The 121,896-nt window shown below is 38.0% G+C and overlaps 1 protein-coding gene and 1 pseudogene across 17 annotated transcripts; both read left to right on the top strand.

The window, feature by feature from the left end:
• Positions 1-7,070: 7,070 nt before the first annotated feature.
• LOC101148491 (arf-GAP with GTPase, ANK repeat and PH domain-containing protein 1-like) lies at positions 7,071-9,849 on the top strand (annotated as a pseudogene).
• Positions 9,850-11,850: 2,001 nt separating this feature from the next.
• On the top strand, positions 11,851-111,742 carry TDRD5 (tudor domain containing 5). 17 transcript variants are annotated; one of them, XM_055366869.2, is made up of 19 exons: positions 11,895-12,448; positions 12,926-13,171; positions 13,784-13,960; positions 15,961-16,151; positions 37,528-37,692; positions 38,986-39,069; positions 41,430-41,486; positions 51,150-51,303; positions 54,853-55,025; positions 56,059-56,279; positions 60,228-60,440; positions 60,769-60,835; positions 70,948-71,148; positions 72,129-72,287; positions 74,291-74,452; positions 82,181-82,363; positions 83,425-83,568; positions 89,268-89,478; positions 111,169-111,742. In XM_055366869.2, the coding sequence occupies exons 2-19, from the start codon at positions 12,940-12,942 to the stop codon at positions 111,414-111,416; spliced, it is 3,042 nt and encodes a 1,013-aa protein (XP_055222844.2). In that variant the 5' UTR covers positions 11,895-12,448; positions 12,926-12,939; the 3' UTR covers positions 111,417-111,742. The 17 variants fall into 17 exon arrangements, with proteins under 17 accessions (XP_004028031.4, XP_055222875.2, XP_055222865.2 ...); XM_055366838.2 differs by having other exon boundaries at positions 11,950-12,448; positions 13,784-14,191; XM_055366840.2 differs by having other exon boundaries at positions 11,959-12,482; positions 13,784-14,191.
• The last annotated feature ends 10,154 nt before the right edge of the window (positions 111,743-121,896 follow it).

The following is a 121,896-nucleotide window of genomic DNA, read 5'->3' as shown; positions in this document are numbered from 1 at the left end:
CTACTAAAAATAAAAAAATAAAAAAATTAGCCGGGCGTGGTAGCGGGCGCCTGTAGTTCCCGCTACTCGGGAGGCTGAGGCAGGAGAATGGCGTGAATCTGGGAGGTGGAGCTTGCAGTGAGCTGAGATCACGCCACTGCACTCCAGCCTGGGCGACAGAGCGAGACTCTGTCTCAAAAAAAAAAAAAAAAAAAAAAAAAAAAAAGAGAAAGAAATGGGAAGAGGATGGAGGCAGAGAGACCAGTGGGGAGACTCTTGTAACAGTCCAGGTGAGACGGAGAATACGAGTTATGTTTACAGGGAAAAGTGATGACTCCCAGGACTCTAATCAAAGTGACTGGTGAATGGGGCTGACATCCAACTGAGGGAATACAAAAAAGGAAACAGATTTTGTGTAAAGGTGGGTGGGCCAAGTTCAGCTTCAGAGGTATTGAGCTAGAAGTGTCTGCAGGTTATCTGTCTAGAAATGTACAGTGGACAATGAAATATTTAGGTTTAAAGTTCGGGAGGGATTATGTTTCTGAAGCCAAGATCCTGACTCTTTCACTAGCTGCTGACTCTGGCTCCAGCATCCTGTGCTGGATTTTCAAAAGAAAAACACGGAAGAAGAAACAGCCCATGGCGAAGTGATCCTGGCCAGCGATGGTTTCAATATACTTTATCATCTTTCTGGGTTTTTTCCACTAAAGATACATTTCTGGGCTGGGCGCAGTGGCTCACGCCTGTAATCCCAGCACTTTGGGAGGCTGAAGCGGGTGGATCACGAGGTCAGGAGTTCAAGACCAGCCTGGCCAAGATGGCGAAACCCGTCTCTACTAAAAATACAAAAAATTAGCCAGGCATGGTGGCAGGTGCCTGTAATCCCAGCTACTCAGCAGGCTGAGGCAGAGAATTGCTTGAACCCAGGAGGCAAAGGTTGCAGTGAGCCGAGATTGCACCACTGCACTCCAGCCTGGGCAACAGAGCGAGACTCCGTCTCAAAAAAAAAAAAAAAGATACATTTCCTATTTCTGGTGGCTTGTGTGACCCTGAGGACTCTATTTTGTCCCTTTATAGTTCAGTGTTATGGAAGAGGTATGGCGGGGAGGGAAGGGGTGGAGAGGGAAGAGGGGACAGACAGGGAGAGAGAGAAGGTGATCCTAGTGCAGTGCATCCAGTCTTTTCCCATTAAAGGACAGAAAATGATACTATTTGAATAGCATACTGGGGCAACTTGAGGGAATTTGAGGGTATCTGTATAGGGCTTGGTGAAAAAATTAATTTTTGATATATAATCATTGTTTTAAAAAGTGTTAGGGATTCAATATCAGTAAACTAAATTTGTATACAAATATTTTAAATTTTTAAAATAGAATCTTGAGTTTGCTTCCACAGATATAAATTTCATGTTTGAAATGACTACATAAAATTCCTAATCAAAATTTTTTAAATGATGAACTCTAAATTTTTACCATGAATGAGAAATGTGTTCACACAATTTTAAAAGCTTTAAAAATCATTTTTACAATCGCTTAAAAATTTACAACAGTTGAACTTAAAGAATCTAATTTCTGTCATCAACAAATGTAATTTTGATATTTCTTGTGATAATGTGAATGGGTTTCAAATCTCATCAACTTTTTCTTTAAACTTATTTCAAAATGGCCAGGCACGGTGGCTCACACCCGTAATCCTAGCACTTTGGGAGGCCGAGGTGGGTGGATCAGGAGGTCAGGAGATCGAGATCATCCTGGCTAACATGGTGAAACCCTGTCTCTACTAAAAATACAAAAAAATTAGCTGGGCATGGTGGCACGCACCTGTAGTCTCAGCTACTTGGGAGGCTGAGGCAGGAGAATGGCTTGAACCCAGGAGGTGGAGGTTGCAGTGAGCCACGATTGCACCACTGCACTCCAGCCTGGGTGACAGAGCGAGAATCCGTCTCAAAAATAAATAAATAAATTTATAAAAATAAATGTATTTCAAATAATAATGAGGCTGGGCACAGTGGTTCATGCCTGTAATCCCAGCACTTTGGGAAGCCAAGGCAAGAGGATCTCTTGAGCCCAGGAGTTTGAGACCAGCCTGGGCAACCTAGACAGACCTCTGTCTCTATTTATAAATGAATGAATTGAATGAACGAGTGAGTGAAAGAATGGATGTGAATGAATGGGAAAGGGAAAGGAAAGGAAAAGAAAAGAAAGGAAAGAAGCTCTAGGGAGCCCAATACATGCATTATGAAGAGCTGTCGTGGTGCAGCTAGAGTAGCTTCTACACCTGTCTCGCTCTGTGCTGTGCAGTCTCCATGTGCAAGGGACCACAAACTTCACCTGGAAGTGAGGGTGGAAGCAGGTCCTTGACAGCGCTTAGCTCCTTGCAGCAGATCAATGGATGGCTTTTACCATGCCACCTGGAGGCCTGTGGCATGCCAGCCGATCCCACTTGGTTGCCTTCTGAAAAGTCTGGGTGTACGCTACTTTGGTCCAGAGGTTCCTGGCATCTCTCTAACCCCCAACTCTAAAGCTATCCCTATGGGCTAAGGAAATTAGTATTAGACTGCACACCTGTAATCTATTTGGGGCAACAGAGGTGGGAAACTCCTCTACAGCATGCATCAGAATCACTTGGAGGGCCTGTTAAGGCATAGATTGCTGGACTCATCCCCCCACCCCTACTTTCTGATTCAGCAGGTCGAGTGAGGCCTGATAATGTGCATTTCTAGCCAGTTCCCAGGTGATGCTGTTGGTCTGGAACCACACTTTGAGAGCCAGTATGATACAAGTTAAACAAAAGTGTTTTCTAAATACTCCATTTACAGCAGCCCCATTCTCACTGTCTTATCCTGGTTTATTTTTTGCAAGATCCTTTATCATTACTTGACATCATATATTTTATCTGCTTAATGCTTGTCTTTGGTAATGTCCAGAAAAACACAAACTTTGTTTTGCTTACTGTTATAGTCCCATCTCTTAGGACAGTACTTGGCACACAGTAGGAGCTAAAAGATATTTGTTGCTCGAATGAACATGCTGTTTGGAAGGCATTAGCCAAAGCTGAAACTGTGAGAATGAGAAAGCTGACCTAGGAAGAGGGGGATGGATAAAAAGGTGAAGAGCCAGCTGGGCGTGGTGGCTCATGCCTGTAATCCCAGCACTTTGGGAGGCTGAGGCGGGCGGATCACCTGAGGTCAGGAGTTCGAGACCAGCCTGGCCAACATGGTGAAACCCCGTCTCTACTAAAAATACAAAAATTAGCTGGGCATGGTGGCAGGCTCCTGTAATCTCAGCTACTCAGGAGGCTGAGGCAAGAGAATCACTTGAACCTGGGAGGCAGAGGTTGCAGTGAGCCAAGATTGCGCCATTGCACTCCAGCCTGGGGGACAAGAGCAAGACTTGCTCTCAAAAAAAAAAAAAAAAAAAAAAAAAGCAAAGAGCCAAGGACAGACCCTGTATTAAATGTACATGGGCATTAACAGAATAACAAAAGGAGGAAATAGAGCAGAATGCTAGGAGTCAAGCCCAGTGCAACAGCATCATAGAAACCCACAGAGGAGAGATTTTCAGAAAGGGAGGAGACACCAACAGTAAACAGCAGAGGAGACACCAACAGTAAACAGCAGAGATCACGTAAGATGAAAAGTCTGTAAAACTTGTCAATTAGTAAGTTTGCCATTGATAATTTTGGTAAAAGAAAGATGTCCTGAGTAGCAGGCTGATTGCTATGGACTGAGTAGTGAATGGTGGATGAAAAGGTGGGAAAAAAACTGAGTGTAGACTGTTTAAGGATTTGGCCACAAAGGAAAGGCTGGAGTGGGAGGTAGTTCAAGAGAAAGTGTTTATTTCTCCTTCCTGCTGTCTTTCTCCTCTGTCTGTGTTATGTGTATGTAAGATCAGAGCATAATTTTATGCTATAGGAAAGTAGTCTGTGAAGAGGTATTGAATATGTGTAACAGTAACCAAAGCGTAAGGTCATGATCCTAGAGGAGCTTGGGGGGATAAAATCAAAAGTAGGATGGATGACCCCCTCACCGACCGAGACCAGAAGGAAAGACATGATGGGGACTAGTTTAGAGGACTGGGCTCAAAGTTGAGGGGGTTCATGTATGAGAGCCTCCATTTGCTTTGGGTGGTTTGGAGCAAAGTCATCTAGTGGTAAAGCAGGAGTAGGGTAAGAAATGTAAGAGAATGGCAAAGGCCTGGAGTCATTGCTGCAGGAAATAGACTTGAACAATGGCATCCGATGGGCCCAAATTGGGTCTCTCTCTCTCTCTCTCTCTATCTCGGCTGTTTTCTAGGGCAGGAATGCTGGAAGGAGCAGCTGCAAATTAAAATACACTCCCACAGGCAAGCAAGGATGGGAGGCAGTCATGTGGAGGGCGTTAATTACCAGAAGAACAGTGGGCTCCAGTCATCATAATAGGCAGCAGGGTAGAAAACACATTGGTCTGACCCAGGAGCTCTCTGGATGTGGTTAAGTAATTTTAGGAACCCAAGGAATGAACTCAACAAATAACCCATTAAGTCTTTTTGGTTTGTATAACAAAAACAAATCCAGGCCGGGCAGTGACTCAACGCCTATAATCCCAGTGTTTTGGGAGGCCAAGGTGGGAGCATTCTTCAGTCCAGGAGTTTGAGACTAGCATCAGCAACATAGCAAGACCCCTACCTCCCCCTCCAAAAAAAAGTTTAAAAAAAAAAAAAATTAGCTAAGTATGGTGGAGCATGCATGACTGGCTGAGAAGGGAGGACTGCTTGAGCCCAGGTGTTCAGGTCTTCAGTGAGCTATGATCATGCCACTGCATTCCAGCCTGGGCAACAGAGTGAGATCCTGTCTCTGAAAAAAAAAACAAAAAACAACCCACAAAACACAGCTTTATGTCTGGGGAACAGAGACCTCTCCTGAGCAAGAGAGATACAACTTGTCACCCCATTACCAGCTCTAAATCAGATCCCAGATCCACAGCCTTTTGAGCATAGCCCAAATATTCTTGAATAAGGACGCTGTGGAAATATTGTACCTAAGACTGCATGCAAACTTTCATCTCCCCAAAGAGTTTGTGCTCCCTTATAGATAATTGCTCTGGAGAAAAGGAAATGCCCAAACTTTTTAGTGACTATCATATGCAAATCCCAAACTAACACTAATTTCTGGGACCCAAAATGTTGCTGTTTGCCATCAACATTTTGAGCTTATAGAGGTTGGGTGACAAATGAACTGAATTCTGGCCCAGGTTCACCTTTGGGCAGGGCTAGTGGGACTGTGAATTCATCCTGTGGTCAAGGGCCCTAGTTGCCAAGTGAATAGCTGGAATAGGTAATCTTAGCAACTGGCACAATTCCTACATTGGTACACTCACCCATGGTGTAAGGGCTATTCCGGTAGGAAGTACCAAGTGGGGTGCCAAAACAGTACATCAAAAGCAATGCTACATTCCTGGAGAATTGCAGAGATAAGTGTTACCATCAAAGGAGAGAAAGATGCTACTGTGATGGTTCCCACCTCATTCCCATTCACTTCACAGATCAGCTGCCACAGATGACTGATAGGTCTTGGTTACTGCAAATCCAATCAAGTGGGGACTCTAAGGGTAGCTACTGTTCCCCAATGGAGTCTTTCTAATGAAGCAACTTCACACAGCCTCTGACACTTGCTTTGCAGTTATCGATCTGGGATTTAGCTCCAGAATATCTTTGTAAAAACTCTCTCTTTTTTATATTATGCACCAATAACTTTTTGATTCAATAATATATTTTATGTTTTATTGCCTATCATTCTTTCATATATTCTGGTTCACATCTGTATATCAGTTTCTTCACTTTAAAATGGGCATCATAATTGTACCTTTTTCAGAGTTATTGGGAAGAAAATGAGATAATCTGTGTAGAGCGCACATAGTATGTACTCAATGTCTGTTGCCTCATCTGTTGGGGATGAGAATCTGGGACATCTTTTTTGTAATTCGTTGTTCATTTTGCAGGAGTCATTTTCAAGTCATTCAATGAGATGGTAAACTTTCTGAATACTTTCTTGTCTGAGAACGTTTGTATTTTCCTCTCACTTTACTGTTGGTTAGCCTGAAGGATTCCAGAGTTAGCCCTGAAGATATTGCCACTGAGAAATTCAAGGGCAAACTAATTTCCATTGTTTTATAGATAACATTTCCATATAAAAATCTCTTGATTCTCTTTCTCCTAGAGTTTATCTAGGACAGGATATTTTTTCATTAATTATTTTAAGAACTCTAAGTGGGCCCTTTTAATAAGATGTGTTTTGGTGCAAATTTGGGACATTTTTTTCTTTTTAACTCCCCAACCCTCACCATCATTCTTGCTGGTTTTTGTTTATACAGCTTTTGTCATTCAAATGTTGCAATGTTTAGATCCATTTTCTTTTCCTTTTTGTTAATTTGCTATTCAGCCCTGCCCATTCTGCTATAAACCAGCCCATAAGTCTTATTTTCAATCTTTCAGGAATTCCTCAATATTCCTGGCTCATTGATGGAACAACATTTTGTTCCCTTGGCTTAAAAAAAAAAAAAAAAAAAAGCATTATGTCATCAGTTTTAAGAAAGAAGGCCGCGGCCGGGCGCCCGGAGCGGCGCAGCCACACTGCCCTGGAATCGGCCCTCGCCCCCGGCCCCGGCGCTCGGAGCTCGGATCTAAGCGCTCAGCGGCTGCCAGGGCTTTTAATGGCTGCTCGGCGGAGCGGGGCCTAGGGCTGGAAAGAGGCTGCCTCGCAGGAAGGCGCTGTAGCGAGCCTCCTCCTGGGCCCGTCACGCCCGCCGTGGGGCGCTGCAGGTAGGGGCGCGCTGCAGGTAGGGGCGCGCTCCAGGTAGGGGCGCGCTCCAGGTGGGGGCGCCCTTCCCCGGGGTGGCGTGTTGACTTGAGACGCCGGCCCGCTCGCTGGCTGCTGGCTGGCCAGCCGCTTGTCCCTGCCATGAATTGAGACCGCGGGCCAGCCCCGCGCCTACTCCACCCGCGCCTTTCTCGAGCCTCCTCCCCCACGCCGCGGGAAGCCAGGCTTCTGGAGCGGTGGCGGGGGCGGGGGCGGGGGCGGCGGGAGCAGGCGGCTGCCGGCCTGGTGCCTGCAACATGAACTACCAGCAGCAGCTGGCCAACTTGGCTGCCATCCCGGCTGAGATCCAGCACTTCGAGTCGGTCCACCCCAACGCCTACTCCATCTACAAGCTGCTGGAGCGCGTGGAGGAGCCGGTGCTGCAGAACCAGATCCGGGAGCACGTCATCGCCATCGAAGATGCCTTTGCGAACAGCTAGGAATGGACGCTGAGTCGATCTGTCCCGGAGCTCAAAGTGGTGGCAGGTTCAAGAAAGAGATTGTTGTTGATGGACAGAGCTATCTGCTGCTGATTAAATATGAAGGGGACCCCCCTGGAGGCGCAGTTTGCCATGTCGGTGGATGCAGTTATATTTGTTTTCAGCTTGGAGGATGAAATAAGTTTCCAGACTGTTTACTACAGTGGAATGGCCAACTATTGGAACATGAGCGAGATTCCTCTGGTTCTGGTGGGAACCCAGGATGCCATAAGTTCCACTAACCCGAGGGTCATTGATGATGCCAGGGTAAGGAAGTGCTCCAACGACCTGAAGTGGTGCACGTACTATGAGACGTGTGCTATGTATGGGCTGAATGTGGAGAGGGACTTCCAGGAGGTTGCCCAGAAGATTGTTGCCACAAGGAAGAAGCAGCAGCTGCCCATAGGACCCTGCAAGTCGCTGCCCAGTTCTCCAAGCCATTCCGCCGTCTGTTCTGCACAGGTGTCTGCCATGCACATCAACTAGACAAGTAATGGAGGCAGGAGTTTAAGCAACTATTCCTCCTCCGTTCCATCGACTCCCAGCACCAGCCAGAAGGAACTTCAGATGGATGTTCCTCCCACTGCCAACACGCCCACACCCATTCACAAGCAGTTCACAAGCAGTCCAAGTGGGGTCGAACCTGTTCACCTCTCAGAAAGGGAGCAACCCAAAGAGTAGAAAGACCTAGAGAGTCATGCATACGGCATTGGGAGCAGCCAAGCCATGCCAATTATACAGGGCATGCTGTTGAAGCAGAGTGGCAAATCGTTGAATAAAGAGTGCAAAAAGAAATATGTCACCCTGTGTGACAATGGTGTGCGGACCTATCATCCAAGTTTACATGATTACATGCAGAATGTTCATGGTAAGGAGACTGACCTTCTGAGAACCACTATGGAAGTCCCAGGGAAGAGGCTACCCCGAGCCACGTCGGCCTGCGTGCCCATCTCCAGACCTAAAACCAATGGCCTATCCAAGCACATGAGGAGTTTACACATCTCACCCAATTCAGGGAATGTCACTAGTGCATCTGGTTCTCAGTTGGCAAGTGGCATCAGCCTGGTCTTCTTCAACAGCCAACCAGATGGCATGCACCAGCACTCCTACTCGGTCTCCAGAGCCAACCGGTGGAGTCAGGCTACAGTCATTGCAAACTCGGCCATTAGCAGTGACACGGGGTGGGTGACTCTGTATGCTCCAGTCCCAGTAACTCCAGCACCACCAGCCCACCTCCCCTCACACCAACAGAAAGAAGCACTATAGGCAGAAAACCACCAGCAACTTCAAAGCTGATGGCCTGTATGACACTGCTGAAGAACAAGAAAACTTTATCATTGTGTCCCTCACTGGCCAAATGTGGCACTTTGAAGCCACGACGAATGAGGAGCAGGACACCTGGGTCCAAGCCATCGAGAGCCAGATCCTGGCCATCCTGGCCAGCCTGCAGTCGTGCATGAGCAGCAAGAACAAGTCCCAGCTGATGAACCAGAGTGAGGCCATGGCCCTGCAGTCAATCTGACACATGCACGGGAACTCCCACTGTGTGAACTGCGAGACCCAGAATCCTAACTGGGCCGGTTTGAACTTGGGAGTGCTCATGTGCATCAAGTGCTTAGGGATCCACTGGAATCTTGGCACCCACCTTTCCCGAGTCTGATCTCTGGACCTGGATGACTGGCCAGTTGAGCTTATCAAGATGATGTCATCCATTGGGAACGAGATATTCAACGGCGTCTGGGAAGAGAGCAGCCAGGGGCGGATGAAACCCTTAGTAGACTCCACAAGGAAAGAGAAGAAACAATGGATCCATGCCAAGTACGAGCAGAAGCTCTTCCTGGCCCCGCTACCCTGCACGGAGCTGTCCCTGGGCCAGCACCCACTTCGGGCCACCGCAGACGAAGACCTGCAGATGGCCATCCTGCTGCTGGTGCACGGCTCCTGGGACAAGGTGGAAGAAACCTTTGGGGAGGGAGACAGAGACGGCCGCACTGCACTGCATCTAGCCTGCCACAAGGGAAATGTGGTCCTGGTGCAGCTCCTGATCTGGTACCGGGTGGACGTCATGGCCCAAGATGCCCATGGGAACACAGTGCTGGCCTACACCTGGCAGGCCTCGAAGCAGGAATGCATCAACATGCGCTGGAGTATGGCTGCCCCAATGAGCGCTGAGTGCTCATGGCCATCCCTAACCTGTCCAGGAGAAACAATAACCGGAACAGCAGCAGCAGGAGGGTGCCCACCATCATCGGAGGAACAGCCGTGCCTGCCTGCCCGCCAGCCACACCTGGGACGCGGCAGCCTCGCAGCATACTCACTTGGAAGTCGCAGCACGTGAGTCCCGTCACATCCCCTCACTCTTCCTGGTGGTCGCCTCCCTCCCACCCCACACAAAATCACAAAACCTGGACATCCTCAAGGGGTGAAGAGGCAGCTGGGAGACTGTAGAAGCAGTTCCTTTGTACAAACTCCCCTAAACCACAAGCAGGAGAGAGCCACAGGCCTCGGCTCTTTGATGATAGCACACGGCGCAGGACCCTTGTTCTGGGGGCACAAGGGGCGGGGATGTGAGGGGGAGGGGCAACTTTCCTTAACTGGCAGTTAAGCACATCAGTACTACCAAGCAGAACACTTGGATTCCATCTCTTCTCTGAGGAGCTTGATGGCATAAATCAGAAGCAAGCACAGAGTTTGTCAGGTTTGAAGCCCTTATGATGGTATGTGTCAAGTCAGTTGTAGCTAATCTGTCCAGGGAGAATACTGGCTTCATTACACTTGTACAGTTGAGTTCTTCCAGCATTACTGCTGTTTAATAGAAGAGGATTAGTCATCACCAAGAAGACAGCAGATTAGCCAAGGAGGTAGTTACGCGGCATGCTCCGGTGATCACCACAGTGTGATTGCAGTACTCTTAGAAGCATCATATTATCCCAGATATGTTCTTTCAAGCCCTTGGAGCCCTCCTTTCTAAATTCACCGTCATAATTTAGTATCTGTTTAATTTTTCAGTCCAAAGAGAGGAAATCAGTTGCTGAGTAACTTTCTTTTTGACTGCGGTCTCCTTGGTGCAAAAACAAAATGGGAAAAATAAGTAAGAATAACTCAGAAATTCAAAAGGAAATCACAAATTCAGCTAATAATAGCATTTTGAGTATATTTTTTAAACCAAATAAACACACAAAAGGCTATTTTTTCCAACCGTAAGAGACATTGTCTGTCCTTTTGCCAAGGTGGATGTGTTAGTCTCAGGCCCTCCTGGGCCACACTGCCAAACTCACACGGACTTCTGCATTTTATGTATTTAGATAAGATGTGTGAAAATATATTTGAATAAAGGAAGTTGATAAATATGCATTGATTTTTGTACAGACAAAAGGCACCTCTCTTAATTTATAAATTGAACTGGATGTGAACTAATAATGTGCAACTAGTTGAGATAAGAGGGTTACAAATCATTGTACATGGAAAATATTCCCAGCAGTAAACACTTCCATTAATGTGATCTACAGCTTTTAAAAAGGAGCATCTCAGAATAAGATGGTGGTACAATTTGCTTATTAAAATTGAGGAAAAAAAGACACATTGGAACATATTAGAAAGGGAAAAGAAGGAATGTGATTTCTTCTGATTGAAAGCATGATTTAGATCAGATACAGTTTTTGCTAACCAAGACCAAGGGGCTCTGGCAAGACGGGGTAGTTTTCCGAATGCCAGACCGAGGTGCCTTACGAAGGCAGCTGCCGATGATTCTGTGGCACAGACTGGCTCCTGAGAACCCAGACGACCTTGACCCTGCACCCCCGCCCTCCATGCTAGTACCTCGTCTGATTCCCATCGCCACAGTATCCAGCTGCTTGAGACATCAGCTGCCTTCAGTGGTGGTAGTCAAACATAGTCAGCCAAACCATGGCATCCCTTAGGTTAAAAGAAAACGGGGCACTGTGGGGGGGGGGAGAGGGTTGGGGGAGAGAGAAGGGTTGTCACGATGGAAGACGAAGACACTAGTCTCATGTAGCACAGAAACACGAAGTCACATGCGCCGGCAGCCTCCGGGGTGTTCCTTGCTGTCATATATTAAACCTTACATTTTATAAGAAAAAAAAAGAAGGAAGATAAGGTCGTTGTGTGTGCTCAAGCCTTTTTGTTGATTCAAATTCTTTGGTTATTTTGGTTTGTCTGTTTCTTTAATTAGACTGTACATTTTAAGGTACAAGTCTTTATATTATACAATGCCTCCCTATTCTATATCTCTTAAACTACTGTTTTCTGGTTTTCAAGGACTTTATAAATCTGGCTCATTCTACCAAACCAACTATACATCCAAATAAATCTCTAGTGGCACCTAGAATGTTGTCCGCTCATTTAAAAAGGTCTCCTAGCCCCACCCATTCCTTCATCAGGGAGCCAGAGTTGCATTTAGCTCTGCAGGGATTCTCAGCCAAGAATCAGAATTGTCTGTGATTTTCCTCAAATAAACCCAGACCTATTGAATGAGAATCTCTGCTTATCAGACCTGTGCACCCTTTTTGCCTCTTACATAGCCCCACAGGTGATTCTGAGGCCCACGCGGCCCGCTTCCCTCCCTGCGTCAGGCCCGGCCCTAGCTCTGGAGGTGGTTGGATTGGTTCAAGGGCCGCAGCCCCACCTCGCGTCTTCGCACCGCGTCGGAGGACGTAGGCGCCTGGGATCCTGGAAGGCAGCCAGCCTCTGCAGCCGGGCCCCGCGGCTCCTGAGACTGGGGCGGACCTCACACCTGACCCCGGAGCGGCTAATCCTGCCCAACCGTCCCACCCGCCACGTGCCCTCGGGGCTGGAACGCGGCGCCCTGGAAGAGGCCTGCTGGTCAGGGGGCGCTGGTGCGCAGGCGCGCGGGGCCGCCGTCGCAGCTACCTTCCTGCGCCGCTTCGGAGAGGGCCCCTTAATCTCTACTCGGCCCGCAACAGCAGTGCCGGCGTCAGGCCGCGGTGGGGGCAAGACGGGTGACTGGCAGCAGGGCGGTGCCGGGCCGAGAAGGGCGCCTCACCTGGCGTCTCCTGCCTGCCTTTCCACCTCAGGTTGCAGAGAGCCGCCAGGGCAGGTGGAAGGGCCACGCCCCGCTCCCGCGAGGGTCACCGAGAGACGCTGGGGGTGGGGCAGGGACCCCAACCCTAGACCAGGTAGGGGGCGGGCGAAGATTGGTGGTACCTTCAGGTAAGAGGGAGCGGGGAGCGCCCCCTCGGCTTGGGGTGCCAGAGGTGTGCGGCGGGAGCGCCTTTTTTCGTGGGGCCCTCGCCCTGCAGGGCGGAGGCGGCATTGCGTTGGCCTCAGTTCCTAGTCCTGGTTTCCGAGGAGCCCCTGAAGGCTTCGGATGGGAAGTTTGCGTTGGAGTCCAACACCCGACAGGAACCCCAGTTAACGCCTCCGCATGGCCAGGGGCAGAGTTCTTGACACCTGTAGCTTAATCAACGCAGGTGGAGATTCAGGGCTTGAATCGCCCGGCCACGCGCAAGCCGCAGGGCACCCTCATACTACTGCTTCTGCCTTATTACCCTTAAAACTGGCGTCTCAGTTATTTGTATCCCACTATTGGTTTTTTTTTTTAATCTTTTTTCGTGGGTTTGCCCCCTTTTCCTCAGCTGCGTTTCTGTCTTCAGTCCTGTAGGGCACAATGTCTGAACAAGAGCGTATACAGGAATGTCTGCGGAAGGAAATAAGGTCACTTCTCATTTCCACCAAAGATGGTTTGAGCCCACAGGAGTTGGAGAAGGAGTACCTTTTGATGGTTGGCAACCATCTACCACTCCGAATTCTTGGGTATCGGTCCACTATGGAGCTGGTACTGGACATGCCTGATGTTGTTAGTGTCTGCCCCGGTGCAGGTGGTACTGTAATACTGAAAGGTAGGTTTAAGATTTTTGAAGGTCTATAAACTTTGTAATAAAAACAATTGCTTAGTAAATAATTATTCTACTTCTGCAGTTATTATGCATCCCAGCCAGTGGATTTTAATTTGGTGGGGGAGGGAGACTCATAGGTGCTTTTGAGGTTGTGGGCAAAATTAGAACCTCTGCAAAATTAACAAACCATTCCCCCAAACAATCGTGCACTCACAAAAGCTACATTTTTACATATGATTTCAGGTTCTTGCACCTTAAGTCGGGAGAAACAAAAAAAGGACTTCTTAATTATAAAAACATGTTTTAAATTTCGTGAAGCACAAGAAAAAACTATTGTAGGGAAGTTTGCAGTTCATTCCAAGAGTTTCAAAAAATCTGTCAGGGGTCAATTAGTTGTAATGATAATACACTGAGTTAACTTTTCTTCAGCTGGCAGAAGAGCTAGCAAGCTGTTGCCCAAAATGCAAGAAATCGAGGAACCAAGAGTTACTGTTTATCGTGCTGCCTGGATAAACAGCTCCTTGGAGAGTTAAAAACTGTATAAACACAGATACTAAGGATAAAGAAGGGAGTAAGTTTTCCTCCTAAATATGATTTCTTTTTTTCACGTCTCAGCCATTCCAGATGAATCTACCAAAGCAATAGCAAGCTTAGTTGCAAAACAGAGGAGCAGCCATAAGGTTCGAAACTCCATGCGTAAGGGAAGACCTAGTATTTATTCTGGACCAAGATCTCATCGGCGAGTACCTTACCGAGGAAGGGTTGCCCCTATTCTTCCAGCTGTTGTGAAGAGTGAGTTGAAGGACCTGTTGGCGTTATCTCCTGTTCTTCTTTCTGATTTTGAAAAGGCATTTGCCAAAAGATTTGGACGATCATTCCAATACATGCAATATGGATTTCTCTCTATGTTTGAAGTGCTTAATGCAGCTTCAGATGTCATTTCTGTAGAGCAGACCAGAGCAGGTTCTTTGTTGATGCTAAAGAAGAGTGTAACAGAGGAAAAGCCGAGAGGATGTCCAGCAGGTATGCATGTGAGCAAATGTTGGAGCAGTCGTGGCACATAGAGGGGTGTGTAATCGCTAAGGTCCATGAGTTCGTTAGAGTTGAAGCCTGGCTCTACTACTTGCCAGCTGAGTGGTCTCAGGCGAACTGTTCAATCTACTTAAGCCTTAGTTTCCTCATCTTTAAAATAGAAATAACAGTATTTCCCTCTCAGGGTTGTGTTGAGGACCTTACATGAGGTGAGTTCTGTAAAGTCTCTGGCATTTAGTAAGCTGATAATAAGTAGTAGCTATTATTATTTTAAAAACTACAAGATCAGCTCTCTCTAGAACACTGTAAATGAACTTTACATGAATGTGTTCATATAAGCTATATGGAAAATGAAAAGTTAAAATACTTAAATTATTAGCCTTAACTCTTCTAATCTTTGCCATCACTGGGGCTTATCCTAGGAGACACTTTGGTAACTTTTGTGGTGTAATAATAACCACCTTATCTGTATAGCATTTTACCTTGCATTCTCGTTACCATACTAGGTAGGGTAAGTAACTGTGTCTTATAGATAGGGAGATCAAAGCTAAGGAAAATTAAATGGCTTTTCCAAAGTCACATGGCTGGAAAAGTGGTACAGCTAGAGTTAGATACCCAGCTCTTATTGCTGCCCATCCAGTGAATTTCTGCCCAAATGCTGTGTCTGTTAAAGGCTCAAGAGACCAATGTGACCATCTGGATAGTATCTCCCTTGACAATGTACAGTTTACACACTGAGCATAGGCGGAGCCTACTTTGGAGAATTCTATGCTTATTTCAGTGATTTTCTTTTTCTCCAACATCTGCATTTAGATTAACATAGGTGAACCAAGAGGATGTGTCACAAGTTTATAAACCAATATTTACACTGTGGTACGTGATGTAGTTTGAGGATATGAGGATATACTTGGATAGGGAAGGCTCTGGAGGCCACTAAGTGTTTCAAGTCAAGCCCTCAACTTTATCAGTATTCTTGACGTCTTAAAACTTGGGAAGACTAACTCATACTATTACACTTGCAAGAGATTGAGTTGTAGAAAGCACTTTACCAATTTATTGAATAGTGGGGGGTGAATATTCCTTTCCAGTGATTTTGTTCATGTTCTCCATCCATGGTTCCTACTTCTATCATCAGGATATCTTGAAGTCAACTGGTGTTTTGTTGTTGTTGTTGTTGTTTTGTTTTTGTTTTTGTTTTTTGGTGAACTTGACCTTAGGGTAAAGAAAGAGCTAGGCTGTGGTGAAGTCTGGTGATGTGTCTTTCATGTCATGCAACAGAATACACCTCTCCAGTGGTATTCCCCCTTCCTACAAATCTTGAAGAATTTATATTTTATATTTTATTCTGTAGCTTTTCATCCTCCCAGAACTGTGGTACTACTAGTGGTTATCCAGTTTGAAAAGCATAGTGCTAAGCAGGCTCCTTGGAGACTTTTTTGTCTCCTAAATGGGATACAGCTTTTTACATATTGAATCCCACCGCTCTATAATTATATTCAGGTGACCTTAAGTGGACTTTTAGATAGCCCCAAGCTTTTTGGTAACACTTAATGATCTCTGTCTTCCTCTATGGATGACTAATAACTTACACTATATGTAAGTTTTGGCTTGATGTAAAAATGTAAGCTTTCTAGAACTCTTAATTTTTACTTCTAAGTTGAAGGCAGTTAGCTCACAGTAGCCTCTATATGTAGCCACCGGAAAATGAAATAGAAGTTGCTAGTGACAATTTTTCTTTCTTCTTCTATTACTCACAAAAGGTAAAATTTTTACCCAGCCATTTAGAATGAAACAAGGGTCATACTCCACAGGCTTTCCAGTAGCAAAGCCTTGCTTTTCACAACCCACTTCAAACATGGAACCACCGAAGCAAACAATGAGCATGGAAAAGACTTCCAAGTTAAATGTAGTGGAGACTTCAAGGCTGAATCACACTGAAAAATTAAACCAGGTGAGAGATAAGAATTTGGAGATATAAATATACGATGTTTTTAAATTCAGTGGTGTTAACACTTTGATCTGATGGAAAAGTTGACCTTTTAAAAACTGAAGTCATTCACTTATTTCAAATTTGACTAAGCATTTCCTATGGTTCTGTAGATTAGTAAGAAGTGAGAAGTGGAGTGAAAGAAGAGTACAATTTTATCAACTCCACAGTTTCCACTATTTTCTGCAAATGACTCCCAACTCCCAAATCTGTATCTCTAGTTCCAGTTCCTCACCAAAGTTACAGAAGCATATTTGCAATTTACCTCACGAATATCTTCTGAATGGCTGTCCCTGAGCATAATAATCCTGGTGTTTTTCTGTGACTGTAATGCTGAAGGACTTTGAATAAAAACTATTAGAATATAACCAATAAATGCCTGACTAAATCATCATGTTAACAACTTAAGTTAGAGCTCAGAATGAGCACGTGGAAATTAAGTTCAAAACATGAAAATGCCTGATTTCTACTAAAATTAGCTTTAGTAATATAATTTACATGTAGTAAAATTTACTCATTTTAAGTGTACAGTTTGAGTTTTGATTAATATATAATTATACAATCACCATCAAAATAAAAAACAGAACATTTCCATCATCCCCAAAAAAGCTCCTTCATGCCACTTTGTAGTTTCTTTCCCCAACTGCAGCCACAGACAACCACTGCTTTCTATGATTTTGGCTTTCCAGGAATTTCATATAAATGGAATCAAACAATATCTAATCTTTTGTGTTTGGCTTCTTTAACTTAGTAGAATACTTCTGAGGTTTATCCAAGATGTATATATCAGTAATTTGTTCCTTTTTCTTGTTTAGTGTTAGTCCATTATACAGACACACGTAAATTTGTTATACCTTCCCCATTAGATAACATTTGGGTTATTTCCTCTTTGGTCCTTTACTTATAAAGCCACTGTCATTATTTGCATACATGTTGTATGGCCATAGTTCGTTTCTCTTGTGTAAATACCTGGGGGTTGGATTACTGCATCATATAGTAAGTGTATGTTGATAGGAAATTACCATTGTTTTCCAAAGTGGCTGTATGACTTTCCTTTCCCATTAGATATGTATGAGAGTTGTAGTTGTTACACATCTTTGTTAACATTTGGGATTGTCAGTTTTAAAAATATTAGCCATTTGAGTGGGTGTGTAGTGCTATTTCATGGTTTTAAGTTGGATCATAATAATCTAATGATAATGTTGAGCATCTTTTCACATGCGTGTTTGCCATTTGTATTTCCTTTTTGAAGTGTCTATTCAAATATTTTGCCCATTTTATAAAACTGTGTTGTCATTGTATTGAATTGGAAAAATTTACATATTCTAGATGTAAGTCCTTATCAGAGGCATGTTTTGTAAATATTTTCTCCTGGTCTATGTTTGCTTCTTCATTTCCTTAATCTTGTCTGTTGTGGAAAAGTCTTTAATTTTGATACAGTCTAATTTATTCATATTTTTCTTTCTTTTCTTTTCTTTTTTTTTTTTTTTTTTTGATAGGGAGTCTCACCTTGTCACCCAGGCTGGAGTGCAATGGTGCGATCTCGGCTCACTGCAACTTCTGTCTCCTGGGCTCAAGTGATTCTCCTGCCTCAGCCTCCTGAGTAGCTGGGATTGCAGGTGTCAGCCACCACACCTGGCTAATTTTTGTATTTTTATTAGAGACAGGGTTTCGCCTTGTTGGTCAGGCTGGTCTTGAACTCCTGACCTCAGGATCCGCCTGCCTCAGCTTCCCAAAGTGCTGGGATTGCAGATGTGAGCCACCACGCCTGGCCCATATTTTTCTTTTATTCTTGCCTATCTAATGGATTTTAATCGAAGTTACAAAGTTTTTATCCTACGTTTTTCTTGAAGTTTTATGTTTTCAGTTCTTATATTTAGGTATATTATCCATTTCAAGCCAGATTTGCCTAAGGTACCAGGCATGGATCAAAGTTTTCTGCATATAGACAGTTATTCCTTATTAATTTGGCACCTCTATCAAATCTATTGACCTCACACATGTGTAGTTCTATTTTGAGACTCTGTTCAGGTCCATTTATCTACATTTCTGTTTTTGCCAATACTGTGCTATCTTTATTCCTGTAGCTTTATAATATCTTAGTCATATATAGTCCTGTGTCAATGACAGGGATATGATCTGAGAAGTGTGTTGTTAGGTGATTTTATCATTGTATGATCATCATAGAATGCAGTTACACAAACCTAGGTGGTATATAGCCTACTACACACCTAGGCTATATGGTATAGCCTATTGCTCATAGGCTACAAACCATTATAGCATGTTATTGGACTGAATGCTGTAGGCAGTTGTAACACAATGGGGTATTTGTGTATCTAAACATAGAAAAGGTACAGAAAAAATACAGTATTATAATGTTGTGGGACAACCATCATACAGGTGGTCTATTGTTGACCATAAGTCATAATGCAGCCCATGACTGTAGTTAAGTCTTGCAACTTTGTTATTTTTCAAAAGTGCTTTGGATATTCTAGGTTTGCATTTGCAGATACATTTAATTTGATACAAATCAACTTGTCAGTTTCTGCCAGAAATAAATAAGATTGTGATCTTCATTAGAATCACATTGGATCTATAGATACGATTGGGGGGGAAATGACATCTTAACAGTATCAAGTCTGCTGATTCAAAAGCATGGTACATCTTCATTTATTTAGTTCTTTACATTCTCTCAGCAATGTTTTATAGTTTTCAATGCATAAAGCTTGCATATATTTTGTTAAACTTATCCTTTACACCTTTCATATTTTTTAGCTATTATAAATAGTATTTAAAATTTCTAATCATTGCTAATAGAAAATCAGTTGGTTTTTTTTTTTTTTTTTGGTATGTTGACCTTGTATCCTGTGACCTTGAGTCATGGTACTTGATAAACTCAGTTCTGTAATTCAAATCATTCTAGCAGCTATTTTGTAGAGTTTGGATTTTCTGCATAGACCGTCATGCCATCTGAGAGTAAAGACAGTTTTATTTCCTCCTTTTCAATCTATCTGCCTTTCCTCCAACCCTTACCACACAGCGTAGGCTCTCTAGTATTATATAATATTATATAAATGTGAGAGTGGAAAATCTTGACTTGTTCCTAACTATATGGGGAAAATATTCAGTCTTTCATAATTATGATATTAACTGTAGCTTTTTAGATGCCTTTTATCAGGTTGAGGAAATTCCCTCCTATTCCTAGTTTCTCAGAATTTTTTTCATGAAGGTATGTTGAATTTTGTCATGTTCTTTCTCCATACATTGAAATTATTATAGGACTTTTCTTCTTTAAAAATTTCTTTTCTTGGTTTTATATTCAGCCAACCTTATATTTCTGGATGAATCCTGCTTGGTCATCATATAGTATCCTTTTTATATGTTGCTACCTTCAGTTTGCTAATATTTTAAGGGTTTTGCATTTATGTTCATAAGATATATTCTGTAGTTTTCTTGTAATGCTTTTATCTGGTTTTGGAATCATTTTAATACAGACCTCATATGAAAGGAATTGGGAAGTTTTTTTCCACCTCTTTATTCTGAAAGAGTTTGTGTAGCACTGGTATTTGTTTTTCTTAAATATTTCATAGGATTTATCAGTGAACCAAATTGGGCCTGGAGCTTTCTTTGCAGAAAGGTTTTAAACAACAAATTCAGTTTCTTTAACAGATATAGGGCTATTTTGTATTTTATGCTTTCTTTTTTTTTTTTTAAATGAGCCTTGGTACCTTGTCTTTCAAAGTGCTGTCCATTTCATCTAGGTTGTCAAATTTATTGAAATAAAGTTGTTCATAATGTTCTCCCAATAACATTTTAAGGTCTTTAGGGTCTGTGATGCTTGCTCTTTATCTGTCTCTGTCTCTCTCACACGCATATCAGTCTCACTAAAGATTTATTCACTTATACACAGTCATGCACCACATAATGACACTTGTGTCAACAAGACTGCGTGTGCAACAGTAGTTCCACAAAATTATAACAGAACTGGAAAATTCCTGCCACCTGGTGGTGATGTAGCTGTTGTAACAACATAGTGCAATGCAACACTTATATTTGTGGTGACAGTCATATATATAGCACAATTCTGTACAATACATAATAGTTGATAATGACAATGAACAACCATGTTATGGGTTTGTGTTTTTACTGTACTTTGTACCATTATTTTAGAGTGCACTCCTTACTAAAAAAATTAATTGTAAAACAGCTTCAGGCATTTCCTTCAGGAGGTATTCCAGAAGGAAGGCATTGTTATCATAGGTGATGACAGCTCCATGCATATTATTGTCCCTGAACACCTTACCACATGACAAGATAAATTTAGTGTAGCCTAAGTGTATGATGTTTATAAAGTCTACAGTAGTGTACAATAATGTCCTAGGCCTACACATTCACCACCCACTCACCCAGAGCAACGTACAACCCTGCAAGCTCCATTTATGGTAAGTACTTTATACAGATGTGCCATTTTATCTTTTATACTGTATTTTTACTGTACGTCTTCTGTGTTTAGATACACAAATGCTACTGTGTTACAGTTACCTATAGTATTCAGTACAGTAACATGCTGTACAGGTTTGTAGCCTAGGAGCAATAAGCTGTACCATATATCCTAGGTGTGTAGTAAGGTTATACCATCTAGGTCTGTGTTACGTACATTCTATGTTTGTACAACAATGAAATCGCCTAATAATGCATTTCTCAGAATGTATCCCCATTGTTAAAAGATGCATGGCTGTATTTTTCAAAGAACAAGTTTTTAGTTTTGATAAATTTTTTTATTTTTCCACTTTTTATTTCATTGATTTCTGTTCTAATTGTTTTGTAACTTCTGTTTACTTTGGGTTAATTTCCTCTTTGCTCTTAAGGTAGAAGTTTGGTCATTGATTTTGCTCCCTTTTTAATGTAAACATTTAAGGTTATAAATTTCTTCTAAGTATTGCTATAGCTACATCTCCCAAACTTTGATATGAAATTCAAATTTGATAGGAAAACTCATTTTCAGGTCAAAATTTACTAATCTCCCTTTTGGTTTTTTCTTTGTATCATGGATTATTTAGAAGTGTGTTGTTTAATATCCAAATATTTGGGGATTTTTTTCAGAGATGTTTCTGTTCGAATTTCATTGTGGTCCAACAACATAGATTTCATTCCTTATATATTTATTGAGACTCATATGGCTCAGAATATGTTTATCTAGGTAAATGTTTCATAATTCACTTCAAAAGAATATGTATTTTGCTATATTTGGGCATAATATTCTATAAATGTCAATTAAGTCAGTTATGTCATTGATTTCTTTTTAACTGTTTTTTAATGAACTACTGAGGGAGGAGTATTGAAATTTTCAAACATAATTATAGATTTGTCTATTTTACCTTTTAGTTCAGTTGGTTTATGCTTTGGCTATTTTGTTTTTCGGGTTTTTGTTTGTTTGTTTGTGTTATTATTTTCCACAGGTGGTTGGGGTACAGGTGGTATTTGGTTACATGAGTAAATTCTTTAGTGGTAATTTGTGATATTTTGGTGCCCCCATCACCCAAGCAGTATACACTGCACCCTATTTGTAGTCTTTTATCCCTCACCCCCTTCCTACCCTTCCCCTCATGTCCCCGAAGTCTTTGTATCATTCTTATGCCTAGGCGTCCTCATAGCTTAGTTCCCACATATCAGTGAAAACATGATGTTTAGTTTTCCATTCCTGAGTTACTTCACTCAAAATAATAGTCTCCAGTCTCATCAAGGTCACAGTAAATGCCATTGATTCATTCCTTTTTTATGGCTGAGTAGTATTCCATTGTATATATATACCGTAGTTTCTTTATTCACTTGTTGATTGATGGGCATTTGGGTTGGTTCCATGATTTTGCAATTGCAATTTGTGCTGCTATAAACGTGCATCTGCAAGTATCTTTTTCGTATAATGATTTCTTTTCCTCTGGGTAGATACCCAGTAGTGGGATTGCTGGATCAACTGGTAGTTCTACTTTCAGTTCCTTTTGAGACAGAGTCTTGCTCTGTCGCCCAGGCTGGAGTGCAGTGGCACAGTCTTGGCTCACTGCAGCCTCCACCTCCTGGGTTCAAGCAGTTCTCCTGTCTCAGCCTCCCGAGTAGCTGGGACTACAGGCACATGCCATCACGCCCAGGTAATTTTTTGTATTTTAGTAGATATGGGGTTTCACCATGTTGTCCAGGCTGGTTGTGAACTCCTGAGCTCAGGCAGTCCACCTGCCCCGGCCTCCCAAAGTGCTGGGATTACAGGCATAAGCCACTGCACCTGGCCTACTTTTAGTTCTTTAAGGAATCTCCACAGCGTTTTCCTTAGCGGCTATACTAGTTTACATTCCCACCAGCAGCATAGAAGTGTTCCCTGTTAACCGCATCCATGCCAACATCTGTTTTTTGATTTTTTGATGATGGCCATTCTTGCAGGAGTAAGGTAGTATCTCATTGTGGTTTTGATTTGCATTTCCGTGATCATTAGTGATGTTGAGCATTTCTTCATATGTTTGTTGGCCATTTGTATATCTTCTTTTGAGAATTGTCAGTTCATGTCCTTAGCCCACTTCTTGATGGGATTGCTTGTTTTTTTTCTTACTGATGGGTTTTTGGTGATGAAATCCTTGCCTAAGCCAATGTCTAGAAGGGTTTTTCCAATGTTATCTTCTAGAATTTTTATAGTTTCAGGTCTTAGGTTTAAGTCCTTAATCCATCTTGAGTTGATTTTTGTGTAAGGTGAGAGATGAGGATCCAGTTTCATTCTCCTACATGCGGCTAGCCAATTATCCCAGCACCATTTGTTTAAAAGGGTGTCCTTTCCCCCACTTTATATTTTTGTTTGTTTTGTCAAAGATCAGTTGGCTGTAAGTATTTGGGTTTATTTCTGGGTTCTCTATTCTGTTCCATTGGTCTATGTGCTTATTTTTATACCAGTAGCATGCTTTTTTGTTGACTATAGCCTTATAGTATAGTTTGAAATAAGGTAGTGTTATGCTTCCAGATTTGTTCTTTTTGCTTAGTCTTGCTTTGGCTATGCGGGCTCTTTTTTTGGTTCCATATGAATTTTAGAATTGTTTTTTCTAATTCTGTGAAGAATGATAGTGGTATTTTGATGGGGATTCCATTGAATTTGTAGGTTGCTTTTGGCAGTATGGTCATTTTCACAATATTGATTCTATCCATCCATGAGCATGGGATGTGTTTCCATTTGTTTGTTTCATCTATAATTTCTTTCAGCAGTGTTTTATAGTTTTCCTTGTAGAGGTCTTTTGCCTCCTCAGTTAGGTATATTCCTAAGTATTTTGTTATTCTTGCAGCTATTGTAAAAGGGGTTGAGTTCTTGATTTGACTCTCCGCTTGGTCACTTTTGGTGTATAGAAGGGCTACTGATTTGTGTACATTAATCTTGTATCTGGAAACTTTGCTTAACTCTTTTATCAGCTCTAGGAGCTTTCTGGAGGAGTCTTTAGGGTTTTCAAGGTAAATGATCATATTGTCAGCAAACAATGACAATTTGACTTTCTCTTTACTGATTTGGATGTCCTTTATTTATCTTTCTTGTCTGATTGCTCTGGCTGGGACTTTCAGTACTATGTTGAAGAGGAGTGGTGAGAGTGGGCATCTTTGTCATCTTCCAGCTCTCAGAGGGAATGCTTTCAACTTTACCCATCCAGTATTATGTTGGCTGTGGGTTTGTCATAGATGGCTTTTATTACATTGAGGTATGTCCCTTGTGTACCGATTTTGCTGAGAGTTTTAATCATAAAGCAATGCTGGATTTTGTTGAATGCTTTTTCTGCTTCTATTGAGTTGATCATGTGATTTTTGTTTTTAATTCTGTTTATGTGGTGTATCACATTTATTGACTTGCATATGTTAAACCATCCCTGCATCCCTGGTATGAAACTCACTTGATCATGGTGGATTATCTTTTTGATATGTTGTTGGATTTGGTTAGCTAGTATTTTTGTTAAGGATTTTAGCATCTATGTTTATCAGGGATATCGATCTGTAGTTTTCTTTTTTTGTTACGTCCTTTCATGATTTTGGTATTAGGGTGATGCTGGTTTTATAGAATTAGGGAGGCTTCCCTCTTTCTCTAGCTTGTGGAATAGTGTCAAAAGGATTGGTACCAATTCTTCTTTGAATGTCTGTTAGAATTCTGCTGTGAATCTGTCTTCTCCTGGACTTTTTTTTGTTGGTAATTTTTAAATTACCATTTCAATTTCACTGTTTATTATTGGCTGTTCAGGGTATCCAATTCTTCCTGACTTAAGCTAGGAAGGTTGTATTTTTCCAGGAATTTATCCATGTCTTCTAGGTTTTCTAGTTTATGTGCATAAAGGTGTTCATAGTAGCCTTGAATGATCTTTTGTATCTCAGTGGTGTCAGTTATAATATCTCCTGTTTCATTTCTTAATGAGGTTATTTGGATTTTCTCTCTTCTCTTCTTGGTTTATTTTTCTAATGGTCTATTAATTTTATTTATCTTTTCAAAGAACCAGCTTTTTGCTTCATGTATCTTTTGTATTTTTTTATTGTTGTTAATTTCATTTAGTTCTGCTCTGATCTTGGTTATTTCCTTTCTTCTGCTGGGTTTGGGTTTGGTTTGTTTTTGTTTCTCTAGTTCCTTGAGGTATGACCTTAGAATGTCAGTTTGTGCTCTTTCAGCCTTTTTGATGTAGGTGTTTAGGGCTATGAAGTTTCCTCTTAGCACCACCTTTGCTCTATCCCAGAGTTTTTGATAGACTGTGTCATTATTGTCATTGAGTTTGAAGAATTTTTTAATTTCCATCTTGATTTCATTTTTGACCCAATGATCATTCAGGAGCAGGTAATTTTCCATGTATTTGCATGGTTTTTAAGGTTCCTTTTGGAGTTGATTTCCAGTTTTATTCCTCTGTTGTCTGAAAGAGTGCTTGATATAATTTCAGTTTTCTTAAATGTATTGAGGCTCGTTTTATGGCCTATCATATGGTCTATCTTGGAGAAAGTTCCATGCCCTGTTAAATAAAATGTGTATTCTGCAGTTGTTGGATGAAATGTTCTGTATATATCTGTTAAGTCCATTTGTTCCTAGGTATAGTTTAAATCCATTGTGTCTTTAACTTTCTGTCTTGATGACCTGTCTACTGCTGTCAGTGGAGTATTGAGGTCCTCCACTATTATTGTGTTGCTGTCTATCTCATTTCTTAGGTCTATTAGTAATTGCTTTATAAATTTGGGAGCTCCAGTGTTAGGTGCATATATGTTTAGGATTGTGATATTTTCCTGTTGGACAAGGCCCTTTACCATTATATAATGTCCCTCTTTGTCTCTTTTAACTGCTGTTGCTTTAAAGTTTGTTTTGTCTGATATAAGAATACTTACCCTTGCTTGCTTTTGGTGTCCATTTGCATGAAATGCCTTTTCCACCCCTTTACTTTAAGTTATGTGAGTCCTTATGTGTTAGGTGAGTCTCCTGAAGGCAGCAGATAGTTGGTTGTGGAATTCTTATCCATTCTGCTGTTCTGTATCTTTTAAGTGGAGCATTTAGGCCATTTGCATTCGATGTTAGTTTTGAGATGTGAGGTACTATTGCATTAATCCTGCTATTTGTTGCATTCATCTTGCAACAATGAGGTCTCTCAGCCGTGGATACCAGCACCTGTTCAGGAGGAGGTGGGGGGTAGGAGGGTTTGCTCTTGGTGTTGTACATTCTGCAGGTTTTGACAAATGTGTAATGACATGTATCCACTATTGTAGTGTCATACTGAATAGTTGCACTCCCCTAAAAGTCCTCTGTGCTTGCACCTATTCATCTGTCTCGTCTCTTAATCCCATGGCAACCACTGATCTTTTTACTGTCACTATAGTTTTGCTTTTTCCAGAGAGTCATATAGTTGGACTTAAACAGCATGTAGCCTTTCAGATTGGGTTCTTTCACTTAGTAATATGCATTTAAGGTTCCTTTATATCTTTTCATGGCTTTATAATGCATTTCTTTTTGGCACTGAGTAATATTCCATTGTCTGGTACCACAGTTTATCCACTTGTACTGAAGGACGTCTTGCTTGTTTCCTCATAAAGTTGCTGTAAACGTGTGTGGGTTTTTTGTGTGGATAGCAGTTTTCAATTCATTTGGGTAAATATTAAGGAGTACAGTTGCTAAATTGTCAGATAAAGATATGTTTGTTTTTATAGGAAACTGCTAAACTGCCTTCCAAAGTGGTGGTACCATTTTGCATTCTCACCAGTGATGAGTGAATGTTTCTGTTGTTCCCCATTGCTGGTCAGCATTTGGTGTTGCTAGTGTTTTAGATTTTGGCCATTCTAATAGCTGTATAGTGATATTTTATTGCTGTTTTAATTTGAAATCCCCTAATGACATGATATTGAACATCTTTTCATATGCTTACTTGCCATCTGGTATATCTTCTTTAGTGAGAGGTCTGTTCAGGTATTTTGCCCATTTTTTAAAAATTGGATTGTTTCTTATTGCTGAGTTTTAAGAGTTTTTTGTTTTGTTTTGTTTTTTAATAATAGTCTTTTATCAGATGTGTCTTGCAAATATTTTCTTCTAATCTGTGGCTTATTTCTCAATCTTTTGACATTGTCTTACAGAGAAGTAGTTTTTAATCTTAAGACCAGGCAATCAATTATTTCTTTCATGTATTGTGCCTTTGGTGTTGTTTCTAGAAACTCATCACCTTATCCAAAGTCAGCTAGTGTTATCTTATGTTATCTTCAAAGAGTTTTATAGTTTTGAATTTCACATTTAGGTCTATGATCCATTTTAAGTTAATGTTTGTGAAGGGTGTAAGGTCTAGATATGTGTGTGGGGGGTCGTTTTTGTGTGTTTTTTTGCAAGTGGATGTTCAATTCTAGTACCATTTGTGAAAAGACTATGTTTGATTCATTGGTTGCTTTTGCTCCTTTATCAAAGATCAGTTCACTGTATTTATGTGAGTCTATGTCTAGGTTCTCTGGTCTGTTCCACTGGTCTATTTGTTCTTTCACCAGTACCACACTATTTTTGGTTACTGTAGCTTTTTCAGTAAGTCTTGAAGTTGGGTAGTGTCAATCCTCTGGCTTTATTCTTCAATATTTTGTTGGCTATTCTGGATCTTTTGCCTCCTATATAAACTTCAAAATCAGTTTGTTGATATTCACAAAATTACTTGCTGAGATTTTGTTTGGGATTGAATTGAATCTATAAATCAAGTTGGGAAGAGCTAACATCTGGACAATATTGAGTTTTTCTATCCGTGAACATGGAATAGTTATCCATTTATTTCTTCTTTGATATCTTTCATCAGAGTTTTGTAGTATTCCTCATACAGATCTTGTACATTTTTTTTAGATTTATACTTAAGTATTATATTTGGGGGAGTGCTAATGTAAATAGTATTTTTTAAATTTCAAATTTCACTTATTACTGGAATATAGGAAAATGATTGACTTTTGTACATTAACCTTGCATCCTGCAACCTTGCTATAATTGCTAATTAGTTCCAGGAGTTTTAAAAAAATTCTGTCCTATTTTCTACATAGATGATGTGATCTGTGAATAAAGGACAGTTTTATTTCTTCCTTCCCAGTCTGTTTGTTTCATTTCCTTTTCTTGACTTACTGCATTTGCTAGGACTCCAGCAAGATGTTGCAAAGCAGTGGGAGGGAACACTCTTTGCCTTGTACCTGGTTAAGTGTTTTTTTTTAGGATTCCACTTTATCTTTTTTATTATCTATATTTTTCTGTTTTATATTTTTAGTGGATGCCTTAGGGTTTTCATCCTATATTTTTAACTTATCACAATTGACCTGCATATAATATTATAACATTTCATATAAAATGTAAGCACCTCGGGACAGTAAATTTACATTTCCCCTCTTCCATCCTTTGTGCTCTTATTGTGATACATTTTAGTTCTCATTTTATATACCTCTTAATACATTGTTATTTTTGCTTAGAAAATGTTTAAGGTAAATAGAAATATTTATTTTAATACTAAAATATTAAAAACATAAAAGTCAAATTTTAAGAGATTAAAAATGAAAAAAACTTGTTTACTTATACTTATTTCTGATGCTCTCCAATTCTTTCTGTTTAAATTTCTCTCCAGTATAATTTTCTTTCTGCTTGGAAAATTTTAACATATCCTCTAAGATAAATCTGCTAGAGGTGTATATTCTTAGCTTTTATTCATCTGAAAAAGTCTATTTGTCATTTTCATTTTGAAATATTATTTTTCCAGGTATAGAATTCTATCTGGTTTGATAGTTTTTGCCCCCTTTTAGTGCTTCAGAGATGTTATTCCATTTTTTTGTCTTCGTAGTTTCTGACAATGTCTGTAATAATTCTTATCTTTGTTCTGTACATAATGTGTTTTTTTCCCTCTGATGCTTTCAGGATTTTCTCTTTGTTTGGTTTTCCACAGTTTGATTGTAGTATCCCTTGTTGTACTTTTCTTTATTTTTTTCTGCATGAGATTCATTGGCTTCTTATATCATTGAGCTTCTTGTATGTGGGTTTATAATTTTCATGAAATCTAGAAATTTTGTCTTCAAATATTTTTCTCTCCTCTTTTGGAGTACAATCACATCGATTTTAGACTGCTTGTTATTTTCTTGCAGGTCACTGACACTCTTTTTCTTTCATTACAGTTCTCTTTTTTCCCCACTGTGTGCTTCATTTTATATAGTTTCAATTGCTGTCTTCAAACTGGTTAATCTTTTCTCCAGAATGTAACCTAATTCCATCCAGATTATTTTTCATTCAGATGTTGCATTTTTAATCTTCAGGTATTCCACGTGGGTCTTTTTAATATCCTCATTTCTTCTATTCATTATGTTAATAATTTCTTTATGGACATAAGCATATGTGTAAGGTTTGTAATAACTGTTTTAGAGGGCTTGTCTAGTTTTATTATCTGTGCCATTTCTGTTTTTTTTTCCTATTGATTTTTTTCCCTGACATGATCATATTCTACCACTTCACATGGTTGGTAACTTTTGACTGGATGCTAGACCATTGTGAATATTTCATTGTTGGGCTTTACATATAAATTACTTTGACTCAATTTGATCATTTTGAGTTTTTCTTTTAAGCTGTATTAGAGTGGGTATTATAGACTTAATTATGTTCTCCCCATATTTATATATTTAAGCTCCAGCCTCCAATATGATGATATTAGGAGATGGGGTCTTTAGGAAGTAATTAAGGTTAGATTAGGTTATGAAGGTGGGGTCCTTATGATGGGATGAATAGCTTATAAGAAGAGACACTAGAGAGTTTGTTCTCTCCACGGGAACACCCTGAGAAAAGGCCATATAAGTACACAGCAAGAAGGTGGCCATCAAAGAGAGCGCTCACCAGGAACCAAATTGGGTAGTACAGGTCAAATATCCCTTATCTGAAATGCTTGGTTGAATATCCCTTATCTGAATATTTGCATGTACATAATGAGATATCTTGGAGATGGGATCCCAGTCTAAATATGAAATTCATATATGTTTCATATATACCTTATACACATAAGCTGAAGGCAATTTTATACAATATTTTAGATAGTTTTGTGCATGAAACAAAGTCTTGACTGTGTTTTGACTGTGACTCATCACATAAAGTTGGGTATGGGATTTTCCACTTGTGGCATCGTATTGGCATTGAAAGATTGGGATTTGGGAGCATTTCAAATTTCAGATTTTTGGATTTGTGATGTTCAACCTATGCCTTAATCTTGGACTTCCCAGCCTCCAGAACTGTAAGAAAAATTCTGTCATTTAAGCCACCCAGTCTATGGTATTTTGTTATGGCAGCCTGAGCAGACCAAGACCTGCAGGTCCAGAACAGCCTTCAATCTAGGGCTAATTTAGCCCCGCCACTGAAGCATTACCTTTCTAAGGATTGACTCAATGTATTACGAAGTACTCCTACTGTTCCTAGCCCTATGTGAGCTTGGAGTATTGTTCAGCCTGTTGCTTCTTGTTTGTTTCTCCAGCCTCAAAGAACTTCTCTCCACTTGCGCAGATCAGTACTCATCTAGAAACTTAAGGGAGTTCCTCTGCAGATCTCTAGAGCTATTTCTGTGTCACTCCTCCTTTTCCATACTCAATCCTGCAAATTTTAGCATCCTCATCATCTCAAAATCTGTCTCCTCAATTCATCTAGACTGCCAGGCTCTGTTTCTGTTACTTCTTCCTACACCATATCCTGAAAGCTCTCCAGACTGTAAGGTGGGCAGGGTGTAGGAGGGGTGGGTTCAAGGCTCACCTCTCAGTTCTGCATTGTTATTCAACAGCTCTAAATTGTTGTTTCATACATTTTCCCAATTTTCTAGTTATTTATGGCGGGAGAGTGGGAGCCACAACTTTTATTTTAAATGGTGAAAGTAATTCTTAATACAGAAAACTCAGCCTAAAAAGAGTTATAGTCTTACTACCAAGAAAGAGTGTTCATTTATGTTGCTTTCCTAGTAATTTTCCTATTTTTAGATTATTTTGATTTCTTTTGATTTCCTGTGCCAAAGAAGCCTGAAACCAGCCTGTTTTTCTTCCTTTGTAGGTAAGCTGGCTAACTGCATGCTTGTCAAATTCTTTTTCTTTGAAATTCAGAAAGATTATCATGAATTGTTCAGTTATTTCTCATTCTTTTCATCAAAGAAAGTCTTCATTTTTTAAAATGGCTTTTGTTAAATTGACCTCCAGAAAAGTATCAATATATGTTTCAACTCAGAGTGTGGTAGTGTCTTTTTTTTCCCATACTTTCTAATTATATAACTCTTAGGAGTCTGTGTGGTTATTAACTCAAATGTCAATCCTTGAAAGATGGTTAAGTACAAAAATTTTTTCTCATCAAAAAGCTAAACATAGAGTCTGATTGTTTCACATCCATTTTTGGTTACTGACAAAGTTGATTTTTTTTAATCAGCCATTTTTATTACTTTTAAGTTACTTTTAAATTCATTTTAATGTTTTTTAAGATGGGTCTCCCCTGGTTAGTCTCCTTTCAGACTTTTTTTCTATTTTTTTCCTGAAAGTTTAGAATTGTTTTTGTAAGTTCCAAAATTTCAATGAGATTTCTTAGAATTAAGTTTAAAATTTTTGAAGAGACTTCATGCATTTCATGAAGTGTATTCATTCATTAACATGTTGTAGTTCTCTATTTATTCAAGTATTAATCTTATGCCTTTCATTGCAGATATGTAGTTTTCTTTATTAGAGTTTGGCACATTTCTCGAAATTGTATTCTTAGATATTGTATGTTGTGATACTTTTTTTTTTTTTTTTTTGATGGAGCCTTGCTCTGTCACCCAGACTGGAATGCAGTGGTGTAATCTCAGCTCACTGCAACCTCCTGGGTTCAAGCGATTCTGCTGCCTCAGCCACCCAAGTAGCTGGAATTACAGGGGTTGCCACCATACTTGGCTAATTTTGGTATTTTTTGGTAGAGATGGGGTTTCATCATGTTGACCAGGTTGGTCTTGAATTCCTGACCTTGAATGTCTGCCTCGGCCTCCCAAAGTGCTGGGATTATAGGTATGAGCCATCATGCCTGGCTAGTTGTGATACTGTTTTTGCCATTAAGACTGGAACTCTAAGTGTTCATGGTTCAGAAAGAAAGAAATTGACTCTTAAATATTATTTTGAAACTACCTTAGCAAACTTGGTTGTTTCAATAGTTTTCCCATAGGTTTTCCAAGTAGACTACCCTACCATTTATGAACAGTAGATTTGCTGTGCCCTTTTCAGTATTTAAAGTTCTTATTTCCATTTTCTAAATTTATTGTGCTGACTAAAAGTTCCAAAAAAAATTAATTATAATGTATATTTCTTTTTTCAGAAACTTCCCACTCTATAGAATTTAGCAGGAAGACTCTACCTTTTAACTGTGAGAGCCAGGCAATAACGAATGCAGAGTTGAGGACATTTGCTCATGGCATGGCTCCAAGTTGAGGAGTGAGAGAGATGCAGATACACTTTCTTCTGTCTTTTCTTTGAGTTTCATCCCGAGTTTTGCAGCTCTAATAATTCCTCATAGATGCAGCCTAATAACCACATTTCACTTCCAGTTGAAGTTTTTGCCACCAGAACAATTTAAATCTTGTTCTGAGAGGGGGTGTGGGTTCTAATTCCTAAACTATGTATTTTAATTTATGGTAGGACAAACACTACAAAATTATCAGACCTCACATAATCCTGTTTACAAAAAGTGCAACTTTCCATTTCTTCAAAACTGTAGGTCTATTAGTTTGTTAGGTGTTCCCTCAAAACTCTACAAGTTTGTATTTTTATGTGCATAGAAAAATATATTACAAAATTAAAGTGTAAACTTTTTTCTTTTTGATCATCTGTATCTTTTGTTCTTCCAAAGTGAACATGCATCATTTTTGTCAGAAGAAAATATTATTAAAATGAAAAAAAAGTTTTTCCTTTGTAAAATGAGGATCAGAATGTCTTCACTTTCCTCTTGCAAGAGAAACAGGCTGGCTTGGCCTTTTGTATCCCACCCCTGCCCATTGCTTTATTTCGCAAAGCAATCTGTTAGAACAGTTTAAAGCCTCTTTTGAAAGACGTTCAATTTTCTTTATTTTGACTTCTTGAGAGGGAATTTAGAGGAGAAATGAACATTTTAATGGGTGAATAGCATATGAATTTAGCTATATTTTCTAGTGGGTGAAGCCTCAGATACTGTGTCCAGCCCAGGTCATCAGAATTTTCTGCATTGTGTGTAGTTCTAGACCACAGATTACGTTGCTTTCTATTAATAGGTATTTACCTTTAAGAGTAGCAATTTGTTGAGGAACAGAGATCTGGCATTTCTAGGATCTCTAGCCTTAATACCATTTAAGAGTACATCATCCTGCCAGGTGCAGTGGCTCATGCCTGTAATCCTAGCACTTTGGGAGGCGGAGGTGGGTGGATCACTTGAGGTCACGAGTTCAAGACCAGCCTGGCCAACATGGTGAAACCCCCATGTCTACTAAAAATACAAGAATTAGCTGGGGTGTGGTGGCACATGCCTGTAGTCCCAGCTACTCAGGAGGCTGAGGTAGGAGAATCTCTTGAACCCAGGAGGCAGAGGTTGCAGTGAGCCGAGACTGTGCCACTGCACTGCAGCCTGGGTGACAGAGTGAGACTTTGTCTCAAAAAAAAAAAAAAAGAGTACCCCATTCTACCTGTTCCCTGCTCCCTCCGTCTTACAGATTCAAGACCTTATTGTAACATTCACCATGAGATTAAGGTAGATAAACTTGGACTTATAAATAAATATCTTCTCATCTAAATGAAATCAGGGTGGTCTTAGTTTGCACCTAACTTTTAATTTGCACCTAAACAATTGATAGTTTTTACATTAATTAGATGCTTTGCTTGGCATTGCATATAAGAGGTGAAACATTTTATTTCACCTGATAACCTGACTCAACTGTAGTTCAAGAGTATCCTTCATAAATAATTGGATATATTAACAATTATCAGAAGGAGCTATTCAGTGGGTTAATTAATGCAGTTCTCTGGGGATTATATTCTCTGGCCAACTTAGAGTAGCTTTTCTGTAGCTGTTTTCCCACAAGTTCAGATGAAGTATTTAGTATGGCAAATCAAATTCCATACTGCCTGGCTTTAGTCAAATAAGTCAGACCCTACATAATCCTATTTATAGGGTCTTAGTTCTGGCTGCTCTAACAAGCTACCGCAAACTGGGTGGCTTGTAAACAACAAATATTTATTTTTCAACATTCTTGGAGGCTTGGATTTTTCAACATCTTGAAGTCAAAGATCATGGCTCTGGCATATAAGGTGTCCAGTGAGAGCCTTCTTCCTCATTCATAGATAGAGGTCTTTCATTGTGTCCCCACAATGCAAAAGGGGCAAGGGATCTCGCCAAGGCCTCTCTAATAGGGGCACTAATCCCATTCATGGGGGCCTTTCCCTCATGATCTAATCAGCTCCCAAAGGCTCCACCTCCTAATACTATCACCTTGGGGGTTAGGTTTTCAACTTAGGGATTTGGGGAGTGGGGAGTAGAGAGGAATACATCTATACTATAGCATATACCTAACAAATATTTAAGCAGCTGAAAGCATTGGTGCTGTATGTTTCTGTGCCAGTTTTGTGATCTTTGTAAGAAATGTATTAATGTTTTCCCATATGGCCAAAAGGTCTGAAGTATATTCATCTGAGATGTAACTTCTGTTTCTTTCTGCTTTTAGCCACTTTCATACTCTTTCCAAAATGCTTTCATCATTAGATAATGTTTCTAAATTATCCAGGTGTCTGTTTGTAAATTTTTTTATTACAAAAGTAATATAGATTGATTACAGAAAACTTGAAATACAGAAAAGCACAAAAGAAAATAAAGATCACCTGTGTACTCTTATCACATGAAAATTTGACTTAAAAAATTAAAATCATTCTGGTTCTTAGTTTGTGACCTGCTTTTTTTCCTCTTATGCATTGCGAATGTGCCACATTACTAAATATTCTAATGCAATATAATTTTAAATGATGGTATCAATGTGCCATGATTTTAAATGATGGTATGAATGTGCCATAATTTTAAATGATGATATGAATGTGCCATAATTTAACTTGTAGCCTAAGTTGGGCATTTGCTCTATTTTCAGTTTTTGCTATTAAAAATAACCTTATGATGAAAATCTTGCTCAAGTATGCACACATCTCTGTTACTCCACAGGATAAATTTCTAGAAGAGCCATCATTGATTGAAAGGAATGTTTACTTTTATGGCTTATCTTGTATGTGGCTAGGTTGTCATCCATAAGAATTGTTTCAGTTGACACTCACATAGATTGTGTGTGTGCTCCTTTCCTTGTACCTTTGCTGGTACTCAGTAACAAATGGAGTTTCCTTCAGAGATCCCTCCCCACCCACCTGCATTTCCTTTCTGATACCTTCAGGTGTATTATCCTTTTGTGACACTCGGGGGAGGGGGGGGTTAAAAATATTTTTAATTGATGAGTAAAAATTTTATATATGGTGCACAACTTGATGTTTTGATGTATGTATACATTGTGGAATGGCTAAATCAAGCTGTTTGACATGTATTACCTCACATACTTGTCATTTTTTGTGATGAGAACACTTAAAATTTACTCTTAATTTTCAAATACACAATATATTGTTAAGTGTAGTCAACATGATACACAATAGATCTTTTGAACTTACTCCTCCTAACTGAAAGTTTGTGTCCTTTGGCCAATGTCTTCTCAATCCTCCCACCCCTTAGTGTCTGGTAACCACGATTTTACTCTGTGTCTACAAGTTTGACTTTTATGCACTTCCCATATAAGTAAGATCATGTGGACTCTGGGTTTTTTCATTATAATAATTGTAATTACATATATATATGATCGATTCAGGTCTATCTCTGCAAGTTCCATGAGGACAGGGACCATATCTAGCTTATTTACCTTTGTATATCCAGCACTTAATACGGTGTACAGCACATAGTATGATCTCAATACCTATTTGTTGAATGAATAAGTGGGTATTTTTAAAATTTTATAATTTGATGGGCAAATAACTGTCTCTGTTAACGTGTATGTATTTGAGGTTGAACTTTATGCTTTAATTTGCTACTTAGTCTTCTATTTTATTGCCTATTCATGTTTTGATTCATTTTTCTGAAGAGTATATCTTTTTGATTGAAAGCTTTTTCTCTTCTGTGGTCCTATAAGCTCCTATCTGAATATAGCATATTTTATCACTTTCCATCTTCATTTTCTAGTTCTATCTCATTCGCTTGATTTATTCCCCATTCTTCATGTTTGATGTATAGCATCTGACACTAAAAGCGTTGTTGAAATCACTGATTACCTCCCAATCTTACTTTTCCATTCCACATTATAACTTCTGCCCTCTATAATTATAGATATCCCCAACTTTTCTTGGGCTTTAAAAAATCTCCACTGCATTCAGTTTAAAGTCACCTTAATTTAGACATTTTGCTTGAGGTAAACTTTTTTTTTTTTTTTTTTTTTACTTTTTTCAGAAGCATTCTATTCCTATCTAAAAGCTCATCATTTTGCTATCTTAAACCTGAGATTGGCAAATATGTTCTCTGACAGATTACATAGTAAATATTTGAGGCTTTGCAGGCTAAATGTTCTCTGCATCTACTAAACATTGTCCTTATAGCACAAGGGCAGCCACAGGCAATATATGAATGAGTGAATATGGCTGTGTTCTAATAAAACTATGAACACTGAAATTTGAATTTCATATAATTTTCACATGTCACAAATAATACCTTTTCCCACAGCCATTTAAAAATATAACCATTGTTAGCTTATGGGAAGCACAAAAAGAGGCCATAATTTGCTGACCTTTGTCATAAGCCATGATCCAGAGAGACACATCAAGTCTGTAATCACCATCCTGCCATTTACCTCCCAGTTTTCCAAGCTTTTATAATTGATTAAAAAACAACAAAAGCCTACCTCTTTGTTCCACGGTACTTTTGTTTCCTACATAGAACTTGAGGTCCTTGAGGCTGTTTCTCTGGTCTCATCATTCATCCCTGTAGAATCAGCGATTCCTTCCTCTCCATTGTCTTTCCTAATTTCTCTGGATTCCACCTTTGTCATATCCCTTCTTTTTCTATTCTCTCCCAGCACCCCAGTTAAAACTCTTGCCTAGAGAGTTGCAGTGGTTTCCTAACTGGTTGTCCACCCATCCAATCTAATTTTCTGTTGCCAGATTACAGTTCTGATAATCTGTCTCCCTTGCTAAAAATCTCTAGTATCAGTATCTCTGTTTTTGCCTGTATAACCAAGAAAATCTCCTTAGCTTGGCATTTAAGGTATTCTGTAATAGGACATTAATCCACCTTTCTAGTTTTTCTTTCACTATTTCCTTAATGCCTTAGGCAAACTGTTTTATTCAATTTTCTTTATGAAGTTCCTTCTACCTTCAATGTTCTCTCTACCATGTCTGTCTGCAGAATTCTCTCCATCCTGCAAGGTCCTTATAAAAGGAAGCCTTCTGGCACTTACAGCCTTAGGTTATAGATGTTTATGCGTTGATCTCACTTCCCTACTTAATTTTAAGTGCCCTGAGAGGAATTACACCATCAAAGGTAATCTTTTTTTTGTCCCTGAAACACCTAGCACAGTGATAATTTAATACGTTATTGTTATTGAATCTGCAAATGGGAGGAACCTTCGGATGGAAAGATCAGTTATCTTTAGAAAGATTATCTTACTGTTCACTGGGAGAGCTTTAGGAAATTATCTCATGGCAACTACAGAAGAAATGCAAAGAATCTAAGACTAAGGGCTAGGTACCTTTTGTTTAAGCTAACGATATAATCATAGGTATCTAATCCTCTCCTTCCCAGACCCATGGAAATGCCCAAGAAAATGTGAAAATAAGGGAAAACCCTCAGAAACTTGATAGGGAGCCATGTACTTGCCAAAACTTGGAGGGGCTTCTGCTGAATGCTGTGCCAATGGTATTGGATGAAAAGAAGAGTAGTCAGTTCCAGAGGGAGAATCCTGCCATGGTAAGCGCTGCTTGCCAGAGGAGCAGGCAAGGGTCATGCTCACACCATGTGCCAGGCATTATGTTATGCACTCTTCGTGCCTCATCACATTTAGTTTTCTTGTCAGCCTTGTGAGAGATGGAGATTATCTTCATTTTTCAGGTGAAGAAACTGAGACCTAAAAGGTTACACAGTTTGTAAGTAATATCAGGCCAAGTAAGAGTAAGAAGAAAGACCAAAAGAAACAGTTTAGAAGGAAAAAGTATTAATAGTGATTGTGTCTGGGTGGTAGGATTTTAGGTAATTGGTATTTTTCTTTATATCTTTGTGACTTAACTTTTTTTTTTTTTTACATTCAGTTATCAACTTTAATGTCGATTGAACACAACTCTACAATCTTTCACTCCGCTTTAGTTCTCCTGCTGTGGCTGTTCACTGGACCTTGGCTAAATGGATGTTCTCCCTGCTACTTTCTGATCACATCCTCCTGTCCTTCCAGCTTACTTCTCAATTATTCCCATGCATGATCATTTTATTTTAGTGGGGCCTCTGTATGCCATTGACTTCTCTCTACTAAAATCCTCAGACTCTACTGTCTTAACTCAGATTCCTCCTGTCCTGACTTCCTACCTGCTAAGTTTAGATTGTCAGCCAATATTTCCTTAACTTTATTTTCCCACCTTTTCTACTTTCTCAAATGTCTGACCTCCCTCCTCTTTCCTTTTACTTTCAGGAGTGGGCCTTGCTTCTGAACTCAGAGAATGCAGGAGCTATCAGATTTTAACTCTCTGTACCTTCTGACTCCACATTCACAGAGTCTTTCTTTGTACCCTTACCTTTTCCCCCACTCTCTTTGCTTCTATTACAAAAGAAAAACTTTTCCTTCCTGTCCTTTAGGGCCAGTTTTTCCACCGTCCAGGGATGTTCCACCATCCCATCTCTTCCCTGGATTAGGCATTCATTAAGTATGTTTTCAATAAACATGGAGTACTTTTATAAATAGGAGAAAATTAGTAACAAAAATTCTTTCTGGGTAAGAGTATGCGATTGAGTAATAGACTCTAGAATAATTGTTAGAGAATGTTAGTTAGCCTAGAAAATTCCTCAGCATTTAGTTTCATAATGATTCTATCTACTCTAAGTGTATTTCATATGGTATGAAATGCTACAGTTCCTCTTAAGAACAGTATTTTGTCTATTTAATTGCAATATGTCTCCTTTTATAGATTTTTTCTTTACATATTGTTTAGATCTATCTTTGACTTTCTTTGGGCAGGGGGACTGTGACTTGACTTTTTTTTTCTTTTTTCATAGCTGGAGAACACATTCAAATCAGTTATTGCACAGATTGGACCTGGAGGAACTATCAGTTCAGAACTAAAACATAAGATAAAATTTGTAAGTAATTTCTGTTTCTCGGAGACAATAATAATTGATTTATAAATTTATATATCATTTGTGGTTGAGTTTGTCTGCAAGTATTAATTTACATCTAATCTTTAATATACTGCAAACTAAGCAACAATTCTTTTAGACCAAGAAAAAGAAACAAAATACGTACTCCTAAAAATTTTTAACATAAAACTATTTAGCAAATAAGTTCTTCCATAAGTTCTCTCTTCCTTTCCTTCTTCCCCTCATCCCAATAGATCACTGTTGACAAACAGTTCAAGATCTTTCCAAATACCAATTTTATAAATGTACATTAAATATTGTTCCAATGTGTGTTATCCCATTACATTGATGTACCCTGTTTCATGTAGAGATCCATGATTGATTAAAGTTTTGGTGTTTTTATCTTTGGCTATGGAAAAAGTTCTCCAGTTAATGTCCATGGACATTTTTCTAGAAGTGGAATTGCTAGTCAGAGGCATCTTATGTTTTGATTATAAATATTACTAAATTGCCCTCTAAAATGCTTGAACAGATTTATACTCCCACTGACAGGTGTTAATATCCCATCACGTTGTTTTAGTTTATCTTTTGATTTTTACATTAAGCATCTTTTCATGTGCTTAGTAGTCACATATATTTTTTATGTGAATTGCCTGTTTATGTCATTGGTCTTATTTGTTTTACCTTACTAATAAGTGAAAACTCTTTGGTGTTATGTATTGAGCCAAAGAGTTATGTACACTTAAATTTTTTGTGGGAGCTGTTAATCCTGCTTTGAGTAATCAAGGTGCTATTACAGCTTGTACTGCCTTATATTATTCCATTTCAACTGTCATGATTTTACTAGGAGAGATGCAAAAACCTTGATGCATTCAGGCCCTGTTTTTTTTGTTTAGACACTTGAGCAAGTGTCCAATAATTACTTGTTAAAGGACATTCAATATGACTTTTTTTTTTTTTTTTAAGAGACAAGGTCTTGCTCTGTCACCCAGGCTGGAATGCCGTGGTGCAATCATAGCTCACTGCAACCATCAACTCTTGGGGTCAAGCAATCCTCTCACATCAGCCTCCCGAGTAGCTGGGACTAGAGGTGCATGCCACCACACCCAGCTAATTAAAAAAAATTTGTAGAGACAGGGTCTTGCTGTGTTGCCCAGGCCTGTCTTGAACTCCTGGCCTTAGGCATTCCCCCACTTCAGCCTCCCAAAGGCTGGGATTACAAGAGTGAATATGATTTTTTTTGTGGTACCAAAAATTGGAGAAAAATTAGGCATTAATTTTAAAGGATTGGTTATGTATCAATATTGGATATTCTCCAAACTAGGGATGTCATGTAGCTTATGAGAAAGTTTATGTATGTCTCTCTTAGTTTACATGGAAGTTTCTCCTTGACTTACTGTTGGACTTTAGAAACAGGTTTTATAGAATAGTGTGTTTAGAATTGTTCTTTCATATAAAACCATGAATAACATGTGCACACATAAAGGGGTTTCTGAAAGGGTGTTTCTCTAAATGTAGCAATGGCTGTTTCTGGGTCACAGGATTTTGAAATAATTTTTACTTTAGATTTTTCTGAAGCTTGATTAGAATTTTGTATAAAATATATCTGGAAAAATTTAGAAAACAAAGATTTTTGTACTTTATTGGGATAGAGTAAGTCTATTTTTAGGAAATTATTCTAAAAATCATTGAACTAGTGTGCAGAACTCAAGCATGAGGATAATCATTACAATATTTGGGATGAAAAATAAGAAACAAAATAGAAGATCAGATACATTTAGGTGTCTTTAATATTTTGAAAAATCTGTGGCCAGTGAAAATGTTTATCTGTTTTTACTGACATGGAAAGATGTCTTTGGTATGATATTTAAAAGCTGGCTATAGAAATATTGACCTTGTTTTAATATTAAATAGATATTTTGATGTACGTATGGACAATAATGCTCTTAACAGATCTTTTATTTTTGCTTAACTGTATTTTCCAAAGTTTTTTCTAGTGTTTATTGCATTTCTTTTCTAACAATTAAAATGCTTGAAACTGTGCTATAGGATGTTTTATGTGAGCTGAAGCTAAATGTGTTAGCTGAGCTTAAAGAAGTGCAGGAATTTCTGGAGAGTTGTGGTATTGCAGTATCATGTAATAATGATTTCTCAACTCTGGAAATGTTGGAAATCACAGTCTCTTTTTGTTCTAATGTTTTTTAAAACTGGAAACTCATTTTCAAAAAAAAACAATGTAATATGACTAAAATTCATTTAATAATGTTACTTTTGCCTTTGTTGTTATTTGTTTATATTATTTTAATATTGTGTCACTCAGCATTTCAGTGTGTCTATATTGTATTTCACTTTCTATTTGTTAGGTTGTATCTAAGTTCCCGGAGGGTTTGTTTATTTCTAAACTGCTTGGAGAGTATGAGGTAAGTGTTTTGCTTTTCCCCAACCCTAATTTTTTATGGCTTATATTTCTTGTGATAGATGGAATTTTGTGGCTACTCCTTGGATTCTCCAGGTCTATGCTCTAAAACGGAAACATTTTGTTTTGCATTTTAGTATATTATAAGACTTGAGAATATGATCTTTAACAAATACTTGATTATGCATAGGAAGGATATTTTTACCACTTATTGTTATAATATTATTATAATAAAGATTATCCCATTAATGTCTGACAATGTTATACCAAGGGTCAGTGGGAATGCAGAGAAGCAGAATACCTCATACACTGCTTGTGGGACAAAATGCTCTTACGGAGCATTTTGGCATTATCAAGTAAAGTTGAAGGTATGCACCCTCAGGGATCCAGTAGTTCCACTTTTACATTTGCACTCTAGAGAAACTCTTGCACATGTACGCATGAAGACCTGTAAAGAAGTGCACAGCACAACATAGGAACAAATGAGAAACAAATGGACATCAGTAGGATAATGGATAGAGATTGACATTTATACAATGGAATTGTATGTAGTAGTATAAAATAAATCTGCTCTGCAACATGGATCATTTTTAAAACCATAATGTTGAGTGAAAAAAATCAAGTTGCAGAATAATTCAGATAATGCCATATATCCAGTTTTTAAAAAGATAAGTCCTATACATATGTTAACTGTGTGCCAGGCTCTATCTAGAGCATCTTTCATATTGGCATATGTTCATTTTGTTTTCACAACAAATAGAGGCACAGAGAAGTAACTTGCCTAAGCATCAACATCCAGTAATAGGTGGAGCCAAGATTTTAACCTGGGCAGTCTGGCTTCAGAATCCTAACTCTTAACTACTGTGCCATGAAAACTATAGTATATTTATAGGTAAAAACATAGATATTGTGAGATAGTATAGCATAATTGTTAAGATATATAATTCTGTGTGCTACCTTATAGACAATATGTTAGGTCAAGATAATACCTACTTTATAGAGTTTTGTGAAGTTTAAATGACTTAAAAATAAGGCACTTAGAACAGTGCCTGGCACATAAGCTCTGCTCAGATCTCTGCCTGACCTTTAACAGCACATGCTTGGGCCAGACATAGAGCAGCCTCTGTTCTTTTAAGGCTAAAAGAACTGAAGATATTTCGGCTGTTGCCCATCAAAGGGTGGCAGATTTTGGGTTTATGTTCAGCCAAATTTAAAATGAATCAAACAATAATCTCCAAAAGAGCATAAAAGATTCCAGATTCTCTACAATACATCTATCATGATGCCTGGAACACAAACCAAAATTACTAGATACAGTAAGAAACAAGAAAATGTGACCCCTTGACAAAGAAAAGGTGATCAATGGAAATTCTGAGATGATGCAGATATTGAAGTTAGCAAAAAAGGTTTTAAAGTAACTCTTACAACCATGTTAAAGGATATAAAGGAGTATGTATTCAGAGTAAATGAGGAGATAAGATATTTCAGTGCAGAAAAAGAAACTATAAAAACCAAGTGATTTTCATAACTTATAATATCTGAAGTAAAAAATTCACTAATAACAAATTGGAAATGGCAGAAGAAAGCTTTAGTAAACTTCAAGACAGATCAATAGAAATTATCCAATTTGAAGAACAGAGAAACAAAATAGAACTTGAGTGACCTGAGACCTGTGGAATAAAACCAAATGGCCTAATGTATCTATTAATATAATTGAAGCCTAAGAAAGCACAGCAGAAATATATTTGAAAAAATAATGGCCCAAATTTCCCAAATCTTGTGAAAGAAGTTTATAAATCTAAGAAGCCCAGAAAACCCCAAACAAGTAATACAGAGAAAACCTCACATAGGCACATCATAGTAAAAATGCAGAAAACCAAATATAAGTAGAAAATTCTGAAAGCAGCCAGACTAAAAATACCACACTTCATACAGGAGAACAGTGATACAAATGATGGCTGACCTCTTGAAGCAATGCTAGAAGACAATGGAATGACATCTTTAATGTACTCAAAAGAAAAGTACTGTTAACCCAATATTTTATATCCAGTGATAATATCAAGAATGAAGATGATGAGATAGACATTTTCAGTTAATCAGAATTGGAAGCAGACTGGTACTATAAGAATGCTAAATAATGTTCTTCAGGCTGAAGGAAATAATGCCAGATTGGAACTTTAATCTTCAGGAAGGATTGAATAAAGGATGTAGTAAATATCTGGGCATATATGAAAGACTGCCTTTTTTGATCAGTTAAAATATATGACTGTTTAAAGCAAAAATTACAGCATTAAATAATTGGGTTTATAACATGAAAATGTAATGCATATGAAAACTACTGCATAATGAGTAGAGGGGCAGTACCTGGAACTATAGGGTTGCAAGATTCTTATATTTTATTTGAAGTGGTACAGTAAGACTGAAAAGGATGTATATTGGTTTTGCTGGTGAATTCTGTAAAACATTTAAGGAAGAAATTATATTAATCATATACGGATTGTTTCTTAAAATAGCAGAGAATATTCTCCAACTCATTCTTTTTTTTTTTTTTTTCCTTTTAAGACAGAGTCTCACTGTCACCCAGGCTGGAGTACAGTGGCATGATCTTGGGTTACTGCAGCCTTGAACTCCTGGGCTCAAGTAATCCTCCTGCTTCAGCCTCCTGAGTAGCTGGAACTACAGACATGTGGTGCCATGCCCAGCCAATTAAAAAAAAAAATTTTTTTTAGAGACAGGGTCTCACCATGTTACCCAGGCAGGTGTTTAACTCCTGTCCTAAAGCAGTCCTTCTATCTCAGCCTCCCAAAGTGCTGAGATTACAGGCATGAGCCACCACACCTGGCCTCCCCAACTCATTCTATAAATACATTGTCCTGCTACTAAAGCTTGACATAGACATTACAAAAAACCAATTAGAACATGTTTCTCGTAACGTGAACACAAAAGTCTGTTACAAAACAGTAGTAAATTGAATTCAGCAATCCCTGAACAAGAGGGGTTTATCCTAAGAATGCAAGGTTGGAGTAACGTTTCAAAAGGAATTAAGGTAATTCACCATTTTAATAGAATAACAAGGAAGAAAAGCCATGCGATTATTTTGGTGGATGCAGAAAAAGAATTACCAAAATTTCATACCCATCCACAATTAAAACTCTCAGAAAACTAGGAATAGAAAAGAAATTCCTCATTTTGATAAAGTGCATTTGTGAAAACCTATTAATATACTTATACTCAATGGTGAAACACTGAACAATTCCCCCTTAAAATCTGGAACAAGGTAAGTATATCCAGTCATACTGCTTCTATTCAACATTGTATTGCAAGTTCTAACCAGTGTAATAAGGAAATAAAAGCCATGAAAACCTAAAAGAAAAAAAGTAAAACTTTATTTGTAGAAAACATGATTGTTCATATAGAATATACTAAGGAATCCATGAAAAAGCTACTAGAACTAACTTATTAGGTCAAAATACAAGGTTAGTATACAGAAATCAATTGTATTTTCATATGTAAGTAGCAAACCATTGGAAAATGAAATTAAATTCTGTTTATTATATCATCAAATTACTTGGAAATAAGTTTAACAAAAGAAACATAAATCATGTACACCGAAAACTAATAAACATTGTTGAGAAGTTGAAGACTAATAAATGGAGAGGTATAAGATACTCATGGGTGAGAAGACTCATTATTGATAACATTATGTGAACATGATAACATTAATGTATGGATTCAATATAGTCCCCATCATAATTCTTGCGGGCTATTCGTAGATACTAACAAATCCATGAATTTGGCCTTACAGTGCATGCATAGGAGATCCACCCATATACACTGAAGTGATTTTTGAGAGAGGTGCCAAAGGAATTCAAAAGGGATAAGATAGTATTTTCAGCTCTGGGCATGGTTGCTCATGCCTGTAACCTCAGCACTTTGGCAGGCTGATATGGAAAGATTACTTAAAGCCAGGAGTTTGAAAAAATATTTTCAACAAATGATGCTGGAACAACTGAATGCAAGATACAACTGAATACAAAAAAAAAAAAAAGAATCCCAACCCCAACCCGACACCATGTACAAAAATTATTTCAAGATGTATCATAGACCTAAATGAAAAAATCAAAGGTCTAAAACTTCCAGGTGAATTAAAATATATTAATGACCTGGACAAGCAAAGCTTTCTTAGGACACAGAAGCAGTAATCAGTTAAAAGAAAAATGATGAGGCTTCATCAAAATTAGCTTCTATTTAGGAGACCCCATTTAAAATTGAATAGGCAGACCACAGACTGGGAAGAAATATTTACAATCATACATCTAACAAAGGACTTATATTCAGAATACATAAAGACGAGTCTATAGCTCCATAATAGAAAGCCAAAAAATTCTTTTTGTAAATGGCCCAACTTCACAAATGCAGATATGAGTGACTGATAAACATATGATAAACTCACATTTTTGGTGCAAGTATAAAATGGTACAACTACTGTGGAAAATGTTCTTACAATTTCTTATAAGTGTGTATTTATCCTTTGACCCAGAATTATACTCCCGGATATTTATTCAAAGTCTGTGTCCTCAAAGACTTATATGATAGTATTCATAACAGCTTTATATATTATAGCCTCCCAAAACTGGAAATAAGCCTACTATTCATCAATAAGGGAATTAATGAAGAGATTGTGGTACGTTTGTACAACAAAATACTATTCCACATATGTCCAACAATGATAGACTGGATTAAGAAAATGTGGCACATATACACCATGGAATACTATGCAGCCATAAAAAATGATGAGTTCATGTCCTTTGTAGGGACATGGATGAAATTGGAAATCATCATTCTCAGTAAACTATCGCAAGAACAAAAAACCAAACACCGCATATTCTCACTCATAGGTGGGAATTGAACAATGAGAACACATGGACACAGGAAGGGGAACATGACACTCTGGGGCCTGTTGTGGGGTGGGGGGAGGGGGGAGGGATAGCATTGGGAGATATACCTAATGCTAGATGACGAGTTAGTGGGTGCAGCGCACCAGCATGGCACATGTATACATATGTAACCTGCACAATGTGCACATGTACCCTAAAACTTAAAGTATAATAATAATAAAAAAAAAAGAAAGAAAAAAGTAAACAGCTGATACATGAACCAGTGTGGATGAATCTGAAAAATAGTTGCTGTGGAAGTAAGTAAGTCTCATACAGCAGCATACTGTAGAATGTCTTTTATATTAAATAATACAATAGCCAAAGATAATCTATGGTGGAAAAAAAGTTTGTCTCTAGGGGTGACTGGGAAAGGGAGACCTTTCTGAGGTGATGGAAGTGTTCTGTATCTTGAGTAGGGGTTTGGGTTACACAGTTCTGCATTTATCAGGGCTAACTGACTGGTAAACTTAAGTTGTGTGCATTTCACTGCATGTAAATTTTACCTAAAAGTGAACAGATACTGATTTCTAGTTAATGCTGTACATGCTGGCCTATTTTGGGGTAAAGGTTACTGATGTCTACAGGTCACTTTGAAATGTATATAAAAGATAAGATGGGTTGGTAGATGGTTGGATACACAGATGACATAGCAACTCTATAGTGGTAGAGTTCAGTATCCAATTCTTTCAACTTTTTCTGTGTTTGAAATTTTACATAAAATCTTAGGGAAAAAAAGGAAAGATAAAGATGATTCAAGAGAAAATGACAGGTATTAAACAGGCAAAGAAGAGCCAACATGAATAATAAAGCCAAAGAAGGAAACAGAATGAAGCCTAAAAACTAGAATTCAAGTAAATCTGACTGAAATGGAAGATTTGAGGCTATGTGTTTTGAAGAGCACACTGCATATCTGACAATATCAACTCAGAATGACCAATATCAAATTTCTGGACTTAAAAGAAAAAAAATTTTTCCGGGCATTTAAACAAAAACAGCAAGTGACTTATAAAGGAAACAAAAGTTAAATTATTAGACATTTTCACAGCAATGTTTTAAGCTAGATGAAAAGGGAGTGACTTATATACTCAAAACATGAGCCAAAGATTCTTTAGCTAGCAAAACTGACTTTCAATTGCAGAGAGCCGGACAAGCTATTATCACCATGCAAGAATTCAAGAACTCTTGTTCCCATGAGCCCTTCCTGAGGAATCTACTGGAGAATGAACATCAGAAAACCAAAATCACACTAGAGAGACATTGATAAAAGGACTGAAAGTGAATACCATTTATACAACTAAGATCAAATGAGGGTTGGGGGGAGAGAATATAGTGTTTCGTGGCAATGTACTCTGCTAATGTAGACAAAGTACAGTTACACAAAATAGTGGAAGAAGAAAGGGTGAGCATATGCAAAATTATTTTGTTTTGATTATATTGGTGGTAGTATTCTGAGAGCATTGTTGTATAATTTGATATAAAGCAAATGAATAATTAGATAATTCAAATTGTGTATACAAGGATGTCCTAGTTACATAAATTGAGTTTGGAACATCTTGTCATACCAGACCAGCAAGGAAGCTATTAAAAACTAGGTTCACATTAGAGCTTAGGAATTCACTTGAAGAATTATTTCAGGCTACAATAAGGATAATAATTGCAATATTTTGAAGCCTATCAAATATATTTAATTCTGTGAGTTTATACGATACTAAAAAAACTGATGACTCAACATAGAGGATGATGGAACTAGTTCACTTTCTTTAAAAATGGTAAATAAAGAGAGCCAATCACTTATCTTGGCATTCCTAAATGAATTGATACAGCTGGATAAGCAAAGAGCAGGAGGGAAAGCATACATCTATAGAGCGTTCCAACTAAATAATGAAAAGGAATTGACAGAATGCTGCTGTTAAAACCCTCAAAGTAATGGATCTAGGAATTGACTAATAATGGCTCTTAACAACACCAAAAAAGAGACAACCAGATATTACGTGCCCCTCTTTAGAACATAGCATAACTTATAGTATTGTCAAAGAGATCAAACATAAATCTGATCAAGCCTGTGGGGATATTCATTATGCTAATTTGCAGGAAATAAAGTGTTTGTACTGCAAGATTGTCAGACTTTGAGAAAACAAAATCATGTAAACAGGATATATACACATATTTTAAGGCATAAATCTAAACTCTAAGAAAAGGATAATTAAAATTTCGTTGAAGGTGGAAGGAAAGTAAGGAGGGTGGGAGTAGAAATATATCAATTTATTTATTTCTTTTCTTTCCTTTTTTTTTTTTTTTTTTTTTTAAGACGGGGTCTTGCTGTTGTCCAAGCTGGAGTGCAGTGGTGCAATCATAGCTCACTGCAGCCTCAGCCTCCCGAGTAGCTGGGATTACAGGCACATGCTACCATGTCCAGCTAAGTTTTTTTTTTTTTAAGTTGTAGAGGCAGAGTCTCATTATATTTCCCAGGCTGGTCTCTAACTCCTGGCCTCAAGCAGTCCCTCCTGCCCCAGCCTCCCAAAGTGCTGGGATAACAGACATGAGCCACTTTTCCCAGCCCATCAGTTTCTTCATTGTTCATAGTTGGGAGCCAATAAAGCAGAAAGCATAACAAAGGAATTAGGATAAAATATATCTGACGTATTAGTAAATTGACTAACCTTTTAAAAGAAACTGAGTCTCAGGATCAGCTAGCAAAACTCAACTGTGTTTCATGTACTGAGATAATAATTGAAAAAAGCAAGATGTACCTAGTATATGTAATGTATTATGTTGAATCATATTTGAGTTTTGATAATTTCTGGAACATTTTAATAAGGAACTGGCAATAATGGTTACTTCCAGGGAAGTGATTGCTAGGTGACTGAGGAATTTTTTGTTGTTGTTGTTGTTGTTGTTTTTGCCAATTTAACTGAAGTGTTTATTTTTAAAATAGTTCCTGATTAAACTCACATCCTGCCTTTTAATAATCAGATCACTCAGCATCATTACAGTTTACCAAAATACAGATAAATTCTAAAGGAAAATGTCATTTCTGAATAAGAAAATGTCAAGTCAAAGTGATTGAGAAATCCAGGTGAGCACTATGTTCTCATCTGCTTGTTTCTCTTGGTGCGGAGGAGAAAGCTGGAAGATGGCAGCTTACATTTTCATGACCAGTTTAGCAGATAACAACCCAATATAAAACTCAAAAATAAATTCACAACATAAATTGAGGAAACTGAAGCTTATTCACTTTAAAAACCAAAAGGATTGAGAATAATGTATTAAAATTCAAATGGAAGACTACCTGAAGTGCCAAGATGAGAATACATATTAGAAGGTCTTCCACTGAAAGCATTAACATTAGTATTAAAAAGATAATTTGCACGATAGATTAAAAAGGGAAAAATAGACTAATTGAGTTTTTCAGTATAAAATGCATGTAAAGAATGAAGATAGAAGTCACTCAACAACAAAAAAGTCTCTTTACATGTAGCAGGTTTTGTTTTTTAGGCTCAGAAATAAGCAAATTTATCATCTTAGGATAACACATACAATAAATGCAACATATTTATTGTCTTTCTTAGAATAATACCTACAATAGATGCAAAATATGAAGACTGAAGGCAGCTTTGGGAGAACATTTCACTTTTAACCCTTTGGAGTAGTTTTTTTTTTTCAATGTTTTAAGAATTTATGTAAGATACAGTTAATATAAATGAGTGAAACTAAAACAATGTTGGTGATGCTTTTGACTATGGAATAAATAACTGATGATAGACGGTCCTTTTAAGACATATGAAATGTTTTCTGTTTAAGGAATGTATTTTATGTGTCTATCCCATATATATTGTCTTCTGTCTTCATTTGGTATGACTTTTCTTCTTTTCTAAGGCAAGAAAATCAAACTGTATGCTATGGGAAATACACCGATAGATAGCTGCTCATTTATTCCAACTTTTTTTTTTTTTTTTTTTTTGAGACGGAGTCTTGCCCTGTCACTCAGGCTGGAATGCAGTGGTGCGATCTTGGCTCACTGCAAGCTCCACCTCCTGGGTTCATGCCATTCTCCGGGTTCATGCCATTCTCCAGCCTCAGCCTTACGAGTAGCTGGGACTACAGGTGTACATCACCACGCCTGGCTAATTTTTTGTATTGTTAGTAGAGATGGGGTTTCACCATGTTAGCCAGGATGGTTTCGATCTCCTGACCTCATGATCCACCTGCCTCGGCCTCGCAAAGTGCTGGGATTACAGGCGTGAGCCACCGCGCCTGGCCTTTATTCCAACTTCTAAGGTGAAATAATAAACAAAATTTAAGGAAATATTTTTAAACAATTTCTGTACATGTCGGAAGTGATATTGAATATTATCTTTATTGGAAAATAGAGAAATACCAATAGTTTTATTACAACTGTTGTAATTTGTGCATTCTCATCTTGTTTTTTTAAACACTTTTGCTTTATATTCAGACATTGTTAAAAATGAGAAGTGAAAAGTGCCCACCCTAACTTTTACTTTAGTTTACCACGTGCTTTAAAAGGAACTTGACATTGACCTAGAAGTTTTATGGTAAGGGATTATTGGTCACTTGGTTTGTTTTATACTGGTATGGAAGTGAGCCTTTACTCTGTAATACTTGAGTTCATTGACCCTTTAAGATTTAGTTTGGTTGTCCAAGGACAACTATATATGTTATATATCTGTTATCTAATGCTGTTTCATGTAATTTCTATTTTCTTGTGACAGATAATTTTTAAAGAGCAACTATCACCAAAAAAATTAGGCTTCTTAAATGTGACAGAACTTGTTGGAGCTCTTAGTGACGTTCTCCATGTTGAGTTCAGGGAAGGACAGCAAGACTTACTAGTGTTTGATGCGGATAAGAAGCCTCTACCACCTGGTGAGTGGAACCACAGTATGATGCAAACCTCATTTTTATTGTCCTTATGAGGACAAAGAGAAAACATGAAATAATGCCTAGCCATGAAATGTTTTATAAAATGACCTCCTTTCTGGTGGTATTTGTTGTAATAAGGTTAATCTGTATTATTAATAAAAATAATCTGAATTTTAAAATTTTGCTTTCTTGGGCCGGGTGCAGTGGCTCACGCCTATAATCCCAGCACTTTGGGAGGCCAAGGCGGGCGGATCACGAGGTCAGGAGATTGAGACCATCCTGGCTAACACGGTGAAATCCCGTCTCTACTAAAAATACAAAAAAACTAGCCAGGCGTGGTGGTGGGCGCCTGTAGTCCCAGCTACTCAGGAGGCTGAGGCAGGAGAATGGCATGAACCCTGGAGGCGGAGCTTGCAGGGAGCCGAGATCAAGCCACTGCACTCCAGCCTGGGTGACAGAGCGAGACTCTGTCTCAAAATAAAAATTTTTCTTGCTTTCTTCATTGTCTAGATTTTTTGATAATTCTGAAGGAAATAAAGTTCCTAAAATGGTGGTCTGATAGTGCGGTGGTTCTTAACTCAGGCCGTGCATCAAAAGCTTTTTAGAAATGTATGGAGATGCAGAATAAATGGGTGTGCGTTGGGACCCAGCACTTGTATTTTTTAAAATAAACTTTTAATTTTAGGATAATGTTAGTGTTACAGAAAAATCATAAAGGTAGTACAGAGTTCCCATACACCTTTCACCCAGTTTCTTCCAATATTAATGCCTTATTTACCATGATACATTAATCAAAACTAAGAAATTAACATTAGTACATTGCTAGTAACTAAACTCCAGGCTTTATTCTGATTTTACCAGTTTTTCCAAGAATGTCTTTTTTCTGTTTGTGTATCCACTCCAGGATAATACCACATTGCATTTAGGGCACTTGATTTTTTTTTTTTTTTTTTTTTTTTTTTGGCGGGGGGTGGTGGTGAGGGACCTTCTTTTTCTTTTCTTTTTTTTTTTTTGAGATAGATTCTTACGCTGTCTCCCAGGCTGGAGTGCAGTGGCGCAATCTTGGCTCACTGCAACCTCTGCCTCGCAGGATCATGCCATTCTCCTGCCTCAGCCTCCTGGGTAGCTGGGATTACAGGCACCTGCCACCACGCCCAGCTAATTTTTTGTATTTTTAGTAGAGACGGGGTTTCACCATGTTAGCCAGGATGGTCTCAATCTCCTGACCTCGTGATCCACCCGCCTCAGCCTCCCAAAGTGCTGGGATTACAGGTGTGAGACACCACTCCCGGCCGTGACCTTCTTTTTCTTTTGAAGTTTTTATTAAGATAATTTTAGATTCACATGGAGTTGTAAGAAATAATACAGTATGATACCATGTACCTTTTACCTAGTTTCTCCAATGGCAACACCTCGCAAAACTAGATTGCAGTATGGTACTTGTATTTTTATAAGCTTGAATGAGCGGTTATGATGGACAGGTTTTTTTTTTTTCAAAATGTAACTACCTTTATTGATTTTTCTGATTCTTAAAGTAACTCATGTTCATTCTGAATATATATAAACAGCACAGATGAGTAGAGAGAGAACATTTTCTATTATTTTATCCACCCCCCCAAAATAATGCTGTTAGAATGTTTATATAGCCTCCAAGACTTTTTCCAATGAATATGTAAGACATAGATAGATCTTTTTTTTTTTAATCACAAAAGCTGCACATGCTTGTTTAAACAATTCCAACAATACAGAGGTAACTAGCATTAATAGTTTTAGTGTGTTTATTTTTGGACCTCTTCTATATGATATAGCGAATTATCACATGTATAATTTTTCCTACACAAAACAGTAATATATAAATACAAATTTTCCTCAACTTATGATGGGGTTCTATCCCAATAAACCCATCATAAGTAGACAATACATTTAATATACCTAGCCTACTGAACATCATGCCTTGGCCTAGCCTACCTTAGATATGCTCAGAACACTTACATTAGCCTACAGTTGGGCAAAATCATCTAATACAAAGCCTATTTTATACTAAAGTGTTGAATATCACCTGCAATTTATTGAATACTATACTGAAAGTGAAAAACAGTGTTGTATGGGTACTTGAAGTATGGTTTCTAATGAATGTGTATCACTTTCATACCATAAGAAAGTCAAACCACTGTGGACATCTTTATTATGCAAATCCTCATTTCTTACACTTCATATACTGTGGGTGTTTTTTCATATTAGTACAAACAAGCTCATTTCATCATTTGAAGTTATATATAATTATAATATACTTAACCAGTCTCCTACTGATGGACATTAGGATTGTTCCATTTTTTCACCATCACAAAAAAATACAGTGACAAATATTCTTGTACCTACATCTTTGTGTACTTATGACTTCATTTTTTAGGAGCCACCATGCTTGTAGGTCTGTCTGGAGTCTTTTTTTTTTTTTGAGATGGAGTCTCACTCTGTCACCCAGCCTGGAGTGCAATGGTGTGATCTCGGCTCACTGCAACCTCCGCCTCCCAGGTTCAAGCGATTCTCCTGCCTCGGCCTCCCAAGTAGCTGGGACTACAGGCGCCCGCCACCGTGCCCGGCTAATTTTTGTATTTTTAGTAGAGACGGGGTTTCATCATATTGGCCAGGCTGGTCTTGAACTCCTGACCTTGTGATCCACCTGCCTCAGCCTCCCAAAGTCCTGGGATTACAGGTGTGAACCACTGAACCCAGCCTGGAGTCTGTTTTAATGTGCCAACCTCTTGTAGTTATCATACACATGTAAATTTGAACAAAATACATGATTAACTTGAAAATTTCCTAAGAATTAAGGAATTGTATTATGGAATATTAAGTAGTTACATACAGTCTACGTTAAGCAACGAATAATATTCCCTGTTTAATTTGAACAAGAAGTAAATTGAAATCAAGATGCTGAAAAAAATTAAGTCTTTAACTAAAGTTTAAGAAACCTTGGCTGGGCGCGGTGGCTCACACCTGTAATCCCAGCACTTTGGGAGGCCGAGGCGGGCAGATCACGAGGTCAGGAGATAGAGACCATCCTGGCTAACACGGTGAAACCCTGTCTCTACTAAAAATACAAAAAATTAGCCCGGCATGGTGGCGGGTGCCTGTAGTCCCAGCTACTCAGGAGGCTGAGGCAGGAGAATGGTGTGAACCCAGGAGGCGGAACTTGCAGTGAGCTGAGATCGCACCACTGCACTCCAGTCTGGGCAACAGAGCAAGACTCCATCTCAAAAAAAAAAAAAAAAAAGAAAAAAAAAGAAAAGAAACATTATCAGATCACAAGCCTCCCTCCCCCTAGCACAAATAATTTAAGATTTGTTCCCACCTAGAACTTCCCTTATATTTTGCCACACTGAAAGGTCTGCAAGGACAGGTTTGTATCTCTCATTTATCATTGTCGTTCTAGCACCTGGTGTGTTGAAAGTGCTTAGTAATGGTTGTACAGCTATTTTAACAAATATGCATAGGCTGCTCTATTGGCCATTTGAGATGGAGTTGTTTCATCAGTCAGAAATTTGTGTTTAGTTCAGTCAGATAAGAAAATAGAAGCCAAAGCTTGTGTCTCCAGTCCACCTAGAAATTCATTGTCTACTGCTGCTGTCAAAGAGACTGTATGGAATTGCCCTTCAAAAAAACAAAAAGAGCCACAACAGAAGATTTGCAAGAAGCCTAATCTGGTGGTAAAGCCTTTACAGCTGGTGAGTGAGCTTTAAAGACTGTGCACTGGAGATTCAGCATTATGGAAAGTAAATGAATGTGTGTTTCTTTAAACCAAAATTCTTTTTAGAAAAGCCTTATTTCTGGATATATCATTTATTAGAAGAAATCATCTTTGTATTGAAGTTATGTCATATAGCATTCTTTCTGGTTTTCAGTCTTTTATATAACTAGCTTTTCCTCAAGGCTCATTTTAAAGTTTTCGAATGGTTTTGAGAGTTGACAGATCTCTCATGATGTCTTGAAAACCCACAGGGGCTTTAGAGGGAAAACTTGAGAGGCTTCGTTTTGGCTGTGTGCCTCAACACTGCTGCAAATTGCCTCTACACTCATCCTCAATTATAGGGTGCTTTTATTTTTTTTCTTTTCTTGCATCTCCACACACAGTTCACCCTTTTTGTGTTCTTATCTCCCATTACTTATTTTGTTGTTATTAAGGAATCATTGCTTGCTCTTTTTCCCTTCTACCCTTTCTACCTGGCTTCTTTCATGGAAGGAAAAAGTTTTGTTTGGAGAGCTTGCTGTATTTTCTGGAGGAAAATAGAAGGCCTAGAGGAAAACAGTACATTTCAGAATGAGAGTATTTGAGAAATCCTGCTTTTGATTGGAAGACTAGTCTGAAATTTAACCTATTAAAGTTACCTTTGACTGCTGATATGAGTAGGATAAGAATCCACCTTGGTTCAGCCTGGATGTTTGAAGTATCATATTTTCAATTTTGTATAGGGGAATTGTGTAACGCTTTTAAACTCTATACCTAATGTCATAAGGTAGTAGTTTTCATATTTTAACATAGGTAAGAATCACCCAGGGAATTTATTTAAATGGATAATTGTGGGCCCCATTCCCAGGCATTCTGAATCAGTAAGTCTGGGCTTGAGTTCAAGAATCTGTATTTTTATAATTTCCCAAGTGATTCTGATAAAGGTGATTCATGAAATATACTTTGAGAAACATGCCATGGGGTTTGAAATGTCACCAAGAGATGTTTAATTTTTTTTTTCTAACTTATAGCAAGTAGAAACAAACAAATCAGAGCTCAACCTGGCAATGGCAAATCATGACATCCCGCCAGATGCTGTGCCAGACAAGAAATTATGCAGACTCCCACCATTAGACACCAGTTCCCTCATAGGGGTCTTTGTGGAGTATATCATCTCTCCTAGTCAATTCTACATCCGGATCTATAGCAGGGATTCGTCAGAGTTACTCGAAGACATGATGATTGAAATGCGGTAGGAGTCTGTTGTTTTCAATGTGTTTTTCACATATCTCTTAAATCAACAGTTCTCAAACATTTCAGTTTCAGGACTCTTAAAAATTAAAGACCCAAGAGAGCTTTTTTTATCAGTATTTATTGTATAGAAATTAAAACTAAAATTTTAATATTAAAATAATTCTCGTGTTAATATAAGTAACATTTTTATGAAAATCACTTTTTGTTTAAAAATTTAGAAGGGTGGCATTGTTTTATCTTTTTGTAGATCTCTTTAATATCTGGCTTAATAGAAGAAAGTTGATTTTTCATATTTGCTTCTGCATTTAATCTGTTGAGATATGTTGTTTTGGTTGAAGTATCTGAAGACATCTGGCCTCATACCAATGTGTAGTCTGGGAAAAAAGTATTTTAACAGCTTTTTCAGAAAATTGTGAATATTCTTTTTTGATAGTATGCTAAAACTTGAGAAATGGTAGTTTCTCAAATGTTATTTGGAATTTGAACTTTTTATACTCTATTATGTTAAAATCCACTGGTCTGCCTCTACAATTTGAATGGATCTAAGACTGGCAGTGTAATTGCTGGCCCTGGTGCAAAATTAAAATGCAGTGCTCCCTGTTTAAAAATTACTAATTTCAAGATGGCAATAGCAGAATATTAAAGCAAGCACAAAGCTGCTTCTAAGCATGGATTCAAACTATCCCTGAATGGATCATACAACTTTATAATATCATGTGTTGGTCATTTGGAAAATAACTAGTTTGCTGAATTATGCAGATCTTCCAAATGTTGACACATTTCATTATGCAGTATAAAAATATCACATTAATATCATCACTGATCTCAGAAAAGTATTTAGTATTGGGAAGCTGTCAAGCTCACAGTGGTGAATGCAACATTTCCAAAATCCTTTTACTTGAAAGTTTGATTTTTGTCATTGACAACATGTACTGTGAGTTGTTTTCCTTGAAGTGACAAGCTTGCTTCATTTTTGAAAAATGTCAAATACCCAAGTCGGCTTGCTAGTGGTTCTTTCAAGCAAAAATGATATGAAAGAAATGGCTAGTTCGTCTTCCAGGTAAAAATCATGTTTGTGGACTATACTTTGAGAACTACTAACTTATATTATCTCTTTTCTCTACTAAAAACTGTCCTTTGTTAGCAAATACCATGTAAAATATGGACATTTTCAACCACTTTAGATTTATTCATGAACAACAATGTCTGATTTATAAATTGTTGTCATAGAAGAATAATTTATTTCATTTTATTTTGTATCTCAAAAAACATTCCATGTTTTTAATTTGACAATAGTATGTATGCTTCTACTCCAGGACACCTGGCATAATGTAAGTCACATAATCACTTGGTAAAAATATATATTCCATTCCAGTATGCCCATGGGACATTTGTACGTGTTTTAAAAGCACACTCACTGGCTCTGTGACCTTGAAGTTACTTTACTTCTCTGGGCCTAGTTGTCTTATCTCCAAAATGAGATAATAATAGTACCTACTTCACAGAGTTCTAAAAATTAAAGTACTTGGAGCATAGCCCAAATGTTAGCTGCTATTATTACTAATACTATAGACTGGGTACAGTGTGGTTCATGCCTGTAAACTTAGCACTTTGGGAAGCCAAGGTGGGAGGATCGCTTGAGCCCAGAAGTTCAAGATTCATCTGGGCAACATAGTGAGACCCTGTATCTACAAAAAAATTAAAAATTAGCTGGGCATGAGGGTGCATGCCTGTAGTCCCAGCTCCCCAGGAGGTTGAGGCTGCAGTGAGTCATGATTGTGCTACTGCACTCCAGCCTGGGCAACAGAGTGAGGCCCTGTCTGGGGGGGGGAAAAAAAAAGTACTGTTAGTAACTACTGTGTGCTTGGTGTCAGAATGTTGAGGCACTTGTGCTACAAGGATAAGTAAGACATGGTCCTTTGCCTTTGCGAATACTGTGATTAGCTTAAGAAGATAGGAGATACATGGGATATTATAAAAGGGAGTCGTTCTGCCTGGGCAAGGTTGAGGAAAGCTTCACAAAAGAGATAATTGAGCTAGGCCTCAAAGACAAGAATCTGCGAGTCAAGGAGGTTATGAGTGGGTATAATCAGGTCCAGTCACTGGAACCAAGGCCAACATTAACAAAGGAGTAAGTGGCGTGCGCTGGGAACAACAATAAGGAAGTGACGTTAGCACCAGGTGAGGTTGCAGGAGTCAGGAAGGGGGAGAGAGTGACTGATGTGATGCTGGAAGACTAAGAAAAGGCTAGATTCTGAATACCATGGGAAGATGTTTTATCTTATTCTGGGGAAGCACTGATGGTTTTAAGAAAGCCATTGGAGTGAAGGGATGAAGATCTATTAGTGGACTAGTCTTGATGAGAGTGAGACTAGAAAGGAAGAGATAAATTTGGAAAATGAAAATTGCCAGGTGACAAGAAGGGTGTTGAGAAGAATAAGAAAGAGAAGGAGATGATGAAAACTGTTTGCTTTAGAGACTGGGCAGGTTTGAGCTGGGGTGAAAACTTATTAGTAGAAGTTCACTTGTAGTGTCTCTGAGTTGACCATGAGAGTCACTGGCAATGTTGAATAGATGGTATGAGTTAGGATTAGGTTTAGCCACTGTTAGATTTAACTTTATCATAGTAGCTTAAAGAAGATAAAAGTTTATTTCTTCTTCCCAGAATAGTCCAAATATACATAATACATTCTGATATGATAGTTCCGTGGTGGGAGGGGGACACAGGTATAGAATCTTGCTGCTCCAGAATAGTGTGTTGTCCCTGTTCACATGGTCTTGGGTGTGGCTGACCACTACCACCACCCAGTCATCCTGCCAGCTACTGGGAAGGGGAAAAAGAAGTGGGGGATGGGAGATATACCTGTTTTATTGAAAGACACAACCCAGAATTTTCACTCTTAAAACTGTGGGTAAAATACACATTAAATATATTCATTTTAACTATGTACACTTTTTCTTGTATGCCACTGGCCAAAATTTAGTATTCACATAGCCACACCTAGATGCAGGAGAGCTTGGGAAACCTGAATGACCATTTACCCAGTTAAAATTTGGGGGACTCTATTGCTAGAGAAAAGGGAAAGAGGAGAATGGGCATTGAGAACAACTAGCATGTCTTCCATATAGTTGGAAATATTTGAGTTTTGAAGTGCAGAAAGGATGCAGGGTCTTCTAGAGATAGATTGAAAATTAACAATTGATCAGTAGTGTGGTATAAGACATGAAAATGGGTGAGACAGTATATAGCAAGAACAATAGCTAATATTTGAGTGCTTAGTATATGTGTACACTGTCCTAAACTTTCAGATGTTTTAACAAATGTTTTATTTTTATCATCCCCATCCTAAACAAGGAAACTGAAGCACAGAAAGATTGTCACAGAGCTGGTAAATGATGGAGTCAGGATTTGGACCCAGGTTATTGGTTCCTAAGCTTATATTATGTTACACTTCCTAAAGATAAGTGAATCTCAACATTTAAGGCAATACAGAGCCAATAAAAAAATAACTATTGACAAAGAAGTAGAGAATTGTGTTTTAGAAACTAGGAAAGGGTTTGAAACAGGATAGGGTAACGCTGCAGCAAGATGATGTGTATTGAAGGCTGAGGAGAGAGGCTGCTGGATTTGGGAGCTATCAGGTCATTGATGTCTTAAGACTAATTTATCCTAGGCAGTACTGGGGAATGAAGATGGGGTACATTCTATCCAGCAGAGAATGTGAGATCAGAAAATGAGTGTGTGTTTCTCTTTGAAGAAGTTTGTTGATGAAGAGATGGGATTCAGATAAAACAATTAATTGGTATTAATGAGCATTAACAATTTGACAAAGTCAATTTTCTTTGCTTTGTTTTTTGCCAAGACTTTCTGGCTTGATACATTGATAAAAATTATCTCTAATTTTTTCTTCCCCTATGGATTTCTCTGTATTATGGAATTCCACAGGCGCTGTTATTCTAATCAGCTGGTTTCTGATCGATATGTCATGCCAGAATGTTTTATTCAGCCGGGACATCTCTGTTGTGTAAGGATTTCTGAAGATAAGTGGTGGTATCGGGTCATTATCCATCGAGTCCTTGAGAAACAGGAAGTTGAAGTGTTCTACCCAGACTTTGGAAATATTGGAATTGTTCAGAAGTCCTCCCTGAGGTTCCTCAAGTGAGTTGAATTGAATTAGAACAATGGATGAATTAAATTTTGAATCACAGTGTTGAAGCTCTGTGGGGTTGGGATCTCTCTTTTCTCTTGCCTTCCTCCCTCCAATCCTTCCTTCCTTCTTTCTTCTTAGTGCATATTTGACAACTGGGTCATTTCATTTCACAGATGGATTGTAACTCTTGTGTTGTCTTTTACATGACACTGAATTTTGAATGGACGATGAGACTACGTTTTAGTCTCTTATTAAGAAAGCGATTCTTTGGGTCATGCTAAGAGGTGCATTTATATAGCAGGAAGATTGAACTTCATATTTGATTATCTATTGCAGGTGCTGCTACACAAAGCTTCCAGCTCAGGCTATCCCTTGTTCTTTGGCTTGGGTGAGACCAGTAGAGGTATGTTTGCTTGTCTCCCATTTAATCAGCAAACACTTGAGTGCCTATTATGTGCCAATAACAGTTTCACATGCTCAGGATATGAAGATAAAACGTAGAACAAGCCTTCAAAGAAGTCAGTGTATAGAGTATGGAAAATAGACATGTAGACAAAAATTGTTATGCCATATAAAATTTGCTATAGGAGAGGTTTCAAGAATGAATGGTAGAGGTGCAAAAGGAAGATTGCTTGTTTCTGCCCAGGGTAATCAGGGAGGCATTTGAGTGGCACTTTGAAGGAAGATTAGGAAGATGATGAAAAAAAGAAAGGCATTCCAAGCAAAGGGAGGGTAGCATGAAACATCTCAAAGGGGAGAAATTTTAAGTAGTTCTGTTTGGCTACAGAATATAGGATGAGCTACAGCGGGTGCATGGTAGAAAATGTCAAAGAAATAAGAGCCTAATGTGAAGACCCACGTTCAGAAGACTGAACATTGTCGTCCTTTAGAGGCTGGGGAGCAACTAAAGGATGTAAATAGGAAACTGCCACTGACAGATAACATGTTTTCAAGATAATTCTCTAGCAACATTGTGGCAGAGCTTTGAGGTGGAATGGAGCAGGAGGCATTTTCATGTATGTAGGTGCATTTATATAATTATAATTATTTTATGTACCTAACTTTTTATTTTTCCTTCAGAACTCTTACTAGCTCATACCTACACATTTATTATGCCATATTTGTCTGCTTAATCTAAATAACTTATCAGTTGCTCACATATAAATGGATTATTTTAAAAATATTTTTTATCTGAAAAATTTTGTAAAGAAGAAAGAAAAACGAACGCCTGTAATCCCAGCACTTTGGGAAGCCAAGGCGGGCGGATCACCTGAGGTCAGGAATTCAAGACCAGCCTGGCCAACATGGTGTAACCCCATATCTACTAAAAATACAAAAAATAGCCAGGCGTGGTGGTGGGCGCCTGTAATCTTAGCTACTCAGGAGGCTGAGACAGGATAATTGCTTGAACCCGGGAGGTGGAGGTTGCAGTGAGCTGAGATTGCGCTGCTGCACTCCAGCCAGGGCAACAAAGAGCGAAACTCCGTCTCAAAAAAAAAAAAAAGAAGAAAGAAAAAGAAAAAAATTACCTATAATTCCACCACTCAAACATATACAGTTTAGAAATTTGGTGTATGTTTCTTTCAGTTTATTTTATTGGATGTTGGGAGCGAGGGTTTTTTGGTGTGGTTTTCAGCATTACTTAAAATAGTAATCGTAATATTTTGTATTCTGCTCTTTTGCTTAGCATTATAGCATAAGTACTTTTATATGTTATTAAGTTCTCAATTTTAATGGATTCATAGTGTAATCTGTTAGGTAAATGTGCATCATCGCGTGCTTAACCGTTTCTTTATTGTTTGACATTCAAACTGATTCTGATTTTTGACTGTTAGAAACAATGTATGCAAAATATGTTTTTTTGGTGGAAGCCTGTATTCAAGGTTGTTTTCTTGGGGGCATTTTATTTCCGATAAGTTTCTTTTTACTATTTTGCCATCAGGAAGCACAGGACTAAATTTGTGACTCAGTTGTAGCCAGTGTTCATTACTTTCATATCAGCCAGATAGCTTCCATTTTTTGTTCTCTTGTTTTTCTTGTCCTTTCTTCCTTTCTTTTTTTCTTTTCTTTTTTTTTTTTTTTTTTGGAGACGGAGTCTTCCTTCACTGCCCAGGCTGGAGTGCAGTGGTGCAATCTCGGTTCACTCCAACCTCCGCCTCCCTGGTTCAAGCAATTCTCCTGCCTCAGCCTCCTGAGTAGCTGGGATTATAGGCGTGTGCCACCATGCCCGGCTAATTTTTTTATTTTCGTAGAGGTGGGGTTTCACCATGTTGGCCAGGCTGGTCTCTATCTCTTGGCCTCAAGTGATCCGCCCGCCTCAGCCTCCCAAAGTGCTGGGATTACAGGTGTGAGCCACCACGCCCAGCCCTCCTTTCTTCCTTTCTAAACTACTTCTGGCCTTAGGGCTTTTGCACATTCTAATAACTGGAATAGCTTATTCACAGTAATCTCACGACTGTGCTTCTTGTCATTCAAATTTAAGTCCAAATGTTATTTCCTCAAAAAGGACTTCTTTGACCTGACAATTAAAAATGCACCCTTCAGTCATTCATTGTCACCTTGTTTTATCTTCATAATGCTTTATCACTATCTGATATTGTCTTGTTTGTTTGTGCATGACAGTGTGAGCCCCTGAAATCAGGGAAATTATCTTGTTCACCACTGAATCTCCAGTGCCCAGAGTAACGGCTTTGTGCATGGTAAATGCTCAATAACTAGGTTTTTAACTAAATGAATCTCTCACTTTATTTCTGTGTCTTTTTTTCTGATTTCAAAAATAACACATTTGGTAATAGCATAATAGCAACAGACTATTATGCCCATTAGCAAAATCAGAAGCAGGCAAAAATGCAGAAGTTAAATGGCAATGGGACTTTTCAAGCTTCTTTTCTGAGAATCTGCATTCTTGCTGTCTTAAAGAATTATAAGACATTGTTTGGAAATGGCAGAACAGCTAGAAGTTAGGGTGGAAATACTTGAAGGTAGGGAACCACAGAATGGATGAGTTCCCAAATCATTATATATGATCTGCCCAAATCCTTGGGTGACTACTGAACTTTCTTAAGTGTTGGGGAACTCAGTAGCCCTAGTGAAGAAATCAACAGTTGGCATTTGAGGTAACTGAACAGAGATTTCTGTTGCTACAGACTGCAGAAGAGACAGTTTAGAGTTTGGATCCAGACAGTTTTAACTGCCAGTTAAAACAAATCACTCTTGAGAAGAGCATAACAGAATCCAGAAGCTCTAAAACATTGATAATGTTTACTATTCAACTAAAAATCACTAGACATGGGGGAAAAAAAAAACAGGAAAATGTGACATATACTCAAGGAAAAACATAGTTGGTAGAAACTGACATTGGGATGTCCCAGACATTGGAGTTAGCAGACAAAGACTTTAAAGCAGCTGTTGTGAATATGTTCAAGGACTGAGAGATTTACTCATCATAAGGAACAGAGAAGGAATTTCTGCAGAAAGAAACTATTTAAAATAAATGGAAATTCTAGAGTTGTAAAGTGAAATAAATGAAAAGTTTCAGCATAGGCTTAATAGCAGATTCGGAGACAGTGGAGGAGTCTATGAACTTTAAAAACAGATCAAAAGAAATTATCCAATGTGAAGAAGAGCATAAAAAATAATTAAAGTGAAAATGGACAGAGACTTAAGGAAGTCTATGGCTCAATATCGGGTACCCCAACAGGTATGTAATTGGAGTCCCAGAAAGAGAGTTGAGAGAGAGAATAGGATGGAAAAAAGGAAGGCCAAAAATTTCCACAGTGTGGTGAAAGAGGTCAATATTCAGAGCCAAGAATATCAACAAACTCCAAGCAGAATAAATACAAAGAAAACCATACCTAGGCACATGATAATCAAACTGCTGAAATCTAAAGCAAAAGGAGAAAATCCTGAAAGCAACAAGAAGGGGGAAAATAAAGGAAACAATAATATAAATAATAACTAACTGCCCATTGAAAGGAAAAACATTGAAGTCTGAAAGAGAAAAAGAAGTCAAGCTGGAATTCTATATCTAGTGAAAATATCTATCAAAATGAAGAAATGGAGACATTTTCAAAATGTAAAAACTGAGCTTGTCACTAGCAATCTTGAACAACAAATACTGAAGGAAGTTCTTCCAATTCTAAAGTGAAACCAAATGATAATGCAGATCTACAGGAAAGAATGACGATTATGGAAAATGGTTAATATGTGGGCAAATATGAAAGACTATTATTTTTAATTTTATTCTCTGAATTCCTTTAAAAGACATAGAACTTTCAAAACTAAATTGGTAATACTGTATGTTGGAGTTTATAGCATATGTTGATGTAATATATATTTATCCGAAAGTCTTAGTGCAGTTTAAGCTGTAATAACTACAGGAGTATAAAGGCTACAAATCATGAAATTATTCAAAAGTTTAATTTTTAACCTAATATATACTTGTTTATATGTAATACTCATTTTGTAAATTTTGACTAATTTTTTAATCTTAATATTTTGTTTCAACTTTTACCACCCCAACAAAAAATTAAAATGTAGTATTTATAGTAGAATCTTCACTTTTTATTCCTTCTTGACATTTTTGATGTCATTTAAAATTTTGTTTTTGGCGTAAATTGCTCATAATTTTTTTTGTCCTTTTTATGTTGACATCTGTAGTGATATGTCCTTTTACATTCCAAATATGTATTTGTATCTTTTTTAAGGATCTAAAGAGACAGGTATTTGCCATTTTGAATAGTTTTTTCAAAGAACCAAGTTTGGCTTTCTTGTTTCTATTATAAACATTTTTTTTTCTGTTTTGTTTATTTCTGTCTTATTTTTACTATTTCCTTAATTCTACTTTCTTTGGGTTTATTTTGCTGTTCTTTCCCTAACTTCTTGATGTGCAAGCTTAGGTTATTTCTAACCTTTAGGTGGATCTCATAAGTTTTACTGTGTAGTAGTTTTATTATTGTTCAGTTAAAAATATTTTGTAATTTATATTTTGCTTTCTTGTTTGATTCATGGATTATTTAGAAGTTTCTCAGTTTATAAACATTTTTCTAATTTGTCCTTTTGTAGTTGATTTCTAGTTTAAATACACTGTGGTCAGAGGTCATCCTCTAGATAGTATCCGTCAGCCGTTTAAATATGCGGAGGCTGCTAGATGGTCCAGTATAGTGTCACTTTTTGTAAATGGTGGTGTCTTCTTAAAAAGTGTATATTCTGCAGTTCTTGTGTGTAATATTTTATATATGTCCTTAAGGTCAACTTTATTGTGTGAAACTCTTATTCGTTCTGATTTTTCTGTATTGCTTTTCTGTAATTATTGAAAGAAGTGTGGCTTTTGTCTATAATTATTCTTTTGTGTATTTCTTCCTATAGTTCCATCAGTTTTTATTTTGTGTACAATTCAGGCTATATTATTAGGTACATATACAATACCAAAATTGTTATATCTTCCTGGCAGACTGAATGTTTTATCATTATGAAGTTAACCTCTTTATTTCTACTAATGCAAAAAAAAACTTCTTTTGTCTGATGTTAATATAACTATCATTTTCTATTTAATATTATCCTGGTGTGTTTTTAAACTGTCATTCTACTTTGAACCCTTCTCTATCTTTATATTTAGATATGTCTTTTATGAACTATATAGTTGTATTTTTTAAATCCAGGCTAAGACCTTTTGTCTTTCACCCAGAATGTTTAGGCTGATTACATTTATTGTAATAATTGAAATATCTGGGTTTAACTCTTACACTTCATTTTGTGTATACTATATGGTCTACCTATTCTTTTTCTCACCATGCATGCCTTATTTTGAAGAGATCTTTAAAATAATTCACTAAGAAATACACTATTATTTTAGTGATTACTCTAGGAATACAACATGCATAACAATGCAAGGACATTAGAGCACTTTAACTCCTTTACCCTCCTCTTCTGACCTGTTTTTGTTGTGTAATGTTATTTATAACCCCTCAAGAAATTGCATAAAATAATGTCAATTTACAAAAACCACATGATTATCTCAGTAGATGCAGAAAAGGCCTTTGACAAAATTCAACAACCTTCATGCTAAAAACTCTCAATAAATTAGGTATTGATGGGATGTATCTCAAAATAATAAGAGCTATCTATGACAGACCCACAGCCAATATCATACTGAATGGGCAAAAACTGGAAGCATTCCCTTTGAAAACTGGCACAAGACAGGGATGCCCTCTCTCACCACTCCTATTCAACATAGTGTTGGAAGTTCTGGCCAGGGCAATTAGGCAGGAGAAGGAAATAAAGGGTATTCAATTAGGAAAAGAGGAAGTCAAATTGTCCCTGTTTGCAGATGACATGATAGTATATCTAGAAAACCGCATTGTCTCAGCCCAAAATCTCCTTAAGCTGATAAGCAACTTCAGCAAAGTCTCAGGATACAAAATCAATGTGCAAAAATCACAAGCATTCTTATACACCAACAACAGACAAACAGCCAAATCATGAGTGAACTCCATTCACAATTGCTTCAAAGAGAATAAAATACCTAGGAATCCAACATACAAGGGATGTGAAGGACCTCTTCAAGGAGAACTACAAACCACTGCTCAAGGAAATAAAAGAGGATACAAACAAATAGAAGAACATTCCATGCTCATTGGTAGGAAGAATCAATATCATGAAAATGGCCATACTGCCCAAGGTAATTTACAGATTCAATGCCATCCCCATCAAGCTACCAATGACTTTCTTCACAGAATTGGAAAAAACTACTTTAAAATCCATATGGAACCAAAAAAGAGCCCTCATCACCAAGTCAATCCTGAGCCAAAAGAACAAAGCTGGAGGCATCACACTACCTGACTTCAAACTATACTATAAGGCTACAGTAACCAAAACAGCATGGTACTGGTACCAAAACAGATATATAGATCAATGGAACAGAACAGAGCCCTCGGAAATAACGCCGCATATCTACAACTATCTGATCTTTGACAAACCTGAGAAAAACAAGCAATGGGGAAAGGATTCCCTATTTAATAAATGGTGCTGGGAAAACTGGCTAGCCATATGTAGAAAGCTGAAACTGGATCCCTTTCTTACACCTTATACAAAAATCAATTCAAGATGGATTAAAGACTTAAACGTTAGACCTAAAACCATAAAAACCCTAGAAGAAAACCTAGGCATTACCATTCAGGACATAGGCATGGGCAAGGACTTCATGTCTAAAACACCAAAAGCAATGGCAGCAAAAGCCAAAATTGACAAATGGGATCTAATTAAAGAGCTTCTGCACAGCAAAAGAAACTACCATCAGAGTGAACAGGCAGCCTACAAAATGGGAGAAAATTTTTGCAACCTACTCATCTGATAAAGGGCTAATATCCAGAATCTACAATGAACTCAAACAAATTTACAAGAAAAAAACAACCCCATCAAAAAGTGGGCAAAGGACATGAACAGACACTTCTCAAAAGAAGACATTTATGCAGCCAAAAAACACATGAAAAAATGCTCACCATCACTGGCCATCAGAGAAATGCAAATCAAAACCACAGTGAGATACCATTTCACACCAGTTAGAAAGGCAATCATTAAAAAGTCAGGAAACAACAGGTGCTGGAGAGGATGTGGAGAAATAGGTACACATTTACACTGTTGGTGGGACTGTAAACTAGTTCAACCATTGTGGAAGTCAGTGTGGCGATTCCTCAGGGATCTAGAACTAGAAATACCATTTGTCCCAGCCATCCCACTACTGGGTATATACCCAAAGGACTATAAGTCATGCTGCTATAAAGACACATGCACACGTATGTTTATTGCGGCATTATTCACAATAGCAAAGACTTGGAACCAACCCAAATGTCCAACAATGATAGACTGGATTAAGAAAATGTGGCACATATACACCATGGAATACTATGCAGCCATAAAAAATGATGAGTTCATGTCCTTTGTAGGGACATGGATGAAATTGGAAATCATCGTTCTCAGTAAACTATCGCAAGAACAGAAAACCAAACACTGCATATTCTCACTCATAGGTGGGAATTGAACAATGAGAACACATGGACACAGGAAGGGGAACATCACACTCTGGGGACTGTTGTGGGGTCGGGGGATGGGGGAGGGATAGCATTGGGAGATATACCTAATGCTAGATGACGAGTTAGTGGGTGCAGCGCACCAGCATGGCACATGTATACATATGTAACCTGCACATTGTGCACATGTACCCTAAAACTTTAAGTATAATAATAAAAATAAAAAAAAAAAAACACCCTGAGGAAAAAAAAAAAACAAAAAAAAGAAATATTTTAAACTTAGAAATCAAAATCTTCTGGAGTTTTTTAGTCAAACTTCCTACTGTTGAACTTAAATATGCAGAAAGTCATTTTATCTATCTAAATGAGACATGGACCAAGATTAAAAGAGTATTAAATACTAAAAAAATAAATAAATAAATAATAATGTCAAATTAGATTACATATTTCTCTGCTCTTCATTCTTCAGTCAAACCCTTCGTCAGGACCCGTTTTCCTTCATTTGAACTGTGTATCCTTAGGATTTTATTTAATGAGGGTCAGCTGGTAGCAAAGTTGTGTTTATCTGAAAATATCATTTATTTTTCACTTATTGTAGAAACATGTATTTACTAAGTATAGAATTCTAGGTTAGCAGTTAGTATCTTTAGCACATTGAAGATATCATTACTGGCTTCTGGTTTCCCTTATTTTCTGAGAAGTCAGCTGTCAGTTTAATAGATGTTCCTTTGAAGGTAGTGTCCTTTCTGTCTCTAGGTGTTTTTAAAATTTTCTATTAGTCGCTCATGTTCTTCAGTATTGGTGTGATGTGTTTATGTGTGAATTTATTATTTATGCTACTTTATGGTTCATCAGACTTCTTTTGTGTTTGTTGCTTTTTTTTAATCTTGCAAATTCCCAACCATTATCTCTTCAATTATTGCCTATTTCCCATATTTATATTTGTATTCTTCTTATTTCTGCTGCTTTTTTTCTGGGACCATTATTAAAAGTGTTAAAACTTCTCAGTTTTTCTTCCATTTCTCTTAACCTTTCTATCGTATTTTACATCTGTCTGTCTTTCTATGCTGCATTCTGGGAAATTTTTTCCAAAATACCTCACACTTTACCAATTTACTCTTTAATTATATCTGATCTGTTACTGAATTAATCTATGAGGTTTTTAATTTGGGTTATTATGTTTTTACCTTCTAAAACTTCTTAGTTCTGCTAGATCAATTTTTATAGATTGCTAATTTCTGCTAAACTGGTTTTTGTTTGGGTTTTTTGTTTGGGCATAGTAAGTTTAGTTGTTTTATAATTTGTCTAGAAATTAAAATATCTAAAATTGAGGATTTGTTATATTGTTTCTGTTCTTTTTTGATTCATTGTTTCTTTGTATGTTTTTTATCTTTCCCTATGTACTGCTCGTTGTCTTTGAAAAATTAACTGTAAGAATGGTTGAATAATAAAGGCTGAGGTTGCCTACCTCCAGAGAGGATTTACATGTGCTTCTGCCAGATATCTGGAAATATTACCAGTCTGGAACCATATTAATTTAAATTAGCAACTTGAGGATGTGTAGACCACCCTGGTAATGTGAAAACTGAGCTGCAAATCTATGTGAAGGATAATTTATTTTCTTCCTCCCTTACCCTGAGAGTGTATCTCCTTAGGGACTCAGTTTAATGAAGGAAAGTTCTCCTGTAAACTCCCCACCATGGGTGCACCCTGGCTTTGATGTCTGTCTCGTTTGTCCTGTTAGACCGTCTGGTGGCTCACGCCTGTAATCCTAGAACCTTGGGAGGCCAAGGCAGGTGGATCACCTGAGGTCAGGAGCTCAAGACCAGCCTGGCCAACATGGTGAAACCCCGTCTCTACTAAAAATACAGAAATCAGCTGGGTGTAGTGGCACGCGCCTGTAATCCCAGCTACTCAGGAGGCTGAGGCAGGAGAATCGCTTGAACCTGAGAGGTGGAGGTCACAGTGAGCCGAGATCGCGCCTTTGCACTCCAGCCTGGGCAACAGAGCAAGACTCTGTCTCAAAAAAAAAAAAAAAAAAAAAAGTTCAAATTGCCTGGATTAGCAGGTACCCTTAAGACAAAAGAAGTAGTTCCCATTTTCCCTTCAATTTTGGCCTGATAATTTGTTCAAGCTTGTCAGTTCTTTGATGCCTTTTGGATATATTTCATAATTCTTTTACCTAGAATTTTTAGTTGTTTTCTATGGGAGGGTTGGTCTAATAATCTAACTCACAATTTCTGAAAATGGAAGTTGCACATCACATAATTATTTAAATTTTTTCAGTAATTACGTTTTTTATCATTTTTCCTTTATTCTGACTTTTCTCATCCCCAAATCATATATATCCTCCTATGTGTTATTCTAGTACTTTTATGGTTTTATTTCCACTTAAATCTCTAGTTCATCAGAATTCATTGTTGTATATGGTTATTATAATTCATGTTTAGATCTATCACCTGAATCCAATATCTTGATCATATTTCAGGAACACTGGACATCGAAAGCTATTTTGCAGTTCCAGAAGTTGTGCGGTTTGAAGCCATTAGTGGGGGTAGTGGATGAATATGTAGATGGAATCCTTAACATTTTTTTGTGTGACACATCCTCAAACGAAGATGTCTATTTCCATCATGTCTTGAGAACAGAGGGCCATGCTATTGTATGCCGAGAAAATATCTCTTCTAAGGTGGAGCAGTCTGGATGTATTTTGTAATATATTTTGTTTAATTTCACCACGTCAAGGTATAAGATAATATAATAAAGGAGTTTATTTGGTTTATTCTTTAACCAATTAGAGACATCCACAAAATTCCTGGCTTTTTAATGCGGAGCACTCTTAATTTTCAGATGACCACAGAAAAACTGCATTTGACTAATTGTCCTTTGAAATGTGAATACTTCTGTTTTAAATAATTAATTTAAAAAGTAGTTATCTGGCCAGGCACGGTGGCTGTCACCTGTAATCCCAGCTACTTGGGAGGCTGAGGCAGAGAATTGCTTGAACCTGGGAGGTGGAGGTTGCAGTGAGCCGAGATGGTGCTACTGCACTCCAGCCTGGGCAACAGAGCGAGACTTTGTCTCAAATAATAATAATAAGAATTAAATAAAAAGTAGTTATCTGAAACTGTCCTAGAGAAGAATAACACTCCAATTTTGCAATTATTGATAGTATCTGTTTCACTGTTATGTTGATAATTTTTGTAACTAGCAAAAACTGTCAATAATGGACACATTTTTAACTGTTAAAATTTGGAAGATAGGCTGGGCGTGGTGGCTCACGCCTGTAATCCCAGTACTTTGGGAGGCCAAGGTGGGTGGATCACGAGGTCAGGAGATCGAGACCATCCTGGCTAACACAGTGAAACCTCGTCTCCACTAAAAATACAAAAAATTAGTCAGGCGTGATGGCACGTGCCTGTAGTCCCAGCTACTCAGGAGGCTGAGGCAGGAGAATTGCTCGAACCTGGGAGGCAGAGGTTGCAGTGAGCCGAGATTGGACCACTGCACTCCAGCCTGGGCAACAGAGCGAGACTCCATCTCAAAATAAATAAATAAAATTTGGAAGATAATATACTTCCATAGCATTTGAAAGTTATTAAGTGCTTTCTCACCCTTTTTCTGTTGGTCATGTAAATTAAACCATCCCTTTTCTTTTTTTAATCTTAGGGTTTCAGTGAGCTCAACCCTTTAGCTTTATACACGACATCCAGTGGAGGGCCAGAGGACATTGTCTTGACAGAACTGGGTTATCCTTCCCAGCAGCACTATTTTAATGAAGACCGAAAGATAAGTCCACAGTCAAAAGAGAGTGAGTTACATAACCTGGTAAGAGATTTTTGCAAATACTATTATAATTCTTTTTATTACTGTAATCCTCATTTTTTTAGATGAAGAAACCAAGGCTTTCCAAAGTTTGGAAAGTTTGGAAATTTTGCACAGTGATCTTAACAATTTGTCTCTTTATTTGCTGGCTTAAATGTTTGCTTCAGTCATGCCTCTTCCTGAACAATTGCTCTCATATAGTAAATTCCATTGCTGCCTTTGTGCAGTTGTGACTTCACTACACTGACTCTGAATGCTATTCTTCTTCCCTCTGCAGTACACAGGTTCTTCAGGTATTCTCGTTTCTTACTTTCCCTGTAAACTTTCAGCAACTCCTCCCTTCCCAGTAATAATAATATTGTAATGTTATTATGTACTTTTTCCAGCCCACAGTAATAAGAACAACAGCATTATTTATCGAACTTGTACCACATGGCAGGCACTGTTTAAAGCATTCACATGTGTTAACTAATTTAATCTTTACAGCAACTTACCAGGTTTATACTTTCATATCTTCATTATAAAGACAGGTTGTACATCTCTAATGCACAAATCCAAAACCTGAAATGCTCCAAAATCTCAAAATTTTTGAGTCCTGACATGATATCACAAGTGCAAATTTCCACACCTAACCTCATATGACAGGTTGCAGTCAAAATGCAGTCCAAACTTTGTTTCATGCACAAAATTATTTAAAATATTATATAAAATTACCTTCAAGCTATGCATATAATGTATATATGCAGCATAAATGAATTCCACGTTAGACTTGGGTCTTATCCCCAGGATATCTCATGTATATGCAAATGTTTCAGAATCCAAAATTATCCAAAATCTGAAACACTTTTGGTCCCAAGCATTTTGGATAAGGGATACTCAATGTGTAAAAGGCAAGTGAAGCATATAGTGAGGACTTAATATTTCTTGAACAAATAAACCATGTCCTCCAAGTCTTATATTCCTCACGACAACAGATACTGGGCTAAGGATACAGGATGTGTTTAATTTGAGGGCCAAAAATGTTTTGTTTTATTGATACAATGTCTTTTTATTTTCTTTGAATAAAATGTAAAAATATTATTTTGTTTGGTGTGTTTTGTATATCTGACTTTTAAAATAAAATTATAGAGATGATTTTTTAAGTAGACATTTACTAATTATTAGAAAAGATAAAGGCCATTTTGACTACTGGGAGATTACCTATTATGAAAAATATGTACCGATGTTTCCTACTGCATGTTCAAAACAATATAAAGATTTTTAGATTTCTAGTTAATGTTAAAATTAATGAAGCTTGTATGCCCATAACACTTTCCAAAGCCTGAATTTTTCTTAGTCATTATTACTGGACTAGGAGAATTCTATTTCTTCATTCTTAAATAGTAAATTGAATTCAACCTTTAATATTTTTAGAATATCCTATCACTCTGTTGGTGTCTTCAAATAATCATAGTTTTATTCTGGAAATGAAATAAGAACCATCTTTTCTGCAAAAGAGAAAGGGCTTAAAACTCTACTATTCCACCCTAGTCTGTACTTTGACATATTAAGACTCCCATATGCTACACACACACCTACACCTCTACACCCAGTTCCTTGTGAATTCCTACTCATCTTTTAAGTGTTATCTTCTTCATTGCATCTTCTCAGATGTCCTCTTCTATCAATCATATTTTTGTCATATCTTTGTGATGGTTGTACTTGGAAGACTGATTCTAGGTCTTTCCACAACATTTTTTAGTTGCTTTAGAGCCGGAATCTGTTGCATTCATCTTTGTATTCACAGAGCTGTCTTGTAGACATTTCATAATAAGGGTTCAATAAATGTTCGTTGGCCGGAACTAGAGTAGCAGGATGGGAAGACCTAGGATCATGGATAAAGCTATAAAATAATGTAGCATTTGTGTGAACCATAGCAAAAACTTCCCCCCAAAATGTATAGGCATGTAGATTTTGGAAACAGCATTAATATTTAAAATAAAGGAATTCTCTTTCATATCTACTAGCAAGATATTAATGATGAAAAGTCTTTAAGTCATCTTAAATCTGAGTCAAAGGAGCCATTAAAGGATTCTGAATTTGAGTCTTTGAAAACCTGTAATAAGAGCTTTGAAGAAGATCCAAAGTGGTCCAACCCAGAACCAAACGATCTGCAGGAAGAAAATGAGGTAGGAGAAAGAAAGATAGTCTTTGAATATGTAATTAATATAATACACTGAATTCATAAGTGAAGAGGACTGGAATAAACTCTCTTTAAACCCCACTGCTTTTAGTATTACAAATTCTTAGGCCAAGTGCAATGGTTCACACCTGTAATCCCAGCACTTTGGGAGGCTGAGGTGGGCAGATCACTTGAGGTCAGGAGTTCAAGACCAGCGTGGTCAACATGATGAAACCTTGTCTCTACAAAATGTACCAAAAAAAATTAGCCAGCCATGGTGGCATGTGCCTGTAATCCCAGCTACTCAGGAGGCTGGGGCTTGAGAATGCCTGATCCCAGGAGGTGGAGGTGGCAGTGAGCTGAGATCGTGCCACTGTACTCCAGCCTGGGTGATACAGTGAGACTCTGTCTTAAAAAAATAAAATAAAATAAATAAAAAAATTTGTTCATAGTAACCAAGACTAAAGTTGTAGCAATATAACCTTGATCATAAAAAAAGGTATCTGGCTTTGATGTGTTAGTTAATATCCTGTGACTTTGGGTGGTCTTCAAGAATTATACAGTAGCTAGAAACTAGTATTGAGAAATTATATTACAAAAAACCCATTGGGAAAAATGTTTACAACTTTTTTGGAGGATGTATTTTTATTTTAATCTAATGTTTATGTACACAAAACTTAAGATCCCCCATGACTCCTTCCCCTATATTTCTTGTTTCCCAGAGCAACCACGTTTATCTCTTTTAGTTGCTTTTGGAATTTACTTCTGTTTCTTTCATTAAATAACATCCTCATGTTATTTGTTATTTCCTGATTTTTCAGTTTTAAGTATCTGTGGATTTCCCGCTGTGAAAGATGAGGGCTTAGTTCTCTTTCATCGCCTTACCACCACCACACACAAACATAACCTTTTTGTCCCTTCCCCCTACCATGTTACTGATATAGTATATCAAACTTTCCATCAGATCACCATTCAATATTTACATTACTGTGACTATGTAAATGCTCTTCACGGCTTGGCCAAGTATTATAGTACACTATTACACCTTTTTTTCCCTTGTTTAACTTTTTTTTGTGTTAATATTTCTTTCCTTTTATAAATTAACACATAGTAAAATTGACTGTTTTGGTGTACTATTCTATCAACTTTAATAAATGTGTAGATTTGTGTAACCAACACTGCAATTGGGATGCAGAACAGCTCTATCATCTAAAATAACTCCCTTGCGCTACTGCTTTGTAATCACAGTCTCCCCACATCCCTAACCCCTAGCAACTGGTCTGGGGTCTGTTTTCTGTCACTCTAGTTTTACCTTTTCAGGACTGTCATGTAAGTAGAATCATATAGTATGTAAACTTTGGAGACTGGCTTCTTTCATTCAATATAGTTCTGTACCTTTGAGATTCATCCATGCTCTTGCATGTATCAATAATATGTTCTTTTCGATTGCTGAATAGTATTTTATAGGATAAATACACCACAGTTTGTATACCCATTCACCCATTGAAGGACATTTGGGTTGTTTCTAGTTTGGGGTATTTATGAATAGAGCTGCTATAAATATTCATGTACAGGTTTTTGTGTGAACATAAGCTTCATTTATCTACGGTAAATACCCAGGAGTAAGATTGCTGGGTCATGTGATAAGTGTATGTCAAACTTTTTTCCAGAGTGGCTGTACCATTTTGAATTTTCACCAGCAATATATGAGTTCCAGTTGCTCCATTTTCTTGTCAGCACTTGACATTGTCAGTAATTTTGCTTTAGCCATTTTAATAGGTGTGTAGTAGTATCACAGCATGATTTTAAATTCCAGTGGTTAATGATGTTGAACATCTTTTCATGTGCTTAGTTGTCATCTATACACAATTCTTGGTGAAATTTCTGTTGAAGTCTTTTTCCCATTTTTTTGATTGGGTTGTTTTCTTACTCTTGAGTTTTGAGAGTTCTTTATATATTCAGGATACTAGTTCTTTGTCAAATAATGTGATTTTCAAAAATATTCTCTCACTTGTAGCTTGTCTTTTCATTCTCTTGATAGTGTCTTTCATACAGAAGTTTTTAATTTTGAAAAAACCTAACGTATCAACTTGTTTTCTGTTATGGACAGTGTTTCCAGTATCAAGACATCTTGAGTTAATTTTAGTATAAGGCATGAAATTTAGGTTAGGTTTCATTTTGTTACATGTGGATGTCCAATTGATCCAGCATCCTTTGTTGACAAGGCTATCCTATCTCCATTGAATTGTCTTTGAAGCCTTATCAAAAATCAATTGTCTATATTTCTGTAAGTCTATTTCTAGACTCTATATTCTTCTCCAGTGACCTATATGTTTGTCTCTTCATCACTACCACATTGTCTTGATTACTGTAGCCTTACATAGTACCTCTTAAAATCAGGTAGTATGGGCTGGGCGCAGTGGCTCATGCCTATAATCCTAGCACTTTGGGAGGCCGAGGTGGGTGGATTACCTGAGGTCTGGAGTTCAGGACCAGCCTGGCCAACATGGCAAAACCCTATCTCTACTAAACAATACAAAAACTAGCCAAGTGTGGTGGTGGGCACCTGTAATCCCAGGTACTTAGGAGACTGAGACAGGAGAATTGCTTGAACCTGGAAGGCAGAGGGAGGTTGCAGTGAGCTGGGATCACACCATTGCACTCCAGCCTGGACAACAAGAGCGAAACTCTGTCTCAAGAAAAAGAAAAAATCAGGTAGTATGATTCCTCCTATTTTATACTTTTTCAAAATTGTTTTTAGTATTTTGGTTCCTTTTTCTTTCCTTGTAAATTTTAGAATCAGCTTATCTATACCTGAGATTTTGATTGGAGTTGTGTTATATATATAGATAATTTTGAGGAAAGTTGATGCTTTAGTCCATGAACATGGTGTATCTCCCCATTTATTTAGGTTTTCTTTTATTTCTTCAACAGTGTTATAATTTTCAGTATACAGGATCTGTACATGTTCTGTTAATTTTATACCTAAGTATTTCACTTATTTTGAGAGCTATTATAAATGTTTTCCCCAGTTTTTGTATTTTAATTGCTAGTATATAGAAATTGGTGTTTTTTTGAACTACCTAACTTCACTTATCCATTCTAGGGGGTGTTTTGTTGGTTTCTTTTGTAATTTTCTGTATCAGTGATGTTGTCTGCATTAGTACATGCAAATGGATATCTGTTTTCATGAGATATTGGTCTGCAGTTTTCTTGTATTGTCTTTGGTTTTTATACTGGATAATCCTAGCCTCATAAAATAAATCTGAATATATTGCCCGCTTTGCTGTTTTCTGGGAAAGATTATGTAGAATTGTATTTCCTTTTTATTTATTTTTGTTGTTTATGTGGATCTTTATTTTCTTAGTTTTTTTAATTAAGTAAAATTGCATATATGGTGTACAACATGTTTCAGTATATGTATACACTGTAGTGTGTATAAGTCAAGCTATTTAGCATATGCATTACCTCACATATTTGTTATTTTTTTGTGGTGAAAACACTTAAAATCTACTCTTCTGGCAATTTTTAAGTATACAATATGTCACTATTAACTGTAGTTACCAAGATGTATAGCAGATCTCTTGAACTTACTCCTCCTGTCTACTGAAATTTTGTGTCCTTTGACCAACATCTGCCCAATCCCTCCACCTCCTAGCCTCTGGTAACTACTATTTCACTCTGCTTTTTTAGATTCCACGTGTAAGTGAGATCATGTGTTATTCCTCTTTCTGTATCTGGCTTCTTTCATGTAACATAATGTCCTCCTTGTTCATCCATTTTGTCACAAATTACAAGATTTCCTTCTTTTTAAAGGTTGAGTATTGTTACATTGTGTATATATACCACGTTTTCTTTATTTGTTTATTGATGTACACTTTGTACAGGGTGATACTGTCCTAATAAAATGAGTTGGAAGTATTTGCTCATCTATTTTCTGGAAAAGGTTACATAAAATCAGGTTATTTTTCAGGGAGAGAAGTTAATTTTTAAAATGTTGGTATTACCTTATAAAACTATCTGGGCCTGGAGACTTTTTTCCAGAAGAATTTAAATTATAAAATCAATTGCTTTAGTAGATATAGGATTATTCAAATCAGCTGTTTTATCTTAGTCTTGGTATTTTGTGGTTTTTGAGGAAGTGACTCATTTAAGTTATCAAATGAGGAATTGGTTCACTTCATCTAAGTTGTCAACTATATGTATAACATTGTTTATAGTATTCCCTTATTATCCTTTTGTTATCTGCAGGGTCTGCAATGATAATCTCCTATTACATTCCTGATATTGGCAGTTTGTCTTCTCCCCTTTTCATTAGTCTTACTAGAGATTTATCCATTTTATTGAACTTCCCATTCCTAGAGAATAAGCTTTTGGTGTCACTGGTTTTATCTCTTGTCTTTCTGTTTTCAAGTTCGTTGATTTCTTTCTTTTATTTTCTTTGGGTTTATTTTTGCTTTCTTTTTCTATTTCTTTAAGATGGAAGTTTACTTTATTGATTTGAGACCTTTCTTTTCTAATATAAGCATTGATGCTATGAGTCTCTACATATCACTTTAGCTGCATTTCACAAATTTGAACATATTGTATTTTCATTTTCATTCAGTTCAAATATTTTATAGTTTATTTTGAGATATTATCTTTGACCCATGAATTATTTGGAAGCGTGTTGTTTAATTTCCAAGTGTTTGGAAATTTTCATGTTAACTTTCTCTTACTTCTTTCCAGTATAGTATGGTCTTAGAACACACTTAGTATGATTTCAGTTCTTTAAATTTGTTAAGGTTTGTTTTGTCAACACAGGATGTGGTCTAGCTTGGTAAATGTCCATGTGTCTTTGAAAAAAACATGTATTCTGTTGCTGGGTGGAGTTTCTGTAAATGTCAGATCCAATTGATTGGTGGTATTGTTCAGTTCTTCTGATCCTTGCTATCTACCGATTTTGTTGATTACTGAGAAGAACACTGAAGTCTGTAACTGTAATCTTGGATTTTGTCTATTTCTCCTTTCATTCTGTCAGTTTTTCTGTTGTGCATTTTGAAGCTCTGTTGTTAGGTGTTATCCATTTAGGATTCTTACATGTCTTGGTGAATTGACCCTTTTATCATTATGAAATGTCTTTATTCACAATTACTTTTTTTGCACTGAAGTCTACATAATCTGATATCAGTATAGCCATTCCAGTTTTCGTGTGTGTGTGTGTGTGTGTGTGTGTGTGTCTGCGTGTGTGTGTGCGCTTGCCTGGTATATTTTTTTCCATCCTTCTAACCTACCTGTGTCATTATATTTGAAGTAAGTTTCTTGAGACAGCATATAGTTTGATTATTTATTTATTTATTTTTTTTATTTTTTTGAGACGGAGTTTTGCTCTTGTTTCCCAGGCTGGAGTGCAATGGCATGATCTCGGCTCACCACAACCTCCACCTCTCGGGTTCAAGCAATTCTCCTGCCTCAGCCTCCTGAGTAGTTGGGATTACAGGTGTGTGCCCCATGCCCGGCTAATTTTGTATTTTTAATAGAGATGGGATTTCTCCATGTTGGTCAGGCTGGTCTTGAACTCCCGACCTCAGATGATCTGCCCACCTTGGCCTCCCAAAGTGCTGGGATTACAAGCATGAGCCACTGTGCTCGGCCTTGTTTGATTATTTTTTAATCCACTCTGACAATCTGAATTTTAATTAGTATGGTTTAGACCATTTATGTTTAATGTGATTATATATAGTTTTTATTTTAGATCTGCCGTTTTATTTTTCTGTTTGTTCCCCTGATTTTCATTCATCTGCCTCCTCTTTCTTGCCTTCTCTTAGGTTATTTGAACATTTTTTAGTATTCCATTTTATCTACTATGGTTTTTTTTTTTTTTTTTTGAGACAGAGTCTTGCTCTGTTGCCCAGGCTGGAGTGCAGTGGCACAATCTCGGCTCACTGCAAGCTCCGCCTCTCAGGTTCACGCCATTCTCCTGCCTCAGCCTCCCGAGTAGCTGGGACTACAGGCACCCACCAGCACGACTGGCTAATTTTTTTTTTTATTTTCAGTAGAGACGGGGTTTCACCGTGTTATCCAGGATGGTCTCAATCTCCTGACCTCATGATCCGCCCACCTTGGCTTCCCAAAGTACTGTGTTTTTATTATATCTATGTGTATAGTGTTTTTAGTGGTTGCTTTAGGAATTACAGTTGTCATTCTTGACTTTTACAATGTACTTAGTCAGCATTTTACCACTTTGGAATGTCAGTGTCTTACCCTACTATTTAGATCTTTTTACCCCTTCCTTTTTCCTTTATGCCATCCTTGTCTTATATATTACACCTACATACAATTTATGATGTTAGTTTTTGCTTTCCATCTTCAAGAATATTCTTTAAAAGTTCAAGAAAATAGTTATTATATATACCCAGATATTTATCATTTCTGTTGGTCTTTCTTTTTCTGATATTCCAAGTTTCTTTCTGATATCCCCTTTCTGTCCAAAGAACTTCCTTTAACAATTATTTTTGAGTAGGTATGCTGACCATGAATTCTGTTTTCTTTATTGAGAATATATTTATTACTTCATTCTTGAAGGATATTTTGGCTGTATATAGAAACCTGGGTTCCCATTTCTTCTCTTTTAGCACTTTAACAGTTTCATTCTTCTCCTTTCTGCCCTTCATGGTTTCTGATGCAAAATCCACAGTAATTGAAATTGTTCTTCCTTTATAAGTAATGTGTTATTTTTCTTTGGCTACATTCAAGATAGTTCTTTGTCTTTAGTTTTCAGCAACTTGAGTAGAACCTGTCTAGGCATGGATTTCTTTAGGTTTATCCAGTTTGGGTTTTGGTGAACTTCTTGAATCTGTAGATTTATGTCTTTCACCAAATTTTGGATGTTTTCAGCCATATTTCTTCAAATTATTTTTCTGCATTATATTCTTTCTGTTCTCCTTGTGAGACTCTGATGACACAAATGTTATATCTTTTGGTATTGTTCCACAGTCCCTGAGGCTCTGTTTTGGGTTTTTTGTTTGGTTGTTTTTTTTGTTTTTTTCCCCCCAATCTTTTTTTCTCTTTTGTTTAGATTTGATCATTTCTAGGGATCTGTCTTCAAGTTCATGCATTCTTTCATTTCTGTTCTGCTATTGAAAAGACAGCCAGGGATCTCAATATTCATTATAAAAACTTTCATTTGATTCCTTAATAATTTTTTATTATGATTGCTCCATCCTCAGTTTTACCCTCCAGAATATTTCTGGTCTTCTGACAGATAGAGGAGATGTAGTTGCCTGAGTCCTTGGAATAGGGGAGAGTATCTGGAGATCTAAGTCCTGCTTACACAGACTTTCAGCCAGTGTGCTTGTTTTCATTCCCATTTTACCCCCTCAATTCCAAAAACCTTTTAGTACAAATTTCTGAGTTTTTGAGTTATATATTGTATAGATTTGGGTTGCGTCTCAATTTTTTCACTACAAGCTCAGGATTCCACTTTCTCAGGACTGCTTAATCGGTTGTCACTTGTCTGCTTTCCTGTACCCAGAAAGTAGGTGGTGCTTTCTCCTCTTCTGTTCTCTTTGACTATAAAGAATATATCCTAAATCTCTTTATTATTTTGGTGGCATTTCAGAAGGGAAATTAATAAATTGTGGATTCAAACTGTCATCTTTACCTGGAGTCAGGAAAAAACTATAAAACCTAAATTTTATGTGCTCATATAGGAACTATAAATGATAGTTTTTCTTTGTCTTCTGTTACATTTTAGGATGAGATCCCCACTGGAATGCCATGCCTGGAGTCAGTGACCATAGGTGATGATATTTGGGATGAGAACTGGTTACCTCTACAGGCTAAGATGGGAAAAGGAGGTGATGCTGCCTCCCATCTATTTACTGCAAGCCTTGGTGGAAAGAATCAGTATTCATCATGTAAAGAAATGCCACAGAAGGTTAGATCCTTGGAAAAATAGAAAGCAAATCAGGCCGGGCACTGCGGCTCAAGCCTGTAATCCTAGCAGTTTGGGAGGCCAAGGTGGGTGGATCACTTGAGCTCAGGAGTTCATGACCAGCCTGGGCAACATGGTGAGACCCTGTCTCTACTAAAAATAGCTAGGTGTGGTGGTGTGCACTTGCTCTCCCAGCTACTTGGGAGGTTGAGGTAGGAGGATCAGTGCTTGAGCCTGGGAGCTGGAGGTTGCAATGAGCCAAGACCATGCCACTACATTCCACCAGCTTGGGTGACAGAGTAAGACCCTATCTAAAAAAAAATAGGAAAAGAAAGCAAATCAGTACTGAGAACAGGAAATTTAAATTTAATTGTCTAGGTCCAAGAAAGCTATATATTCTGGAATTCAAAAGTATTTATCAGGCCATAATTCAAAGAATACATGATTTTAAAAAATGGCAGTGACATGTAGTGGGACAGAGGATTCATCATGGGACAATAAACCATAGGCCAATTTTTGCATATCTGCCCTTTTAATCATTGTGATTTTTGTTTTATCATTGGCCCCTAGTCAAGGCCCTTAGGATCTATAAATAAATGAAAGAAACCATTTTCTCTAATTCTACTTTTGTTGCTTTAGCCTTGTAATATAACCCCTGGATTTCTGGAGTCAGCATATTTGCTAATATTAGGCCTAACTATATATATTTAAAATTTATTTTCCACTGGCTATAAGAATAAGTACCTGAAATTATGTTGCTCCTTCATGTTTGTGCTATTTAAGTACTAGGTGATCATGAAAAAAATCATCTAGCCATGAAAAAGATATTAAAGAAAAGACTACAAACAGAGTTGTATTTATTTTTGAGATCCATGTGTTCAGAGTTCAAGATACTGGGTATGGACCAATAAAGCAAGGAGGAAAGTCACACTGATATAGAAAGTTAATAAATACCTTTTTTAAAAATATGTATTGCTTTCTTGCATTTATCTTGTCCAAGTTATCCTCTTTTTGGGTCATGTTGCACTTTATCTCAGTCTGTTGTTGCCATTTTTTCATTATAGGACTGGTGTTTTTCTACCCCTAAAAATACATGGGATGATTCTTGGCAGCCTTCAGGCCTTGTAAATGGAACGAAAGTAGAAGTTCATAAGCCAGAAGTACTGGGTGCTCAGGAAAAAAATACTGGCACAAACAGGACTCAAAAGGTAAATGTCTAATGCAGGTTATTGGGACAGGTTTGCATAAGGAAGTCCTTTCATTTTTAGAAAGCAAAATTGTCTCAATTTACATATTTTGATATTGCCTATCTCTTAACAGCTTGCTGTAGCTGTTACTGTTGATGATAAATTTGACTTTTTGGGCTTTGTACTAGAGTTATGAGTGGATTTGCACCCCAGAATACTTGTGGTTAATGACCTCTCTCAGCAGTTGTAGAATACATATACATAAAATATATGTTGATTTTAAAATGAAAACATAATTACTTATTGCTTCAGAAGAGAATCCTGAGCCTAGAATTTTAAAAATAATTAAACCTCTCTTAGAGATACAGAAAATTGGGATTTTCCTGTAACTTAGTCATAATTTTAAGCTCTATATTTGTCGCATAGTCTAGACTAGTTTCTTCATTCACATTGCTTTGGCAGAAAGCAGTAATCCTGGCATAGAATCTATTTGTTTCAGGTTTCCTGAATATATTACGAGCATCCTGAAAGCAGCAGGACAATTTCTGTGAATCATGAAATTTGGCTGCCAGGCCTCTTTACTTTGGTGTGTTACATTGAAAATAAAGAGCTTAAGTCTAGAAGACTTGTTCAAAAGCAGATCTGGGGAAGATGAACCTTCTAAGTGACACATTTCCTTCAGACTGTGGTTACTTTTGTATGAGAATGATAAAGTCATTCTGTATTTCATAGAATGGTCTCTTCCAGAAATGTAGCTTACTTAATGCATGAATTTAGTTTCAGGATAAAGTAGGCTTTTATATTTTGTTTCTCTTGTCTTTTTTTTTAAATACAGCTTTATTGGAATATAATTGATACACCATTATAATTCACTATTTAAAGTGCACAGTTCAATGTTTTTAGGATACACAGCTGTGCAGCTATCACTACAGTCTATTTTAGAATATTTTCATCACCCTCTCAAAAAAAACCACCCATGACCATTAGCAGTCATACTCCTTCCCTGTCCTCTCACAGCCTTAGGCAGCTACTTACTAATCTGCTTTCTGTCTCTACAGATTTGTCTGTTAAATGGCACACAGTATGTGGTTTTCTGTGATTGTCTTCTTTCACCTAGCATTAATAATGTCTTCAAAATTCATCCTTGTTGTAGTATGAACCAGTACTTCATTCCTTTCTATGGCTGAATAATATTCCCTTCTATGATATACCACATCTTATTTATCCATTCATCAGTTGGTGGGAATTTGGGCTGCTTTCACATTTTGGCTATTATGCTGCTAAGAATGTTCAAGTACAAGGTTTTGTGTGAACATGTTTTAGTTTTTCTTAGATATATAACTAGGAGTGGAGTTTCTGGATCGTATGGTAATTCTGCTTTTAACATTTTGTGGAATTGGCATACTGTTATTAAAAGTGGCTGCAACATTTTATGTACCCCCCAGCAGTGTATGAGGGTTCCAGTTCTCCATATCTTCACCAACACTTACTGCCTGTTCTTTTGATTATGGCCATGCTAGTGGATATGAAGGTTTTTCTTTCCATATCCCTGATGGCTAATGATGTTGGGTGTCTTTTCATGTGCTTATTGGTGATTTATCTTCTCTGACAAGATATTCAGATCCTTTGCCCATTTTAAAAGTAGGTTGTCTTGTTATTCAGATATAAGAAAATATATTACAAGTCCCTTATGAGATATATTATTTTCAAATTTTCTACTCTTCTGTTTTTCTTTTTCACTTAATGGTGTCCATTGCAGCACAAAAGTTTTTTTTTTTTAATAAAATCCAATCGATTTTTTTATTTGGTTGCTTGAGCTCTTGGTCTCCCCTAATAAGCCATTGTCTGACCCAAAGTTACAAAGATTTACACTTGTGTTTCACCTAAGCATTTTATAATTTTAGCTCTTACATTTAGGTCTTTGATCCATTTTGAGTTAATTTGTTATGGTATGAGATAGAGTCCATCTTTATTCTTTTGCATGTAGACATTCAGCTGTACCAGCACTAGTTGTTGAAACGATGATTCTTTCCCCATGAATTGTCTTGGCATCCTTATTGAAAATCAGCTGACATAAAGATAGGGTTTATTTCTGGATTCTTAATCCTATTCTCTATGTGTCTGTTCCTATACCAGCGTCACATTGTCTTGATTACTCTAGCTATTTAATAAGTTTTGAAGTCAGGAAATCTGAGTCCTCAAACTTTTTCTGTCATGTAGTTTTATACTATTAATTTATACCCCACGAAGAGAAGTTACCAAGGTAAAAGCTTTACTGTATCATAATGAACTTCTTAAGGTATATTTCTTAAGAAAGTTTTCTTTTTCTACCCCTTTTTCTATTCCTATTCTAAAGCAACCTGTACTTACCATGCAGGTTGAATATCCCTTATTCAAAAGGCTTGGGACTGGAAGTATGCTTAGGATCCAGTCCTCTCCTGCTGTCTGTATCTTCAACCTCTTTCTACTGGAGTGTTCTCATAAGCATTTAAACATGTTAGTGTACCTTCCGTCTAAACAAAATTTAAACATTCCAAATTTTTTTAATCCCAAAGTCCTCTCTAGCTACCACACTTGTTTTTCATCCCCTATGTAGACAAACATGTTTTGCCTTTGAAAATTATGAAAGTACTACATATGCAGGATTTTAAAATTCAAGTAGTTCTGAAAGTTACGGAAATAAGATATCCTTGCCTCTTCTAATCCAGCTCCCATCATAAGCAGTTTCTTGTGTATCCTTCCTAGAAACTAAACACATACATGAGAACATAATACACATACTGTTAAGCACCTTTCCATTTCAGTACTTACAAACCTACCTCATTGCTTTAAACTCCTGCAGAGTATGGATATGCCACACTGATTTAAATAGTTCTGATGAATATCTATTTTTAAGATTTCATGTGACTTTAAACAATTCTACAGTGATTATCCTTCAGGTCACCATCTATTCCCATGTTGCTAAATTAGGTTGGCATGTTTTAACCTTACAGTACCTGATTGCTCAGCAATATTTGAAAGTAATCTTGCGTTCCTTCTTGAAACATAATCTTCCTTTGGGTTTTGTGATGCCATGATCTTTTTTCCTCCTACCTCCCGACGTAATTTGTAGGCTTGCTCCCTGTGGTGTCTCCCAGAGTTCTGCCCTATGCCGTTTTCTTACTCCTTGCCATGTTTTCATTTATCTTAGTATGTAACTAGATAAGCACATGGCAACCCTATGTTTAACATTTTGAGGAACTACCAGGATATTTTCCAGAGCAGTGGTGCCATTTTACATTCCTACCAACAATTTAAGAGTACTCCAGTTTGTCCATGTCAACACTTGCTGTTCTTGCCAACAATTGTAATCATGTCTTTTTTATTATAGCCATTCTAGTGGATGTGTAGTGATTTGGGGCATTTGTTCATGTTTCATAAATCATGAACATGTTTGTTGAGACTAACCTGTAATTCCATCTTGGTGTATTTCCAAACAACTGTGAGGGAGTCAGTCATTTATAACTACAGAATAAATCTGGTAGAGCAGTGCTTCTCAGACTATAATGTGTATACAGGTCACCTGGGAATCTTGTTAAAATGCAGATTCTTATCCAGCATATCTGGGGTAGGGACCAAAGCTCTTCATGTCTAGCAAGCTTCCAACTAATGCTGATGCTGCTGATGAGTGAACACCACTTTTGAGTAGTAAGGCTCTAGGTTACTGTTAGAAGGGGAAGACTTATTTTCAACTAATTGCTTAAATTTACTACACATACTTGCTTTCAAATGTCATACAAATTTAAAGTGAAATTCAGAGTGAAAGCTATCAGGATGCATTTAAATATGTGTCAACTGTGCATCTTTCTTAAATCATATTTGTCAAGAAAGAAGATACAGCTTTTTAAAAATGTTTCTGTATATTATCTATTAAACAGCTAAACATAGGCAGTAGGGCATAATGTAAAAAGCACTGGTCTGTGAGTGCTATAATCTAGGGCCTAGTCTTTACCACTGACTAGCAAGTTTAAACAAGTTACCTTTTGTGCCCTGAGCTTGTCCACCTGTGAAGACTGATTTGAACTAGTAATCTCCCCAGCTTAAAAAATTTGATATTAATAAATATTGATTTACTTATTATTGCAGCTTATTGAAAGAATTCACTCATTCTCAGCCTCATTTTAAATGAAGATAAACTTAAAAGGTAGCTCAAGTATACATGTGAATTGCATAAACTATGCAAAAATTTGAGTCCAGGTCTTTGGTTTCCTGAAATAACATCTTGTATGGCCCGGTATAGCTATCTGGAGTTTTAGAATTTCTTTTTTGCAACCAAGAAAGGTTATACACACAGGCATTTATATATTATATAATTATATAAGCCACATTCATGCCAGCCATCTTTGGAAGTGAGCAGCTATAGATTTTTGCCACAGAAGGAACATTTGCTGATATTAAATGTGTGATGCATATGAGCCAGAAAAACAAGCCTACATCTGTTTGTACAATTATTGTTTCAGTTTGCTCTAGGCAGATCCCAGACGATAAACCACTTAGTTCAGCTTGTTACAGCTTGGTCTGATGGGGTCCTCTTTACTCATGTTAATGCCAGTTGACATCACCAAAGATCAATGCTATTAAATGACCATAGAGTACGCTTACTTCAGGAATGACTGTATGGTAGGAAATGGGGTCTAATTCATAATGGTTAAAATTTGGCACTCCCTTCATTTAAGCTCAAGTTCAATCTCAGTTTGGAAGTTCATCTTTTTCTCTCAAACCCTGGCCTTTTTGTCCCTTCTGAGGAGCATGCAGCTCTTGCCTCCTTTCATGGCTAGCTGCGCACACAGTTTCCCTGACTGAGGACTGAGTGCTCCTTAGGGACAGGGATCCTGTCTGACTGGGAGGTGGTGTGGTAGAGCACAGAGAACATAGACTGGCCTAAGTTCAAATCTGCACCCTGCCATTTACTGATGGACATTGGATAACTTAACCACTCTGTAAAAGCATTATGCTAAGTGAAAGAAGACGTAGTATCACCTACCTAGGACACCTGTTCTGATGTTCAAATGAAGAAACACATGCAGATAACCTAGCACTGTGCCCGACACAGGGTGCTCAGTGAACATCACTTCTCTCGTGCCCTGCCCCTCTTTCCCAGCCTGTGTATGGTAGCACTCAGTGCCCTGTTTGCTTATGGGATGTGTTCCGTAAATGTTTCTTGAATTGAATTTATGTTCATTAGGATAGAGAAGGACTTGCTTTTTCTAGAGAGTATCTAGGTTCTTTTGTGTGTGTGTGTGTGTGTGTGATGGAGTCTCGCTCTGTTGCCCGGGCTGGAGTGCGGTGGCGCAACCTCGGCTCACTGCAACCTGCACCTCCCAGGTTCACGCCATTCTCCTGCCTCAGCTTCCTGAGTAGCTGGGACTACAGGTGCCCGCCACCATGCCCAGCTAATTTTTTTTGTATTTTTAGTAGAGACGGGGTTTCACCATGTTGGCCAGGATGGTCTCGATCTCCTGACCTCGTGATCCGCCTGCCTCGGCCTCCCAAAGTGCTAGGATTAGAGGCGTGAGCCACCGCGCCCGGCTGAGAGTATCTAGGTTCTTGACAGTGAGTAGTTTTATTTATGTATTATAATATGGAAATATTTGTATTTTGCTTATAAGTAAGGAAATAGGGCTTAATTCTTCTTATACTAACATTTTTTATGCTTTTGCCCCATTTTTCCCATTCTGCAGCAACTAGACATAAATGGTTCTTCAGATTCTTCCACACTGCCCAAATTGGAAGAATTCTGTACCTCTCTTACCCAGTCAGAGCAGTCAGCAGATGGGAGCCAGTCTGAACCCAACAACAGTCAGACTCAGCCAAAGCAAATTCAGCTTTCCACAGCAGCACCCTGTTCAACAACTGCAGTGGATGATTCTGCAGAAAAGCCCTCTGGTTCTGGTATGTTTGTGTGTACTTGTGCATGCTCACAGTTGACAAACATGATGGTTTGCCATGTTGCTAAAAAAACCTTCATTTATCCCTTGCAAAATATACCTTGAAACATTACTGACCTTAGCATTTGTGTTAAGTCCTTGTTTTATGTTTGGGCTCAATTGTTCCTTTAACTTTGCCACTCTTCTTTTTTTCTGCACTTTTGTTTTTTTACCGGAGGGGTGGGGCGTCTCATTTATATAGAGTAAAATTTGCTGGTTGTCAAGTGTATACTTCTTTGAGTTTCGACAAATTGATAGTCTTGTCATCACAGCCATAATCATGATAACATTTCCATCAGCCTGAAAAGTTTCCTTGTGCCCCTTTGCAGTCAGTCCCATTGCCTACTTGCCTCTGGCATGTCACTTTCCCTTTTCTAGAATTTCATATAAATGGAATTATATGTAGTTTTTATGTCTGGCTGGCTTCTTTCACTTACGGTAATATTTTAGAGTTTCGTTTATGTTGTGCCAGTATCAAAAAGTTGCTCCTATTTATTTGCTGAATAGTATTCAGTTACATGGATATACCACAATTTACCTGTTTACCAGTTAATGGACACCTATGTTGTTTCCAGAATTTGACCATTATGAATAAAGCTGCTATGAACATTTGCACATAGCTTTTTCTGTAGACATATGTTTTTATTTCTATTAAAGATATACATAAGAGGCTGGGCACGATGGCTCACGCCTGTAATCCCAGCACTTTGGGAGGCTGCGGCGGGTGGATCACGAGGTCAGGAGTTCAAGACCAGCCTGGCCAAGATGATGAAACCCCATCTGTACTAAAAATACAAAAATTAGCCAGACACAGTGTCAGGAGCCTGTAATCCCAGCTACTTGGGGGAGGCTGAGGCAGGAGAATTGCTTGAACCCAGGCGGCAGAGGTTGCAGTGAGCCGAGATCGTGCCACTACACTCCAGCCTGGGTGACAGAGTGAGACTCCGTCTCAAAAAAAAAAATTTATATATGTACACACACATAGGAGTAGATTTGCTAGGTCATACAGTAACTGCATGTTTAACTTTTTAGAAACTGCCAAAATGTTTTCTAAAGTGATTGCACCAATTTGCAGTCCCACCAGCAAGGAATAAAAGTTCCAAGCACTCCACATCCTTGCCAGTAGATGTTATTGTCGATCTTTTTAAATTTTGCCAGTCTGTTGGGTATGTAGTGGTATATTATTGTAGTTTTAATTTGCATTTTCCTGTTTACCACGATGTTCACCATCTTTTTTGTGTGCTTATTTGCCATTCATATATCTTCTTTAGCTAAGTGCCTGTTCAAGTATTTATTTACTTTTTAAATTGGGTTATCTTCTTACCTACTTGTAGAAGTTCTTTGTTCTGTATACACATTCTTTGTCAGGTATAAATATTCCTCCAGTCTGTGGCTTGCCTTTTAGTGTCTTTGGAAGAGCAAAAGTTTTCAAGTCCAGTTTATTGATTTTTTTCTCTTTACAATTTGAGCTTTGTGTATCTTGTTTAGAAATCTTTAACTCAAATAACTAAGATTTTCTCCTACATTTTCTTATAAAATTTTTGTAGTTTTAAGTCTGAGATCCAATTCAAGTTAATATTTGTATAGGGTATGATGTGAGGATCAATGTTTATTTTGTTTGCATCTGAATGTCCATTTGTTCCAGCACCATTTGTTGAAAAGACTATCTCCAGTAAATTGCCTTGACACCTTTGCCAAAAGTCAATAGGCTGTATTTGTGAGGATCTGTTTCTAAAATTTCCATTTTGTCCTCTTGGTCTATATGTCTGTTTTTGTACTACTATCTTAATTACCATGGCTTTATAATAAGTCTTAAAATCACATAATGTTAGTCCTCCAACTTTCTTTTTCTCAAGTTGTTTTGCTATTATAGGTCCTTTGATTTTCACATAAATTTTAGAATTAGCTTGTCAGTGTCTACACAAAGCCTGCTAAGATTTTGATCTGATTTTTTAAATTTAAGTTTGTAGATCAATTTGAGGAGAATTCTCATCTTAACAATATTAAGTCTATCCACATACTACATTTTTTGTTTTGCAACAAAGTTTTCATTAGAATGTAAGTTGTTCAGTTATACTGTACTTCTTATGTATAATTTTCATAAAATATTTTGTAAAAACCTAGGACAAATTATATGATTTTTAAAATTTAAAAAATTTTTTTACTTCGATAGGTTTTTGGGGAACAGGTGGTGTTTGGTTACTTGAAAGTTCTTTAGTGATGATTTCTGAGATTTCGGTGCACTCATCACCTGAGTGTATACACTGTACCCAATGTGTAGTTTTTTATCCCTCGAAACCCCCCACCCTTTCTCTTGAGTCCCCAAAGTCCAATGTATCATTTTTATGCCTTTGCGTCCTCATAGCTTAGCTCCTACCTGTGACTGAGAACATACGATATTTGGTTTTCCATTCCTGAATTACTTCACTTAGAATAATAGTCTCGAATTCCATCCAGGTTGCTGCATATGCCATTATTTCGTTCCTTTTTATGGCTGAGAAATATTCCATGGGGTGTGTGTGTGTGTGTGTGTGTGTGTGTGTGTGTGTGTATCTCACATTTTCTTTATCCACTCATTGATTGATGGGCATTTGAGGTGGTTCCATGTTTTTACCATTACAAATTGTGCTGCTATAAATGTGTGTGCAAGTATCTTTTTCGTATAATGACTTCTTTTCCTCTAGGTAGATACCTAGTAGTGGGATTGCTGGATCAAATGGTAGATCTTAGCTCTTTAAGGAATCTCCACACTGTTTTTCATAGTGGTTGTAATAGTTTATATTCTCACCAATAGCATAAAAGCATTCCCTTTCCACCACATGCATGCCAACATCTATTATTTTTTGATTTTTTTGATTATGGGTATTCTTGCAGAAGTGAGGTGGTATCACATTGTGGTTTTAATTTGCATTTCCCTGATAATTAGTGATGTTGAGCATTTTTCCATATGCTTGTTGACCATTTGTATATCTTCTTTTGGGAATTGTCTATTCAAGTCCTTAGCCCACTTTTAATGGGATTGTTTCATTTTTTCTTGCTGAGTTCTTTGTAGATTTTTGGATATTAGTCCTTTGTTGGATGTATAGATTGTGAAGATTTTCTCCCATTCTGTGGGTTGTCTTGTTAACTCTGCTAATTATTTCTTTTGCTGTACAGAAGCTTTTTCGTTTAATTAAGTCCCATTTATTTATGTTTGTTTTTGTTGAATTTGCTTCTGGGTTCTTGATCATGAATTATTTGCCTAAGCCAGTGTCTAGAAGGGTTTTTCCAATGTTATACTCTAGACTTTTTAAGGTTTCAGGTCTTAGATTTAAGTCTTTGATCCATCTCGAGTTGATTTTTATATAGGGTGAGAGATGAGGATCTAATTTCATTTTTCTACATGTGGCTTGCCAATTATCCTAGCACCATTTGTTGAATAGGGTGTCCTTTCCCCACTTTATGTTTTTGTTTGCTTTGTCAAAAATCAGTTGGCTGTAAGTATTTGGCTTTGTTTTTGGGTTCCCTATTCTGTTCCATTGGTCTATGTGCCTATCTTTATGCCGGTACCATGCTGTTTTGGTAACTATGGCCTTATAGTATAGTTTGAAGTCAGGTAATGTGATGCCTCCAGATTTGTTCTTTTTGCTTAGTCTTGTTTTGGCTGTGTGGGCTCTTTTTTGGTTCCATATGAATTTTAAGATTGTTTTTTCTAGTTCTGTGATGAATGATGGTAGTATTTTGATGGGAATTGATCTGAATTTGTGGATTGCTTTTGGCAGTATGATCGTTTTCACAATATTGATTCTACCCATTCACAAGCATGAGATGTGTTTCCATTTGTTTGTGTCATCTATGATTTCTTTCAGCAGTGTTTTGTTTTTCTCCATATAGAAGTCTTTCACGTTTTGGTTAGCTATATTCCTAAGTATTCTATTTTTATTGCAGCTATTGTGAAAGGGGTTGAGTTTGTGAACTCAGAAAATCTGAGACAGGTCTCAGTTAATTTAGAAAATTTATTTTGCCAAGGTTGAGGATGTGCCTGTGACAGAGCCTCAAGAAGTCCTGATGACATGTGCCCAAGGTGGTCAGGGCACAGCTTGGTTTTATACATTTAGGGAGACATGAGACATCAATCAATATATGTAAGAAGTGCATTGGTTCGGTCTGGAAGATGGAACAACTTGAAGCAAAGGCAAGAAGCAGGGAGGGAGCTTCCAGGTCACAGATGGGTGATTCACAAACGGTTACATTCTTTTGAGTTTCTGATTAGCCTTTCCAAAGGAGGCAAATCAGATATGCATCTATCTCAGTGGGCAGAGGAGTGACTTTGAGTAGAATGGGAGGCAGGTTTGCCCTAAGCAGTTTCCAGCTTGAGTTTTCCTTAGTGATTTTGGGGGTGCAAGATATTTTCCTTTCACAAGTTCTTGATTTGATTCTCAGCTTGGTCACTGTTGATGTATAGCAGACCTACTGATTGTGTACATTAATTTTGTATCCCGAAACTTTGCTGAATTCATTTACCAGTTCTAGGAGCTTTTTGGATGAGTCTTTAGGGTTTTCTGGGTATACAATCATATCAGCAAACAGTGACAGTTTGACTTCCTCTTTACCGATTTGGGTGCCCTTTATTTCTTTCTCTTGTCTGATTGCTCTGGCTAGGACTTCCAGTACCATGTTGAATAGAAGTGGTGAAAGTGGGCGTCCTTGTCTGTTCCAGTTCTCAGGGGGAATGCTTTCAACTTTTCCCCATTCAGTGTAATGTTGGCTGTGAGTTTGTCATAGATGGATTTTATTACCTTAAGGTATGTCCCTATATGCCGATTTTGCTGAGGGTTTAATCATAAAGGGATGCTGGATTTTGTCAAATGCTTTTTCTTCATCTATTGAGGTGATCAAGTGATTTTTAATTCTATTTATGTGGTGTATCACATTTATTGACTTATGTTAAACCATCCCTGCATTCCTGGTATGAAACCCCTCTGACCATGGTGGATTATCTTTTCAGTATGTTACTGGATTCAGTTCACTAGTATTTTGTTGAGGATTTTTGCATCTGTGTTCATCAGGGATATTGGTCTGTAGTTTTTTTTTTTGTTATGTCCTTTCCCGGTTTTGGTATTAGGGTGATACTGGCTTCATAGAATGATTTAGAGAGGATTTCCTCTTTCTCTATCTTTTGGAATACTGTCAATAGGATTGGTACCAATTCTTCTTTAAATGTGTGATAGAATTCAGCTATGAATCCATCTGGTCCTGGACTTTTTTTGTTGACAGTTTTTTTAATTACCATTTCAATCTCACTGCTTGTTATTGGTCTGATCAGAGATTCTGTATCATCCTGGTGTAATCTAGGACGGTTGTATATTTCCGGAAATTTATCCATCTCTTCTAGGTTTTCTAGTTTACATGTGTAAAGGTGTTAAAAGTAGCCTTGAATAATCTTTCGTGTTTCTGTGGTATCAGTTGTAACATCTCCCATTTCATTTCTAATTGAGTTTATCTGGATCCTCTCTCTTCTTTTCTTAGTTAATCTCACTAATGGTCTTTCAATTTTTATCTTTTCAAAGAACCAACTTTTTGTTTCATTTATCTTTTGTACCTTTTATTGTTTCAATTTCATTAGTTCTGCTCTGATCCTGGTTATTTCCTTTCTTCTGCTGAGTTTGGGTTTGGATTGTTATTGTTTCTCCAATTCTGTGAGGTGTAACCTTAGCTTGTTTATTTGTGCTCTTCTAGACTTTTTGATATAGGCATTTAATGCTATGAACTTTCCTCTAAGCACCACTTTTGCTGTATTCCAGAGGTTTTGATAGATTGTATCATTCAGTTCAAAGAATTTTTAAATTCCCATCTAGATTTCATTATTGACCCAATGATCATTCAGGAGCAGGTTATTTAATTTCCATCTATTTGCATGGTTTTGAGTGTTCCTCTTGGAGTTGATACCCAATTTTATTCTACTATGGTCTGAGAGAGTACTTGATATAACTTCAATTTCCTTAAATTTACTGAGGCTTGTTTTGTGGCCTATCATGTGGTCTAAGAGAATGTTCCATGTGTTGATTAATAGAATATATATTCTGCATTTTGTGGGGTAGAATGTTCTATAAATATCTGTTAATTCCATTTGTTGTAGGGTATAGTTTAAGTCCACTGTTTCTTTGTTGACTTTCTGTCTAGTGCTGTCAGTCGAGTATTAAAGTCCCCCACTGCTATTGTGTTGCCGTCGATATCTCATTTCTTAGGTCTAGTAGTAATTGTTTTATAAATTTGGGAGCTCCAGTGTTAGGTGCATGTATATTTAGAATTGCTATGTTTTCCTTTTGGACTAGTCCTTTTATCATTATATAATGTCCCTCTTTGTCTTTTTTAACTGCAGCTGCTTTAAAGTTTGTTTTGTCTGATATAAGAATAGCTACTCCTGCTAGCTTTTGGTGTTCATTTGCATGGAATACCTTTTTCCACCTCTTTACCTTAAGTTTATGTGAGTCCTTATGTGTTAGGTGAGTCTCCTGAAGGCAGCAGAAACTTGGTTGGTGAATTCTTATCCATTCTGCAGTTCTGTATCTTTTAAGTGGAGCATTGAGGCCATTTACATTCAATGTTAGTATTGAGATGTGAGGTACTATTCTATTCATCATGCTATTTGTTGCCTGAATACCTTGTTTTTTTCATTGTGTTATTGTTACATAGGTCCTGTGAGATTTATGCTTTAAAGGAAGTTCTATTTTGGTGTATTTTGAGGTTGTGTTTCAAGATTTAGTGCTCCTTTAGCAGTTCCTGTGCTGGCTTGGTAGTGGCGAAGTCTCTCAGCATTTGTTTGTTTGGAAAAGACTGTATCTTTCCTTCATTTATGAAGCTTAGTTTTGCTGGCTACAAAATTCTTGGCTAATAATTGTTTTGTTTAAGGAGGCTAGAAATAGGACCCCAGTCCCTTCTAGCTTGTAGATTTCTGCTGAGAAATCTGCTGTTAATCTGATAGATTTTCCTTTGTAGGTTACCTGATGCTTTTGCCTCACAGCTCTTAAGAGTCTTTCCTTGGTCTTGACTTTAAATAACCTGATGACTATATGCCTAGGCAGTGATCTTTTTGCAATGAATTTCCCAGGTGTTCTCTGAGCTGCTTGTATTTGGATATCTAGATCTCTAGCAAGACCAGGGAAGTTTTCCTTGATTATTCACTCAAATATGTTTTCCATACTTTTAGATTTCTCTTCTTCCTCAGGAACACCAGCTATTCTTAGGTTTGGATGTTTAACCTAGTCCCAAACTTCTTGGAGGCGTTGTTCATTTTTTTAAATTATTTTTTCTTTGTGTTTGATGGATCAGGTTAATTCAAAAGCCTTGTCTTTGAGCTCTGAAGTTCTTTCTTCTGCTTGTTCGATTCTATTGCTGAGCCTTTCCAGTGCATTTTGCATTTCTCTGAGTGTGTCCTTGATTTCCAGAAGTTGTGATTGTTTTTTATTAATGCTTTCTATTTCACTGAAGAATTTTTCTTTCATATCCTGTATCATGTTTTTGATTTCTTTAAGCTGGACTTCACCTTTCTCTGGTGCCTCCTTGATTAGCTTAATAATCAACCTTCTGAAATCTTTTTCTGGCAATTCAGAGATTTCATCTTGGTTTGAATCCATTGCTGGTGAGCTGGTGTGATCTTTTAGGGGTGTTAAAGAACCTTATTTTGTCATATTACCAGAATGATTTTTCTGGTTCCTTCTTATTTGAGTAGAGTATATAAGAGGGAAGATCTGGGATTCAAGGGCTGCTGTTCAGATTCTTTTGTCCCACAGGATGCTCCCTTGATGTGGTGTTCTCTTCTTTCTCCTAGGATTGGGGCTTCCTGAGAACTGAACTGTGGTGATTGTTTTTGCTCTTCTGGGTTTAGCCAGTAAGTGGAGCTACTGGGCTCTGGGCTGGTACTGGGGAGAGTCTGCAAAGAGTCTTGTGATGTGTTCCATCTTCAGGTCTTGCAGCCATAGATACCAGCACCTGCTCTGGTGGAGGTAGCAGGGAAGTGAAGTGGACTCTTTGAGGGTCCTTGGTTTTGTTTTTGTTTAGTACACTGGCTTTGTGTTGGTTGACCTCCAGCCAGGAGGTGGTGCTTTCAAAAGTACATCAGCTGTGGCCCTATAGGGAGGATGCAAACTTGCCCTAGGCATACCTGGTTAAGTACTCAGGTTTCTCAGGCAGTGAGCAGGGCCATAGAGCTCCCAAGAGATTATGACCTTTGTCTTTGGCTACCAAGGCAGGTAGAGAAAGATCACCAACCAGGTGGGGGCAGGGACAGGTGTGTCTGAGCTTAGCCCCTCCTTGGGAAGGGCTTGCTGGGGCTGCTATGGGGATGGGGGTGTGCTTCCCAGTCCAGTGGAATTACACTCCCAGGGGGATTATGGCTGCCTCTGCTGAGTCATACAGGTTGCCAGGGAAGTGGGGGAAAGCCGGCAGTCACAGGCCTCACTCCGCTCCCAGGGTAGCTTGCAGTTCTAAAGGCTAGTCTCACTCCCACCGTGGCCCCCTCAACAGCACCGAGTCTATTTCTAGGCAGCTGGTGACCAGGGCTGAGAATTTGCCCCAGACCATGAGCCTCCCCATTGAGAAAGCAAGCAGACTCACAGTTTTTCAGCATCTCAGGGAAACTTCAGGGGTGATCCAGTTTCTTCAAAGGGTCTGTGGATTCTCTCAGCTTTCCCTATTTGCTCCAAGAACTACCACAGGAACATAAGTTCATGATGTGAGTCTCCACATGCCACTTTGTCCGTCCAGGCAGGAGCTACAGAGTAGTCCTGCCTCCTATCTGCGATCTTAATCGACTATATTTAAACGTTTATTCTTCTTTAATTTCTAGCAATGATATTTTGTAGTTTTCAGGTGCATAGGTGTTTTTCATCTTTTGTTAAATTTATCTCTAAGTAATATTTTTATACTATTGAATAAATGGCATTTTAAATTCAATTTTTTTGATTACTGGTATATAGAAATATAGTTGGTTTTCATATATTCCGTGACCTTGCTAAACTCATTTGTTCTAATAGCTCTTTTGGGATTTTCTGTATAGACATTTCATATGTGGGGGAAAAAAATCAGTTTACTACTTGTGAAATTGTTTGCCATTTTTCCTTTTCCTTGTACTGGTTAGGACTTCCATTATAGAGTTGAATAGGAGAGGCCAGAGTGACATCCTTGCATTGTTGTTGATCTTATAGGAAGCATTTTATCTTTTACAAATAAAGTATAATGTTAGCTGTAGCCTTTTTGTAGATGCTGTTGGTAGGCTAAGAAGGTTCCAATTTATTCCTAGATTTCTGATAGTTTTTATCATGAGTGGGTGTTGAATCTTATCAAATGCTTATTCTGTGTCTATTGAGATGATTATGCTGTTGCTTGTTTTAATTGACTGTTTATGGGATGGTGAATTATATTGATTTTCAAATATTAAACCAACCTTACATTCCTGGGATAATGCCCTCGTGGTCATGATATACTATCCATTTTATAGAATGTTAGACTCTGTTTGTTAAAATATTGTTAAGGATTTTTATGGCCATGTTCATGAGGGATATTTGTCTATAGTTTTCTTTTTTTATAATGTCTTTGTCTGGTTTTGGTATCCAGATAATGATGCTGCCATAAAATAAGTTGGGAAGTGTTTCCTCCTCTTCTATTAATATTGTCTGGAAGAATTTGTGTGGAATTGATATTATTTCTTCCTTAAATGTTTGGTAGAATTCAGTAGTGAGGATCTCTGGACCTAGAGTTTTCTTTGAAGGAAGGTATTTTAAGCTAATGTCTTTAATAGATACAAGGTTATTGATTATCAGTTTCTTCTCAAGTAAACTTTGGTAGTTTTGTCTTTCAAGGAATTTATCCATTTCTTCTAAACTGTAAAATTTATTAACATAAATTTTCATATTATTCCCTTATTTTAATATCTGTAGATATTAGTAATTTGTGCCATCTTTTCTCCCTGATCTAGAGGTTTTTCCCCCCGATCTAGAGGTTTATCAATTTTATTGAGCTTCTCAAATAACCAGATTTTTGGTTCCATTGATTTTCCTGTTTATCTGTGTTCTATTTTATTGATTTATGTTCTTTCTTTTCCCTTCCATTTGATTACTTTGGGCTTAATTTTTCTCTTTTTCTAGTTTTGCAAATTGAAACCTTAGATCATTCATTTTACAGTTTTTCCTAATATATGTTTAGTGATACAATTTTCCCTCTAAACCCTGCTTTTGCTGCATCCCATGAATTTTGATATGTTGCATTTTCATTTTCATTCATTTCAAAATATTTTATAATTTCCCTTGTGAATTTTCTTCTTGACCTATTGGTTATCTAGAATTATGTTGTTTAATTTCCACATACTTGGGGGTTTTCCAGATGTCTTTCTATTTTTTATTTCTAATTTAATTTATTGTGATCAAGTAACATAAATTTTAATTCTTTAACATTTTTGACACTTTTATAGCCTACAGTATGCTCTATTTTTGTAAATGCTTTATCTGTACTTTAGAACAATGTATATAGTCTGATGATAGGCAAAGTATTTCATAATATCAAGTCAAGGTGATGAATAGTGTTGTTTGAATCTTCTATATCCTTACTAGTTTTCTAATTGTTCAATCAATTATTGAGGGATAATTGTTGAACTCTAATATAGTTGTTGATTTGTCTTTTTCTTTTTTCAGTTTTAATAGGTTTTGCTTCAAGAACTTTGAAGCTCTGTTAATTAGGGTTGTTATGCTCTCTGGATGAATCAATCCGTTTATCATTATTAATTTACTCTTTATCCTTCATAATATTCTTTGCTTTGAAATCTATTTCGTTGATATGAATAAAGACACTCCAAATTTCTTTTGATTTGCATTTGCAGGGCATATTATTGCCATCCTTTCACTTTTAACCTATCTGTATCTTTATACTTAAAATAGGTTTCTTGGCTAGGTGCTGTGGCTCACGCCTGTAATCCCAGCATTTTGAGAGACCAAGGCAGGAGGGTCACTTGACCCCAGGAGTTTGAGATCTGCCTGTGCAACACAGTGAGACCCTGTCTGTACTATGTTAAAGCAACCACTAAAAAAGAACAAAACTACCAAGCCAATAAAGGAGATAAAGATGGAATTAAAAAAACCTCACTTTAAAGGTAGGAAAAGAGAAAAAAGGGCATATGACCAAATGGACAAACAAAAAACAAATAGCAAAATAATGTATTTTAACCCAAGCATATCAATTGTCACCTTAAGTTGTCCAAAGATTCCAATTAAAAGAAGAGATTGTCAAGATTGATAAAAATGCAAAACCGCACCGCGTGTTTACAAAATTTTATGTTTTTGAAATGGGGTCTCACTCTGCTGCCCAGACTGGAACGCATTGCTGCAATCACCACTCATTGCAGGCTCAACTGCCTGGGTTCAAGTGATCTTCCTGCTTCAGTCTCTCAAGCAGCTAGGATCACAGGTGCACACCAGCACACCCGGCTAGTTTTTTGAAAAATTTTTGTACAGACAAAATGTTGTATATATCTTTAAATTGCCTCCTTCAAATGATATCACTTTATGTATAACATTAAAACTTTTCTTTTTTCCCATGCCAGCCTTTTAGCTATTGTCGTTTTACTTTTTAAATACATTGTAAACCTCGCAATCCAATTCTTGGATTGGATACCAAAAATATCCAGTTCTTGTTATTTTTGCTTTATAGTCAATTATCTTATAAAGAAATTAAAAATGAGAAATGTCTTTTATGTTTACTCACATATTTTCCATTCCAGTGTTCTTCATTCCAATGTATAAATTGGGGTTCAGCAAACTTTTTCTGTAAAGAGCCAAAAAATAAATCTTTTCAGCTTCGTAGGCCATATGATCTGTGGCAATTATTCAACTCTGCTGTTATAGCATGAAAACAGCCACAGACAACAGGTAAATGAATGAGAGTAGCTGTGTTGGATTTGGTCCACAGGACCAAAAAAAAGATTAATTTTTTTTCTGTCACCCTTCGCCCCGTTTTCTTGTAACTGTAGTTACAGGTTTGGTAGACCATTGGATGTTGTTCTGTTGCTCACTGATACATTTCTCACTCTCAGTCTTTACTGTGTCTCATTTGAGTTTGTTTCTACTACTGTGTCTCCAAGTGTACTAGTCTTGTTCCGTTTCTAATTCAGTGTGGTTTTTTTTTTTTTTTTTTAAGACAGAGTCTCACCCTGTTGCCCAAGCTGGAGTGCAGTGGTGCAATTTCGGCTCACTGCAACCTCCGCCTCCCAAGTTCAAGCGATTCTCCCACCTCAGCCTCCCGAGTAGCTGAGATTACAGGCATGTGCCACTACGTCCAGCTAATTTTTTAAATTTTTGGTAGAGACAGGGTTTCACCACGTTGGCTAGGCTGGTCTGGAACTCCTGACCTCAGGTGATCCACCCGCCTCTGCCTCCCAAAAGTGCTGGGATTACAGGCGTGAGCCATGGCACCTGGCCCAGTGTGTTTTTCTTCTCTAGAGGTTTGACTTGGGTCTTTTTTATATCTTCCATTTTTTTCCACATTATAGTCAGGTTTTTCTACCTGACTATAAAGAGTGTTTAAAGAGCACTCTATTCAAGAAGGTAGAAAAACCTGACTATAATGTGGAAAAAAATGGAAGATATAAAAAAGACCCAAGTCAAACCTCTAGAGAAGAAAAACACACTGGGCCAGGTGCCATGGCTCACACCTGTAATCCCAGCACTTTTGGGAGGCAGAGGCGGGCGGATCACCTGAGGTCAGGAGTTCCAGACCAGCCTAGCCAACGTGGTGAAACCCTGTCTATACCAAAAATTTAAAAAATTAGCTGGACGTAGTGGCACATGCCTGTAATCTCAGCTACTCGGGAGGCTGAGGTGGGAGAATCGCTTGAACTTGGGAGGCGGAGGTTGCAGTGAGCCGAAATTGCACCACTGCACACCAGCTTGGGCAACAGGGCGAGACTCTGTCTTAAAAAAAAAAAAAAAAAAAAACCACACTGAATTAGAAACTGAACAAGACTAGTACACTTGGAGAAGTGCTCTTTAAACAACTGTTTTAATATCCATGTCTTATGATTCTATCATATATATAACTTTTGAATTCTATCTGTGTCATTTCTGAATCTGTTTATATTGATTTTTTTCTCCTGATTACAGGTCATATACATTCTTTGTATCTGGTAATTTTTTATTGAATGCCAGACACTGTGAATTTTACATTGTTGGCTTAATTTCTTTTTTTATTATTACTATACTTAAGTTCTGGGATACATGAGCAGAATGTGCAGGTTTGTTACATAGGTATACACGTGCCATGGTGGTTTACTGCACCCATCAACCTGTCATCTACATTAGGTATTTGTCTTAATGCTATCCCTTCCCTTGCCCCCCACCCACCAACAGGCCCCAATGTGTGATGTTCCCCTCTCTGTGCCCATGTTCTTATTGTTTAACTCCCACTTATCATGAGAACATGTGGTGTTTGGCTTTCTGTTCCTGTGTTAGGTGAGAATGATGGTTTCCAGCTTCATCCATGTCCTTGCAAAGAACATGAACTCATTCTTTTTTATGGCTGCATAGTATTCCATGGTGTATATGTGTGTTGGCTTAATTTCTTCCCTTTCTCCTTTTCTTCCTGTCTTTTTTTGGGGGGTGGGGAGATGCAGTTTAATTTCCCATTTTTTTTTTCTTTCAGTGTTCCTTTTAGGTTTATTAGGCTGGTCTGGAAAAGCCTGTGGTCTAGGTCTGGTTTGGCTCCGCTATTTAGGCAATACCTAATACCTTCTGAGATTATTGATGGGCTTGATGTTGCATGTGTTAGGATGTCTTTCCATTATGGCTGGTGAGAACACAAACTGTTTTGTCCCAACGTAAGATCTAATGATTATTCTGCCTGCTGCTTTCTGGTAGTTTTTCCCTGGCCTTGGTAGTTTGCTGACACACACAGGAGTCAGATGACTACTCATTCCAAGACTCAAGGAGATCTCTCAGCAGATCCTCAGTTTCTTCTCTCTCTCTCTCTCTGCAGCTGCCTCCTCTCTGGTACTTTATATCCACAAATTTTAGATGACTGGCCTTTCTGAGTTCTGAACTCTGTTTTCTCAACTCAGTAAGACTACCTGGTTCAGTCTGGATTCCTCCTTCTCATACTACAGCCTGAAAATTCTTTTTGGGCAGTGAGCTAAAGCACTTACAGTTTGCCTTCTCTCAGGGGTCACTGTCCTGGGATGCTTGTTCAATGTCTGAAAGCTGTTGTTTCATACATTTTGTCCAGTTTTCCAGTTGTGTAAGGCAAGAGAGTAAATATTCTCGTTGAAAAACACCATGACTGAAAGCAGAAATTTTGCTACTCTTAAATCTTTGGTCACATGTTCCTGCTTTTCATACCTTTTGATATCCGAGCTCACCTAAGACTTCCTGTAAAATCACATTATTTAATTAAAAATTATTCTTTTTCCTCTCTAATAGACACTATAGTTTTATGATCAGAATTTCACTTTTTAGAATACGCTGTCAAATCCTCCTCGAACATAACTCATCGCAAAAGTGTAGAACATATACTACATGTTACTCTGCTAGATGCTAAAAATGCAAAGATGAATAAAATAATGGATTATGCCTTTTTCTCTGAATTTTTTGAAATCTATGTTTTTAAGATCTAGAACAGTGCTATTCAAAATGTGATCTACATACTGGTGCCAATTTGAAGGGTTTGCAGCAGTGGACTACACTGTAAGGAGTTTGTTCCAGAGTATTCAAGCAGCTACATTGCTGAACACGTTGCTTAGCTCACCTGAATTTTTTTTTTAAGCAGGACTTTCTTGAAGGAAGCAATGTGTTGGTTTAGATGCCAGAAAAAGGGCCTTCTTTCATTGTAGGCAGGTAATAAGCCGTTTATAGACCAGCTACGAGTACACATCTCAGAGTGCTTAGCATCTCCTTCCTTGGCTATTAGGAAATTTCAAGCATCGCATTTCCAGCCATTTTATTTAAATTCTTATTTCTTCTTAATTAAAACTAATTACTTCAGCTTTTATTTCATTTATTTTTCTTATTATACTTTAAGTTTTAGGGTACATGTGCACAGCGTGCAGGTTTGTTACATATGTATACATGTGCCATGTTGTTGTGCTACACCCATTAACTCGTCATTTACATTAGGTATATCTCCTAATGCTATCCTTCCCCCCTCCCTGCACCCCACAACAGGCCCTGGTGTGTGATGTTCCCCATCCTGTGTCCAAATGTTCTCATTGTTCAATTCCCACCTATGAGTGAGAACATGTGGTGTTTGGTTTTCTATCCTTGCGATAGTTTGCTCAGAATGATGGTTTCCATCTTCATCCATGTCCCTACAAAGGACATGAACTCATCCTTTTTTATGGCTGCATAGTATTCCATGGTGTATATGTGCCACATTTTCTTAATCCAGTCTATCATTGATGGACATTTGGGTTGGTTCCAAGTCTTTGCTATTGTGAATAGTGCTGCAACAAACATACATGTGCACGTGTGTTTATAGCAGCATGATTTATAATCCTTTGGGTATATACCCAGTGATGGGATGACTGGGTCAAATGGTATTTCTAGTTCTAGATCCTTGAGGAATCGCCACACTGTCTTCCACAATGGTTGAACTAGTTTACAGTCCCACCAACAGTGAAAAAGTGTTCCTATTTCTCCACATCCTCTCCAGCACCTGTTGTTTCCTGACTTTTGAATGATCGCCATTCTAACTGGTATGAGATATTATCTCATTGTGGTTTTGATTTGCATTTCTCTGACGGCCAGTGATGATGAACATTTTTTCATGTGTCTGTTGGCTGCATAGATGTCTTCTTTTGAGAAGTGTCTATTCATATGCTTTGCCCACTTTTTGATGGGGTTGATTTTTTCTTGTAAATTTATTTAAGTTCTTTGTAGACTCTGGATATTAGCCCTTTGTCAGATGGGTAGATTGCAAAAATTTTCTCCCATTCTGTGGGTTGTCTGTTCACTCTAATGGTAGTCTCTTTTGCTGTGCAGAAGCTCTTTAGTTTAGTTAGATCCCATTTGTCAATTTTGGCTTTTGTTGCCATTGCTTTGGTGTTTTAGACATGAAGTCCTTGCCCATGCCTATGCCCTGAATGGTATTGCCTAGATTTTCTTCTAGGGTTTTTATGGTTTTAGGTCTAATATTTAAGTTTTTAATCCATCTTTAATTAGTTTTTGTATAAGGTGTAAGGAAGGGATCCAGTTTCAGCTTTCTACATATGGCTAGCCAGTTTTCCCAGCACCATTTATTAAATAGGGAATCCTTTCCCCATTTCTTGTTTGTGTCAGGTTTGTCTAAGATCAGATGGTTATAGATGTGTGGTATTATTTCTGAGGCCTCTGTTCTGTTCCATTGGTCTATATCTCTGTTTTGATACCGGTACCACGCTGTTTCGGTTATTGTAGCCTTGGTATAGTTTGAAGTCAGGTAGCGTGAAGCCTCCAGCTTTGTTCTTTTGGCTTAGGATTGTCTTGGCAATGCGGGCTCTGTTTTGGTTCCATATGAACTTTAAAGTAGTTTTTTCCAATTCTGTGAAGAAGGTCATTGGTAGCTTGATGGGGATGGCATTGACTCTATATATTACCTTGGGCAGTATGGCCATTTTCATGATATTGATTCTTCCTATCCATGAGCATGGATTGTTCTTCCATTTGCTTGTATCCTCTTTTATTTTGTTGAGCAGTGGTTTGTAGTTCTCCTTGAAGAGGTCCTTCACATCCCTTGTAAGTTGGATCCTAGGTATTTTATTCTCTTTGAAGCAATTGTGAATGGGAGTTCACTCATGATTTGGCTCTCTGTTTGTCTGTTATTGGTGTATAGTAATGCTTGTGATTTTTGCACATTGATTTTGTATCCTGAGACTTTGCTGAAGTTGCTTATCAACTTAAGGAGATTTTGGGCTAAGATGATGGGGTTTTCTAAATATACAATCTTGTCATCTGCAAACAGGGACAATTTGACTTCCTCTTTTCCTAACTGAATACCCTTTCTTTCTTTCTCCTGCCTGATTGCCCTGGCCAGAACTTCCAACACTATGTTGAATAGGAGTGGTGAGAGAGGGCATCCCTGTCTTGTGCCAGTTTTCAAAGGGAATGCTTCCAGTTTTTGCCCATTCAGTATGATATTGGCTGTGGGTTTATCATAAATAGCTCTTATTATTTTGAGATACATCCCATCAATACCTAATTTATTGAGAGTTTTTAGCATGAAGGGCTGTTGAATTTTGTCAAAGGCCTTTTCTGCATCTATTGAGATAATCACTTGGTTTTTGTCTTTGGTTCTGTGTATATGATGAATTATGTTTATTGATTTGCATATGTTGAACCATCCTTGCATTCCAGGGATGAAGCCCACTTGATCATGGTGGATAGGCTTTTTGATGTGCTGCTGGATTTGTTTGGTTTGCCAGTATTTTATTGAGGATTTTTGCATCCATGTTCATCAGGGATATTGGTCTAAAATTCTCTTTTTTTGTTGTGTCTCTGCCAGGCTTTGGTATCAGGATGATGCTGGCCTCATAAAATGAGTTAGGGAGGATTCCCTCTTTTTCTATTGATTGAAATAGTTTCAGAAGGAATGGTACCAGCTCCTCTTTGTACCTCTGGTAGAATTCGGCTGTGAATCTGACTGGTCCTGGACTTTTTTTGGTTGGTAGGCTATTAATTATTGCCTCAGTTTCAGAGCCTGTTATTGGTCTATACAGGGATTCAACTTCTTCCTGGCTTAGTCTTGGGAGGGTGTATGTGTCCAGGAATTTATCCATTTCTTCTAGATTTTCTAGTTTATTTGCACAGAGGTATTTATAGTATTCTCTGATGGTAGTTTGTATTTCTGTGGGATCAGTGGTGATAGCCCCTTTATCATTTTTTGTTGCATCTATTTGATTCTTCTCTCTTTTGTTCTTTATTAGTCTTGCTAGTGTTCTATCTCCTTTGTTAATCTTTTCAAAAAACCAGCTCCTGGATTCATTGATTTTTTAAAGGGTTTTTTGTGTCTCTATCTCCTTCAGTTCTGCTCTGATCTTAGTTATTTCTTGTCTTCTGCTAGCTTTTGAATGTGTTTGCTCTTGCTTCTCTAGTTCTTTTAATTGTGATGTTAGGGTGTCAATTTTAGATCTTTCCTGGTTTCTCTTGTGGGCATTTAGTGCTATAAATTTCCCTCTACACACTGCTTTAAATGTGTCCCAGAGATTCTGGTATGTTGTGTCTTTGTTCTCATTGGTTTCAAAGAACATCTTTATATCTGCCTTCATTTTGTTATGTACCCAGTAGTCATTCAGGAGCAAGTTGTTCAGTTTCCATGTAGTTGAGCGGTTTTGAGTGAGTTTCTTAATCCTGAGTTCTAATTTGATTGCAGTGGTCTGAGGCACAGTTTGTTATAATTTCTGTTCTTTTACCTTTGCTGAGGAGTGCTTTACTTCCAACTGTGTGATCAATTTTGGAATAAGTGTGATGTGGTGCTGAGAAGAACATATATTCTGTTGATTTGCGGTGGAGAGTTCTGTAGATGTCTGTTAGGTCTGCTTGTTGCAGAGCTGAGTTCAGTTCCTGGCTATCCTTGTTAACTTTCTGCCTCATTGATCTGTCTACTGTTGACAGTGGGGTGTTAAAGTCTCCCATTATTATTGTGTGGGAGTCTAAGTCTCTTTGTAGGTCTCTAAGGACTTGCTTTATGAATCTGGGTGCTCCTGTATTGGGTGCATATATATTTAGTATAGTTAGCTCTTCTTGTTGAATTGATCCCTTTACCATTATGTAATGGCCTTCTTTGTCTCTTTTGATCTCTGTTGGTTTAAAGTCTGTTTTATCAGAGACTAAGATTGCAACCCCTGCTTTTTTTTTTTCCATTTGCTTGGTAGTTCTTCCTCCATCCCTTTATTTTGAGCCTATGTGTGTCTCTGCACATGAGATGGGTCTCCTGAATACAGCACACTGATGAGTCTTTATTCTTTATCCAATTTGCCAGTCTGTGTCTTTTAATTGGAGCATTTAGCCCATTTACATTTAAGGTTAATATTGTTATATGTGAATTTCATCGTGTCATTATGATGTTAGCTGGTTATTTTGCTCGTTAGTTGATGCAGTTTCTTCCTAGCATTGATGGTCTTTACAATTTGGCATGTTTTTGCAGTGGCTGGTACCAGTCGTTCCATGTTTAGTGCTTCCTTCAGGAGCTGTTGTAAAGCAGGCCTGGTGGTGACAAAATCTCTCGGCATTTGCTTGTCTGTAAAGTATTTTATTTCTCCTTCACTTATGAAGCTTAGTTTGTCTGGATATGAAATTCTGGGTTGAAAATTCTTTTCTTTAAGAATGTTGAATATTATCCCCCACTCTCTTCTGGTTTGTAGAGTTTGTGTAGAGAGATACGCTGTTAGTCTGATGGCCTTCCCTTTGTGGGTAACCTGACCTTTCTCTCTGGCTGCGCTTAACATTTTTTCCTTAATTTCAACTTTGGTGAATCTGACAATTATGTTTCTTGGAGTTGCTCTTCTCAAGGAGTATCTTTGTGGTGTTCTCTGTGTTTCCTGAATTTGAATGTTGGCCTGCCTTGCTAGCTTGGGGAAGTTCTCCTGGATAATATCCTGCAGAGTGTTTTCCAACTTGATTCCATTCTCCCCATCACTTTCAGGTACACCAATCAGACGTAGATTTGGTCTTTTCACATAGTCCCATATTTCTTGGATGCCTTGTTCATTTCTTTTTACTCTTTTTTCTCTAAACTTCTCTTCTTGCTTCATTTCATTCATTTGATCTTCAATCACTGATACCCTTTCTTCCAGTTGATCGAATCAGCTACTGAAGCTTGTGCATGCATCACGCAGTTCTCATACCATAGTTTTCAGCTCCATCAAGTCATTTAAGGTCTTCTCTATGATGTTTATTCTAGTTAGCCATCCATCTAATCTTTTTTCAAGGTTTTTAGCTTCTTTGCTATGGGTTCGAACATCCTCCTTTAGCTCAGAGAAGTTTGTTATTACCGATCATCTGAAGCCGTCTTCTCTCAACTCTTCAAAGTCATTCTCCATCCAGCTTTGTTCCATTGCTGGTGAGGAGCTGCGTTCCTTTGGAGGAGAAGAGGAGCTCTGATTTTTAGAATTTTCAGCTTTTCTGCTCTGGTTTCTCCCCATCTTTGTGGTTTTATCTACCTTTGGTCTTTGATGATGGTGATGTACAGATGGGGTTTTGGTGTGGATGTCCTTTCTGTTTGTTAGTTTTCCTTCTAACAGTCAGGACCCTCAGCTGCAGGTCTGTTGGAGTTTGCTGGAGGTCCACTCCAGACCCTGTTTGCCTGGGTATCACCAGCGGAGGCTACAGAACAGCAAATATTGCAGAACGGCAAATGTTGCTGCCTGATCCTTCCTCTGAAAGCTTCATCTCAGAAGGGCACCTGGCTGTATGAGGTGTCAGTTGGCCCCTACTGGGAGGTGACTCCCAGTTAGGCTACTCAGGGGTCAGGGACCCACTTCAGGAGGCAGTCTGTCCATTCTCAGATTTCAAACTCCACACTGGGAGAACCACTACTCTCTTCAAAGCTGTCAGCCAGGGACGTTTAAGTCTGCAGAAGTTTCTGCTGCCTTTTGTTCAGCTATGCCCTGCTCCCAGAGGTGGAGTCTACAGAGGCAGGCAGGCCTCCTTGAGCTGCGGTGGGCTCCACCCAATTCGAGCTTCCTGGCTACTTTGGTTACCTACTCAAACCTCAGCAATGGCGGGCGCCCCTCCCCCAGCCTCACTGCCACCTTGCAGTTCAATCTCAGACTGCTGTGCTAGCAGTGAGTGAGGCTCTGTGGGCGTGGGACCCTCCAAGCCAGGCATGGGATATAAACCTCCTGGTGTGCCATTTGCTACTTGTGTTGGAAAAGTGCAGTATTGGGGTAGGAGTGACCCGATTTTCCAGGTGCCATCTGTCACGGCTTCCCTTGGCTAGGAAAGGGAATTCCCCGACCCCTTGCGCTTCCCCGGTGAGGCAATGCCTCACCCTGCTTCGGCTCATGCTCTGTGGGCTGCCCTCACTGTCCTGCACCCACTGTCCAACAAGCCCCAGTGAGATGAACCCAGCACCTCAGTTGGAAATGCAGAAATCACCCATCTTCTGCGTCGCTCACACTGGGAGCTGTAGACTGGAGCTGTTCCTATTCGGCCATCTTAGAACCTCTCGGCATTTATTTTATGGCTGATAACTGGTTTGGGGGACTTCTTAGCAACCACAGTCTAGGATGGTTTTATTTTTACCCTGGCACAGACTTGGAATTGGAACAACTCTGGCAATAGAATGCCTGTGGGACACCATTTAGCTTAGTGCTGGAAGGAAATAGAAGCACTTATGGGCTCTTCTCTGGGATTTCCGTTATATCCAATTTATTTTTATGACATTCCTAGAAATAAAGCATCCCTTCGTTGTTCATAAGTATATTTTCCCTCTCTCACTTACCTTCATCCTGACAAGATTTATTTTATCTTAATTCATGATTCCCCATTTCCTTTCCATTTGTTGACTGGTTTCTAAGTCTCATCTTCTCTGATTAGCCATTGGTAATTGTCGCTACCTAACAGAAAATGATTGTAACATATTAGTATAGAACTAGAATGGGGGAGAGAAGGCAGTGAGTATGAGTACCCCTTGAAAAGATGTTTGTGTACTCTTTCTTTTCCAGTGGAAAGCTCACCAGAGATCCTAAAGAATGAAGATTTTTCTAGCAGCCGTGCTATTACATTGTACAAAGACAAGAGTCAAGAATCTGTGGACCAGCTGTCTTTGATTTTGTCTTATGAGTGCCAGATTTCTCAGAAGCTCTACATTCCTCGAAGTACAGCCACTGCTGCCTTAGGTGCTGCCGCACGGTTAGCTACATCCAGGAGCCTCCTACACTGGTACCCCAGTGTGAAAAGGATGGAAGCATGAGGGAGGGAGGGAGGAGGGAGAAAAACAGAATCCAGCCGCTTAGGCCTTGATGAACTCCCAGGCCAAAATGAGGAGGTATTGAAGCAAAATAGTATCTTGATCATTGATACTTTTGTCTTTCTGTGACTATATGTTAGCTTTATTATGCTAACAGTCTACTTTGATGTGTAAGTATTGATATTTACTGTTAATCTTGATTTTTCTTGATTTTATTTTATTCTGTGTCATTTTGTTCACCTTTGTTTTTAATGTAGTTTAAAGGAATTTGTTTTTTTGTGTTTTTCTTGTACATTATCATGACTGATAAATGAAAATTGAAAAACTAATATGTTTGTGATCTATATTTGGCAAGACAAAATAGTCTCACATTCCTATCTCCAGAAAAAAAGGATGTCTGACTCTTAAGGCTGCTTTCTAACTAACTTGAAGTCTTCTATATCACAGAGCATCATTATGTCTTTGAAATATTGGGATCAATAAGAAAATCTACACCCTGAAGCTTTGGTCATAGGAATACTTTTACAGTTCAAAAAAATTAAGCTGTTTGCAGTAAAGGCAATTTCTGAAATGTAGCTGAGCCATCTCTATAATTATCACAGTTCCCAAGAGCCTTAATGTAGCAATCGTTCAACAGTGGCATTGTTTAAGCATTTATATAACATGACGTTCTCTGAGGTCAGATTCTGTGAAATGTGATAATGGTAGTCTGTTGAGCTCATAGTATAGATCATCAAAAAAGACTGAAGGTGAAATTTTAAAATGTGAGTAATGCTAGTTAATTTTTTTAACCAGACTTAAACCCAGATTTTAAAAATATTTTACTCACAGAATTAACCCCCAAAACAGAATCATTTCTTAGAAGTAAAATCTGAGAAAGAGATGTAAATAGCATGCTTCATGTAACAAGGTTCTCACCCACATAGCTGCTCTTCTAAGGCCTCCTTTTTTTGGCATTAAATGACAGAGCTGGTCTCCTGGTTCCTCTCTCTTTTTCTACAATAAGGAATTGCTCCTCTTTCCTTCCCAACTACGTAATTAGCAAAATATCCACTAAGGAGGGGAGTAGGAGGGGGGTAAATACAGAAATACATTCAGAGTATTATCATGAGACAAAGGTAAATTAAAAGTCTTTACTGATCATTTTCTGTTTAAAAGCCTTAGAGAAAACATGTTTAAATGTCGTACAATTTAAAAGCTCGGATTCACCTATAATTCCAATATATCTATAAGAATAATGTAAGGATACACTAATTGACAAAAAAAGACAAAAGTAATTTGGAAACATCACTGATAGTTAATCCAACTGATGAAAGAGTTTTGGGCTTTTGTGATTTTGTATCAGACATGTTTATTGGAGAAGGCAGGTGGAGAGTTATATGGAGGGTCAGTGGACAGTTAAATATAATGTGATGGTTAAATATTATATATATGATGCTTAATTGGTATGAACCGGTGGAGCAGTTTTTCATATAATTTTAGATAATTAGACAAAATGTGTTTCAAAAGAAGAAAATTCATTGTGAAGTGATGGCACTTTTGATTCTTCCTTTAAAGAAAAAGCCAAATCTGATATTATATTTTACTTTTCCAGGTGAACACTAAACTGGGTTTGGGGCAAGGTGACTCTGGTAGAAGCAGTATGTCGTAAGGGTTGATGGAAATACACATTTAGTAAGCCAAACTGTAACCCTCTCTATAATAGCACCCAGATACCAGAAGGAAGTCTGCCAAAGCTGGGTAGCCTTTTTGCAAGTTTGATAGTTGGTTTCATAATCTGATTGGGACTAATTTTATACCTTGCAAACTGGATGGGGATTATGAAATAACTGTGCTAAGGCTGTTTCAGAATCTCATTTGCCTGTGGCTGGATAGAGAATCATTTAGACAAAACTATCTTAAACTTCTTTCAAATGAGTGTCAACACACTTTGAAAGAAGCCTATTTAGTAATTAATGATTAATACCTTATTTCAGTTGGTGTGAAGAAAGAGCCTTTCAGAGGCTTGTAATGTTGACTACTTGGCTTTGACTAGGATAGCCACCCTGTCAATCTGTTTACTTATTATACTGTCTCCCAAAAAGGTGGGCTTTGTCTAGTAAACTAAAATGTCAGCAAAGAATCAAAGTAGATACATCATTTGAAAATGAGTAGATTTCTGTATATGGGCAGGAACAGTGATGAGAAAGAAATGTACAAAAGATATGTAGATGCTATGTATTTTAGAGTTAATTTTATTTTATTGTCAAAAGATGGGCTGACATCTATACTTTGAACAGTTCCCTGCCCCACCCCCAACATTTTTGGTATTCAAGACCTGTTTGCAGTAATGGAGGTCCCCAGTGAATGTTGAATGGGAAATGGGAGCCTGAGGTATGTGAAAGGAAATGAGTGAGAACATAAAGGAAAATCCTGGTGCTAAACTCCTTAGGGATGGAAGAGGGACTGGCTTTACTAAAAGCGACTCTGGTTTTACCTCCAGTGGCTTGTAGCCAATACTACCCATCTCCCATCCAAAAATACCCCAAAAGCCTGGGGTGGGGAGTGGCTCATGCCTGTAATCCTAGTACTTTGGGAGGCTTAGGTGGGTGGATGGCTTAAGGCCAGGAGTTCGAGACCAGCCTGGCCAACATGGTGAAACCCTGTCTCTACTAAAAATACAAAAATTAGCTGGACTTGGTGGCATGTACCTGTTAGTCCCAACTACTTAGGAGGCTGAGGCACGAGAATCATTTGAACCCAGGAGGCTGAGGTTGCAGTGAGCCGAGATCGCACCACTGCACTCCAGCCTAGGCGACAGAGCAAAACTCCGTCTCAAAAAAAAAAAAAAACAACCCATGAGATATCAAAAGAGGAGCCATTCCAGCAGCAAGCAGGCTTTCCCCTCTAAACTTCACGTTTGAGATGTCAGTTGCCCATTTCAAGGCATGGGGAGTAACTAGAGGCTTCTGCCCACAATCAGCCTATGTCTAACCTAGAGACTTAGAATTACAGAATTTTGATCTAGAAGGGAACTTAACATGAGGAAATTTGAAGTCTAGAAAGATCAACTTGACAGCAGCTGGGGTGGCTGTCAAGATGGCTGAATAGGAACAGCTCCGGTCTGCAGCTCCCAGCAACATCAACACAGAAGGTGGGTGATTTCTGCATTTCCAACTGAGGTACCAGGATCATCTCATTGAGACTGGTTAGACAGTGGATGCAGCCCACTGAGGGTGAGCAAAAGCAGGGGAGGGCATTGCCTCACCCAAGAAATGCAAGGGGTTGGGGATCTCTCCCCTAGCCAAGGGAAGCCATGAGGGACTGTGCCATGAGGAATGGTGCATTCTAGCCCAGGTACTACACTTTGCCCATGGTCTTCACAGCTCACAGACCAGGAGATTCCCTTGGGTGCTTATACCACCAGGGTCCTGGGTTTCAAGCACAAAACTGGGCAGCCATTTGGGCAGACAGCTAGCTGCAGGAGTTTTTTTTCATACCCCAGTGGTGCCTGGAATGCCAGCAAGACAGAACCATTCACTTCCCTGGAAAGGGGGCTGAAGCCAGGGAGCCCAGTGGCCTAGCTCAGCAGATCCCACCCCCACGGAGCCCAGCAGGCTAAGATCCACTGGCTTGAAATTATCACTGCCAGCACAGCAGTCTGAGCTCGACCTGGGACACACAAGCTTGGTGGGGGGAGGGGTGTCTGCCATTACTGAGGCTCGAGTAGGCGGTTTTCTGCTCACAGTGTAAACAAAGCCACCAGGAAGTTAGAACTTGTTGGAGCCCACTGCAGCTCAGCAAAGCTGCTGTAGCCAGACTGCCTCTCTAGATTCCTCCTCACTGGGCAGGGCATCTCTGAAAGAAAGGCAGCAGCCCCAGTCAGGGGCTTATAGAGAAAACTCCCATCTCCCTGGGAGAGAGCACCTGGAGGAAGGGGGAGCTGTGGGCGCAGCTTCAGCAGGCTTAAACGTTCCTGCCTGCCGGCTCTGAAGAGAGCAGTGGATCTCCCAGCACAGCACTCGAGCCCTGCTAAGGGACAGACTGCTGCCTCAGGTGGGTCCCTAACCCCCATGCCTCCTGACTGGGAAATACCTCCCAGCAGGGGTCGACAGACACCCCATGCGGGAGAACTCTGGCTGGCATCTGGTGGGTGCCCCTCTGGGATGAAGCTTCCAGAGGAAGAAACAGGCAGCAATCTTTGCTGTTCTGCAGCCTACACTGGTGATATCCATGCAAAAAGGGTCTGGAGTAGACCTCCAGCAGATCTGCAGCAGAGGGTCCTGACTGTTAGAAGGAAAACTAACAAACAGAAAGGAATAGCATCAACATCAACAAAAAGGATATCCACACAAAAACCCCATCCGAAGGTGACCGTCATCAAAGATCAAAGGTAGATAAATCCACAAAGATGAGGAAAAACCAGCTTGAAAAGGCTGAAAATTCCAAACACCAGAATGCCTCTTCTCCTCCAAAAGATCTCAACTCCTCTCCAGCAAGGGAACAAAACTGGATGGAGAATGAGTTTGATGAATTGACAGAAGTAGGCTTCAGAAGGTGGGTAGTAACAAACTCCTCTGAACTAAAGGAGCATGTTGTAATCCCATGCAAGGAAGCAAAGAACCTTGAAAAAAGGTTAGACGAATTGCTAACTAGAATAACCAGTTTAGAGAAGAACATAAATGACCTGATGGAGCTGAAAAACACAGCACGAGAACTTTGTGAAGCATATACAAGTATCAGTAGCCAAATAGATCAAGCAGAAGAAAGGATATCAGAGATTGAAGATCAACTTAATGAAATAAAGAAGACAAGATTAGAGAAAAATGAAAAGGAATGAACAAAGCCTCCGAGAAATATGGGACTATGTGAAAAGACCAAACCTATGTTTGATTGGTATACCGGACAGTGACAGGGAGAATGGAACCAAGTTGGAAAACACTCTGCAGGATATTATCCAGGAGAACTTCCCCCACCTAAGCAAGACAGGCCAACATTCAAATTCAGGAAATACAGAGAACACAACAAAGATACTCCTTGAGAAAAGCAACCCCAAGACACATAATTGTCATATTCATCAAAGTTGAAATGAAGGAAAAAAAGGCAGCCAGAGAGAAAGGCCAGGTTACCCACAAAGGGAAACCCATCAGACTATAAGCGGATCTCTCTGCAGAAACCCTACAAGCCAGAAGAGAGTGGGAGCCAATATTCAACATTCTTAAAGAAAAGAACTTTCAACCCAGAATTTCATATCCAGCCAAAGTAAGCTTCATAAGCGAAGGAGAAATAAAATCCTTTACAGACAAGCAAATGTTGAGAGATTTTGTCACCACCAGGCCTGCCTTACAAGAGCTCCTGAGGGAAATACTAAATATGGAAAGGAAAAACTGGTACCAGCCACTGCAAAAACATACCAAATTGTAAAAACCATCGACACTATGAAGAAACTGCATCAACTAATGGGCAGAATAATCAGCTAGAATCATAATGATGGATCAAATTCACACATAACAATATTAACCTTAAATGTAAATGGGCTAAATGCCCCAATTAAAAGACACAGACTGGCAAATTGGATAAAGAGTCAAGACCCATCAGTGTGCTGTATTCATGAGACCCATCTAATGTGCAAAGACACACATAAGCTCAAAATAAAGGGATAGAGGAATATTTACCACACAAATGGAGAGCAAAAAAAAAAAGCAGGGGTTGCAATCCTAGTCTCTGATAAAACAGACTCTAAACCAACAAAGATCAAAAAAAAAAGAAGGGCATTACATAATGGTAAAGGGATCAATGCAACAAGAAGAGCTAACTATCCTCAATATATATGCACATAATACAGGAGCACACAGATTCATAGAGCAAGTTCTTAGAGACCTACAGAGACACTTAGACTCCCACACAATAATAGTGGGAGACTTGAACACCCCACTGTCAATATTTGATCAACGAGACAGAAAATTAACAAAGATATTCAGGACTTGAACTCAGCTCTGGACCAAGTGGACCTAATAGACATCCACAGAACTCTCCACCCCAAATCAACAGAATATACATTCTTCTCAGCACCACATCACACTTATTCCAAAATTGACCACATAATTGGAAGTAAAACACTCCTCAGCAAATGCAAAAGAACAGAAATCATAACAGTCTCTCAGACCACAGGGCAATCAAATTAGAACTCAGGATTAAGAAACTCACTCTGAACCGCACAACTGTGGAAACTGAACAACCTGTTCCTGAATGACAACTGGGTAAATAATGAAATGAAGGCAGAAATAAATAAGTTCTATGAAACCAATGAGAACAAAGACACAACATACCAGAATCTCTGGGACACAGCTAAAGCAGTGTTTAGAAGGAAATTTATAGCACTAAATGCCCACAGGAGAAAGTGGGAAACATCTAAAATTGACACCCTAACATCACAATTAGAAGAACTAGAGAAGCAAGAGCAAACACATTCAAAAGCTGGCAGAAGACAAGAAATAATTAAGATCAGAGCAGAACTGAAGGAGATAGAGACACAAAAAACCCTTCAAAAAATCAATGAATCCAGGAGCTGGTTTTTTGAAAAGATCAACAAAATAGAAGACCACTAGCCATAATAAGAGAGAAGAATCAAATAGACGCAAAAATGATAAAGGGGCTATCACCACTGATCCCACAGAAATACAAACTACCATCAGAGAATACTATAAACACCTCTATGCAGATAAACTAGAAAATCTAGAAGAAATGGATAAATTCCTGGACACATACACCCTCCCAAGACTAAACCAGGAAGAAGTTGAATCCCTGAATAGACCAATAACAGGTTCTGAAATTGAGGCAGTAATTAATAGCTTACCAACCAAAAATAGCCCAGGACCAGATGGATTCACAGCCAAATTCTACCAGAGGTACAAAGAGGAACTGGTATATTCCTTCTGAAATTATTCCAAACAATAGAAAAAGAGGGACTCCTTCCTAACTCATTTTATGAGGCCAGCATCATCCTGATACCAAAACCTGGCAGAGACCCACCAAAAAAGAAAATTTCAGGCCAATATCTCTGACAAACATCGATGCAAAAATCCTCAATAAAATACTGGCAAACCAAATCCAGCAGCACATCAAAAAGCTTATCCACCAAGATCAAGTTGGCTTCATCCCTGGGATGCAAGGCTGGTTCAACATATGCAAATCAATAAACATAATCCATCACATAAACAGAACCAATGATAAAAACCACATGATTATCTCAATAGACGCAGAAAAGGCCTTTGATAAATTCAACATCCCTTCATGTTAAAACACTAGGTATTTTCATAATAACTAGGTATTGAGGGAATATACCTCAAAATAATAAGAGCTATTTATGACAAACCCATAGCCAATATCACACTCAATGGGCAAAAACTGGAAGCATTCCCTTTGAAAACTGGCACAAGACAAGGGTGCCCTCTCTCACCACTCCTATTCAACATAGTATTGGAAGTTCTGGCCAGGGCAATCAGGCAAGAGAAAGAAAGAAAGGGTATTCAGATAGGAAGAGGGCAAGTCAAATTGTCTGTTTGCAGATGACATGATTGTACATTTAGAAAACCCCATCATCTCAGCCCAAAATCTCCTTAAGCTGATCAGCAACTTCAGCAAAGTCTCAGGATACAAAATCAATGTGCAAAAATCACACATTCCTATACACCAATAATAGCCAAATCATGAGTGAACCCCCATTCACAATTGCTACAAAGAAAATAAAATACCTAGGAATACAACTTAGAAGGGATGTGAAAGACCTCTTCAAGGAGAGCTACAAACCACTGCTCAAGGAAATAGGAGAGGACACAAATGGAAAAATATTCCATGCTCGTGATAGAAAGAAACAATGTTGTGAAAATGGCCATACTGCCCAAAGTAATTTATAGATTCAATGCTATCCCCATCAAGCTACCGTTGACTTTCTTCACAGAATTATAAAAAACTACTTTAAATTTTATATAGAACCAAAAAAGAGCCCATATAGCCAAGACAATCCTGAGCCAAAAGAACAAAGCTGGAGGCATCACACTACCTGACTTCAAACAATACTACAAGGCTACAGTAACCAAAACAGCATGGTACTGCTACCAAAACAGATATATAGACCAATGGAACAGAACAGAGGCCTCAGAAATAATGCCACACAGCTACAACCATCTGATCTTTGACAAACCTGACAAAAGCAATGGAGAAAGGATTCAGTATTTAATAAATGGTGTTGGGAAAACTGGCTAGCCATATGCAGAAAACTGAAACTGGACCCCTTCCTTATATCTTATACAAAAATTAACTCAAGATGGATTAAAGACTTAGATGTAAGACCTAAAACCATAAAAATCCTAGAAGAAAACCTAGGCAATACCATTCAGGACATAGGCATGGGCAAAGACTTCATGACTAAAACACTAAAAGCAATGGCAACAAAAGCCAAAATTGACAAATGGGATCTAATTAAAGAGCTTCTGCACAGCAAAAGAAACTATCATCAGAGTGAACAGGCAACCTACAGATGGGAGAAAAATTTTGCAATCTATCCACCTGACAAAGGGCTAATATCCAGAATCTACAAGGAACTTAAATTTACAAGAAAGAACCCCATCAAAAAGTGGGTGAAGGATATGAGCAGACACTTCTCAAAAGAAGACATTTATGCAGCCAACAAACATATGTACAAAAGCTCATCATCACTGGTCATTAGAGAAATGCAGATAAAAACCACAATGAGATACCATCTCACACCAGTTAGAATGGTGATCGTTAAAAAGGGAACAACAGATGCTGGAGAGGATGTGGAGAAACAGTAATGCTTTTACACTGTTGGTGGCAGTGTAAATTAGTTCAACATTGTGGAAGACAGTGTGGTGATTCCTCAAGGATCTAGAACCAGAAATACCATTTGACCCAGCAATCTCATTACTGGGTATATACCCAAAGGATTATAAATCATTCTACTATGAAGACACATGCACACGTATGTTTATTGCAGCACTATTCACAATAGCAAAGACTTGGAACCAACCCAAATGCCCATCAATGATAGGCTGGATAAAGAAAATGTGGCACATATACACCATGGAATACTATGCAGCCATAAAAAAATGATGAGTTAGGTCCTTTGCAGGGACATGAATGAAGCTGGAAACCATCGTTCTCAGCAAACTAACACAGGAACAGAAAACCAAACACTGCATGTTCTCACTCAAAAGTGGGAGTTGAACAATGAGAACACATGGACACAGAGAGGGGAACATCACACATGGGGGCCTGTCAAGGGGTGGGGGGTTAGGGGAGGGATAGCATCAGGAGAAATACCTAATGTAGATGACGGGTTGATGGGTGCAGCAAACCACCATGGCACATGTACACCTATGTAACAAGCCTGCACATTCTGCACATGTATCCCAGAACTTAAATTAAAAAAAAAAAAAAGATCAACTTGCCTATGGTCACAGTTTGAATTATCGTATCTGCTGATTCCTAGCTCAGTGCCCTTTCCACAGGAAATATTGCAGCTCCATCTTGTGTACTTGAAATGATTTGATGCCAGAAGACACAGCTTTGATAGATCAGTCCATAAGAAAGGTGCTTGTTGGTGGTGTTGGGGCAAGGGACTAATTGGCAGGCTTGGTCATATCCTTGAATGTGGATACTTAAATAGTGGGCCAGTTCTACAGCTGAAGAATCTGAAAAAGGGATAGGCTAGCATAAGGAATGAGAAACCAACTTCTTACAGAGAAATCTTTCTGAAGCTTTCTATTAACATTTATACTAATAGGCATTTCTAACATTTTTGATATCTTTTCATAATCTCATATACAGTCCAATGGATAGCATTCACTATATGCCTTATTTATAATTCTGCAGGAGCTGTCACTGAGATGTTGAATATATTTCATTTCCTGAAGCCCATTCAAAGCTTGACCTTTTCCAAGATTCCAATCAAGGAGCATAGCTGTATGAACTAAATCTATGTACTTTGAATTTAGCCCCATTCCTAACAAGTGGCGTTTGTTTCATTTGGACAGTCACCAGTCATTCTAGCAAGTTTTAGGTCCCACTGGCCTCTTGAAACCAGACTCCCTTAGATACTTGTTTTAACTGTGGACAGAAGATGTTGTAACTACTCAGGGAATTCTTTAATATTTAGTATCATAATTGACTTGTGTGCCACTTTTCATGTGAAATTGAGTGACTGTACCTCAAAACTGAATAGAGAATTTATTCACAACTAAATTTTCTTGGTTTTTTAAGCTTCGTTTTCAGGAAATGCTTTTAGCTTTCTGTTTGGCCTAAACTTTGTTGTATGTTTGTATGTTTCCATTAAAATTTTTTAATTTATGGAAAAGATATAATAAATAATATTTACTTGATTTTAACTTCTTGGTGCAATTTAAATAAATAATCTGATGATGAAGCCAAATGTATAACTCCATCTCTGCCCTCTAAACTTTTGTTACAGAACTAATGGGAAGTT

Source organism: Gorilla gorilla, chromosome 1 (assembly GCF_029281585.2).
Source record: "Gorilla gorilla gorilla isolate KB3781 chromosome 1, NHGRI_mGorGor1-v2.1_pri, whole genome shotgun sequence".
Taxonomy (NCBI): Eukaryota; Metazoa; Chordata; class Mammalia; order Primates; family Hominidae; genus Gorilla; species Gorilla gorilla.
Note: the sequence above shows the minus strand (reverse complement) of the source record. Positions and strands in the feature narration are given on the sequence as shown.

What these genes read in the sequence shown, in the direction of transcription:
- TDRD5 (XM_055366838.2), top strand. Translation starts at nt 12,940, where the DNA reads ATGTCTGAACAAGAGCGTATACAGGAATGTCTGCGGAAGGAAATAAGG. An exon ending in AGAGGGAGAATCCTGCCATG is followed by an intron (nt 37,693 to 38,985) that starts GTAAGCGCTGCT and finishes CTTTTTTCATAG; the next exon opens with CTGGAGAACACATTCAAATC. An exon ending in TCCTCCCTGAGGTTCCTCAA is followed by an intron (nt 60,441 to 60,768) that starts GTGAGTTGAATT and finishes TATCTATTGCAG; the next exon opens with GTGCTGCTACACAAAGCTTC.